Source organism: Cololabis saira, chromosome 15 (genome assembly GCF_033807715.1).
Source record: "Cololabis saira isolate AMF1-May2022 chromosome 15, fColSai1.1, whole genome shotgun sequence".
In the NCBI taxonomy this organism is placed as follows: domain Eukaryota; kingdom Metazoa; phylum Chordata; class Actinopteri; order Beloniformes; family Belonidae; genus Cololabis; species Cololabis saira.
This window is the reverse complement of record NC_084601.1, coordinates 23692549-23832128: the sequence shown is the minus strand read 5'-3', so window position 1 is coordinate 23832128 and position 139580 is coordinate 23692549. Positions and strand designations below refer to the sequence as shown.

Sequence of the window (139580 nt, the reverse complement as noted above, 5' to 3'; positions counted from 1 at the left end):
GTGGACACAACAAGAGTTGAGCGGGTCCCATTGGAGCTATAGGTTGAATGGACGAGAAATGGAGAGGGTTAGGGAGGCTCTTATGACATAATGTGTGCACGTGACTGCACTTTGCCTGAGCAGAAGCATGACCAGAGGAGGTGAAGATGAAGGGGTAGAGCAGAGAAGCAGAACTGAGAGTAGAGGGGAGAAGAGGCTAGTCGGGGAAGTGTTGAACTTGTTGAAGTGTTGTTGCATGCGGAAGAAAACCCACAAATAACCCTGATGGTTTGTGGGAAAGCTTTAAATGATTTGTGTGACACTGGAGCAGCCGGCTCCGTTTCAAGACAGCTATTGCCACAACTAACAATGTCCAAGGAAGTGATTTTAGAGGTCGGCTGATGGATACTTGGATAAGGAGCTGCTGACAGCCAGTGGAGAGCAAATACATGTTACAGGTGTGCGGCCATGCTGAGCCCTGGGCCGTGCCCTGCCCAACGGGAGGAAAGGTTGCAGTAGTAGAATCCTTACTTACAGCATATGGTTTCATAAATTATTCAAAATGTGTTTGTGCAGCCTGTTTAATTTGTGTAGTATGACAACTGGTTTGACACCCTTTGAAATATTATTCGAGGAAAGATATTTCCTTCCCAGTTCGGAATAAGTCCTGAAAAAGACAGCCGGAAGGGTTGGTCCTGGATTCGTCGGTCACATTGTATGAAGCAGAGGTATTTAAAGTAGGACCGGGGAAGGTGTCGATGAGTCTGACTAAGAAGGGAGGAGGGGTGACTAGCTACCCACTTGTCTCAAACTCAGTAAATAAACCCACAGATCCTCCTTCCGCAGTAGGGGTGAGAGATGAGAACTCTGCTCCTTGTGCTGTGGGCAGGTGTCTGAGGATGTGCTATTGTCTGGTGGACTGCGTCAAGTATTACCAGACCAAAAAACCCCACACATAATAGGTCACCATGACCATAATGACAACTTATGGGTCAAGGTTGTGGCTCTTATTGCAAGGAACTACCCCGATGAGAGTTGTTATGTGTGCTGCCTGGTAGTCCTACCAGCATGCCCAAGCCGGTACCGTCCAAGAACTCTTAACTACATCCATGTATGTAGGCCACCCTGATCAGACAGCAAGGAAAGGAATTGTGGGAAAGTATTTCAATTGTATGATAGGTGTTCAGCCACCTGTTATGAGGATCCTTCCAATTTTACAAAATTGTTTTCTAACTTCAGAAGCTAACAAGGGCCCTTGTTGAACCGCTGTATTTAAAGATACTCTGCAGATTAAAATCTGCTGTTTCTGAGGCTGAGTAGAAAGAGTTTGAGACGATGAAGCCCTTCTGGATCTTGCTCGACACATGCACACCCTCACGGGAAACGGGTCCCCAGGACATTCTGGTGAGGAGGGCATCGTGTGGGGACAAACAAGGAAGCATTAGGAGCTCAGTAACGAAACGTCGCCATGCCAACGAAGACAGTTAAAGACGGGCTAGTCAAATATTTACAAGCTACATGAGCCAGCTCGGTAGCTGTGTGTGCAGCTGTCTTAATGAGGACCAGCCTAAGCTTTAGACTCCAGTGTGAGAATGCTTTTGAAAAATGAGGACTTGTAAGATGCTTCTCTGGTCCCGCCTCCCGTTGGGGGGCTGTGTGTCTGGAGGTTTAGTCTCAGGGCTCGGGTTTATGTCGGTGACTGCCTGCATACAAATTTGTGGGTTTAGAGTACCACACACACACACACACACAGAGCAGAATGGCTTTTATACTGTGAAAGGCTCGTCACCATAGCAACAGGACCAGACTGACACAGACAGAGAGTCAGATATCAGGTGAATTTATCCTGGCTTATCCCCTCAGACTCTGAAACAGGTGAGTGCATCAGCCCCGATCCTCTTTAAAGGTTCGGACTCTTCCATCACGTGAGTTTTTGTAAGTAAGGGCCCCAAAACCGAACCTCGCACACGGTCCAAACAAGCCGGTCTCGCTGGGAGTAAAAAGAGCTGAATCACAATATAAATCCAATCGCTGAAGCTCCTCCAAAGTGTCATGTGACCACCGATGTCATCGCAGAGCTGAACAGTCTATCAGAAAAAAAAACCTTTGAACCCGAATGAAGCAGTTTCTGGAGATATTGTGGAGGGGTTGCTGCTACTGCCTTCCTCTGATCTCCTGCTAACGGCTTCAAAGTCAGAGTTAATCCATCAAAGTTTGTGTCAACAAGCCAAATAAGAGCATTTTGTCCGACTGTGTGTGAAAATGCATTAAAACCTTCTCTAAATGTACAGATGTGTACAGAGAAACCCCCAACGACAGGTTTCTGCCATTGCTAGCACGGTTCCGCATTCCCAGATATGTGGGTCCCCATTTCTCTCTCTACCCCCTTCCTCTCTACACCTTGAATAAAGTTCACTAGAGCTGCAAAAAAATAATTAAAAAGAAGACATTTCTGCTAATTTGATCCCATACAAAGCAGCAACTTCCTGACATTTGGAACGTTGTAGCAATAAACTAAACACACCTGAGTGTGTTGCCTCGGAGAGTTCGATAGTGATCAATTCAATACCAAAGGATACGAAGAAGAGGAGGACCTGGTGGTGCTTCATGGCCCCAATGAGACCAGCCAGGGCCACCAGGAAGAGGAAGACGCCCACGCCGATGACACCTCCCACCACCTGGAAACTGGACACCAGGCCGAACCACTTCCCCCACGCTGCGATGGCGATCATCAGCAGGCTGACCATCTGGAGAGAACATGAGTCACAACATGATGTGGTTCTGCTGCATAAGGGTGTACAAATTACATTTAATGCTTTTTCTTGTCAGCTTCACTTAATTTCTTAATATACATCTATTTTTTGCATTTCGGATCTTTAACAGAGTCAAAAAATACTGTAGTTGGTGTGAGGAAATGTAGCCCGAGCACGAAGGTCAAAGAAAAGAATATTGTTGTTATTCCGGTTACGTGACCAGAAAGATGATTTGAAACAAAAGTCAGAGCCGGACATCTGTGATCTCTGATCCCTCAGACGACTGCATCAACCGCCGTCATTCATCAATAACATGGACAAGCGTTACAGTGGAAACCTTTGTCAACACTACAATATGGAGCTGCAGTCACAATAAAACAAAAAAGGAAGTTGTTTGTTTATCTGGTCCATAGATTACATCTCTGGACCCTAACACTTTTTACAAAGCTTCACAGGGCTGAAATGCAAAAATAATGCATCAACAAATGACATGGAAAACAATAAGTTATCTTGTTTAATCTTTAATGCTAGTGAAAGCAGAATGAAAAGCACTGGTCCAAGTACAGAACCTGGGGAACACAATGGCTAACTTCTCATTTACTTGGACAAACTGGTATCTATCAGATAACTGACTTACCGTACATATAATTAAACTCCTTTAATCCATACTTCTGGAGTGACGACCTGTGGCAGCAGCTCTGGTCAATTTGTGTCTTTATTAGCTTCTTTTGGGGAATTTTCTGTTGAAACTACAATTTTAAAAGCATTGTTTGTGGTGGGTAGTATGCTCCTCTGCTTCATGGATTTATTTGTAGTGCTGATAACAAGATGGCAGGAGTGTCTATTTTGAAGATATGGGTGCAGGAGGACTTTCTCAGCACGTCTTTTGTAAGAGTTTTGAAGGACCAGCAGATTCAATTTTCAATTCAATTCAATTCAATTTTATTTATATAGCGTCTATTACAACATAAGTTGTCTCTAGGATCTTTCCGGAGACCAGAACAACCATATATTTAACCAGAAACCAGAACCCCGAGAAATTATTACATAAACATAACATAAACAGTGGCGGGTAAAAACCTCCCTAGTCCATCCTCCAGATGTTAAACTGCTGACTAAGTTTCCATCCATTTACCTGCACTGCCTGTTGATGCAACATGTGACATCTTCAGTAAAGTGGTTGCCAGGCAACACACACAACGTGATGAACGTTGGAGATTGGGACTTCTGTTTTTGCAACTCTTCCAACTCTCTAATAATCTGTGAAATGATGCCCATCTAACTCTTTATTTATTTATTTTTAACCTTTTTCTAAGTTATTTACACTGCAACAACATGCATTTGCTTTAGGGTTTAATAAAGAAAAATTTAGTTAATCCAGTCACACATTTGAGTAATAGAACCATGTGATTGAACATAAAAAAGTTTAAAAAGAAGTCAAAGTAAACGTAAGAATCCCCGTTTGTGTGCTCTCCATAACAACCCATTTTTTTCTAACTTGGGGCTGTAAATAAAGATCCCTGTAAAACAAGGATCAGGACTTGTTGGACCGTTTTAAACTGGGAGCTCCCAAAGTCCACTTCCTCTAACGACCCCAGCTTCAACCTTACAGGAAGTCTGTTTCCTGCAGGAAAAAGCGTCTTCCTGTGTCGTCAGATGAGATTCGAGGCTCAGTTGTAATGATAATGGGACTAATGATGAATAGGAAACATCGTCAGAGTGAAAATTCAGGTGTTAACGGAGTCTTACAGGAAAATAAATTCACGTCAAGGTTCGTATCACCTCTGTCAATCCAGCTTCTTTGTGTAAAGAAAAAAGAAAACATTGGTCGTCGTGGTCTTCGTGTTACTTAGACTTCTATAAAATGAGTTGTTTTAATAGTTTGCCGATCTGGAGCTTTCAGGTTAATACAATATGAAGAGGGCAAGACATCAGCAAAGGTCTTAGCAACTGTTGCTTCACATCAGTCTGGAGAGGGTTTTAAAACCACTTACAAACGGAACTGTCCACAGAAAGAAAGATTGTTCACAAGTGGAAAAACATTCCCTTAGATGAGCAGGTGGAGCAGGTGGACTTTATTTCCACCCGCTACATAAATGAAAACAGAAAGGTCACGATAAAAAAGGCAAAGACAAACAGCGTTTCAACATGTCTGCTGGCGGAGAAGATGATATAATAAACATTCAGTCTGACATCATCTAACGTCATCATCTCTCCTCCAGAGATGTTCTTCAACACAGACTACACAGATGCACCGAGCCCCTGAACACTGCTGTTTTGGAGTTTTCTTTCCCAGATTTATGACATTAATGATTCAGATATGTTGATTTAAAACGACAAGACATTTTACTTGCAAATGCATGTTTATAAAGTGAGTTTTTTAGTCACAAATAGGGATGCTCTTTTTTTTTTTTTTTTTTGGGGGGGGGGGGGGTTGCAGATTTTAGAAGGGTCTGAACTCCTCTATCTCACTAAACAGGGGGCCCCGAATACTGCACAGGCCCCCCAAAATAGTAGACATGTCCCTGTCACCTCCCGATTTCACAGGTGCCACAATGACATGTGTTTCCACCCTTTTCCATCCACACACACACACACACACACACACACACACACACACACACACACACACACACACACACACACACACACACACACACACACACACACACACACACACACACACACCATCCTAGTTAGCGATGGCACCTGCTCAAACATCCGATAATCAGTCATAATAATCAATAATCCCATTTACCACGTAGAGGATGTTGATCGCGCACAGACTCTGTCTGGAGCAGCTGAATCCAGCACAGCCCATCCTGCCAGGTGTTATCCTCAGTTATCGATCCTGTTTTATATCCTCTGCTATTTATCCTCACCCACTAGATCCTCAGACAATGATCCTCAGTTCCTACTGTTCAGTTATTGGTCCTTGGATACTGATCTTCAGATATTAATCCTCAGTTTTTTTTATCCTCACTAAGCGATCCTGGTCAATGAATCCTCAGGATTCAGAGTAAAAGCATCTGCAGCGGCTCCCGATGGAACAGCTGGAACGGAGCGCGTCCACCTGCAGACACCGGAGCGCTGCGTCACACCACGGCGCACACGAGGCCCCCTTCAAAATAAAAGCCTGGCAGCCAGGCTCCGTCAGAACTGGTGTCAGCGAGGCAAGGCAAGTTATCTGTAGCCTATAGCACAAACAATTCAACACAAGGTAATTCAAAGGGCTTTACATCAACATTAAAATACACAATTAAACAGTAAGTAACAAATAAAATGAAATAAAATGATAAGAAAAGAGGTAAAATAATAAAAAGCAAGTTGTTAAAAAGTAAGGGCAGTAGAGTACAGCAGGTACATCTCATTCTTACAATGGCAAGAATTATGTTTCTATACGGTCAAAACGTACAAAGACCGGGTCAAATACAGTATTTCAAAAGTAATCTGTAACTATTCGTACGGTGAATTAAACCAATTTGACAATTCTACGCCAAAATGCAAATCATGTTTAAAGCAAAAAATAAAACACTACCAGACAGTGTGCAGAAGTTTTTAATAGCGTCTGAGAGTAAATGTGAGTTAAGAGATGGATGCAGATTTTTGTTACCAAAAGCGATAAAAGAAGTTAAAAGAAGATGTATTTCTTTTAAAGGGGTCCAGCTGGGGAATAGTGTTGATCTCAAACTTAAGCAATGTAGCCTACTTCCTTTGTTATGTTCAAAAAATCATTATGTGCATTTATATTTGGGAGTTATGGCTGTAATTGAAATAAAGGGAAAAGGGATGTATGGGGAGAGGTATGTGTATGTGTATGTGTATGAGAGGTATGTGTATGTATATGCATCTATGTGTGTACATGTATATATGCAAGTATATGTACAGTATATGTATATATTATGTGTTCGTTTTTTTTTGTTTGTCTTTTTGTTTGTTTTTTTTGTTCTATTTTTCTTCACACTTGACACCATGTATTGTGTAGCTTAAGTTGTATATGTAGGTGGGCATTAATAAGCTCTGCTTCTGCCTGAGCCTTTTTCATTCAAATTGTAAAATTTGTCACAAAAATAAGAAATATCCAAGGCACCCTTCTTCAAATATAAATAGCCTTTATTTGAAATGGCTATTTCATGTGGAAAATTAAAAAAGTGGGTTACAACCCACGCGTTTCGGCCTGCAGCCTTCCTCAGGGTGTGTAAAATTTGTTTCTTCCTTGTTGCCTTGAAAGGTATATATGACTGAAATAAACTTAAACTAAACTAAAATACAAAAAAATGCCTGTTTTCAGGTCTTATTTCACAAAACTGACGACTAGAATTACCCTTTTTATACGGTCAAAAGTAATCTGTGCCGATTCGAGCGGTGAATCAAACCAATTTGACAATTCTACGTCAATGCTTGCATTCAGGGCTTATCCATAACTTTGCGCGGTTTTCAGAAATCATGAGTATTTAATTTAAGAGTACGCTTAAATAAAAACTAATAAAAAATAAAAAATAAAATAAAATGATAAATATAAAATAATAAAAAGCACAGGTTGTTAAAAAATAAGGGCAGTAGAGAGCTTAAGGCTGATTTATGGTTCCGCGTTACACCAACGCAGAACCTACGGCGTAGGGTACGCGGCGACACGGCGCGTCGCCGCGTACCTTACGCCGTAGGGTTCGCCGTCAGTTTAACGTAGAACCATAATTCAGGCTTAGAAATACTGAGGACTTAGAAAGACTGACTTTTATTCTGAAGGGAATCCATCCAGTTCCGTTGATTCAGGGATGGTTACGGGAAGGTCCCGGGTGCCGATTGGCTGAGCGGGAGCTTCTTTCTTTAGTATCCTCTGGAAAGCTTCCAGAAATGTCAGCAGCAGTTGATGCGGTCTCAGGTTCAGCTCCAGTGTCCTGATCCGACCCAACAGCTGTCATCAGCAACAGTGACACACAACCGACCCTGCACCCTGGGCAGGCCCTCCTCCACCTGCCCAGGATTAGTTTAAATAAAGATAAAGAATAAAGTTTCTTTATTGTAAATCACTTTGGAATAATATATCAATACATCCTTATTAAAACATTTTCCAGGGGATTCAGTTTTTGTTTTTGTGTGGTTCTTGCAACACAAGAACAGTGCAGGGTTTCATGGAGTCACTGATCCATGTTAATTGTCAAATTGGTTTAATTCACCGTACGAATTGTTACAGATTACCTTTGTAATACTGTATTTGACCCGGTCTTTGTACGTTTTTACCATATAAAAAGGGTAATTCTCGTCAGTTGTGTGAAATAAGACCTGGAAACAGGCATTGTGGCATAGAATTGTCAAATTCACCGTACAAATAGTTACAGATTACTTTTGTAATACTGTATTTGACCCGGTCTTTGTACGTTTTGACCGTATAGAAACGTAATTCTTGCCATTTTAAGAATGAGATGTACCTGCTGTACTCTTACTTTTTAAGAACTTGTGCTTTTTATTATTTTACTTTACTTTACTTTTCTTATCATTTTATTTTATTTTATTTGTTATTTACTGTTTAATTGTGTCTTACCGCTTTTAATGTTGATGTAAAGCACTTTGAATTTCCTTGTGTTGAATTGTGCTGTACAAATAAACTTGCCTTGCCTTAAACACCTGCATAGGTGATATACATCCTTCATCTCACACGGTCTCTCTTGAATTTTGGGTCCTGACATGTTCAAGTAAAGACGATTCTTTCCATAATAAAAATGTCATAACTTGTATCACACCAATCCTACGTAGTTGGAGTATCACCATTTTTTCATAATTACTTTCCTAGCTGCAATGTTTAATATCCCAAACAAATATTTTGTTTGTTGAAACCGAAAAAAAACTATTCTTTCCAATGAAATATAATGTAATCCCAAATATAATCAATAATTGTGTTTAAAAAGCTCTTCATAATGTCAGAGCTTCCATGACAGGCCCAAAATAACTGAAAGTGGTTGACTCTGGAGGCCAACAGTTCTCCAGCATCTAGAGGAACCTGGGATGGGACTTTTCTTCTGATTCCTTCTCCCGTTTATTCTTTATATAAGTTGTGCTTGTGATGTAAAATGTAGCCTTGGGCAGTTTGATTAAACCACTGTGGTGAGCATTTAGCCTTGGCCTGAGCACAGCTAAAAGATTAGCTCTGAAAGATTAGCTCTGACGTCACAATCATGTTTATCAGAATCGTAAGGATGAATCATTGTTCACGCATGCTTCCTTTGTTCTGTGTCATTTCTGCATCGAGACGCCTGATGTATCTTCTGACCCACTTGCATGCAACTGTTTAATTAAATCTACTGAAATCATCTCTCACGTCTTATTCTTGGTAACTCACACCCTGAGTTTCAGCCTAGAGATTCACCTGGTTGGAAAAAACACACAGAGTTTTAAAAAGGGTTTTCCACAACACTTTAGATTCTTGGAGACTTTTGTACAATTTGAAATTAAAATTAATTTGAAATTACTTTTGACTCAATTTCTTTTTTCACATTTGAACGTTGGTACATATTGTTTACATATTGATTACATAACAATAACATATACATACTATGTATGTATAGACATATACAGACATATATCTTAAAAAGGTTCACATATTTAAATATACCAATAACGTCATATACATGCAGTCAACCATACAGTTAATTATACTTACATAACCTGATATGTAAATACATATAAATTAATGGTAAAAAACGGGGCGGCCCTCATTAAAGTCAAACAAAGATGTAAACACTATTTATGAGTACAGGTCCCAAGTTTATCATCTATTCAAATATTATATATTGTGTGGCGTATCCTAACAATTCCAACACATATTCTGCTCAGGCTCCACTGAAATTCTGCTTTAGAGTCACTTATAAAGACTTTTAACAAGTTGTTTTCAAATGTTATCTGAGTTTTTTTGATAAAGTTTATAACATAACGACGTCGATTGGAAGAGTCTGGAATAAGCATAATATCCTTGACGAGATGTTGATTTTTCTTGATTCTTGACTCAAGAAAAACATTGGAATTAAGTTCCATGTTTGTATGTCTTTTTTAATCCTATTCTAAAGGAAAAAGATAAAGAATGCATATTTGGTCACTTTTTTGTGAATATTAAATCCTAAATATCTCATTCAAAAAACTCTTTTAATCCCAACCAGAACCTGACGTCAGTCAGCAAAAAGCAGAAAATGACATTCACACATTCATGGGTGCATTGAGAGAGCAGGATTGGATCTCCATCAGTCAGAATCCATCATGTCGAAGGGAAATGTTAAAGTTTTGAGGAAGAAGAGTCAACACTTAACGAAGTCCTTGAATGGTGGATTGTCCACTAAAGCCTTTTACTATAAAGCTCTAGAAGCCCGAGAAATGCTTAAAGATATTCAATGTGAAAAAGGGTTTTCAGACACCAACATGTGGATGCCCGCTGAAGATCTGCACCTTCTTCCCTTCAGTATTCAGAACTCTAGATGGCAGCATTTTCCCTTGTACGTGTTTGAACTCCCATCACCGAGGACTCGTTCCTGATCAGAGGTGTCAAGTAACGAAGTACAAATACTTTGTTACCTTACTTAAGTAGACATTTTGCCTATCTATACTTCACTGGAGTAATTATTTTTCAGATTACTTTTTACTTTTACTCCTTACATTTTCACGCAATTATCTGGACTTTTTACTCCTTACATTTCAAAAACAGTCTTGTTACTCTATTTCATTTCGGCCTGGTTGTGGTTGTGGCTCAGATGTTCTTGTCCAGTTTTGTTCTTACATCCGTTGCCCTCAGATTCCTGCAACTAAACTTGGATGTAACTTGTCCTTAATGGCTTTTTCCCCCTTACATTACTTTTACTTTTATACTTTAAGTAGTTTTGAAACCAGTACTTTTATACTTTTACTTGAGTAAAAAACTTGAGTTGATACTTCAACTTCTACAGGAGTATTTTTAAACTCTAGTATCTATACTTCTACCTGAGTAATGAATGTGAATACTTTTGACACCTCTGTTCCTGATCCTCTCAGGGGGACCATCCATTACCTGTTGAAGCCGTTTCATAGATTAAAACAATCGCGTGTTTCATTGAATACAAGTTTGATGTCTCTGAACTCCTTTCTGGTGAGGGCTGTTTCCTGCCAGCAAAGTATTAACCTAAATTAGAATTAGTTTATCTCAGCTACAGGGTGTATTTAAATACTACTGGGAACAAAATAAAAGTTACATGTATAGGATTATAGCAGAAGTGTAAATATTAGATATGCATATTACCATGGCAGAGTAAATGAACAGGGAACGCAGCAGAAATATCACCCTGTGGAGAAATGTGTTGGTTACTCTTCTATCTAAGAAAGAAAACCTGCCATGATGATTATTGAAATAACATGAAACTGACAAAAGTCATAATAGAAAATGACTGACCACTGACTAATGTAATCAGACGTTGCTTTTGGAATGTGGTTCAACAGAATCATTAAAACACAACAAAACAGAAAAAATTAATAAAACCTTCCTGGACAAATTAGTTAATATCTTGAAGTTGAAATGTAGTTCCACGTCTTTTTAATCGATCACTTCGATCCAGTGATGAGTGTTTGTCTCAGTGAGACCTGTGCACCAGTAAACAGGTGTTCTGGTCCTCATGGACAGACGTCTACAGATGTCCCAGGGCTGAAGGGTTCTTCTCCAGACTGCAGGTTCCAGATGTTTCCACAGATGTCCAACAGGAAGCAGATCAGGACTCTTCAGAACAGTGTTTGGTCTCTGTGATCATGGAGCTGAAGAGACTCGTCAAAAAGCTGCAGTTTTGTCTCATCTGTCCAGAGGACGTTCCCCCAGAAGCTTTGTGGTTTGTCAATATACATTAAAACAAATTCCAGTCTGTGTTTTTTCTTTTCTTTCTTTCTTCCTCTTCTTTGTCCTCCTCAGTCGTCCACTTTGGTCCAAACAGTGATGGATGGTGTCATCTGACACTGATGTTCCTTGACCTTGGAGTTCACCTTGAATCTCTTTGGAAGTTGTTCTGGACTCTTTGGTTATCATTCATATGATCATGTGTCTTCTTGTAGACACCTTCTCTGATGGCATCTCCAGTCTGTTGTCCTGGTGAACATTGATATATTTATATTCCCCTTAGCACCTCCACTTCTTCTCTCATGCTGGAAAAACTATTTGACTGGGTAATTCTTTTTTTTTATATATATTTTTTATCCTCAATTTTTTCCCATTATATCACCTAGTGCTCCTACCTAAGTTCCTACCCAAGGGAACACGGGGAGAACATGCAAACTCCACACAGAAAGGCCCTTTCGCCAACCCCACCCAGGGTGTGGGCACTGAAGTCATGGGGGAACTAACACGCACTTCAGCGCCCACAGCGTCCCCGGCGGGAATCGAACCCAGGACCTTCTTGTAGCATGCAACAGTTTATTGCTGGCTTTGGTTTCTTACCTTCTTACGATATGTCTACTTGGTCGTTCAATGGTCCAAATTGTGTTGTGTTAGCTGGAAATGTACTCTAAGCAATTAAAGCTGGTCTGTTTTCCATTCAGTTGGTTTGCTGCAGGAATGTATAATAACACACCTTCTGAGATTAAAAATGTCATGAAGGGTCTCTGCATCATGTTACCTGAGATCAAGAGGGACTTGTCTCACAGCAGGTTCACCTTGCTGTGAGAAATGTTGGCTCCAGATTTAAGACATTTTATCAGTTCAAAACACGTTCAGGGAACTTTTACTCCGATAGGCTCATCAGCTAACAGAAATTATGTTTGTATGTCAGTAGTCTGAAAACATGCCTTATGCTTGGTGAGAAAAGGGCTTCCAGGACAAAAGAAGTGTGTTTTCTCACACAATTTCTCAACATCCTTCGGCGATATGCTGAATTTCTCTACAGACGGGATTGTTTTTCACTGCTCCGCTCCCATGGGAGCCCACTGAACCCCAAAATACTGAGCTCCAACACCTCTGCTGTCATAATGATCATAATGGAGTCACATCTCCAGTCTTCCTATTATTCCCACTCCTCTGGAAACTCTGGACTGCAGAAAGTATAAAAGGTGGATCTCAAATTTCCGGTTTCTTAAATGTAAAAATCAGAAACGGCTCTGTTGGATCACATGACTTTGATAGTCTTCTTTCAGGTTTGCCAGCTTCTTTCCTTACCGTCACCTTGATGATGTGAATGTGACAAACTGAGCTTTTTGGTGTAATTAGAGCTGATCTGTACAACTAAAAAGAAAACACTCACTCTGTGGACAGTTTTATTTTCAGTGGTATCAAAGGGGGGTGCAGAACAGCCGAGGGAAGTCATTGTCAGAGAGTCCTGGGAAAGGCTTGTAATCAGACGCCATGGGTCTGGGGGGCAATCTTTCAGTAGGATGAAGGTTGATGGCGGGCTTTGTGGAGCTGCTGGATGAGTTTAAATGCAGTGGTGAGCTCATCCACAAACCTCCTAATGAAGTGCCTGTTATTAACAGTGTTGGGTAGAATACTTTCAAATTGTATTTAGTTACTGAATACTGAATTCTTGCTTTAAAATGTATTTTGTAACGTAAAATTTTTACTTTGTATACTCAGAGAATTGTATTCTGAATACTTTGAATACTTTTAGAATACTTCTCCCCACTGGGCCAGGGAGTTGAACTGGGAACCTTCTCACTGAGAGACAACAGTGCTAACCACCATGCTGAACACAGGGCACATTAATGCCTAATTAATTTATTTACTGGATAAGAATAAAAGCAATAACCAATATATTCAAAATTATATTTGTTTCTTTATTTAAACATTTTCTATTTCTGTAATCAAGTGACTAAGTGCTTGAACATAGCACTGACTTTAAAACTTAAATATTTTTGCATTTCTGTGTACCCATTTACTTAACAAGGTAAAACAAATCAAAGCTCCTCCATAAAATATAATATAAAACAGGTGATCTGGTCCTTCAGAATAGTGCAAGTAGATATCCAGTTTTAGTGAGGTTATCAGCTTATTGTTGTCAGAGAACAACAAAATTAAGAATGCATGCAAGTATGCCCAAAATATCAATAATATGAACATTTTACTATTGTATATCATTAAAACACTTTTGTATATAAAAACAAAACAAAAACATATTATTACCAATTGATTACATGTTGTGCAACTTTGATTTGCCATATTTATGTTATGTTTTCTGTGGATTTTTTTAAAATATTAACCCTAAATGGTATTTCTAAAGTATTCTTACTGAATAATTTGCATAGAAGTGACCATTCCCATCACTCCCAGTGATACAACTGTTCAATGTCCGTGCTCATTATCGACTATACTCCTTTTCAAGCCCACAGCCAAATGTAAGTTATTTGCATTTTTCTTTATATTTAATAAACGTACTAAGTAGGCTGTTGCGAACTGAGGTTGATTTAACTTCAAATTGAAAACTTTGATAGCTATTCTAATCAAATTTACATGAAAAACGTCCCCACAACAACAAGCCAACGCTATAGCCTGAATTATGGCTCTGCGTTAAACCAACGCAGAGCCTACGCCGTTGCCGTGACGCCGTCGTAAACCCTTTGGACTTCTCCGTCACTCCATTTCGCCGCGGTGCAGTACCCCCTTAGAGCGCTAGTTGATACTTTGTTTAGGTGCCGGCTTTTCCGGTCACAGTGAATCAAAGACATAACATTTGGTGGGAAAGTAGAAAATATGAAAGTATTCAAATGGTATTACAAAAGAAACTGTATTTTAAATACCCCAATTTAAAACAGTAACTGTACCGGAATACAGTTACTCAAAATCTGTATTTGAAATTGGTAACGGCGGTACATGTATTCCATTACTCCCCTACACTGGTTATTAACCAGCTAAACACATTTCTAACATAAATTTAATGGAATTTAGCTGAGCCAGTACAATATTGTATGACGGTAAGACTTCATCTTCAAGACTTCATGTTTTATTGAGCTTTCGCGGTTTCTAATATTTTATCTTTTGCCCTGTGTGTTATATCTTGCGTGTTCAAAATCTGTCAATCTGTGGGGGAGTTTTTAAAAACAGAATAACTAACCATGTAGTTAAGAGAGCTGGGACAGGCTCCAACAGACAACATGACCTCATGAGCGAGGTCTGCTGGTAAAGATCATGGATGGATACATAAAAGTACTCTTATTTATCTGATAGATTCCAGTTTGTTCATATGAAGGAGGGGTCTTCTTCATACACCAGAGTTGGTCCTGGTGTTCCACAGGGTTCTGTACTTGGATTGATACTTTTCCCTCCACACGTGCTTCCTTTAAGTACTATTATCAGATATTATGGAATAAACTTTAATTTCTGTCCAGATGATACTCAACTTTACCTAGTCATGTAGCCAGATGAGACCAATAAGCTAGTTGAATAAAGTAGTTGTGAGAAAGACCAGGATGACGGCTAGTTTCATGTTCCTAACCTCAGATCAGATTGAGTATGTTGTTTTGGGGCCTAAACACTTCATAATTACACTTTGTAGTTACTTTAGTAACTTTGGATGGCATTACTTTCTATCGTAGTCCTACTGGGAGGAACGTTAATTTTGACTGAGATTTGTGTATTAAATCACACATAAATCAAGTTTCTAGAAATGTCTTTTTCCACCTTCAACAGTTAAAATTAAAAAAAATCCTTTCTCAGGCTGATGCAGAAAAACAAGTCCATGCATTTCTCAATTCAATTCAAATTAAATTAAATTTAAATTAAATTAAATTAAATTAAATTAAATTAAATTAAATTCAATTCAATTCAATTCAATTCAATTCAATTCAATTCAATTCAATTCAGTTTAGTTCCGTTGAGTTTAATTGAGTTAAGTTCAATTCAATTGAATTCAATTGAGTGCAGTTAATTTCAATTCAGTTTAGTGCAAATCATTTTAATTCAGTTTAATTCAGTTCAATTCAGTTCAGTTCACCTTTATTTGTATTGCACAAATTACAACAAAGGTCATATTCAGTCATCAGTTCAATTTAATTCCAACTCAGTCCAGTTTATTGTCAATCCAGTACAGTCCAGATTAAAAGTTCATAATTAATTAAAAAAACTTCAACAAAGGGCATTAATACAATCTTTAAAGACTTTGATCAAAACAGTATAACTTCACCAGCACTAAAGATGAGATCAGAACCACTTTCCAAGTCATGAAAGCTGGTAAATCACCAGGTGAAGATGGCTTTCCTGTTGAATATTATAAGACATGTACAGATATCCTGCCCCCCTTCTGCAGAAAGTGTGTCCAGAAGCATTTGAGACCAGCTCCCTGCCAGGTACATTTAATGATGTTTTAATCTCTTTATCCCTAAAAAGGACAGACACCCCTCAAGACGCTGCCAATTATCAATCAGAGAGTCTGCTGGGAGTCACCTGTAAGATGTGAGAAAAGCTTTAGCATCACATTTCGATGAGGTGATACTTGATATCATAAACTTGGATGAAATACATTAAGAACAGATTCTCAGGTAACAAGGTTTGGATTTGAGTTAAAATATTTAACTCTGAAAAAGGATGTTTGTGATGATTTGGGGATTATATGGCAGAAGAATCTGGGTTGCAAAAATAGCGAGGAGAATGGAACAAGATACTTTGTGATTCAGACAAATATATAAAAGAGGCATGGGAAAAATGTATTATGAACAAAATAATTAGTAGATTTAATTTCACCCCATCGAAATTCGATGAGTGAATGATTGGAGTTGACGGCCCCTGTGTCACCAACGGTGTGTTTATCAGGCGACCGGCCAATACAGTCTACAATACCCCAACACAATTTTTTGGTACTAAAAACAGGTGTGATTGCAGCCACCTGAATCTATCCTCAGGGCATGGAAAGAGCCATTCCCCCCGGACTTTAACGGGTGGTTAGAAGTTATAATGGAAAGTCTCTCATACGAACAATGAGTTAGTTGGCCAAAATTATTGAGGATACTGGAAATGTTGAAAGATCATGGGGCCATAGACAGGAACGCGGTGCATGGAGTGCTGCTTGGGTATTAGCAAAAATAGTATCCCTCAGGTGCTCTTCAGTCAAGGGAGATCCATAAATTGTTGAAAACAGAGGACTGAGGCACTCATGAGGGTAAGGTTAATAAAATGCCTTTATTTTTGCATGGCTAGTCTCTTAAAAGCGTGTCTACGCGTTTCAGCCAAACTGGCCTTCGTCAGGACAAAAGAGAAATGTTTGTCAGACAGCTCAATTCACAATTAAATAGATAATTTCAAACAGCTGCTCAGTGTGAGCAGGTAGGAGGTCACATGACCTGAACAGCAAGACCTGCCAATAACAAGCAGAGGGTGAGAGGCTCTGTACTGAAAGAAAAAAACAAAATCACATTAAATAAATCAACATTGCACATTTAAACATTGCCTATAGTCAATTAAATAAATCAAAAATGCATACAAAATAAGTATTGAGCCTAAAAAGAAACTAAGGAACCATCAGAGTCAATCTTAAAGGCCAACAAAACACACTAATAGTCAAAGAATAAGTAATACACTCACAGAAAAGGAGAAAAGTCAAGTTCTCCATTCAACCCTGGATAATGAGTGGCCTTTAATGTGTAAATCCAAAATGACTCTCTTTGCAGGAGTCTTTTGAGTCTATCTCCTCCCCTGATAGAGTCTTCAATGTGTTCTATGCCGGATATTTTTAAGGAGTCACAACTACCGTGACTTACATCTTTGTAGTGAACAGCCATGGGGTACTGTGGATTACCAGTTCTAATGGCATGTTTATGCTCTGCCAATCTTGCCTTCAATTTACGCTTTGTTCTCCCAATGTAGAAGCATCCACAAGGGCACTCAAGTCTGTAAATAACATAAGAGGTATTGCAATTAATAAATGTATTTATGTCAAATGTATGACCAGATGTCACATCAGTAAAATAATTGGCATTTATCATATTGTTACAGTGATTGCAATGTCCACACCTGTGATTACCTTTTAAAGTTGAAAGCCAGGTTTTCTGTGATACAGGAGGGAGATGACTCTTCACAAGTTTGTCATTCAGAGTAGGAGCTCTTCTGAAGCTAATAGTCGGAGAATCTGGAAGAGCTTCTCTAAGAAGACTGTCACTTCTCAAAATGTCCCAATTGCTTTTGACAATTTGTTTAATTGCATTTGCATGATCACTGTATTGTGTCACAAAATAAACCTGATCAGAATTCTGTTGTTCTTTCTGTTTAGGGGCTAACAGTTGTTCTCTAGGAAGACATTTTGCTTTGTTGTAAGCTCTGGATATAGTTTTATGTTGATATCCCCTTGCCTTAAATCTCTGGGTCATATCTAAAGCATTTTTTTCATAATCTTCTTCTGAATCACATATACGCTTTAGTCTCTGGAACTGACCAAAAGGAATATTATCTGTTAACCAAGGAGGATGAAAACTATCTGCTCGAAGAATCGTGTTGCGGTCAGTTGGTTTTCTAAAGATGGAGGTATGTAAATCTCCATTGTCATCTTTAAAGATTTTTAGGTCTAAGAAATTTATTTCGGATGGGGAGAAATCAAGACTGAGTTTTAAATTTCTGTTGGTGTTATTTAAATATGAATGAAATGAAAGAAGTTCAGTTTCTGAACCTGACCAGAGTAAAATGATATCATCAATATATCTTCCCCACCAAATGATTTTATCCAAAAAAACATTAAGGTCAGAGTAAACAAACATTTTTTCCCATACTCCCATAAACAGATTCGAATAGTTCGGTGCAAAACAGGCTCCCATTGCTGTACCCTTTCTTTGTTTAAAAAAATGATTCTGGAATAGAAACACATTGTTATGTAAAGTCCATTCAGCCAGTTGCAGGATAAAGGCAGTAGGGGGCATCTGTTCTGGATGCCTCTCTTCCAAATAATGTGATAAGGCATCTAGTCCTTCTGTATGATCAATGTTAGTATAAAGAGCCTCCACATCCATGGTAACCAGAAGGGAAGATCCAATGTTCTTAATGTCTTTGATCTTATTCAATACATGAGTACTATCTTGAATAAAAGAAGGAAGTTCTGAAACATATGGTTTAATAAAGAAATCAACAAATTGAGAAGCTGGTTCTGTAACTGACTCATTCCCACTGATTATAGGTCTTCCTGGTGGATTCTCTAGGTTCTTATGCACTTTGGGAAGCATATAGAACGAGGGAATTCTGGGGCCATATTCTTCTTTTGGGGGATAAGGGGAGAAACAGCTCTGCGATGTCATTGTATCTGGCTTTTGAGGTATTGTGTGTGAATTTTTATTTCAGGCACTCTCTTTTCTTTTCTTTCCTTTTATCTTGATAGTTACTGATTTATGCTGGAAATGGGCTTGACATACAATGTGGTATAACACTGATCCTGTGTTTGTTATTTTATCATCAAGAAAGGCAAAATTTAAAAAAAGAGATCAGGATTAAAACTTTCCTCTCTGATAAATCTTATCTTATAGATCCGACTCTGATCTCTCCGATTCTGGAGAGATGTAGGGTCTGAAAACGATTAATAGGTCTTCCCCATCCATGGAAAGGCTCTATTGATCCTTTTCAACCAATGGTTGATTATCAAACTGTCTTTGTACGCATTTGGTTTGTGCTATGACCAATCAGAACAATGGACAAGGTGACATATTCAGAGCGACGAAAACAAGTCAAAGGGAGTGTGATGTGTAGAAGAATTCATTAAAGTACCCCTTCTGTCTTCATTTGCTAGCAGGTCTCATAAGTATTAGAGGTATTTCTTATGCAAAAATATATTTTACACATATAGATAAAAAAAAAACCTGTGTGCATTATTCATTTTTTTCTTTTGTTGTAATGTAAGACCATGTTAGTTCTAATGTGATTTTTGAAGAGATGAGCTCACCAAGGCAGCAACGAGGATATCAAATACTCCTTGAGCTCTCTGTGAGGTCACCTGATACTTGCAGAAGACTAAACAGCGTACCTTTTGTGTTCACCTTTGTATCTGTGTGACAATTGAGCATCCTCCTGAATGAGAAACCCTGTATTGTTCAGGTACCATGGGGGGGCATCATGAGGTCTTTGTCCTGAACATGCCTGCAAGAGGAAATCAGTGATGGTAAATAGTGACCAAAAACTGTACAGCCCTGTGATTAGCAAAGATCTGACAAACTGAACATGTCAGCTGAAGAAATGTAGCACCTTATTTAGCATCTAAGACAGAGTAAATAACATAAAACCATTGACTGGAGATCAATGTTTTCTAAAGAGTAGTTTTTCTTTTGTAACTTTGAAATATCCTGGATCAGGTCAAAGTCTTCCTTTTACGTGTACCTAGCAGAAATCAATTCAATTATGTGTAGCGGTCTGCTTCAGAGTATCTTTCTTTGGCGAAACTCCAGTGTGATAAGGTGTTTCAAAGCCTTTAAAGTGATCCAAAGTGACGCATCAATCTTTTTTAAGATTAAGAAGAAAACATTGCAATATTCTTGTATTTGAACTCTAGTTTAGCAAAATAAACCTACGGTATCTTGAGCTTAGCTGAGACACCCCTGTCCCCATCACACATCTGTACCTACAGTATCACACATCTGTACCTATCAAACATCTGTACTTATCACACCCTTGTCCCCAGTACTCGAGTTGTAAAAAAAAAATCAGGGGAGGGGGGGGTGGATTTTATCATATGGGGACAGATAATTTGTGCTGATTACAAATAATATAATATATTACAAATAATAGCACTGACCAAAACACCTGCAGAAATACTGCATGAATGACATAGCAGCAGTTAAATGCAGCCTTCTGTAAGCTTTAAATATCCACTGGGCTTACATCAAATACATCAAAACACAACAATAAAAAACAGTTTCCTGAACTTATCAATATGTCTCTGTCCTTCACAGTAAAGTAAAATAAAAGTAAAATGAATCACTGCAAAAACTCAAAATCTTAACAAGAATATTTGTCTTATTTCTATTTAAAATGTCTAATTTTAGTAAAAAAAATCTCATTACACTTAAAACAAGACTCATCACTGGAAAAAAACAACAATTTTGACCGGTTTCAAGTCAATTTTCACTTAAAATAAGTAGAAAAATCTGCTTGTGGAACAAGATTTTATTGCTTGTAATGAGAAGATAAATCTTGTCCCATTGGCAGATTTTTCCTACTTATTTCAAGTGAAAATTTATTAGAAACAGGTGAAAATCTGGTGTTATTTTTCTTGTGATGACTCTAATGTTGAAATAGCAGTAATACCACATTCATTGATGAAATTACATAAGGGATGGAAAGGGGGGATGATTTTGACCGTTTTTATTTCAGGGGGGATCCATCCCCCCTCATCCCCCCTCAACTCCAGTACTGGTTCTTCTCCCCATCACACATCTGTCTCCATTACATATCTGTACCTATCACACATCTGCACTTATCACACCCCTGTCCCCATCACACACCCCTGGCCTCATCACACACATGTACCTATCACACATCTGTAGTCATCACACACATGTGCCATCACACATCTGTCCCCATTACATATCTGTACTTATCACACCCCTGTCCCCATTACATATCTGTACCATCACACATCTGTACCATCACACATCTGTACTTATCACACCCCTGTCCCCGCCAAACATCTGTACAAAGACAATAATCCCTGGAATCCCTGATCCAACGTAAGCGTTTTCAACACTGCAACATTGTGCACCTGAATCACTGTTCATGTTTGGATTAATGCAGGCTGAGCTGAATCATACTTGAGCCAGCTCGTCGATTTTTAAAACAGTCCAAAAAAAATCTTTGTTTATTTCTGGTCACATTCACACTTTTGGTTGTGGACTGCAGTCCACATAAGCACTTGTACCCATAAGACACCTGCAGAGGTCACCAGGGCCATGCCAGTCTCCTATCAAAAGGTCGACTTTTGTTGTTAATTCTTTGTTTTGTTCAGACCAGCCAGGCAGCAGAAAACAACCCTCAATGCTCTCTAGAGCCGTTCAGCTTTCACAACCAGAGAGGAAGATTTCATTGTTATTGCATATCCTCCAAATGTTTTATTTCAATAAAAACCAGATGTGAGTGTTTGACATCAAACCAGTGGCCACAGATCCTGACTGAAATGATGATCCAGCTTGAGGGCTAGATCTGCTCCTGCATGGCTGTGAAACACACATATCTTTGTCTGGAGAGTGTTTTCTGAGTGTTGTGGCTGTAGGAGCATCTTCAGCTCACCTCGTACCTGAAAGAGGAACAGGTGTGTCAGCAGTGGAGAGATTAAACCCTCTTTGACTGAGAGCTATTGACCGCAGACATGCAGACATTCAGCAGCAGCCTCCATTCATAGATTCATTCATAGTTTCAGTCATAGTTTCATGCCTTAGGACACTCAACAAAACGGACCTTTGTATGATTGTGTTTTGGTCTCTTTACATTGGATGTTTGCAGAAGATGAATGAGTGCAGCTTTTGATGTGACCCCCACCCTCTCTTTGATGTACAAAGAACAAAAGCTAGCACTGAAGTGATTCATGAAATAAGGGAGAAGCAGATAATCCTGTACGGTAGACGGGATTTAAAGAACAGCGGGGGCTGGGACCCAGCCGCGGAACCGGATTGTTTTGATTGATTGCTGCTTGTTCTGGTTTGTATTGTTGCTTCCAGCTTCCTGACACCTTCCTGTCAGATTACATCCTTATCACTGCCTGGGCTCTAATCCTCCTATTCAAACATCTGACAACTCCTCAGGGGGTAATGTGTTTGTTGTAGGCAAAGGCTGATACTGTTCTGTGACCGGAAGACACCAGGCTTTGATCGGACGCTTGAAATCATGTGCAAGAGTTAGTGCAAATGTTTTTAATTCAATTTTTAATCTGATCATAATACAATACAATACTAATACAACCTTTGATTAACAAAAACATAGAACTTTTCTCCTTTACCATTATTTATTTAACAATAATTAAGCCTTAAGTAAGTACCGTCAGGATCCAGTGGCCTGCAGATCTTCATTCTGCACCAGGAACCCTCAGTAGATGTTTCCTGTCTGACTTAGACTTAGACAAGTGTTTAGACGGAGGGAATGATATTTGTCATTCTGGATTTGCATCGGAATTTCACTTCCGATGCAAATCCAGGATCCATGGAAATGTAGCACAGCAGTGAATATGTAATATTTACGGTTTAGATAAATAAATAAAATATTTATTTATTTATTTATTCATTGACAATTCAGCAGTGTCTCCTGATTTTGGAGGGATTCTGGTCCGTCCTTCTTTTCAGCGTTGCCTGGGTTCATTAAAGTTCTTGGACATTGACTTTGACACAGCTCTCTGAAGGTCCACCCCAACATTTCAGTCAGGTTCAGCTCTGGACCTTAACCAAGTCACTCTGATGCAGATCTGCTGCTGTGTTTGGGATCATTTCCTGTCACATGACCCACTTTCAGCCAAACTTCATCTGTCAGACAGATGTCCTCACATCTGTCTCTAGAAGACTCTGGTCCACTCAGGGACTGACAGGTGTCCAGGTCCCAGACCATCGTCCCTCCACCACCGTGCTTGACTGTGGGTCTGAGGCGTTTCTCCTGAAATGTTTTGTTTCCTCCAAACATGGTTCTGGACATTAAGACCAAACATCTCCACTTTGCTCTCATGTGTCCAGAGGAAATTGATCCAGAAGTCTGCAGGTTTGTTCAGATGCAGTTTAGTGAACCTCGGTTGTGCTTCCATGTTCTGTTTAGACAGAAAACATTTCCTCCTGGAAACTCTTTTAAACAAATTACTGGTTCAGACTTCTTTACTTGTGCTGTGATGGACTTTAACATTTAATACAGTCAGTGAGGTCTGTAGGCTCTGAGATTAAATTTGTTTTATTTTTTGAGCATTACACAATCGGAACTTGAAGTACATTTTCTGAGCCATCCACTCCTGGGAAGATTGACAGTTTGCTTAAATGTTTTGACCTTGTTAATGACCTTTATCACTTTTGAACGTTTTGCAACCCCTTCCTGGCTGTTTTGCCGGCAGGTAGTTTGAGTGAAGGACCCTGGAGAAGTCTCAGTCCATCCTGGACGACACCAGATGCTGATCAGAGAGAGGAAGGAGCATGTTCAGCAGTAGGCTGCTCTCTCTGACCTGCTCCCCCTGGCCATAAGACCGTACAACTCCTCACTGGGGGGCCAGGGAGGGTCATGATTAGGGATGGGAAGTGATAAGATTTTTACGATTCCAATTCCATTTTCGATTCTGCTTCACGATTTGGTTCTTTATCAAATTCCATTATCGATTCTCATTTGAAAAAAAGGGACAACAATGAAGCAAATGGTGCGAATATGATAGACTGTGTTCGTTAGTTAATTAGTTACCTGCAGTATTATTAGCCAAGAACACCCTAACGTTGCCGTTGCTGCTGTGTTAAGAATTACTGACGTCGGTCTGGAGCGGATCGAAAAAGTAACATTTATTGATTGTTATTGCTGCCGTGTGCACAAATATTTTTGCATGTTGGTAGTATTTCCTCCCTTTGACGAAATATTCACTTGGCAAGTATTGCAAGTTTCCCTGCTGTCGTCTTTTTTACTGAAATGTAACCAGACTTTCGAGGGTTTGTATATCTTGGGCACCATGCTAACTATTGACTGCTGGCTTATGCACGTTATTCAACGTGCGTGATGACGTCATTCATGCCCATTGCAATCGAAAAGGGAATCGTTTGCAAAATTTGGAAACAATTCCAAGGAATTGAAACACTGGGAACCGGTTCTGAACAAGAACCGGTTTTCAATTCCCATCCCTAGTCATGATCAACCCACACTCAGATCCACATCAGAACTGATTCCACATTGCACAACACAATATGTATTTATCTTTTATTTTAATCTACACTTAGAAACTGTCATTGATGCGCTGCACTATTATGGTATTATATGTTAATAACTAAGTTTTTCTGTTTGTTGCTGATACTAACCTGCTTTTTGGGCATCTATGTAGCTGCATATACTTTGAATTTCCCTAGAGATTTATAAAGTATTTATTTATTTATCTATAATGTCGTTCCCTCTTGGCATTGTGTTAAAACACACCTGGCTGAAATGTACCCCCATAAATCCTGTGGGAGCACTACAGCGGTACTTACGATAACCCACACCATTTTTTTATTATTATCGCGTCTTTGTTTTTGTCCAATTAATAATGACACGGAGGAAAAATCGTTAGAGCAGATGATTTTATTATAAGTCTACATATAAAAACATGGTATGAAAAGAGGAGTACTAACTTTTGCACGCATATATGCAACAGAATAGATATAAGTCCAATATTTACATACAATTGTTTATTTCTATTTTAGTAAAATTCTACAAAACTAATTCAAAACCTGTCTATACAAGTTGATGTTGCTGATGTTGTTCTAGGATCTGCTCTCACTTTCACAGGGTGTAAGAGACGAGCACATGTCAGTCCTCCCCCCTGTGCAGGTAACACCAGGTAAACCTCCTGCAGGTGATGCTTTTCTGTGTGTGCCAACCACACTTGTCGGGCGGGAAGAAATGAACGGATACATGAGACAATGACATGTCTGAACGTGCTTCAGTCGCGGGAGGAAGCCGCTCTCGCCTGGAGGTGAAGCAGGTATCCCCTTCACAACAAAAACCTCAGCAGGACAACAGATGAAACAGATTCACCTCTGACTAATACCTCTGTTGTTCTCCACTTCCTGTCTGGTGTATCTGTAGCTCTATGACAGACGCCGCTTTGGAAACGGCTCTTATCATTTCATATGACCACAAAGACTGAAAACAGGAGCCTGCAATCGACAATATTTCAAAACCCCTTAACTTTACATTTTTTTGTTGTTTGTTGAACATCCATACTGTTCTCTGAAAGGATAGGTAATTTAAATCGTAATTTAGATCTCAACAACTAAAAGTTGCATTTGAATTGAAGGTAACACATGTGATATCACAGCAGAAATGTAAAATTGAGTGTACATGATAGCAGGTCAGAGTAAATCTACTGTAGATGAAACAGCAGAAATATGATTAAATCTTCACTTTTAGAGCTCATACCTGTTTGTATTCATGTGAAAACCTAAACACTCTGGAAATCTGTTCTCGAGCGTATCATCATATAGCTGACAAAGACAGATTTTCCTGTTGTGGAACTGAGTTTTTGAAGACGTTTAAAGTGTTTAGACGGAGGGAACCAACCTATAAATGTCACTAAATGTATTCATGCATTTCAAGTCCACTGACCTCTTCAGTATCTGAGCTATTGGATGTTTGTATAAGGACATAGCTCAGGAACGGCTTCGATGGATGTGAATGAGTGACACCTCTATGGACTTGTCACAGACAATAGAATCACCCGGCGTCTCATGAATCCACATCATTTTGGATTTTTTTCAAATCAAATGATGGAAATATTGCGTGGCGATGCAGTTCTACCACTAACAGGAACCCCCCCCATGGAGTAAGATCACTTCCAAAAAGATGTGTCCATGTTATAACTATTCGCATTTGTAATGATCAACATTTGTATGTAAATACAAAAGTTGTACCCAAAATTCTGCTGTCACACACACGAGTCTGATCAATTATTAGGGTTAGGATTGTTTTTATGTGAGTATGAATCTAAAAGCTGTGAGTGCAAAGTCTTGTGAATACAACTCCGATTTCTACAACTACGAGTCTTCACTGTGAACACGAATTCAAGTTTATGGGTACGAGTCGAAAATATGAATAGTTATAACATGGACACATCTTTTTGGAAGTTATCTTACTCCATACCCCCCCCCCCCCCCCCCCTTGAGCGCTAGCTCTTCTGTCTCAGACTGGTCATCTTTATAGCGTTACAATCTACGTCTTAGCTTTAAACCCACACCAGGCTTGTGCTCGTAGCGCGTAGCAGCAGCTCTGGTGTTCTGTGCCACATATTCAAACATTCACTGCAAACTTGTTTTAATTGTGGTCTTTACATGATTGAAGCAAAACAATAAAAACACCTACAACAACTTTTTGTGTCACAGTTAATCTTAATCAGGAGTCCAGAGCGAATGTGTGTGTGTCTGGAATGCTGAACGTCAAGTGGGAGAGAATCGCTCCGTATCCTCCACCTGTGTGTGTGTGTGTGTGTGTGTGTGTGTGTGTGTGTGTGTGTGTGTGTGTGTGTGTGTGTGTGTGTGTGTGTGTGTGTGTTAGGGCTGGGGATCGATTTCAAATGTCGAGATTCGATTCCGATTCTTAAGATTCAGAATCGATTATCACGCTTTGATTTAATTCCGATATTGATTTGGGTTAGTGTTAATAAAAAAAATGTCAGCTTTTGCATGAATTATGACTATGTAGTTATGCAACATATTAATTCTAGTATTATATTGAGATTCAACAGCAAGTATAGGCAGCTAATGATGCTGTAAGGACCAATCACCTGCCAGAATGCTGATAGAACTGCTTTCAGAAACATCGTGTGGGTCAGAATTATCAAACAGATCCAGGGCAGCAAACAGAACGTATAAAATCCCTTTTTATTTTTTCCCCATTTGTGAGAATTTGGTTTTTAGTATTTTATGCAAATGTAAGCCCAAGACAATATATAAAGCAGAGAGGTATTTTATGCCATTATAACTGAAAACTTTTAATGTTTTCATACCTTTTAAACGTATTTTAAGGCAAAAACATGGTAAAAGTTATGCTCGTGTCCAACAAAACATTCCTTTTTGGGCATAAACAAAAAAATACCAAAAGTTGTAATGTAATGATAAAAAAAAAATTCATCTTTAGTGTGTGTGTGTGTGTGTGTGTGTGTGTGTGTGTGTGTGTGTGTGTGTGTGTGTGTGTGTGTGTGTGTGTGAAGGTTCATCCATGAACAACTGTTTTTGTTGGGTCAGTGTGAGGAGGTGTTAGGTGTCTGACTGGGTCCCCGCTGACGCGTCCAGCAGCTCGGCCTTCTCCGGGTTCCTCCTGTGGGCGGCGCTCTGGGTGGTCCTGTCCTTGTGTCCAGAGTCGTTCTGCTGGCGGCTGTAGCGCTTGCACTTGCAGGAGATCACCACCGTTATCTTGTAGGTCCTGGAGCTGCCGTCAGGACACTGCAGTTGGATCCTCTGGGTCCTGGTCCGGTCGATAACGCAGCGCCATTCCTGGGCCTCTCGGCGGCTCCAGTACCTCCCATTGGAGCCGGTGCCGCCGATCCAGTTGGGCAGCAAGTGGGCCGGCAGACACTCACCAGCACACACCAGTTCCTTGATGGGGTTGACGCTGGTACACTGGCCATCGGAGATGTACTTGGTGGACCGGAGCTCTCGGCAGCCCACCTGGTTCTGGTCCGGACCTGAAACACAAACTCCTCGTTAAAGACAGTCTAGATGGGAGACAGAACATTCACCGGGGAGACAGTCGGCCCCAAGCATGATTTATTCATCAGGATCAATACACATTATACAAAAATACATGACAAAATGATGAATCCTGACTGCCACTGGGGGAGGGCCTTCTATTAGAGGGTGGTCGTCCTCTTCGGGTCATAGGAATGATTTATGGCACTTTTACACCAGTACCTACTCAGCCCGACTCCACTCACCACACCTCGTCTCAACTCGACTCGACTTGCCCTCGTTTCTTTTAATTACCCAGATGAGAAGTAGGATGTTGGAGTGAAGCTGCTGTGACGTATTTGATTGTGTGATCTAAACTAAGAAGACAATACTAAAGATGTAGAACCTGGAGGAGATGATAGATGTGCTGCTGAGTCTGTGGCTTGTGTTTGATATCAAGTTAAAAAATGAGAGTGAAAGAAGCTTCAAGCGGCAACGCTTTTGTTTTTTTGTTTGTCTATCTCTGTGCTGCGGAAAAGTCCAGAAAAGAGCAGCTATGAAGTGACAGAGCTCCTGGTAGATCTGGTCATTCCTTATTACCCGGCTAGATCCCTTTTTAATTCTTTTTTTTAAGAGAGGTTTATGAACATCTGCACCTCAGAGTTGGATCATGAAACAGACTTTTGCGCTGCCTTTGTCTGTCGAATAAAATGAACAAGAAGCCGCCGTCAGAGTCGCTCTTTCTCTGATGTCACATCCTGACTCAGACGTCTGACTCCAACCCCCGACCAATCGGTGGCCTGTAGTGTGATGACGTCAGATACAGCCGACTCAGCCACTTAGAACCTCAGCAGAATAGTTACAGAAAAGTATCTACTCGCAACGTTAGACCCCTAGTGGGAAAGAACCAAACCGAGGCGAGTCGAGTCGGGCTGAGTAGGTAAAAGCGCCATTAGACTCGTGTTCAAACTTACCCACAAGCATAGGAAATGACACCTCACGTGGCTGATCCAGCTGTTTTTGACCTTCAGACGCCACCAGCAGAGTAGCAGGGTTTAGGACATGATGTGAGATGTAAGAACTGGACAAATCCTCAATGATGTCATCAACAGGTTTCCAGACTTTTTCCATCTAACTGCACAGCGCCATGTTGGCAGGGACAGACTCCTCCCACCCCTTATTTAACCCAAAAGTGAGCAGAACCAGCAGGCCCGGAAGCTGGATAGAACACTTTAGCTCAATAACAGCACGTTTTTAGCTTGTTGTCCTCATTTCCTTCGTTGCTCCTGAAACAACGTTGGTAAACGAGTCATACTGGTGCTAAAAGGAGAACTGGGAGAGCACCGTTCGGGTATCAACGGGCTGACACTCAGCTAACCGACTACATGACAGCTGTGTCCCTGCCAAGATCTGGGTTAGTTAGGCAGCCTGAAAGGGTCTGGGCTGTTACGCTTGCTGAGTTTTGTGTTTTTTATCTGTCTTTAACAACCTCTCAACAACTAGTTGTTGGCTTATCAGACTCCACCGCATCTTCAGACCTGATAGATGCGTTCATCTTGTTTCATGCCTTGCTCTACGCAGACTTCTCACATATACAGAGCTTCCTGTGGACACCTAAGAACATGTGAGAGCATTGTTACCAACAACTGAAACGTTACTCAGATATGCACCATGTGAAATCAGATACACCCTTAAAGGCTCCTCGTAAAACTTTAGGAAAATTTGCGAACGGCGCTAACGCAGCTCAAACAGCAGGTGTATCCGCCCATTTAATCTGATTGGTTTAAGAGTAAGTCGTGTTTTATCCACTGCTCTGCGTCCCCTACGTGGGGTGCGCTCTTATGATTGGCTGGAACAAATGAAGACATCTGATTGGTTGCAGATCCTTCTGTGTTAAAAAAAACGTATTTGTTGATCGAGTCACGTCAGGGGAGTCTCAAAACTCACACACAAATCCAGCGCAGCTCACAGACAAAAAAACGTTTGTAAATCAGGTTATATTTGTGTGTGCATCAAAAATACATTTGTATATCTTGTCCTACGCACGTGTGAATTGTTCTGTGCATTTGCAAATCGGTCTGTGCATTTGTAAAACTTGTCCTGTGCATTTGTGAAATATGAGACTGTTCTAGCTCCATAAATTTGGGCTCCCTTTTTAGAGTATTATGAGAGTTTACAAACACCACTGAATGACAACTAGAATATTATTCTTAGAGTGAGGCGGTGGCTTCTCCTCATAATATCCTTCATTATTATTTTTGCAATTTAGTAGTACACCCTTTTTTCTTCCCCTTTTCTTTCCTTTTTCTTTCTTTTTTTTCTTAATTTTAAAATTTTATTTTTTAAACTGGGATATTGTGCTATATTGTATATGCTCCTTCTGTAATCCTGGGTTATACAAAAATCTCAATGGACAATCATTTTTATGTACATCTGGACTCAAAGGGACAATGGGGATTGTAGGGAGGGTTGGGGTGGGGAGTGGGTGGGGGAGGGATCTTGTATACTTGTAAGTATTTGAATATTACAGCCATACTACGCTTGTATTCTCTACAACCTGTAACACTGTAAACATATGTATATTGCTTAATGTAAAACCAATAAATATTTCTAATAGAAAGATATGCAACATGTGTGGGGTCCCAGACAAATTTGAGTTTTTAAAATCAGAAATGATCAGTGACCCCCCCCCATGTGTAGTTCCAGAATACAGATGTTTGTCAGATACATATCAGATTTCTTTTTAAATGAGTTAAATTTCTATCCATCACTATCTAATTTTCTTTTTTTGATAAATAACTGGATCAAACTCTCCATGAATCCTTCACAAGCTTCAGTTACCACACATATGAGTACTGCAGCATCCTCAGTTACTACACAGTAGTAGCCCTCTGTCCTAGTCTGAGAACCGTTGTGGGGACTCACCGTTGTCTGCAGCGTCAGTCCTCCGCCTCCCCCCGGTTCTGGCCGTGTTCAAGTCTTCCTCAGCCGGTTTCTCCTCAGGCTCCCGGTCCAGGTGGAGGAGATGCGCCTCGGTGGCGTTGTTGTGGACAGCCGAGCTGCCGGTGTGCACCAGCAGCAGGAGCAGCAGGAGCTGCAGCGCTCTGACGGGATGGAGCATCATCACACCTGAAGGCAGGATCTCACCTGAACCACAGCCGGAGTTGTGAAGGAGGACTGAGCTGCTGCAGGTCGGCTGGGTTTTTATATATCCTCCTCTGCAGGGAGGTGAACACGCCCACCTGCACCTGTATGACCTCACATGCTCCCACCTGGTTGGACAGGTACATTCTGTTATAAGCAATGAACTGCAGTTCATCTAGTTGGAAGTAGATGGAAATAGGTATAATTTGATCCTCTTTATTGACCTGGACAGTCTGTGGCAAGACTCAACAAACACCTCTCCTGTCAAGGACACTGCTAACTTTTTGCTTCGCAAATACAACATTCTGGGTTGCAATCCAGTGACGGGGGAGTTGAACAGATGTGAGCCACTAATTTTTGACAGGCAAAAATCAGAATGGAACTAAGCTGTTGTGTTAACTTCGAGTTGAAGCGGTCTGACCATCAAGCTCAAGTCACACTGAAACTGGCCAACTTTGAGCTAAAGATACATTAAAAATGTTGGACTACGGAGCAAAAGTTGATACTGAAAATGTATCGATTAATCAGATGTTGAGAGTAACAGACTAATATTCGTCTCCACGAGAGTTATACGCGTGGAAAAGAAATAAAAATAAAAATGTTCAGACATACATAATTTTCTTTAAACTCTAATAGAAGTGATGGATTCCCCCATTAACAGAAGTACAGAACTGGTCGCAGGCTAGCACCACTACTCTAAAACCATTACAGTCTTTGTATAAACGAACACTCAAAATCCTTGATAAGAAATCAGTACATTTTCATCATTGTCCAATACTAAAAAAATATAACTTGTTGAGTTGGGAAAATATGATTAAATATGTAGATGTTTGTCTTATGCACAAGATTATATACGGCCTGACTTCTCCTCCACTCAGACACTTTGTCAATATTAGAACAACTGCTGATCGGTTCACAAGAGGTGCAGCAAGAGGGGATTGTATTATTCCACTCAGAAAAAGTGCTTTCAGTCAGTCTGCATTCTCTGTTAAAGCTGGACTAGAATGGAACTCCATCTCTGCAACTATCAGAGAACTGGACACATACAGTTTATTTAGAGCTCATTTAAAGAAATGGTTGATTAATACTCAGCTCTGTCAGCACTAAAACTTAATTGCACCTTTCTGTACTTTTTCTGTATTCTTACATCTGTCCAGAGACTACAGATGAAAAATAGCCTCTTGGCTAACTCTGGCACATTTACAGCAATGTTTTATTGATGTGCATTGTCCCTGTCAAATAAACCAATAAATAAATAAATAAAAATCAATTAGGGAGGAGTAGTGAAGAAGCCCCTGTACCGTCTCCCCTCTGGCAGACGGTACAGGTGCACCAGAACCAGAACCAGGACAAATAGACTCAAAAACTGTTTCTTCCCCAAAGCCATCACCATCACACAGAAATCTTCTGGCCATTAAATACATTTTTTTTTTTACTTATCTTGCACTTATATGAGGACGAGCGCCTGCGATGAAGCACCTGTGATTTCATTGTTATGTTAGGATTTTATGAAATTGTTTAAAAGTTTGACGGGTTTTTCTATAAGATTCTACACTGGTGTTTTTTCTCTATTTGCTGGGTCAACTCCTGTTCAGGAGTTCAGCTATAGTTCAGCTTTTTTATCTATTTGCAGGGTCGACTCCTGCTTTATGACTAGGCTGTTAAATAGTTTCTTAAGGTGAAGAAAATTAAGAGAAACATATGTTTTAACACTGATGTGTCTCATCCGTTATCTGGGTTGACATCTTAAAGGGGACCTATTATGAAAAACAAGTTTTTTCTTGCTTTAACATATACTGTATAAAGTGGTCTCCCCTCAGCCTGCCAACTGAGCCGTCCAGTGTGATGTGGCTTCTACGAGCCGTTCAGATTCTGGTCCCGTCATTACGTACCGACGGGAGCGATTTACATCGGTTGGCCTCAGATGCGTGAAACTACGCCCACAACTAACTCCGCCGGCCGGAGCTTCCGCAGTGTATCGCGTCATTCAGGCAGCCAATCAGCACAGTGCCTCATTATCATAGCCCCGCCCACTCAGAATCCTGCATAGATAATGAGGTTAGAGAATGGGAAGATAAAGACATGGCTCAGAGGCTGAATTTCTAATTTATTTAGCAAAAACCATCAAAAGCTTGTTTTTAAGACATTCAAGGCCTGTTTAAAATAGGTATTAGATGCCATAATAGGTCCCCTTTGAGTAGGAAACAATGAACAGTGACATACAACTGAAGGTCTGATATGTTTGGCAGATGGGGTTCACGGTGAAGAAACACCTCCCTTTTTAGTATAAATACAACTGGATCGATGACCACGGTGTGCATGTCTCTCCTACCTGTGTGGTTTGAGAGAGGAGTACCTCCGGCTGGAAAACATTGTGCATGATATAATAAAAGCTTGTATTAACATTTGATTCTGTTCACTGGTTTTCTTATGGTGCACCGGACAAACGAACATGAGGATCTTTCAGTTATGAAATATGAAAGATGACTAATAAAGAATCTTGAATCTTGTTCAGTTTTTGTGTTCAGTGGCCTTACAGTAATACTCTTCCATAACCTCCCGTCTTGTTGCCTGTTGTAGCCAATTTAGAGTTATGCTGTGTGTGTATGTATGTGTGCATGTGGGTGGGGGTTGTCAGTGCGTCACCTGCGCACCGGTGGGCATGGGAGGTCATTGGTAATCAGAGGTTGGGTAAGGGAGACACAGGTGATCAGGTGCAGGGGTGTGTGTGGTTTATTCTATCACCAGTAGCTTAATGTGTTGTTTTTGATAATATGCAAGCTTGCTCTTAATCTTTCATCCAGCACCCGTTTTGTAGGTGTTGTTTTAAGGCTTTGCACATGTGAAATAAAGTGTTGAACGGAGATCCCTGCCGGACTACTATTTTGGAACCAGCACGAGTTGGAAATGTCTTCAAATTCAAATAAAAATGGCATTTTGTTTTTTGGTTGTTTATTTTATATATATATATATATATATATATATATATATATATATATATATATATATATATATATATATATATATATATATATATATATATATATATACATACATGTATATATATACATATACATATATCCGGTCTCCTCAGTAAGAGCAGCAAGAAGGTGAACTGTCTCCATCTGGTGGTGAAACATGATGGTGCTTTTACTAAAAACTCTAGGTTAAGTTTGGTGTTGAACCTGTTCTGCTAGCCTCGACACAGACTCGCATAAAATTGAATTAATTGTGATAAATTCAAGCAGTGAACTCATGCTCCAGAACAATTTCCTCCTATAGGCCTACAGATTATTCCCGTGTGCAGACACAGGAAGGGCACCGCAGCCAGAAGCTCAGCTTCACACCATTTGTGGTTAAACAAATATGTGGGTATGTTTTTGGAAGTGGATGAAAAAGACTTGGTGGACGAACAGATGGAAACTGGACTTTTGAGACAAAGATTTACATTTGAAGTTGACCCCTGTGCTTTTTGTAATGAATCTGAAGAATCACTTGATCATTCTATTGTGTCCTGTCTCACAAACTTTTTCATGTGAAATTAGAAAGTGGCTATCTTTAAAAATGAATGACATCCCATAATTAGAAATCGTTAATATTATTTTTTACATAGATACAATTGATGAATCAGTGTCTCTTGGTTAGAGTATCAGGGCCAGGCAGGAAAAAAATAAAAATAATATTTTAGAGGAGGACATTTTTTTTTCATTATGCACTTTGACAAAAAAGTCGAAATGTCGAGAAAAAAGTCGAAATGTCGAGATTAATGTTGAAGTACAATTTTGAGAAAAAAGTCAAAATGTTGAGAAAAAAGTTGAAATGTCGAGAAAAAAGTTGAAGTACAATTTCTGAAGTGCACAATAAAAAAAAATCTTCCCCTCTCAAATATTTTTTCTCCTGCATGGCCCCAATACTCGTCCGTAAAATGTTATACTTAGTTACAACAACAAGGGGAATAAAAATCGGGACTTTAGGATTTAAATTTACAAGAGAAAACGGAAAACATTTGACATCAGAAGCATAAAAACTGCAAATGAAAATTATATTCTTAAGAATGGTCAAATTATTCATTAAAAATTCTTTTTTTTTTTTTTTATTCTTACGAATTACACCAAATTGAATGTTTTGAAAAGACCAGAAATCTATGTCGATAGAGCTGGATAATTGTTGCATCTTCCTAAAGTAAGTCACTGTCCACACATGACACTCTGTTTGACGTGTTTACTGAACCAACTTGCAACGTATTATTGTTTAGCTTTTTATAGTATAAACGTATGATTTATTATTTTATTACACGTGTCTCAGAAAATAATGTATCAAGTATGTTACTTCCGTCATTATACGGTTGAAACAGCACAAAACAACACAGCTTCCATGTTAAAATATCAATTTCAGTGTCATTTAAAGGCACTTTTGCTTACTTTTAGGATGCACCGTCTATTGAAGTCTCTATTGCTGCTTTAATGAAATGATATCACTAAGGAAAAGCACAGGGGGACTCACAATTTGGGGAAGCCCTTTTTACTGAATTACTTGAAAATCAGGCGCTGAATCCAAGCTTGCAACATTTTCTAATGCATATCAAAAATACCTTGAAGTAAGCAACTCAAACTTGAAATTTCGTACAGATTGAATTATCTCGCACAGTAAAATGGAGTGGTTCAAGTTCATCTCAATTAAAAGCTGTTACTTCTGCAGATGTATTTATTTTTCCATCACTTAGCCACTGTGGTTTACTTTTTTAAGTTTTATGGAATAACTGTTCCTTCACCTCTACTTTCCTTATCAATGTGTTAATTAGTGATCAAATACGCCTTTTCATCTATCTAGGGGTTTTGAACTGTTCTGTAATCTATATTTAAATTAATAAAAGTGGAAAAAATGTTTCTTTACTTGATTTCTTTTTGAAATTACACTTCATATTTACTGTGTACCCTCTTAGTATGAAATCAACAGAGATGTTTTTACTGCTTTTATACTAACAGCAAAAGGTAAATGCTGTTATCTCATATGCAAAAGCTTAAGCTACTGTAAAACCAAACCTTCTATCACATGACTTCAATTCCTAAAGGTTAACTACACTGACATCAAGTACACTGGCCATTTGGACACAATGGAATCGAATATTTGCTTTCAGTCTAAGACTTCAACACTGAGTCATCCAGTCATTTACTGCCAAACACGTTGCTATGAAATATAACACCGTGGCCCAAACAGATAAGAATTGATGAAAATTGTAAACATAAACCTTGCAGAAAGCAATGATCTGTATGTAAATATATACCCACACATCATGACAGATGTGACAAGAGATGGCCCAAGAGGAAGTTCCCTCCATAAAGTAACACTTTAAATCCAGCTAAAAGAGACCACTGTTGACAAGATTCACAATTTATTACAATCTGTGTCATACAAGCCGTCTTTTTTTTTTTGTTTTTGCGAGGCATTTCCTCACAGTTTGGCCACCACAAACCCCATCTACAATCTGTTCTTATGGTCCCAAGCTGCTCTCTGAACCTCTGAGGGGATTTTCACTGTTTCACGTGTTGCTTTGCATCATCAAGAGCCTGAAAGAACAATTCAGAAAGTTAGAATGGACAAAAACATAGAAGATGAATGAAGATAATGACCAAAGTATAACCTTCTGGAGGGAATTCTGGGCGAAGTCATCTTCCTGAACTCTGGCAGCGTCCAAAGCTTTCTCAAAGTGGGCCACAGAAGATTCAAACTTTTCAAGCTTCACTGGAAAAAGAAAGTGTAGTGAATTAACAAAAAAATAAGAAAATCTGATAAATGTTATAATAACATGCCCTAAAAGGCAAAAAAAAAAGTTACGAAAAAAGGAACGAACCATACAAGTCTCTAGCTATGAAGGGATTTTTGTATATAAAGTAAAAACAAAAGGATGATTTACATTCGGAAACGGCCACCAAAACATTGGCATGCATCTTCCACTTCTCATCACCAGTTTGGTCAGCCGCGGCAGCTGAGCGAAGGCCGTATTCTCTGGCTTCTTCGTGGCGATTAAGGTTCACGTAAGAACAGCCGATGTGATGAAACAAACAGGTCTTCTCCAAATCCTCACAGACCAAGGGAATCATCTTCTCAAAGCTAAGATATAAATGAAGAGAGAGAAAAGAAAACATGTAACATGAATCGTTCATGCCTGAATGACAATTACTCTTTAAGATAGAACTTGTTTGAAATAAAGCAATATCATTTGATAAGCAAGTAATGGTTCACCATTTACTTACGATTCAATAGCCAGAGAAAACTGTTCAACTTCAGCGTATGTTCGGCCCATTTTATCTAGAGCTTTGGACATTTCTTCTGGACATTTGCTGTTTGAAAGAAAGATTACAGAACATTTGGCCTCTTGCTATAATATAATGTGCTTCCAAATGTGCAGTTTCTCAAAATTCCCACCACTGTTTAGCAAAGTCCAGGTCTTTCTGGTAATGCTTCAATGCCTGGTCCATGTCTGTGAGGTCGAACAGAGCATTTCCGATGCAACGGTGAAGGTTGGCCAGGAACTGCTTTTTATTAGGAACCTCTTTCTCTGACCACATCTGCACCGTCTTCAGGACTTCTTCAGCCTTCTTAAGACTACGCTTTGCATTCCCAGAAGCCAGCTCTAAGACAACAAGTAATCATTTTCCAACTCAAAAGAAAAGCAGAAGACGATATGTTCATCTAGATGTCCTTCTTACCTCCATCTATATCATTAAGGTTCTTGAGCATAAACTGGGCAGGTTCAAAAGGTGTGCTGAGTTTTTTGGCCGGGTGCTGATGCTTCCTTTTTGGGGGGGTGGGGGGTGTCTCCTGACCCAACGTTTTGCTATTGTTGATCAGATCGAGGCAGCTCTGAATAATGTCCTCCACTTTTTCTCCATGTTTTGTCGTACCGCTTACAAAGTCTGTAGATAATTACATAACACATATGCATATCGAAAACCTTAAGACAAAAACGCTGTTGTATTTCAAATAACCAGGTTGAACAACTAATTCTAAAGAGAAAACCTTTAGCTTGTGAGGACACACTAGTCATTCTCATGAGTAATGACGAAAGCACATCTGGGTAATGAATAACACAATACCTTTGTTTTTCATCAGATCTTTGAGAAAGCTCTCGTCATCCGATAACTCTCCATGACGCAGTTTCACAGCGTTCTCACTTCGAGGGGTCTTCAGATCCTTCTCCTTTAATGTTAAGTAATCGGGGACAGGTTGAACATTGCTTACAGAAACCTGTAGAATCAACAAACCTTTCTCAGAGAAGAAAACTTGAACATGCAAAACACGCAAAAAATTGAACTAAGCAACTTTTACAGCCAACAAACTGCACGATACAAAATGTGCTGAGCCAAATTGGTCTCAGGCAGGCCGACCCGTGAACCCCTTGCCGGGTCATGAGAGCCCAAGTTTCCCTGATGTGCAGGAGAAATGAAGGCTGACTTGAGTTTTGATCTCACAGAAAGAGCTTACACAAATTCATCTCAGGGTCCATTCTAACACCTCCAACTTCACTGGAGGCCCCAAGAACACACGTGTCAACATCAGACCTGATCACATACCAATGGAAGTAGGTGACCCGGTCTGTAACACCTGGTCGAACAAATGCATTTTCCTTTACGTCAGGATTATTAACTTAGGGAATAAGTGGCAGTGGCAGGAACAAGGCATATATATCAAGCCTCAGTGGTATGTTTATATGATTCATGGTCCGTTTTCTGCTGGGAAGCCTTGGTTCATGCCCTGATTTTTGTTCTTCTATATGTAAAATCTACCTAAGCAGATCCAGCTCAGCCTTTCATGGACCTGGTTAAACCTAAAAGATAACCTAAAAAATAAAATTTCGCTTAGGGCCCCAATTTGGTCAGGGGCGGCCCTGCTCCTATGGGACATGCAGGAGCACCAGTTAGCCTAACATGCATGATTTTGGACACTGGGAGGAAACCAGAGTACCAAGAGAAAGGCATGCAAGCAACTCATGTTGAGGGATTCAGCTCCATCAGATGTATGACTGTGCTTTTGGCACAAAAACACTGACTAAAGAGAAATACACCAAAGACATACCTCCCAATCTGTTTTGCTGATTAATAAACGTTCTTTGATCCCTGTGTTATGGCAGAAAAAAAAAAGACAAGAAGTTCAAATTTTTGTTAAAAGTTCTTGTCAGATTCCCACATTACACATCACTTACTGTCAGGAGTGTCAGCAGCCCTTTGTGTAGATTCATCTGCTTTCTGGATACCCAACTTGAACTCTCTCATTTGTGGACGGATCTTTTGTCCTCTGTGGTAAAACACGAGCGCAAATGGAAAGTTTCCCATGTAGTATAAAGCCTCTGCCTTCTGGTACAATGCCTGAAAAAATCACAATGAAACAAAGGTTAATTGACTTCTCTTTGCAAACATCTCTTGTTAAGGCCCATAAGAACTTCCATAAAGTCGATAAAGCTAGTAATTATGGGCATGCCAAGTAGTGGCATGACCATATCGCGATTGTCCAAAATAGCCCAAAGGGCAATGTTGCTAGCATTTTGCTAGAAAGCTAAAGTCTCAAAAATCCCACCGCCCAGCAGCAGGTGTGCAGCATGACCCCGCTCTGATATGGAAGAAAAAAATCCCCCAAAAATAAAACATGCCCAGAAAAACGAGGAAAAACATGAAAATGAAGGCGATATATTAGTATCCAGAAAAGGTTTTCCCTTTTCTTATTCTTATTATTCTACATGCTTTTTTTTCATTCATTAAAAGAAAAATAAAACAGTTCAATATAATTACAACAAATCTCTTTCCTTGAATGAAAGGGAACAGAAAGAAGACTGAGTTTATTTTATCTGTCCCTTTTTCCTAAGAAATCAAATTTCAATTAATGGAATAATAAAAGAAATAAAAAAAATGTCAAATTACGCAATTAAAAAAAACACTTTCCAATAAACGTAATTAAAAAAAACAAAAAAACAAACAAAAAACAAAGCCAAAAATACAACAAAGTTATACAAAACAGCTGTCGTCAAACACAGATAGTCGTATTCTTTTTCTGAGTCAAAGAAAAAAATATGACAATGGTGCTAAAAAGACAAGAGAAAACAAGAAAACCCACCTAATTTAACAATTATCATGATATTTTTTCATCAAATTGGCTTTTATTATTCTTTTAAATGTAATGTTTGATTTGCATTCTTTGGCTTCTGTATCCAGATTGTTCCATAAACTGATACCTTTTATTTTGTCCTGAATTTTGATCTCTGTTTCTTTTAAGTTATACTTTTTCCATTTTTTTCTGTATATTGATTGGAAAAAATGTTCTAATGAGCTTTCCACATCATTTGCAGAATTATGTGGTCCACTAATTCAAGAAATGTCAACAGTTTTAACTGAAGGAATAATGGATTTGAAGGATGACTATATTGTTTTCTACTAATTATTCTCATGGCTTTTTTTTTGTAAAATGAGAATAGACTGAGTATATTTTTTGCAAACATTTCCCTATAATTCAATGCAATAGGTCAGATATGATGCGTTAGATGCGTCTCTCCATCTCGCCTCGCTGTGGACTTCAGCATATTCAAATTTCATGAAGCTGTGATTTACATACATTTTAAGTCAAAATACCTGCCAAAAGCCCCGTCCCCAAAGGTTTAACAACATTTACCTCATAACAGGACTGGTCTCCTTCCAGTAAAGTCTCAGCTTCCTGCAACGCGTTCTGAAATTGCCCGATTTTCATGTAACATTTGCCTCGACGAATGATGCACTTCTTGTCATCTGGTTGTAAAGTCAACGCCTCAGAAAAGATTAAAAATATATATATATATGTAATTTAAAAAAGTTATCGTTGAATACAACAGTAACTGTGCCAAATTAGGCACTTACCTTTGTGAAACACTCCGAAGCTTTTTGGTACTGTCCTTTAGTGAAAAACCAATCTCCTTTGCTCAACAATGTTGAGAATGGGACTTCTAACGTGGGATCTTCGACGTTTTCTTTCGCCTCTGACATTTTCTAATGCTTTAAACGTGTATTTCAAATAGACTTAATAAACAATTCAAAGCTTAAAGCGCCTCCCTTACCTGGTATCCTAGCAACCACAAACAAGAGAGAAAAGCGCCCCCTTCAGTACAGATTGCGCAGTGCAACACATTACAGTTACTCTAAATAAGTGCCTTGTTAAAAAACAAACAAACCGGGTGACAGACCCTATAATCTAAATCTAAATTGTTTTTTTTTTCTTTTTTCTTTTAATGAGAAATGCTTGTTTGACTATTCTCAAACAGAAGAGTATCATCATCTTACATAGATTTTTCATAAGAAAGCAAACATACAATAAATATATAGAATAGAATAGAATAGAATAGTAGACTTTATTAATCTCCCAGAGGAGAAATTCAGTCGTGCAGCAGCCAAACACACAAAAAAAAGTAGTAAACACAAAATAAACGGATAATATTTACAAGATATTTACAAATATTTCCAAAAATACGTGAGGTATTAGTGGTTATTGCACTTTTAAAGAGACTTATTGCACAAGGGTGGCTAAAGTTTCTTATTGTACAGTCTGATGGCTGTGGGGATGAAGGACCTGATATGTTTAAAAAAAACCAAAAAACCAAAACCAAAAAACATGGAAACAAAAAAAAAAAACAAAAAAAAAAACATCACAAATTAACACTTTACTTTCCAGTAAAATGTACAATCTAGGCATCATGGGAGTGCTGTCTGTCTATGGCGATAGATCAGTCTGAGTCTGTATGTTGTACTATTATACTAATTTATTGAAACACATGGCGAGTCAAACATTTACCAAAGCAGTTGCCAAACACTCGCAAACAAGGTAGCTGAAGCCGTTGTGCAGAACTGCGGCAGTAAATCCCTACTAAAGAGTGGAGCTCCACTCTTTAGAAGAGATTTCATATGGATCTAAACCGTTAATAATAATCATTATTTTCTCCAGTCCCCTTGTTTAAGGTATCCCGGTAAATTCCCGTTCCTTTCCGGCATTTTAACATCTTTTTTATTGCGTTCCGTCTGTTCACTTGGTGCTACTACACTGCTGTTTGTTTACACTCACAAGGCTGCCAAAAGGGCCGCCGCGTCCCAGAATGCACCTTGGTGACCAAGCCGTATTGGGTAGTGAAAGAGCAACTCCAAAATAAATGAAAAACATCTTCAGGGGATCCTTCACAGAAACAATAGGCAGTGTCTATGTCTTTTTTGAAACGTTGAAGAAAAACTTTACATGGGTAGACTCTGTGAATTATTTTAAAAGATACTTCTTTCATTTTATTTGTATACTTCTTCTTCTTGAATGGCGTTTATTGGCGGTTGGCAAACCAACTTGAAGGTGCATTACCGCCACCTACTGGACTGGAGTGTGGAACAGTAAATTAGCAGACAAAATAAGCATAAATAAAAAAAATAAAAATAAAATAAATAAATAAAAAAAATAAAACTAAAAACTAAATAAGGAAATCAAATCCTCTCCAATAGCCCTGTATCTTTCAAATATGCCATCAAATGCTTGAGCATAACTCCTGACTCTGCTCCTAGCAAGTTCCCCACATTTAATGCCATCCTGGCTTCCTCTGCTGCTGCTGCTAATGTCCTTCTTTCCACCTCATATCCTCCACAATCCAACAACACGTGCTGAACAGATTCAGCCTGCCCACATTGGTCACATCTGCCATCAGAGTGTGTTTTCCTATTTTATGCAGTGTATTGTTCGGTCCTGTGTGGCCTATCCCGAGTCATGTAATGACTGCTTCTTCCCTCCGGTTCCTGCCCCTCTTTCTTCCCAACCCAACTGTATATTGTAAAGGTGTCTTCTTGTGTCTTGATATTTGTATACTTCAGCAGTGGATATCTATTTCTTTGGTTCTGGGTAGGCTTGCCACCCGTCCCTTGAAATACGGAATTGTTACGTAATTGGGAATTAAAAGTTGCGTTCCGTATTGAACCAATACGGACACATATTATGCTCTTATTTATTGATGTCATAATATACAGGTGAAGGTCGGAAAATTTGAATATACTTATATTTGAATAAAACTTAATTCGTAGTAAATTCAACTAAAGGTGAAACAAATATATTATTTCCCACTACATTCAAAGTGAGATATTTCAAGCCTTTATTTGTTATAATTTTGGTGATTATGGCTTATGAAAACCCTAAATAAAAAATCTCTATATTATGAAATCAATAAACCATTCAATCATCAAAATTGTAACAAATAAAAGGTTTAACACATCTTGCTTTGCATGTAATGAGACTATGTAATGTATTAAGTATGTAATTACCCTTTTAAATTGAATTATTGAAATAAATTAACTTTTACACCATATTCTAATTTTCCGACCTTCACCTGTATATTCTACATCTGGGCTGATGTGGACATACATAGCATAGGAGGCTATTTCAGTTGCTAGCATGGTTGTCTGTCTGTACAGTCATGCAATTTCAATGTTATTAAGGCACTTTAAACTTTAAATCAAAGCATTTTGTTTTTTTATATAAGATAAATAAATTTCTATGAAGTTTAGAAGTTTTGGGGATGTCCCTTTTTTTGGCACCTGCACTGCTGTAACGGGGCGTCCCTTATTTCTATTTCTGAAAGGTGGCAACCCTAGTTCTGGGCGTCCCCGCTGCCAGCAGGAAGCAGAACTTCGCCCTCCCGGCCGGTCGGGGGCGCTCGAGGCTCCTCCCCCTTTGTTCTGTACACGTCATGCCAAAAGCCGTCTTAAGCCTCTGCGCATGCGCCAGCCGTCCTCTTCGACTCTGCAGCTGGAAGAAACCAACTCGGTAATTTTGTCTTTATCCCGTTTTTAGTTTTATAATCTCCTGTTTGGTGTCCGTTAGATTCAGACGAGCGTTTGTGGGGAGATGCCGCCCCGGGTCGTGTCGAGGTGCTGACGGAGACGCGGTTCTGGTGTCGGTAGACGTGTCACCACCGCCGGGGTTCTGACCATTGCTGCTGCTTTACCAAAAAATGCTACCTAACGGTTTTCTACCTTTTTGTAGAGCTACAATTTTACGTTTTTACTCCCTAACCCACTTTCTTTCCCCCCCAAGTGGTGCTTGTCTCTTGCCAGACCGTCATTGTAAATAAGAATGTTCTTAATGATCTGCCTGGTTAATTAAAGGCCAATGACTGAATGAATATCAAATAGAATTTTTTTTTTCTCTCTATCGTATAATGTTCACAAAGTGAAATGTGATTCAGGTCATGGGTCGTGTATTTTAAAGGATCAAATACTGAACATCCCATATTATCAATTTAGCGTGGCAATCAAACTTGAAAACTTGAAAATCGACTGTGCGCATGCGCAGAACCACAAAGTAGCATTTCTCGGCAGGGACCAGAAATTGGCAGAACACCCGGTCCAGACACGAACCCTGACTCAGAACCGTTTTGTCTCAGGTTCATCTGTCCAAGATTGACGTTTTCTTGTAAACAGAGACACATAACGCCCTCTGTCTTTTAATTTGCGTTTTCTATAAAACACTGATAGCTGACCAAGTTATAGACATGGTTCCTACGGGGGCTGGGAATCCTGGAGAGTGCTTGAATTTCAATGTTTTGTTTTCAACGCCTGAAAAGTGCTTGAATTTTAGTTTAAGTGCTTGAAATTATAACTCTGTCTTTCACAAAATTGGGATCAGACTGTATAGTTTAGTTATTACAAGGAGAAAATCAGTAAGATGAACCATAACTAGATGTTTACAGCACGATACAATGTAAATAATTCAGGGTTCCTACGGGTGCTTGAAATCCTTGAAAGTGGTTGAATTTCAATGTTTTCAAGGCCTGAAAAGTGCTTGAATCTTAGTTTTAAGTTCTTGAAAGTGCAACCCTGGTCCTCGAGACCCCCTGTCCTGCATGTTTTAGATGTTTTCCTGCTTCAGCACACTCTGATACAAGTACATGTGTCATCAACAGAGATGTGCAGACCTTGATGACAAGCCAATGAGGACTGTCAATTAGAATCAGGTGAAAAATCTGAAACGGTGGTCCTCAACTATTTTCAGTGATGTCTCCCCTGTGAAATATTTTTTCAGCCAAGTACCCCCTAACCAGCGCAAAGCACTTTTGGTTGTAAAAAAAAATATATAATATATAATATTGCTGCTATGCTTCAACCACGACTCCATCGTTGGTCCAAGTGATTGACAGGTGAAGCCAGGTGGCATTTGACAGGTTAGGTGGAACCATCCTGGTGTGGGGGATTCTCTGGGGTTTTAGGATAATAAGTTGAATAGCCTACTCCTGAAGATAAAATTCCATTTTATGAATTTACTTATATTTTCCTCCATTATTTATGAAATTATTATTTTTAAAGGATTTTTGCATGGATGCTACTTATTAAATATATGTATTTTAAAATCTCACGTACCCCCATTTGAGAACCACTGATCTAAAACATGCAGGACAGTAGATCTCGAGGACCAGGGTTGAAGACTGCTTTAGATGATTCTGACTCCATCACCAGTCCGTCCTGGAACCATCAGAACCTGTAGGTACCGAGGGCCGCCAGGTGGTGGCGCTCACGTTGGCAGAGGAAGTTTAGGAACGTTGTAATCTAGTTATGGTTGCTGGAGTGTAGCCTGGAGTTGGTGTTTGTGACCACACGTGTGTGTGCGTGTGTGTGTTCAGCTGTCGTCCACGTGTCCTAACGCTGCTGGTTCTCCTGGACGCTCCTCTCTCCAGACGATGACTCTGCGTGTGTGTGTGCTGCTGGCCCTGCTGGCCCTGGTCGGGGGGGAGGACGGAGCACGCCTGCTGGCCTCCAAGTCCCTGCTGAACCGCTACGCCGTGGAGGGCCGGGACCTGACCCTGCAGTACAGCATCTACAACGTGGGCTCCAGGTACGTCACATGATGAGCTGGGCTCCCGTTACCTTCCAGTCAGTGAAACTGGGTTTATGGAGGAAAAAACTCTTAACAATCCAACATAACATAGCTGTCACGTAGTATAGGTGCGAAAATATGTCATCCAATGGGCAGCTGAGATCTGGAGGGAACTGTGACATCACAGGGCCGGATGATGTCAGTTAATACAAGCATCCAGCCTCCTGTCTTTAGCTCTTCAAATACTGCATTTAGTTGTCAAGAAGTGCACAAGGTTGTACGACAGAGGTGTAACACACACTTATTATAAGACGGCCGGAGCCTATTGGCCGACTCTGCCCCTAAAACTGTCTGTGATGAACAAAGCTGTAAAGAGATGGATGAACAAGGAGCTGTTGTGCTGGATCCCTTCTTAGCAAAACATGTCTGACGTTTGGGATCCCAGGAAGCTAGAAACTCCCAGAACAAGGTCAAAACGCGTCTTCTTTAAGTAAAAGACAGTATTTACATTATTTTACTAAATTTACCTGCAGAGTCTGACACTTTTAAGCTTCAGGCAGTCTTTGTTAGCCACCGCTGACGATGACCTCGTATTTATGACAACGGTCAGCAGCTGCTGTGCTGAGGTCGTAGAGAGTCTGCAGCGTACGCAGATGCCTCACTGATGGACGATGTGGGGTTGAACCAGGACACGGACTGACGGCAGCTTCACCTGGTGATGCTGGTCTCTTGTCTCCACAGCGCTGCTCTGGAGGTGGAGCTGACAGATGATTCCTTTCCTCCTGAGGACTTCGGAATCGTGTCTGGAATGCTGAACGTTAAGTGGGAGAGAATCGCTCCGTATCCTCCACCTGTGTGTGTGTGTGTGTGTTGGGGGCTGGGGATCGATTTCAAATGTCGAGATTCCGATTCGCTTTGATTTAATTCCGATATTGATTTGGGTTAGTGTTAATAAAACATTTTTCAGCTGTTGCATGAATTATGACTGTGTACTTATGCAACATTAATACTAGTATTATATTGAGATTCAACAGCAAGTATTGGCAGCTAATGATGCTGTAAGGACCAATCAGCTCCCAGAATGCTGATATAACTGCTTTCAGAAACATTGTGTGGGTCAGAATTATCAAACAGATCCAGGGCAGCAAACAGAGACGTATGAAATCACTTATTTTTTTCCCATTTATGAGAATTTGGTTTTTAGTATTTTATGCAAATGTAACCCCAACACAGTATATAAAGCAGAGAAATATTTTATGCAATTATAACTGAAAACTTTAATGTTTTCATACCTTTAAACATATTTAAAGGCAAAAACATGCTCGTGTCCAAAAAAAACATTCCTTTTTTGGGCATAAACAAAAAAATACCAAAGGTTGTAATGATGTCTTTAGACATATGAATTGATTTTTAAGAAGTAATATGAGAATTGATTTAGAATCTGAAAATCAATCTTTTCAACACAGGCCTAGTGTGTGTTCATGTGTTCATGCTGATGGCCTGCAGAGCCAATGAGGCAGCAGCCTGCTGTGATGTCGTCTGTCCTCCGTGTTGTCAGCCTTAGCGCGGTGCTCAGAGCCAGTAACGTGTCTCACACGGTGGTGCTGCGTCCCCTGAAGGCCGGATACTTCAACTTCACCTCGGCCTCCGTCAGCTACCTGGCCCAGGAAGGGGGGCCTGTGGTGGTGAGAGCTGCATGTGTTCTTGACGTCTGTTTGGAAGTTCTCCCTGAGCGTGTGGCGTGGTTAAGTCCTAAACACGTCTGTCTCCTTTTCTTTCCTAGGTGGGGTTCACCAGCGCCCCCGGGCAGGGTGGCATCCTGGCTCAGAGGGAGTTTGACCGACGATTCTCCCCCCACTACGTAAGTCTTCATCTTATGGAGACTTTTCTCTGTTCTCAAAATCGATGTCGTGTTAAGGGGGAGGGGCTTTCCTGTTGGGTCTGCTGACATCACTTCCTGTCTTCCTCCAGCTGGACTGGGCAGCTTTCGGCGTGATGACCCTCCCCTCCATCGGCATCCCACTGCTGCTCTGGTTTTCCAGCAAGAGGAAGTACGACTCTCCAAAGTCCAAGAAGAACTGAGGAGACACTAGGGGGTTGGAGGTTTTCGGGGTGGGGGGTCAGGAAGGTTGGAGGATTGGGAGGGGGGGTCTCTGTAGAGCTTATTGACCCATATTGGGATAGAACGAGGGTGGGGGGGGTGAATGAGGAGCAGCATGTGAGCTTTTCCGCTGCTGTACATTCCTTGGTCTGTGATTACCTCAGAGCAGTTACCATGGTAAAAAGAGTCTGGAATGATGGGAACTCAGCCAGTTGTTGATCTTCGGTTTACATCAATAAACTTTGGTTTTCTTAATAACTGTCTCTTGATACTTTGATACTTTTTAATAAAACTTAAAATTAGATGATTGAATCTGCTCAGTTCTGTTGAGTCTGCAGCTCTTGCCCCTTTAAACCCCGACACTTCAGTGTTTACTATGTATTTGAGTTTAAAAAACACCCACAACAGATTAAATACCTTTTTGTATCATTATGAAAACAGCAGGTCATTAAATGTTTGGTTTTTAATTTGTATTTGTTTATTGATTATGTGAACGGTAGAGTCTTCTCAACTTCATGTATCAAACACAATATGTCTCAAAGTGCCAAAACAACCTGCAGTTCCTCTACTGACCACCAGGGTCCGGATCCAGCAGTGATTTCATCTCCACTGACCTCCATGTTAAAATGTCCAAATAAACAATAACAGTCTGGTAGATAAACAGTTTTGGTCTCGTAAGATTTCACATCCATGACATCTGTACTGAGACTGCTTTTGTGTTTTGTAAGACATCAGTTATATTAAACAATAAATCAGGACATGAACTTCTGCTCAGCAGCCAGACCAGTAAATGACTAGCTGTCACCACTTTAGCTACTTTGATGTACTGACTTCTGGGTTGTGAATAAAGACTTACTCAATGCGTTTAGATGGGAAATTTAATTCCTCTTTAATTCAGAATTAAAATTAAATCTGATTTAAGATGAGTAAAGATGACCATGTAAACGCCTAATTCCGAATGAAAATGGCCATTTCGAATTAAACTTAATTCAGAAGTAAGTGGCTGGTTTGTCAAAAAAGAAGAAAAATCCAAGGCACTCTTCTCCTCAGGGTGTAACACTCAACACATTGATTCTCCTTAAATGGGATGATTAAAATCACCTGGGTAGGTGGGAGGACAAATGTAAACAAGAGAAATAACAGATAATGACCAATAAATGGCTCCATCAATTAAATACTGGAAATAGGAGAAGAAAGAACACTATCTGTAATGAAAAAAAAGTTACAAAAGACTGAAATCAATGTCAGTCAATGTCGGTCTCCTGTACCATTCCTGCTGCACTAAGCAGCCACTTCAAATCCTGTGGGACCTCCAGATCCAGACCAATGAACTGGTGATGACTAACCAACCGGACACGGTGGTGGTCGATTAACTCCGGAAGAGAGCAGTATTCCCCAGCGACAGCAACATCAAGAAGAAGGAACACAGTTATGCAAATAGTGGCTGGAGCCCTTGGAGCTAGATAGACGGATGGATGGATGGACGGACGGACGATAAATAGATAGACAGATACATTGACAGATAGATAGGTGTGTATGTGTACCATATAAATTGTTTTTTTTTTTCACAAATTTGCTATTTGAGAGCTATGAAGTCAGTTTTTCTAGGTTTTCTTTTTTTGTGAGTTTATTATTTATCTGGTCTTGTCTTTCCCCTGCTCCCTGCTGGTCCGTACTGCATGGAGGTCCGTACCTCCATGTTTCAGGTCTGGTTTTTGATTCTTGTTTAAACTCTTGTTGTTTTTGGTATCCTGCTCAGCAGCACTTTGGTTTTGTTCAAGTTAAATAAATCAGGTTTTTTCTCTTCTGCCTCCTGCTCTCTACATCTGGGTCCGACCAACTGCCTTTTCACAACAATTGTATTTTTTTTTTTGTTTTCCTTTTCTTCCATAGACTTATCTACACACTACTTACTGTGTAGTGATGCAGGGGTCTGCTGGAGTCTTCTGGGGTCTGCAAGGGTCTCCCCCAGTCTGCTGGAGTCTAGTGGGGTCTGCAGGAGTCTGATAATCTTCAGTCTACTGGGGTGTGCAAACTCAGAACAGAAATATTCTCACACTGGTTCAGCAACTCTGAAGACAGACTATAATTAGCTAATTTGATTTCAGTTCCTCCAGACTGCTCTCTTCTTAAAGGGGACCTATTATGGCATCTAATACCTATTTTAAATGGGCCTTGAATGTCTTAAAAACAAGCTTTTGATTTTGTGAAATAAATTAGAAATTCCCTGCCTCCCTGTAATCCCTGCCTCTCGCCTGAAAATAGCTGGGATAGGCTCCAGCAGACCCCCCGTGACCCTGGGGACGGATAAAGCGGGTATAGATAATGGATGGATGGAAATTAGAAATTCAGCCTCTGAGCCATGTCTTTAACTTCCCATTCTCTAACCTCATCATCTATGTGGGATTCTGAGTGGGCGGGGCTATGATAATGAGGAACTGTGCTGATTGGCTGCCTGAATGATGCAATACACCACTACGAAAAAATGGCGGAAGCTCCGGCCGGTGGAGTTAGTTGTGGGCGTGGTTTCACGCATCAGAGGCCAACATATGTAAATCGCTCCGGTCGTTACGTAAAGACGCAGAATCTGAACGGCTTGTAGAAGTCACATCACACTGGACGGCTCATCTGGGCGGCTGTACAGACACTACAGAATTTGGTTGCTTTCCTCCTTCTCTGAGTTGGCAGCTGAGGGGAGACCACTTTATGTATGTTAAAGCAAAAAAAAAACGTGTTTTTCATAATAGGTCCCCTTTAACGAAGAGTAAATATCTGAACTTATCTTAACAGCCCAGTCATAAACCCTGCAAATAGAGAAAACAGTCGAGCCATAAAACGGGCTGACTCTGCGACTAGAGAAAACAGCTGAACTATTGCTGAACTCCTGAATAGGAGATAACTTTGCAAATAGAGAAAAACCACCAGTGTAGAATCTTGTAGAAAAACCCTCCAAACTGTTAAACAATTTCATGAAACTCTAACACCTGCCTGGCCCTAATACTATTGGTGCGTCCGAAATGCCATACTAAACAGTATATACTAAAAAGTATACTTAAGTTCGGCACACTTTTGAGTAAATATCAGTAGTATGCATTAATTTGGACGTAGTATTCAGAGCCACGCATCACTTCCTGCCGCTATTTCCCGTTTATCCTGGCCGAAACAAGATGACATTATATAATATTATTATATACAAATATTATATTAATATTATTTAATAATATTATTATACTTAATATTATACTTATGACATATACGTATCACTTAGCAACCAAACACCGCTGCATTGCATTGTGGGAAGTTTCTGCTTAGCTAGTGTCCATCAATCCACACTAATACATTTCTCCGGAATGAGTATGGATAGCGCATATTATTGAGTACGTACTAATGTTTCAGACGCACTAAAAAATCTCACATACTGTTTTTGCAAACTCATTATGATGGCTAAGCTGTCATCCATGATGGAGAAGAACTCTCACCCCATGAAGGACACCTTCAGAGCGCTGGAGAGCTCCTTCAGCGACAGGCTCCTTCACCCTAAATGTGTGAAGGAGCGCTACAGAAGGTCCTTCCTCCCTGCAGCTGTGAGACTACACAACCAGCACTGCTCACAGTAGACCACATACAACCTGACAATAAATGTATATACTGTACATACTGGAAAATACATACTGGAAAATAATGTGCAATATCATTCACTACAATGTGCAATTATGTAAATATCCATCTGTTATCTTATTTGTATACCAGTATTTATTATTATTATTATTATTGTATATATCAGTACTGTTTATAGTGTTTCATACTCTGTTATTATTATTATTGTATTATTATTATTTCTATTTCTATTGATGCCTCTTGTTTTGCACTATCCCCTTTGCTGCTGTACACTGCGAATTTCCCCGCTGTGGGACTATTAAAGGAATATCTTATCTTATCTTATCTTATCTACAGCCATAAAAGAGAGCAAGTCCCTAATCTCCTTCAAGTCTGCCCTAAAAAGCCACCTACAGGAGGCTGCTACTCATAACTGGGAATAATCAAAGCCTCTACTGCACATCCCGCTGTTCCTTCTGATTATTGCTTATTGTTTTTTTTTTTTTTTTTTTTTTTCTGCTTTTGTTTTGTATTACCTAGCTATTCTATTTGTCTCATCACCTTTTTAGTCTCTCTCGGGGCAAAATAACAGTAAATTCCCCCCTTTTCTTTTTTTACAATCTTCCCTACAAAGTACTGCTTCTTACCTGTATGTCATTCAATGTTATATGAATTTAAAAAAAGGTCTCCAATGTAAACAAGTGTAATGCTTTCTTGGAATAATGCCTTTTAGTTGACTTTGTATCAGCGAATCTATACTGTCATGAAACTGTACCTGATCCTATGCAACTCTCCTAATAAATTCTTCAATCAATCAATCAATCTTATAAGGGTGGAAGTATGCAATTTCGGACGCAGGCAGCCTATGTATTTCTGTAATTCTGTTTCATTTCAGTGAAAACATTCTTTTTTCCCAGGCCAACACGTGTCCACGTTGGGCTGTCAACATGAAACCAGTCCTAGTGAAGTGAGCTGGTCTGATGTGACTGCTGATCTCCCGGTTCCTGTTTAACACTTCCGCTTTTAATTTGAAAGGCTACGTGAAGCGGAAGTGCCTGCGGGCGGGGGGAGGAGGGGAGGAGGGGGCGTGGACGCGCCTCTGCTGTTTTCCGCGTTCCTTCAGCTGGGAGCGCACACACACACACACACACACACGGCTGGAGCAGCGGCTGGCGGGCACGCGGAAGTGTCACACCTGCACGCTCCCTGTTTCCGCATCCCCTGCGTGCACCCGCTCGGAACCGCGGGCACTCCCTCCCGAACCCACTGGTTTCTCTCCCAGCGCGTCATCCGGGGGCCCGTGACGTCACGCGCAGACGCGCAAAAACATCTGGTACCGACCCGCACAGCTGCTGGAGTTCCCGGGAAGTTCTGTCGGGGAAGGAAGCACGGATGGCAAGAAGAACACACCTGGACAGGTACGTGCGCACCACGTGACTGCTGGTGGTGATGGGGAAGGAATGTTGGACTCTTATTATTATGTTCATCAGCAATGATCCACAGGTTCTGTGATAGTGACTGTAGAACTGTGGCTCGTACCGGAGGATCTGACTCTGGTTTGGATTAGATTAGATTTATTTATTGTACCCTTGGGTAAATTTGGTTTACAGTGAGTGAGTCATACAATCCAAAACCATACACTCAACAACACAGGACAAGATAAAGTGAGAACAGTGCTTTGGCTAAAAGAAAAAAGAACAAAAAGGACGGCCCCCGGATAAGAAGCTAGATAAGTTAAAACATCAGTAGATCTGGCTTATGAGAACATATATTACTCAAGAAATTAATAAGTTTAATGGAGATTTACCTGATTTGTGCTATAGATGTGCTGCAGAGAAGGGAACTTTGTTCCACTGTCTCTGGTCATGCCCCAGGTTAATGGAATTTTGGAGGGAGGTGGGACGGGAAATGCAGAAAATACTGGATATCTCCATTGTACCAGAACCCAAACTCTTCCTGCTGGGACTCTATCCAGATGGCCACACGTGCAGGCGAAGGGAGCGGAGGTTTATTGATATTAGTTTACTACTAGCCAAGAGGGTTATTGCTATGTCTTGGAAGAGTCCACACAAACCAAGCATCAAGAAGTGGTTCCAGGAGATGTCACTGTGCTTACCGGTAGAAAGGATAACATACATCATCAAGGACAAACAAGAAATCTTCGAGGAAGTCTGGGGTTGTTTTATTGACTATATTAAAAATGAGAACCTAAATCATCTAATGGAAGAGCCTGGAGGAGAGTAGTGGCTTTGTCTGTTGTGTTTCGTTGGTGTTTTTTTTTTTTCTTATTTTAATGTCACTGGTCTCGTGTAGCGTTGCTTTTCTGTTTGTTGTGTTATGTTAAAAAAAAGAAAAACAATAAAAGATATTGTTTAAAAAGAAAAAACATCAGTAGAAAAAAAAACACTAAAATATTCAAACCAAGCCAAAGGATAAAAAATGTGCCTTTTCATAAAAGCAAGGTAAAGGAAACAATACAAAACATAAATACAAGGTTATGTTGCATTTTCTCTTACTTGTTAATAGCACTGATGGCTGCTGGTAAAAAGCTGTTTTTGTAGCGTTTGGTTTTGCAAGCAGGTTCCATGAACCTCCGACCTGATGGAGCAGCTGAAACTCACATTTAAGAGAGTGGGAGTTGTCTTTTAAAATAGAGCCAGCTATCCTCTGTAACTGTTTAGTATACAGGGATTCTGGATGAAGCTGAGGCTCACCAATCAGCTTGCTCGACCATTTCACAATTTTTGTTTTTAACAGACACATTTCCAAACCATGAAGCAAGACAGAAAGCTGATTCCATAAAAGCACGATAAAACAAGATCAGCATGGTCCTGGCAATGTTAAGAGTGGACAGTTTTCTCAGACAAAACAGGCGCCCTTTTTGTACACAGCTTGACAGTTTGCCTCAAAGTTCAATTTGTTGTCGATGACATTTCCAAGATAGGTTTCTGTGAGGACAGAAATGGAACCGGTGTTCTGTGTGATGGTACGTACAGTGGTTCTGGTGCAGGGCTGGACCGGTACTCTCGGACTCAGAGCAGCAGAACCACAGGAACCAGAACCTCAGGAACCAGATCCTCAGGAACCAGAACCTCAGGAACCAGAACCTCCTGAGTAGGTCAGACTGTTGTTGAGAAACATACTGATGTTATAGCACTGGAGATGGAGTCACAAGTCAGTGCTTAGGGAGGAAGTGACGTCACAGAACCCGTCCCTCCGACTGGTTCTGGATCAGTGACCCGTAGGAGCTGTTTGTGTCCACTGAAGCCACAGGGGACAACATCTGGTTTCAGTGATTACATCAAGGGGCAACATTGAGTGCATTTACATGGGAAGTTTAATTCCTCTTTAATTCAGAATTAAATCAAATTTAAAATGAGTAAAAATTACCATGTAGACACCTAATTCCGAATGAAAATGGCCATTCCGAATTAAACTTAATTCCAAAGTAAGTGGCTGGTTTATTCCGATTTTAAATCCGAATAGAATAATTCCGTGATCATGTATACACTCATTCCACTTTAAATTAATTCTGGTCTTTCTGCGCTGCTCGTTCCCTTGCCCGTCTGTCGCCGTGACGCTTATATTCCGCGCTGGGCTTGTTTTCGAAACCAAGTTTCAAGATTTCAAGATGGCAGCACGCAGTAAATGGTGGTCAAGAGCAGAGACGATTTATTTAATAAATAGCTTGGAGGACCTGGAAATAATTAAAAGAACAGATGGCAGGAAACATAAAAATTGTGAGCTTTTCAAAGTTGTTAGTGGCTAAGTTTGTTTTTCTTCCGGTGGACGTAACTTCGGGTCCGCCCCCCTATCCAATCAGAACCTTCCCAACCCCCAGACATTAAAGGGGACCTATTATGGCATCTAATACCAATTTTAAAACAGGCCTTGAATGTCTTAAGAACAAGCTTTTGATTGTTTTTGTCAAATAAATTAGAAATTCAGCCTCTAAACCATGTCTTTATCTTCCCATTCTCTAACCTCATTATCTATGTGGGATTCTGAGTGGGCGGAGCTATGATAATGAGGAACTGTGCTGATTGGCTGCCTGAATGACGCGATACACCGCTACGGAAAAATGGCGGAAGCTCCGGCCGGCGGAGTTAGTTGTGGGCGTGGTTTCACGCATCGGAGGACAACCTACGTAAATTGCTCCCGTCGTTACGTAAAGACGGGAGCAGAATCTGAACGGCTCGTAGAAGCCACATCAGACTCATCCGGGCTGTACAGACACTGCAGAATTTGGTTGCTTTCCTCCTTCTCTGAGTTGGCAGGCTGAGGGGAGACCACTTTATATATGTTAAAGCAAGAGAAAACCTGTTTTTCATAATAGGTCCCCTTTAAGAAGAATTGGATAAAGCCGATCAAACGTGTTTTCCATGTAAACCTCAATTTGTAATTACTATTACCATGTTAGCTCAAAGGAAAATAGTTTAATTCTGAATTATTTTATTCTGAATAATTAATTCCGAATTAAAAAACATCATGTAACCGTGGCCATTCACCTCGGATGTGAGACAGGAAGTTACACTAATTGCAGTTCCTCTACTGACCACTGGGGTTGAATATTTATGTACTTAATCAGGTAAAAAGGCGTAAAGAAACAGATTTCGGAACCTCTCTGAGAAGCCCAGAGGGCTCCAGGGGCCACTGGAAAGGCAAACATGTTTATTATTCCACCCTCTGCACTTCCTGTGGTGCATTGCAGTCGCAGATAAACCTCCAGCAGGAAAAGGTCCTGCAGTTGTCATGCTTCAGCACTTACGGCATGTTGGTGTGAAATGTTTTAAGCAGAGAGTCCACTGAAGTCTCAGTAACCAGTTACGTCAACTGATCACGGCACCCAGCGTCCACTTCCTGGACAGCTGGGATTAGTTTGTTCCAGATGTTGACATCGGTTCACCCTGAGGAACAGGCCTGGTTCTGTTCGTTATCTACCTTCATTCAGTCAGCATTCCTGAGGAAAAGTGAAGCAACAGGGCTTTTTACCCGTGGTGAAGTCACTCCAGGTACCAGGGCTGAGGATCGGTTCAAATGTCAAGAATCGATTACGATTCTTAAGATTCAGAATCGAGCTTAGCTCAGACTGTGATCAGATCTCGAGATTTGGGTCGATTGCTGCTCGTGTTTTGGTCGGTTCCGTGTCGGTTTTGTGTTTCGCTTGTGGTTTTTGTTGCAGATTTCCAGTGCTTGATGTGTGCCTCCGTGTGTTCTTGCTTCCTGGGTTAGCAGTGGATGTCACCCACCCCCCCCCCAAAAAAAACTCACTGGGTTTGTATATGTATATATATTAAATATAGTATTAATGTACATATATATGCCTTAGGTTTTTTCCGGCATGGTATCAACAATTAATATGTGTGCAGACAAGGTAAGAAAGAAACAAAAAAAAAAGATTCAGAATCGATTATCAAGATCCAATTCGATTCCGATATCGATTTGGGTTAGTTTTATTAAAACAGTTTTTTGAGCTTTTGCATGAATTATATGTAAATGTAAATGTACTTTATTTATATAGCACCTTACATCAACCTACAGGTGAACCAAAGTGCTTTACATAATAAACATAAAATCAAGACAAAAAGTGCTTGCAGAATAAAACTAAAATAAAACATGTGAACATATAAAACATCAAGACCAAAGTGTAAAAAAGTGTCGCCACACTCCTGGGTATTAAAAGCCACCCTGAATAAATACGTTTTCAGTTTAGATTTAAAAAGGCCCAGGTCAGAGATCGCACGTAAGTCACAGGGGAGCTTATTCCAGAGCCTGGGGCAACTGAAAAGGCTCGGTCCCCCCAGTGCTTCTGCTTTGACCTGGGCACTTCCAACAAACGTTGGTTGGAGGATCTCAGGGTTCTGCCAGGCTCACGCATCGTTAAAAGCTTGGATAAATAAGGAGGGGCAAGGCCGTTCAGAGCTTTAAAAACAAACATTAAACGTTTAAAATCAACTCTAAAACGAACAGGCAGCCAGTGAAGGGAATGACTGTAGTTATGCAACATATTAATACTAGTATCATATTGAGATTCAACAGCAAGTATTTGCAGCTAATGATGCTGTAAGGACCAATCATCTCCCAGAATGCTGATATAACTGCTTTCAGTAACAGATCCAGGGCATTTTGTTGTTTTTTTTTGCATTTTATGCAAATATAACTCCAATACAGTATACAAAGTAATGAAATATAGACAATTTATCCAATTATAACTGAAAACTTTAATGTTTTCATACCTTTAAACATATTTAAAGGCAAAAACATGGCACAAGTTATTCTCGTGTCCAAAAAAACATTCCTTTTTTGGGCATAAACAAAAAAACACCAAAAGTTTTAATGATGAAAAAAAAATTGATCTTTAGACATATGAATCGATTTTTAGGAATTAATATGAGAATCAATTTAGAATCGGAAAATCTTTTTTTTTTCAACACAGGCCTAGACAGTACCCGAACCCTGCAGACTAGACCGGTCCTACTGCTGTGGTCACTGCTTGGTAGAATCCTGCTGACCACAGGGAACCACCCAGGTCTGGTTGAGTTCGTTGACCCGTAAGTTCTGGCTCAGTTTCTGCTGATGGGCCTCTTTCGGTTCGGGTTCCTTTGACCCTTTTGCTTGGGTTCAGGTTTTGTTGATGTGTTTGTTTTGTTTGATGTCTTGTTGACCAGTCTGTTATCGTTAGATGGAGGTTGTGGTAGTTGGATTGGTGACTGAATGGAGATGGTGGTATTTGGGTGGAGGTGGTTGATGTGGCACTAATCTAAACATCCTTAAAGACCTGCAGGTTAAGGTTTTGGTTCTGCTGCCTCGCCGGCTCATGCTTTTTGGTAGATGGGGTTCTTGTAAGCTGTGGGGAACTAAAACTATGAAAAGTCTAGTCAGACTCTGTTATGTCAATTCACGTACAGGACGGGGTGAAACTGCAAAGCATTGTGGGTTGTTTGTTATTTCAGAACAATTTTGGCAGATTATGATATGAGCAAGCATTGTGGGTTTATCGCAGTACAGGCGAGTACTTTTGAAGAACAACATACTGTAAAAGGCCTCTTTTTTCTTTATTTCTTTTTATTGACATTCAGCATTAGACATTCACATCGATACATCATGTATGCTTACATCTGTTGTCTGTTCAAAAATGTCAGAATAATGTTTTTGTTTTATGTCCAAACAATGAAAAGAAAGACAAACCACCAAAAACTACTATGTACAAGTGGGGAGTGATCTTTTCAACATAACACAGTCATTGACTTGAGAAAATAAAATCAGGCCTATGGGGCGTGGCGTAGTTGACCCAGTTTTCCCAGTATGAGGTGAATTTCTCCAATTTATAATTAATAAATGCCATTATCTTCTCCATTTTATAAATGTCCATTGTAATTTCTATCCATACCTTTAATGTTGGGCTCTCCTGTGATAACCATTTCCTTAGTTTTTTTACAGGCCACTAGCAGGATATTCATTATGTTTATCTCTTGAGGTATGTGTAAAAGGCCTTTTCTGTCACTTACAGGTCCAGCTCTGCTCTCACGCCGTTTGGAGAACCATGAACCCATCAGAGCAGGCCGCTGAATAACCTTCAGAGCATAAAAAACAACCACCAGACCGAGGCGAAGGACTTCAACATGGCCGTCTTCAAGCCTGACAACGTGGAGGACTTGTATGAGATCGGAGAGGTTTTGGGAAGGTACAGATTCACCTGGTTCAGAACTGTTACAAGTCTTTTAGCAGGATCTACGGCCAAATAGCAGCTGGACTTTTAGAGAATATTGAAGCCGTTATATTCTGCTGATCTCCAGCCGTCTCTTATTCTAATCTTTGGTATCTCCAGCAGCGGCGGAGCGTGGGTCTCAGTACAGAGTGGGCAGAGCATTCTCCATGGGCCCTTATGATAGTCATTTTAACGTTCAACAACACCTCATCCTACCCATCAATTAATGGCTCACGTTCGCTTGCATGAGTCATGTTTTAGACACTTTCTATGGCTCTACAGAAGAGTAGCAGGAGAAAAATAAATATAATATTTTAGAGCAGAAGATTTTTTTCATTATGCACTTCGAGAAAAAAGTCGACATGTTGAGAAAAAAGTTGAAATGTCGAGATTAATGTTGGAGTGCAATTTCGAGAAAAAAGTCGAAATATCGAGAAAAAAAGTCAGAATTTCGTGAATAAATTGAAATGTTGAGAAAAAAGGCAAAATTTCAACTTTTTTATTTTTTTCTCGACTTTTCGACTTTTTTCTCGAAGTGCACAATAAAAAAAAAAATCTTCCCCTCTCAAATATTTTTTCTCCTGCATGGCCCTGATACTCTTCCGTACTCAGTACATGATTACGCTACAAAACGTTCAGCTCCACCACTAACTTTTGACTCCATAGTCGCTAATTTAAAAAAATAAGAACTAGACCCTGATACGTCGCCCTCAGGTTTTCTGGAAAGCTTGTTCCAACACTCTTCGTCGTATTATTTGGTCCGTGCATGTTGCTGATGTGTGGAACCAGGATCGGCGGGGAAGCTGGCTGGAACACCTACATTCAATAGCCGCAAGTTAGCCACTTTAGCTTGGCTGGCTTTGCTTATGCTAACCTATGATGCTAAATAATGTTAACCTAATTCTGATCAGACGTGGCCAAACATCGTCACTTCAGGTCTCACTAATGAAAAACATCTGAAACAAGTGCTGCCAGACCTGTTCCTGCCAGTCCCGTTGCCACAGCGACACATGCACATGCAGGATGTTTATCCAAAGGCACGGCAGGGTTTATTTAATGCAAATCCAGAGGACCACACTTGCAAATTCTGTTGGTATGAACAGAAAGCTCCTGTAATACAATTGTATTTATGTCTCAATCAGTCAAAGACGTCTTAAAGTAACAGGTAGATGGTTTGAAAACTGGGTAAAAGGCAATTTATATCAATTTGAACTCTACATAATCAGGAAAACCTGAATAGATGGCCTTAAAAAGAAAATATATTGATTTAAATAAAACTGTTGTTTTTGTAAGATTTAATGTTTTGGTCACATTGTTTGGTAGTTAAGTTGCATGTTGTGGAATCTTTTCTGTGTTCTGATTGGATGAAACCTGGAGTGACGTGGATGTTGATTCTATTGTCTGATTCCTCAGAGGTGTCCACCATACAAGTTCACCTGAGATATGTCCTTTTTCTCAGTGGCGAACCGTGAGCACTACCGCTGGGCCTTCACCTCATCACAGAGAAAAGAAATCCTCGTGGAAAAAAGCAACAGTACAATGAATTGAAAGGGTTAAACAAGTGCACCTCTCTGCAGAGATTTGATGTTGGGACTTCATGAAGGCCTACGATCCTTAGTTTTATTCCCGCCCACTTGAAATCAAACCGTGATTGGTCGATTTGCCCGTCACTCTCCACACCAAAACACATAGCTTGGCTTTCCCCGGGATTCGTGAAGTCCTAACTAATGAATGAGCAGCTGACCGGCTCTTAATAGAGACAGACGATTCTGTTTGGATAACAGGTTTTCAGGACATGAACAGTAAACTTAATTTTAGAACGTAGATGAGAGAAAATCTGTTAAATATATTGTATTAAATTAAATGAGATAGAAATTAAAAAAAATAATAATTTTTGAATACTTTATTATTATTATTATTATTATTATTATTATTATTATTATTATTATAGGCCCTGAAGTTTCCCCAGTGCCTTTTACAACCCCCTCAGCTCAGCAGCACCTCGGGGTGCTAGCACACGTACTGAAGAGGTCACTGACGCAAACGAACCCCAAACACTCCTGTTTGATAGGAATTCACATATTTAGTGACATTCATATCAAATAAAGCCAGTTTTTATTGTTGCACGCCTAAAACGCATCAACAGGTATGAGGAAACATACCAAAATAACCTATTTGCAAAGTTAATCGAAATATTCCTCCTCAAAACCTGTTTGAAAACCAGAAAACTCAATCTTGGTCAAATAAATGATGAGATGCTGAAGAATAGACTATTATAGGGTTCCGGTTTTCATGGCACGTCGTTAGAGAGAGGGGGGCAATTACAGCGCAACAAAGACCCCACTGGGGAGACAAACTGAGCGTTCAGGTTTGTGTTTGACAGGACATTTCCATCAGGAAAATCAGAATCGGTCCAATAAATGGTGGGGTGTGTTGAGGTTCCCACGACGTTGCAGAGTAGGAACTTTATGTTATTTTCTATGACGGAATGTTCTTTTGGATGTGTGTTGGCCCCTCCAGTGGTCACTTTGGTCAGGTGCGGCAGGTCCGAGAGAGGACTTCGGGAATTTTGTGGGCAGGCAAGTTCCTGAAGATCCGAAAGAGTGCGGGCAGCCGTCTGGGTCTGGACCGGACCAGTGTGGAGCGAGAGGTGGGGATCCTCCAGATGGTGCAGCATCCCAACATCGTGACCCTCAAGGATGTGTTCGAGAGCCGCTCCGAGGTTGTGCTGATCCTGGAACTGTAAGTGGACTCGGCTCCGAACTAAATACTCACATTCCGACTTCTGGGTTGTGCAGTTTATTAGCTGCTGGCGCAGCTACGCTCCTCACTTTAGGTACTTAGCTTTGAGCCAACAGAACCGAATTATTCACAAAGAGAAGACGTTTCCTTGTGTTAACTTTACTGACGGGTAGGTTTGTCCCGATCAGGATTTTTTAGCTCCCGATCACTTGAGTTTGAGTATCTGCCGATCTCGATTTTTTCCGATCACTTTTTTTGGCTCCCAATACAATTCCGATACTTTTTCCTGATAAGATACATTTTGGCAATGAATTAAGTAAAAAAAAGAGGACTAAAACTCAAAGTTTCTTTTATTGTCCATTCTCTCCAACATGGACATATATTTCTTTTCAGTGACTGCATCATTGGATCGAAACAACGCTTATCAGCACTGGTGCCACAAAATGTATCAACATGAAATTGTAAACTAAAACAAAAAGTGCAGAATAGTGCAATAACAAAAATAAATACATTTCACTTCAAAAGAGGTAGTTTACCTACTAGGTTAAAAAATCACGGCTATTATAGTTTTGGCCCAGTCACTTTTCTCCGACACTTTTTCTTTCTTTTTAAAACTTTCTTTGATTGTTGTCTCTGTGCAGCAGCCTCAGTTGCGGCAACGTAATGACGTACGTAATGTATGTCTTTTCATGCTTGATCTTCAGGTGTCGTATTGAACGAAGACCTGTTCGTTCCTACACGCGAAATGTGCGCCTGGCAAACATTGCATTTGGCTGTTGGGCTGCCTTTGCTTTCAAGTTTATAGTGTTTCCACACTTCAGACATTGGGCCAAATCCACAAAAGGATTGCGCGGCTTTTGCGGCCGCTAAACCGGTGCAAATGAGACAAAAAGAGAGCGTCTAATTCACAAAGCACCCGCAAAGGGCGAATTGCTCCACAAACTGCGCTGCCAAGCAAATAGTGGCATTGTGCGCCGGTGCCATTTGCATGCATGTAAATTAGGTAATATTCATACATTCGGCGCAAATTTGCCCCCTTTCTATGCAAATAAGCCTCATTGCAAAAACCGTCTAATTCACAAAGGCCAGCGCTATTTGCCACACGCAAAAATAGTGGAGCAAATGCCGTCTTTTTGAAGCGTGTATTAACTGCGCGCGAACTCACTCCTCACTCCCCCTCTGTCTCTGTTTCTCTCTCTCTTCAATATCATTCAAGCCTGTGTGATACTGAATGATATTAAGGGTGAAATCTACATTCAGACATGACTGTAGACAATCAGATCAAGTGGGGTTGTGGACTTATCGGATTTAAAAATAAAAGTAACAGGACGGAGTTCAGGATTCATCCATACATAAGGGGCTGCTTTATTACAAACAATTCCACCATATACACATATACATCTAGAATGTGTGTGTTTAACAGCTGACCTGTAGGTGTGTGTAGCAAAACAAAGAACATGAATTACCATTAGATCCTGATCTGATCCCGATCCGGTGTTAATGAGGTTACTGGTGCTGTGCCTTGTGCGTAAATGCGCACAGCCTCTTAACATTTGACATTTCATTAGCTTATGTCATACAGACACTGAGGTCTTTTGATGTGTGTGTGGAGATGATGGCTATGTTCTACCACACGATGGTGGCCAGTGCACCCTTTTTTGCTGCTGTGTGTTGGGGGGCAGCCTTGCAAACAAAAACACCAGGCGACTGGACAAACTGGTCAAAAAAGCGGGCTCAGTGTTGGGCAGGAGTCTGGACCCGCTAAGATCTGTGGTGGAGAGGGGCACACTGAACAAACTGAGTGCTATAATGGACAATAGCAGACACCCTCTCCACAGCATCCTGGAGCCACAGAGGAGCAGGAGCAGCTGCAGCGGTCGGCTCCGCTCATGCGCTGCAAAACGGAGCGGTTCAGGAGATCCTTCGTCCCCGCAGCAATAAGACTGTTTAACTCGTCCTGAACTCAGTTTCACACACTCACCTCTGCCACAACTGGACTATATTTTAGTTTGCACTTTACATGATATTTGTTTAAAAACCTTATATTTCATGTTTATTTTAATATTATGAATGTGCTTTTATTGTCTGAATGGAAGTGTGGTTGATTTTTATGTTTATGTTTTGATGAGCTGCTGGACGGTTGAATTTCCCTTTGGGGATGAATAAAGTTCTATCTATCTATCTATATGCGAAATACTAGAGAAGTACAAATACGTGAAAGTTGAGGCTGTTGTGCTCTCTGCAGTTTTCATTATGGACCAATCTGTGTGCTGAAATATGGAGAACACTGGAAACAGCTCCGCTCTCTTACTCAGACAAGTGCAAATTGCACTCAGCTGCAGAACTTTATGGGCGTGTTTGCGCCGGCATATCATTAGAGCAAAATCTTTTGTGAATAGGACCTTAAAGCGGGGCAAATTGCGGGTGCAAATGCGGCGCAATTCACAGCGCTATTTGCGGGCGCAATCTGTTCTTTGTGGATTTGGCCCATTGTCTCCGTTTATCTGAGCGTAGCCTAGCTGTTGTTAGTTTTCTGTTAGCCACGTATCTTTCCCCTCCAGCACAAACGTAACCTCCAACCGCCAACTGTCTGCATTGTTAAATACAGTTGTTAAATACAATTATAAAACGATGTAATAATTAATATATATTAAAAACATTAATAACTAGGTATGTCCCGATACTTTTTGGGCCAAAACTGATGTTTTGAAAATGACGTGATTGGGCCTGATCGATCGGGACTACACTACTGACGGACCGTACGCTGTTTGGTCGGGTTTATCTGGTGTAACGAGGATCTGTGAGAGCCTCTGGACCGTTGCTCTGTTAGACGCCTGCCTGTGTTTGACAGCGTCAGCGGTGGCGAGCTGTTTGACTTCATCGCCGAGAAGGAGAACCTGTTGGAGAGTGAGGCCATCGGGTTCATGAAGCAGATTCTGGAGGGGCTCCGGTTCATGCACAGCAGCAACGTCGCCCACTTCGACCTGAAGGTAACCGTTAAGCCCCCACCCTCCACCACCGCTGCGTGTTTCTGATATCAAACACTACTCTCAAGTTCTGCTCTCTCTTCAGCCAGAAAACATCATGCTGTCGGACAAGGTGTCAGAACTTCCCAACATCAAACTCATTGACTTCGGCCTGGCCCACCGGTTCCAGGAGGGGGAGGAGTACCGGAGCACCAGCGGCACCCCCCAGTACATCGGTGAGGACAACAATCACCGGCTCTCAGAAACTCTGTGCAGGTGCACATCCTTGTGACGGAAGAGTATTAGGGCCATGCAGGAGAAAAAATATTTGAGAGGAGGAAGATTTTTTTTTTTTATTGTGCACTTCGAGAAAAAAGTCGAAATGTCGAGATTAATGTTGAAATACAATGTCAAGAATAAAGTCGAAATTTCGCCTTTTTTCTCAACATTTCAACTTTATTCACGAAATTTTTATTTTTTTTCTCAACATTTCGACCTTTTTCTCAAAATTGAACTTCAACATTAATATCGACATTTTGACTTTTTTCTTGACATTTCGACTTTTTTCTCGAAGTGCTTAATGAAAAAAAAATCCTCCAATCCTCCTCTAAAATCTTATTTTTATTTTTCTCCTGCCTGGCCCTAATACTCTTCCGTACCTTAGTACCAAGTTAGCGGTTTAATCCAATACAAACATGTATCTCTATTTTAGTTTGGATTTAATATAAATGTCATGGTCCATCCTCTCTGGATACCAGGACTCAGTGTTAAAAGTGCTCCAGATTGATGGTCTGAAATAATTTTGATGAACACCTCCTGTTCCCTGTGGAGTTCTGGAGCATTAGCATAGCACTTTTAAGTACCAAAGGGAAATCAGGTGAAAGACCTGGAGTTTACTGGGTTGAACCTGTTGAACCTCGGCAGCTCGATCTGTAAGAGGAATGCGGTTCTCTGACTTCACCTGGATCCGTGTGTTTGTGTCTCCGTCAGCCCCCGAGGTGATCAACGACGAGCCTCTGAGCACGACAGCAGATATGTGGTGAGTTCAGTTCAGCCGGCGTGCACGTTCAGACCTGCTCAGAGCTGCAACACTGAGGCAGAACCCGAGAGGAGAACGTAGCGACCCGGCTCAGCCCGGTTTATCTGTTCCACCTACAACCAAGGAACCTTTCCGACAACTGTGTTGACCAGTGTGTTGTATTTACACATGTGAAGAAGTAACTGACGTAACAGTCATGTGGTGTATCTCAACATTAGACAAATAGACCCTCAGAACAACACATCACTTTGTTCCTTTTACCATCGTTTAGTTAACAGAAATTGAATTGAAATTTTTTCTTGAATTGAATTGAAATTTTATTTCGAACATGAAACAGTAGTGAAAACCAAACCAAACAATAATAATCAATAATAAATAAATGTAAATAAGGAAAAAAAAATAAAATAAATATATATAAATAAATAAATATATATATATATATATATATATGTATATATATATATAAATAAAAATGTGCATCCATCATAATTAACATACTTGAAAAGGAGTAGGAAGAAGTAAAAACGTATTAAATCCTACCCCCTAAACTCTATTTCATTATAATCAAAATTAATTTAATTTCTATACAAAAAACAAAAGATATGTGTATATATATCTATATATACATATATAACACATACACACACACGCACGCACGTACGCACGCACATACATATATACAAATGCACTTTTTGGATATGACATCTATATATATATATATATATATATATATATATATATATATATATATATATATATATATATATATATATATATATATATATATATATATATATATATATATATATATATATATATATATGTTTGTATGTGTATGAAGCTGTAGTAAGTAGCTGCATGATCCAGAAGCTTGTAGCTCCACCTTCAAGTGGGGGAGAAGTTAGAAAACCAACACCCACTCTGAGAAGCTGACACACACACACACACACACACACACACACACACACACACACACACACACACACACACACACACACACACACACACACACACAGGACTCCAAGTTATAACAAATTAGTACCAACCAATCTGAGGAATGCATGTGAGTACTCTGAGCATTCCCGAGGCTGCGGTGGAGGAGAACAACTCCCTCCAGCTACATCTGTGTGAACAAACATCCGTGTGAACCTGGCAGTCGCTGCCTTTGTTACATTCTGATCCTGCTGTGGAAAAGCTTTGCAGTGATGTACAGTAACATGTGGGCTGCAGGCGTCTGACAGCCGTCGTGACTGACTGTGTTTGTGTCCTCAGGAGCATCGGAGTCATCACCTACATCCTGTAAGTCTGAGTCTTTCTGCTTGTACCACGTTTGTGTTAGTGCTCATCTTCTGTAGCTCGAGTCGTGCCACTTCAGCCACAGCCTGCTGATGGCGGTGGGTGGAGCTTCTCTGACTGACGTATGAATGTCATTGGCTGTGAGTCAAGTTGTTTTGGCCCCGTCTGTCCACCGTTAGATTATCCCGGGTCAAATCCCTTCTTTCTGCACGGAGCTTGCATGTTCTTGCTGTTCTTGCTGTGCAACACTGGCTACGCCCTGGTGTAGCTACATATGGCAAGCTGTTTTCATATTTAACAGCTAGACTGGATATGTGTTGCAGATATCCACAATTCAATTCTTCCTAGTCAAAAAGAGTATTTCAGATATCTACAATTACATTCTTCCTGTCCACAATTGTCATTTCAGATATCCACAACGTCATTATGCCTATAGGCAGAATGATGTTGTGGATATCTGAATTGAATTGTCTCTATAGGCATAATGACGTCACTTTTGCCATTTGTGTGTGGGGTTTCTAATTACAGATATCTACAATTCAGTTACAGATATCCGCAATATGAATTACAGATATCTGCAACTGAATTACAACTAGCTGTAATTCCGGTTTCAGATATCTACAATTTAATTCTGACTAGTCATAATTCCAGTTCAAGATATCTTTATTTCCCTTCAATTCAAGATATTTACATCATCCTTTTTAGATATCTTAAATTAAGTTTTGACTAGTCAGAAGCAGAACAAAGTTCTAGATTTCTTGAACTGGAATTACAGATAGTCATAATTTCATGGTAGATATCTATAATCAAGTTATAGGTATCTTGTAATGGATTTTAATTAGAGATATCTCAAATTGGAGATATCTTTAACTTCCATTCTGCTTAGTCAAAATGTAATTACAGATATCTTGAATTAGAGTTTTGAGTAATCAAAATGACATTATAGATATCTTGAATGACAATTCTGACTAGTCACAATGTAATTACGACTAGTCAAAATCCAGTTGTAGATATCTGTAATGTTATTTCCGGATAGTCAAACTTAACCATTAAAACTTAAAACGGCTTGCCATAGCTACCCCTCTGCAGCCCCAGGACGGCCCTGCACTGAGCTCAATGATTCAGAAAAAAACTATAGATGCATGGGCTGGTCAGACTTCACCTGGAGTTTCTACCAGTCTGCAATGCTTCTTGTTGTGACTGCTCTTTTATAACTTTCATTTACTGCTTAATCAATCAACCTCTAAAAATGACAACTAGATTATATAAACACTGTGTATTTGACAGTTTTATGACATTTGTCTTCCTTTTGAAAGTCAGGGAAAGCAGAACATGCTCCCTGGAGGTTCATGATCTCGGATGGAGGTTGTTTCAGTCTTCACTAGGGCTGGGGATTCATTCAAATATCAAGAATCGATTCGATTCCGATTCCTAAGATTCAGAATCGGTTATCACGCTTTGATTCAATCCGATTAGATTCCGATATTGATTTGGGTTAGTGTTATTAAAAATGTTTTGAGCTGTTGTATGAATTATATGAGTGTGTAGTTATGCAACATATTAATACTAGTATTATATTGAGATTCAACAGCAAGTATTGGCAGCTAATGATGCTGTAAGGACCAATCACCTCCCAGAATGCTGATATAACTGCTTTTAGAAACATCGTGGGGCAAAATTATCAAACAGATCCAGGGCAGCAAACAGAGGCCGTATGAAATCCGGTTTTATTTTTTCCCATTTATGAGAATTTGGTTTTTAGCAAATGTAACCCCAAGATGGTATATAAAGCAAAGAAATATAGATAATTTATGCAATTAAACTGAAAACTTTGTCTTACCGTTAAACATGTTTAAAGGCTAAAACATGCTTTGCAAGTTATTCTCGTGTCCAACAAAACATTACTTTTTTGGGCATTAACAAAAAAATACCAAAAGTTGTAATGATGAGAAAAAAAAATCGATCTTTAGACATATGAATCGATTTTTAGGAATTAATATGAGAATGGATTTAGAATTGGAAAATCGATCTTTTCAACACAGGCCTAGTCTTCACGACGTCTGTTCTGAATGTTGGTCCCATACGGACTAAAATTGATAATAAAGATGGGAACACTTTAAAGTTAAGCTACATTTTGATTGACAGGGCCTCTGCACAGTACTCACCAAAGCAGTGGATGCAACTCCGACCACCTACAAATCCACTTAAACTTTGTACACAGAACATATTTGACCCCTGGTAAACTCCATAGTATGAAGTTGATAACTGATCCCTGGTGTAGTCCATGTTCTATGAAGGTCTCTGGTACTTTTTTGCATCTGATGTGGAATTCTCCTCTAGTCTCACAGTTTTGGTCAAAGGTGGAAGCCAAACTTTCTGATTTAGTATCAGTGACCATACCTGTCCTTTTGTTAATTGATCAGTGCATTTATTAAACTTAATAAATGCACTGTACTAGCTGGCCTGAAAGTAGTTGATAGCCTTAGGCAAGGCAAATTTATTTATATAGCACAATTCAACACTGGTAATTCAAAGTTCTTTACATCAACATTACACAATTAAACAGTAAATAACAAATAAAATGAAATGAAATGATAACAAAAGAGGTAAAATAATAAAAAGCTTAAGTTGTTAAAAAGTAAGGGCAGTAGAGTACAGCAGGTACATCTCATTCTTACAATGGCAAGAATTACGTTTCTATAAGGTCAAAATGTACAAAGACCGGGTCAAATACAGTATTACAAAGTAATCTGTGCCGATTCGTGCGGTGAATTAAACCAATTTGACAATTCTATGTCACAATGCCTGCATTCAGGGCTTATCCATAACTTCGCAGTGTTTTCGAAAAGTATTTCATTTAAGAGTATGCTTAAATAACAAATGAAATGAAATGATAATAAAAGAGGTAAAATAATAAAAAGCACAAGTTGTTAAAAAATAAGGGCCATACGATGGAAACCTCCTCATTCTCGCACCATCAGACACTGGGCATTTACCCTCCTAGATGTAATTTACCCCTTTCTCTTTTTTTCTCTTTAAAAAAATGTTTTGTTTGTTTTTCTTTTGTTTTGTTTAGACATTACTGTGGTCACTATTATTATTTTACTATGGTTTAGTTGTGACATTCAAGTCTGTACTGTCTTTATTGTCCATTAATGTGTCATGTTTTGGTTGTAATGTTGTATTTTTGTTCAAAATTTGATCACAAAAAAACAACAGATGGTGAGCGCCCTCAGCTCTCACCATCTGTTGGTCCAGAGTGACGTCACAGACAAACTGGGGGAGACGTGACGGCTTTGGTGCTCTCTCTCCTCAGGCTGAGCGGCCTGTCACCTTTCCAAGACGAGACCAATGAACAGACTCTGAAGAACATCATTGACATGAAATATGAGTTTAGCGATCGCTACTTCAGCACGACCAGCTCCATGGCCAAAGATTTCATCCAGAAGCTGTTGGTGAAGAACCCCACGTACGTCCGCTTCCGTCGGCTCAGGTTTCTGATCCAGGCTGTCCCCTGTCCGGCTCACCGGGCTCCATCCTCACTCACCGTCCTTTTCTGTTCTTCTTCTCTGCAGAGAGAGGATGAGCGCCGACGAGTGCCTGCTCCATCCGTGGATCAAGGTCTGCACCAGCCTTCCTTCCTCACTGTGTCCTGCCCTTTCTTATTGCTCCAACTCTTATAGTTTATAGTTTTATTTGGATCACCATTAGCTACAGCAAAACTGCAGCTATTCTTCCTGGGGTCCAACACATAATACACAGTACATTACAACAAAAAATTAAAAGCAAACCTAAAGAGGTTGCATATAAAAAAAGAAAGGAAAAACAGAAAATAAAGAAAAAATTTAAGCTGCAAGCAGCGATGAACGGGCCCTCGCACCCTTGTGCACGTTCAGGCGTGCTGCAGTGGAAGCGCTTGTATGACTTGCATGTAGATTCTTCAGGCCTGGACATTTAGCAGATGACACCACCCACGACTCTCTATGTCAAACCATTCAAAAGTTATGGCAGAAAGTAGGAACTATCAGATATCGACCAATCAGAAGAAGTGGTGGGGCTAATTTTCACCAATTAAAGTGAAGGAGTCAAAACCGAGTCCGATGACACCACCCACGACTCTCTATGTCAAACCATTCAAAAGTTATGGCAGAAAATAGGATCTATCAAATATCGACCAATCAGAAGAAGGGGCGGGGCTAATTCATGCCAATGAAGGTCAAGTACTCAAAATTGAGTCAGATGACACCACCCACAAGTCTTTATCACAACCCGTTCAAAAGTTATGGAAGAGAAAAGTTTTCTAGGGGGCCCTGTTGAGCCATTTTTCCATGCCCATCAATGCAAACTATTAAATATCTAATTTTTCGCCAGGCCTGGCTTGCATGCAAAATTTGGTGACTTTTGGGGCACGTTTAGGGGGGCAAAAAGGCCCTCCTTTCGTCAGAAGGATAAAGAAAGAAAGAAAGAATTCCTACAGATACAATAGGGCCTTCGCACTGTAAGTGCTCGGGCCCTAATAAAAAGTCATTCCGTTTAACATTTAGATATAAATAAAAACAATGCATATTCATACATTTTATAACATGAACAAATTCAAACAATGTATAGTTATCATAGTTTGCACCAATAACCATTTTTAATAAATATTAATGTATTTATATCTCTCTCTCTCTCCCTATACATATATATATGTGTATATGTACACATACCCATATACTATCTACATTATTTATTTATTTAATAATAATCAAATAAGTTTTATTTGTATCTATTCAAGAGATGTTCCTTTACTAACAATTTGAATTCTTTTACATTCATAGTTTGCTTAAAGTGTTTGGGAAGTGGTTTCATGCAGACACAGCTCTGTACATCACCATTCTTTTACCATAGTTTGTCTTCATTTTTGGCAGTGGAAAATGACCTCTGAGAGCATGTCTTGTGCTTTAGCTATGATTTTCTGAACTGTAACATCATTTTTTTGTGTAGAACTCTCGTCCTCGTTTACAGCCCTCGTTTGTCCTTGTCCTCGTTTACAGCCAATCACGCGCAAGCAGGCGGCCAACAGGAATCGGTCCTCCATCAACATGAAGAACTTTAAGAAGTTCAACGCCAGACGGAAATGGAAGGTCTGAGTCAGCGCCTGTGCACACGTCTGCTTTAATGCTGCACCTTAAAGGTTCTCCGAGCAGCTAAAACACCTGTAATGTCTTCTTCACACAGGACTAGTCTGACCGGTATGGGCTCAAATTAATGCCATAAGTATTTTGTATCTGTAAATAAACTTTGTACTTGTAGAAATATTTTGTGCGTGTGCAAAAAATATTTGTACTTGCAAAAAATATTTGTACTTGTAAAAATATTTTGTGCGTGTGAAAAAAATATTTGTACTTGTAGAAATATTTTGTGCATGTGCAAAAAGTATTTGTACTTGCAAAACATATTTGTACTTCTAGATACAAAGCTACAAACTTTTTACAAAGCTACAAACTCTTTTTACAAAAGCTAAAACTTTACAAAGCTACAAACTTTTTTTACGAAAGCTACAAACTTTTTTTACAAAGCTACAAACTTTTTTTACGAAAGCTACAAACTTTTTTTTCAAAAGCTACAAACTTTTTTTACAACTACGAGTTTTGGCAGTGTTTTGACGTGCCAAAACTAACAGCCAATCAGCGATCTTTGGCACGGGTTTCAAAGGGTTTCTGGAGAGCCAATCAGATCATTGCGTCGCCTACTGACGTCGCCGCCATATTGGATGTGGCAAGACTGGGCTGCAAACTAATACAAGTAAATGGACTTATTTTCATAAAGCACCTTTCTACAAAGAAATTTACGTTTTACGTCTCATTTATTCATTCACACACGCACTAATATACTTGGGAAACAGTTAGGCACAAAATATAATATATTTAATTTTCTCAGATGGCGAAAATAAGAACTTTATTGATCCCACATAGGAGTAATTCATGTAATTCACTCAAACAAGATATATCCCCCCTCACAAAAATAAGAAAAATACAGAAACATATTCTTTCATTAACAAAGCATATTTTACATCTTTACACATTACATTACATTTTATGTTATTGTTATTTTATTGTCTGAAAAATGGTTCAAATATGTTATTTTGTTATTTGAATTTTTTTTTATTCGTTTTGTTGATAAAAAAATATGTCTCTATTTTTGTTAGGGGGGATATATATATTGTTTTTCGGCACTACCTTGTTCTCTATAGCTGATATAACATGAATTACTCCTATGTGGGATCAATAAAGTTCTTATTTTTGCCATCTGAGAAAATTAAATATATTATATTTGGTGCCTAACTGTTTCCCAAGTATATTAGTGCTTCTGTGAATGAATAAATGAGACGTAAAACGTAAATTTCTTTGTAGAAAGGTGCTTTATGAAAATAAGTCCATTTACTTGTATTAGTTTGCAGCCCAGTCTTGCCACATCCAATATGGCGGCGACGTCAGTAGGCGATGCAATGATCTGATTGGCTCTCCAGAAACCCTTTGAAACCCGTGCCAAAGATCGCTGATTGGCTGTTAGTTTTGGCACGTCAAAACACTGCCAAAACTCGTAGTTGTAAAAAAAGTTTGTAGCTTTTGAAAAAAAGTTTGTAGCTTTCGTAAAAAAAGTTTGCAGCTTTGTAAAAAAAGTTTGTAGCTTTCGTAAAAAAAGTTTGTAGCTTTGTAAAGTTTGTAGCTTTTGTAAAAAGAGTTTGTAGCTTTGTAAAACGTTTGTAGCTTTGTATCTAGAAGTACAAATATGTTTTGCAAGTACAAATACTTTTTGCACATGCACAAAATATTTCTACAAGTACAAATATTTTTTTCACACGCACAAAATATTTTTACAAGTACAAATATTTTTTGCAAGTACAAATATTTTTTGCACACGCACAAAATATTTCTACAAGTACAAAGTTTATTCACAGATACAAAATACTTATGGCATTAATTTGAGCCCATAGACCGGGGGACGTGCGGGAATCTGTTACAATTACGGAGGATGATTTTAAAGCCCTGTGACTGCGATTAGTAAAGGACAGGTTCCACCGCAGATTATTTATCCTGTTTGAGTGAACACATATGGCGCCGGATCATTTGCCCGGATCAGATGCTGTGTGAATGCACATCTCAGTAATTCAGTGATTTGTGTGCAGGATTTTCTTCTTTTTTTTTTTTTTTTTATAATTTACTTTGAGGTTTATTTTTCTGCCTCTTTGCTTATGGCAGACCCAACTATTTTTTCCAGAATTTTAGATATAACTGAAAGAAATTGGTCTATAATTAGCTAAGATGTCAACTAGTGAAGAAGACGGATAACAGCCGATTACCTGCTTAAATTAAAGGCAGTTGGACTTGACAGTGACCCGTACAGTTACCCCAAGAACCAGTGGTCCATGGACATTAATATTTGGCCACAAATCCAGTTTCCTGATATTTATATGTACTTAATTTCTACGCCGGGGAAATACACGAAGCAAAGTTTGAAGGCGTACAAAAGTCTTGACGCTTGGTCCTACTTCAAGGCTGCATTTGTTGTAGAAATTAAAGTGATGAGAACACCGAACTTTATGATTTGACCGTTTAACGTTAGCTACCCAAAAATCCAACATTACCTGATACAAAATGTGAACCGCAAATCCACGTTTCGGTGTCTGGAATCCAGTTGTTTCTGTGAATTGCAGCGATCTATTTGTCTCTCTTAAGCGTATTTTTCGGCAGTCTGTAAAACGATAACTCCGATTTCTTGCTAAATCTATGAGTACAGTCGATCGCACAACAGCTCCTTCCATTTTAGATGTTTTCAAGTTGCTCAAACTGAAAGTCTTTCTACCACTCAGTGGGCGTAACCCGCTGTGAAGTCGCATCTGTGACGTCATGCGCTTTCCCTCTATAAGAGAAAGAACATTTTTGAATAGTCGAGTCGGGATGGGGTCTAACAAACACGTGGTTGATTTAGCTCTATTGACGAGTGAGGTCAGTTCAGGGAGGTCTACAGGATCTAAACAGACTAGAGTCCAGTCAGGACTGAGAGCATTGATGAAGATGATGGTGGTTATGATAGTGACAGTGAGAATGACAAAGATGTAAATGATATGATGTCAATGATGGTGGTAGTGATGATGATTGTGACTACAGTGATGCTAGAGATCCAGTTGGTGGTGGTGATGATGATGATGATGATGATGATGATGCTGATTGTGAGGATCAAGATGCCGAGGACGGTGATGTTGTTTACAATGATGATGATTAAGATGCAGATGATAATGGTGTTGATGAAGATGCACGTGGTGAAAGGGATGATGTTGTTGATAGAAGTTATGATGATGGTGCTGCTGCTGATGGGTTCTCTCCCTCTGTCCCTCCAGATGTCCTACAACATGGTGTGGATGTGTAACCGACTGGTGAACCTTCGGCTGCTGGTTAAGAATCCAGATCCACTACAGGTGAGAACACACAGCTGAAATAAAGTCAGGTCTGTTTCATGTTTTACATCCCATCATGATGGTGCTGCCTCCACCTGGACTGGTCTCTTGGTTCGGAACAGAGAAGGTTCTAGACCCGGGGTCGGCAACCCGCGGCTCTAGAGCCGCATTTAGCGCCGCCCTAGTGGCTCCTGGAGCTTCAAAAATGTTTGACCTTTTTTTTCCTTTTTTTCTTCTTTTTTTTCTTCTTTTTTTCTTCTTTTTTTCTCTTTTTTTCTTCCTTTTTCCTTTCCTTTTTAATCTCGATATTTTGACTTTTTTCTCGACATTTTGACTTTTTTCTCAACATTTTGACTTTTTTCTCAATATTTCGACTTTTTTCTCGAAATAGTACTTCAACATTAATCTCGACATTTTCGACTTTTTTTTTACATTTCGACTTTTTTCTCGAAGTGCATAATGAAAAAAAATCTTCCTCTTCTAAAATATAATTTTTATTTTTCTCCTGTCTGGCTCTAATACTCTTCCGTAGATTTGCGTAACAAAAAGAGTCATATGGAAAGACATTAGCATGCTACATTTGCAGCCGAGTACCCAGTTATAACTAATATAGAAACATGCAGCATGTGTTGCTTTCATTCTAAGGTTTATACAAGACTTTTCATTTTTTGTGGCTCCAGACATATTTGTTTTTTTGTGTTTTTGGTCCAATATGGCTCTTTCAACATTTTGGGTTGCCGACCTGGTCTAGACAGACTAAGAGGGTTTTAGGGAGACCTTGACCAGTGGTTTTCAACAAATAAAGTAGAACCGCTACGTTTAACTTCTAGTTCTGCAGTTGTCGCCATGGAAACTGCAAGGATTGGTCACTTGTGATGCTGCCTCCGTTTCTGTTACTCCACTCTACACATACGCTCTGTTCCAGTCATCGTTGCTGATGTTACAGTTGTGTTGTCCAATCAGGATGAAGTCATACCAACACTTTCAGGCTGATTTCAGCCAGGTTCAAAATCAAGATCTCTCCCATAGACTCTCATCTGTTACCAGTCTCATCAGAGCTCAGGTGCGTCCATACTGGACTGACACCAACGTGCTGATGTCATACTTGGACTTAAAGAGCAGCAACTCAGACGTCAACATCACTTTCAGAGCCAATATGAGTTATAACACTAACTAGAGTGGGTGGGGCTCGCTGATCAGTTGCAGGAAGGTTTTCTGGGCAGAAATCAGAGTAAGGTCTTCCTTGTTCTATCGGTGACTACGTTTACATGCAGTCAAAATTCGGGTTAAGGTCAATATTCCGGTTACTGAAACATTCGGAATAATCTGTTTCCATGCGTGAGCAAACAGGGTTATCCCTGTATACGTGGTAATTAATCATTTGGGATATCTGGATCAAACCAGTGACGCACCATTATGTGAGAACATTATGACGCAATTCCCCTCATTTCCGCTTCTTCTTCCTGTATCCAAATCCAAAATAACAACAATAACAGCAGCACGGCGGATAATCAACAGCCCAGTAGAAGTTGCCTTCTTTTGCGCTTTGGTGCTGGTACTGACCCACTTGTGCAACTTTTTGCTCACCTTCTTGTAAATCTCGCTATCCCGGTACTTTCTACCGTCTACAATTGCCAAAATGTGCATATCTTTCATTACATTTATGAAGTGATTAGTCTCCTCCTGGTCTTGCGTTTCTCCATGTTTATAAGAACTCCCTGGACTCAAAAGACCAAGATTCCTTGTGAAAAGAACATGCGCAGAAAACAAATTCCTGTTCCTTTTGACAGGGATATCCCGTTGGGTTTTTAAAAACCAGAATATGAGCAAATTCCGGTTATTCAAAGGGGTTATTGGTGTTTACATGGCCGTGCAAAACCGGGTTATTGCTAATATTCCGCTTATTGACTGCATGTAAACGTAGTCAGTGAGGAGGAGTTCCCCTGCAGCTGCAGGGTCACACCATCTCCACACATGATTGCTGGGGGTTTGACCGTCCTTATGAGTTTGATGTTTTCCACCTGTAGACTGTCAGCAGGAAGCTCCTTAGACAAGATCTGAGCCAAACCTCTGCTTTTCCCTCAGAGACAATGTGAGAGCGACGTGGAGGACACGGACAGCAAGCCTGCCTCTCTGCTGCGCCGGAGACTCAGCAGCAGTTCCTAGGACCACCAGCAGGGGGCAGCCAGTCCGCGTGGTCCAGAACCAGCAGAAAGCCCCGAGTCCAGACGATACAGAACCAGCAGAAAGCCCCGAGTCCAGACGATCCAGAACCAGCAGAAAGCCCCGAGTCCAGACGATCCAGAACCAGCAGAAAGCCCCGGCACAGACGATCCAGAACCAGCAGAAAGCCCCGAGTCCAGAAGATACAGAACCAGCTTGACCCGAGGGTCTGGAACAGGGTTGGAAATGAGTAAAGAACCCCTCACTAACTGCAGGTTGCTCTGGTGACGGCCAGTTTCAGCCACAACAGGGCGAACTTACAACCAGTGGTCAAATTAATCAGAAATTATTTTATTTCTTACATTATATCTGCATTTGTAATGTTTATTCACAGTAATCACACAGGAAATTGGTGGAGCACAGGCTCACTGCAAAGGGCCTCCGGCCGAGGCTGGAGCCCGGGCCAGATGCATGATGCGTGAACGATGAACTCTCTATCTCACCACAGACACTACATACAGTCAGTACTCGAGTTGTAAAAAAAAAAACAGGGGGGATGGTGGATTTTATCATAAGGGGACAGATAATTTGTGCTGATTACAAATAATGTAATTTATTACAAATAATAGCACTGACCAAAACACCTGCAGAAATACTGCAGGAATGACATTAAATGCAGCCTTCTGTAAGCTTTAAATATCCACTGGTCTTACATCTAATACATCAAAACACAACAATAAAAAACAGTTTTCTGAACTTATCAATATGCCTCTGTCCTTCACAGGATAAGTAAAATGGATCACTGCAAAAACTCAAAAATCCTAACAAGAATATTTGTCTTATTTCTAGTTAAAATGTCTAATTTTAGTAAAAAAATCTCATTACACTTAAAACAAGACTCATCACTGGAAAAAACAACAATTTTCACCTGTTTCAAGTAGATTTTCACTTGAAATAAGTAGAAAAATCTGCCAGTGGAACAAGATTTTTTTTGCTTGTAATGAGAAGATAAATCTTGTCCCACTGGCAGATTTTTCTAGTTATTTCAAGTGAAAATTTACTTGAAACAGGTGAAAATGGTCAAATAAGTTATTTTTCTGGTGTTATTTTTCTGGTGATGACTCTAAATGTTGAAATAGCGGTAAAACCACATTCATTGATGAAATGACATAATGGATGGAAAGGGGGGATGATTTTGACCGTTTTTATTTCAGGAGGGGATGCCATCCCCCCTCATACCCCCTCAACTCGAGTACTCACAAGGTTACCACGGAAACCCGACAGGCCAGAACTTTTCTACTCCTGTTAGACACAAAAACCTTCAGGTTTTGGTCTACTGGCAACTTCATTGCACCTATCCTGCGATGACGTGGCTGGTGAGTCTTTATGACATCACAGGGTGGGAGGAGCCAGACTAGAACCAGGACACGCCGCAAAGAAAAGGATGTTTAAAAGTCTTATATTGTTTTGTTTTGTTTTTATTAAATGAAAGAAGTATCCGGTAACTCTGTGATCTGGTCAACGCTCTGCCAATAAAACGGTCAGAATAAAAGAGCTTTATTGTTGGGACCAAATAGAAAATGTTACGCTCAGAATCAGTGGAAGAGCACGGGTCATCCGAGGGGAACCGGGCTAAAGGAGATGACCCAGGAGTAACGTGAAGGTAGTTGGGAGCGTTACAGTACTCTTCACGTGCGGTCACATGACTCCAGTTAAAAACGGCGAGTGGGTGATTTAATTTCCAACCCTGGTCCTGAACTAGTCCAAACGGTTCTGAACCAGCAGGACCATCTGAGCTCGGTTCTGATTCAAGACTGATTGTTTACACCTCAAATATATAATATATATTTTAAAAGAACCAAAACACCAGAATATAGACTATACATATGTGTATATTTATTTATATACATGAAACACTCCAGAAGATCCAGTAGCGGGACCGTAGATGGTTCTGGATGCATGTTTTTAACAGTTTTAGTAAGCTTTCTCTGCATGTGTAACCCATGTTCTCTGAGGTGTTTGGTGTAGGATGTTTCTATTCTTTAGTCCAGGGGCCAGAGCCCAAAATTTCACTGTTCAGCACCACTCAAGGTGACCAAACTTACTTATGATTTTTGAAAAGATCCATGTCTGTATATGATATTTTGGTACGATAACCCTTCCTGAGTGGCAGCTGGATCATAGTTATCAGCTCATGAAGTTACCCACCCCCTTCAGAAAATTACATTTTAGATGCTGCTGCATGTCCTGGTTTAGAGTCATGTACAGGATATCTGTCAATGTTTCACAATATTGTCTTTGGTATCATTTTAAAGGGGACCTTTTAAGCAGGGGCGAAAATCCTGTTTCATAGTTGGGGGGGACAATAAACAGTAAAATTTTAGAGAATAAATCCAGGGGGGGACAAGGAATAAAAGTTTTAGCCTTCCTTTAATACAGCATTTTGACATTTCCATCTCTATCTCGCAAACAGGCAGAAGACCTTTCTTAGAGTAATACAAAACAATGGTATTAGGTGGAAGGTGGCAATAATACAGCACATCTGACATAATACACTGCAAAAACCCACAATCTTAACAAGAATATCTGTCTTATTTCTAGTTAAAATGTCTCATTTTTAGTTAAAAAAAATCTGTTTCAAGTAGATTTTCACTTAAAATAAGTAGAAAAATCTGCCAATGGAACAAGATTTTTTTGCTTGTAATGAGAAGATAAATCTTGTCCCACTGGCAGATTTTTCTACTTATTTCAAGTGAAAATTTACTTGAAACAGGTGAAAATTGTTGTTTTTTCCAGTTTTTTATCCCTGTGTCATCTAGGAACAACAGAGACACAAAATACAAAAACTGGGATACTCACAGGACCATAGGGATTCAGGAAATGTATAATATACCCCATACTATATCATTGTCAGGTCATTGTGAGCCTTAAACTAGCAGAGCATCATTAGGCTCCTATGAAACTATAACAGCCACTAATGTCACAAACTGGTCTTTATCCTGCAAATATATAAAGGACATAACAATGAGATAAGGAACCAGCTTAGTTTTATAAACATTAGAGACACAAAATACAAAAAGTACAAACAAAAAAAAAAAATACAAAAACTGGAATACTCACAGGACCATAAGGATTCAGGAAATGTATAATACAATTTAGAATCATCAATTAACCTGAAGGGGGTGGGTAACTTCATGAGCTGATAACTGATCCAGCTGCCACTCAGGAAGGGTTATCATACCAAAATATCATCTACAGACGTGGATATTTTCAAAAATCATAAGTAAGTTTGTCAACCCTGAGTGGTACTGATAGCTGGTCTGGCCCATGGACTACTTCTGTCGACCTTGTTTCCTGCACCAATCCCACGGTAACCTCTCTGAGAGGACATTCATGATGTCCTCTTCTTCTGCCAACTGCTCCTGCCTGAAATGTTCGGTTTTAAATGCTAGATTTTGTTTAGATGTTGTCTTGTGATGATGATCGGTAACAGTGATGTCACCGTGATGTCATGGTGCCCCGACTGTTCACCAGCAGGGGGCGCCCAACCCGAGCTCCTCCTCTCAAAGACCACCTTTGATTTTTAGATTTGAGCTTTCTGAGGTTTCAGCTTACTCGGTCCTCATCGGGAGCATACCCTGGTCTGAACTGGCCCAGTCTGCTCTGAACTGGTCCAGTCTGGTCTGAACTGGTCCATGTTGGCCCAGTCTGGTTTTAACAAGCTCCAGTGAGGACCGTCACTAAGGTCCAGAAGCACTAAAGTGTGTGTGTGTGTGTGTGTGTGTGTGTGTGTGTGTGTGTGTGTGTGTGTGTGTGTGTGTGTGTGTGTGTGTGTGTGTGTGTGTGTGTGTGTGTGTGTGTGTGTGTGTGTGTGTGTGTGTGTGTGTGTGTGTGTGTGTGAGTCTCACTGAAGTTTAGTCTCACTAAGATCCAGATGTGAACTGTCCTCCAGTCTTCCAACAATGTCCTCAACGTCATCCCTGTTGTTCTTTCTGTTTTTATGACTTTTCCCTCAGTTGTTTTGTATTTTTTTTTTTTTTCCGTGGGTTTTTTTCTCTTTAATAACGTTTTATTTGTGTCTTATTTAGAATTGTTCAGATTCTGACACCAGAATCAGAAACACTCCCTGATTCTACTAAAAGGAACATAAGTTTTGTTACCTGAAAGAGTTCCAGTCCGTCAGCTTTAGGACGGACGTCCGGACCTCTGTCTGCTGCCTGATGTGGGGTGATGTTCTGGTGACAACCAAAAAAATTCTGCGGCTGCCGACATCTAAAATATTGGGACTCGCCGTCGGAAAGGGAAGAATGTCATCAGAACACCTCTAGATGAACCACGTCCAACATGGTTCTTTCAGAACTTGATGGTTCACGTGCTGCTTGATCTTCTCACACTGCTTATCGTCTTCTGGCTTTGTCCAAGACTTGAACCCTCAGATGTGTCTGGAAGTCACGCATAGATGATATAACCCCTGTTCATATGAGTTTCTTGTTTTTATGATTTATTCCTTGTATGCTTTTTTTTCTTTCATTCATTAAAGATGTTATCTGGTTTAAGGATAAAGTTGTGGTGTAACTGTCTGACAGCTTCGCCATCTCAGGAGCTCTGAAACGCTGTGTGTGTCGTTTAGCTCCTGTGGCCTGACCCAGTGGCGTCAATTCAGTGGAAGCTAAGGTATGGCAAGGTTACGAGTCACAGAACTTAACTACAGTATCAATCAACACGTCCAGCAAATACTCATCACAGAAGTCTGCTATGGAGCTTATCTGTGTGGTCAAGAACATTGGAACTTTTTCAAATGCAGTCTCGCTCACTGCAAAAACTCAAAAAAAAGGAATATTTGTCTTATTTCTAGTTAAAATGTCTAATTTTTAGTCAAAAAATTCATCACCAGAAAAATAACTTGTTATTTTACCATGTTCACCTGTTTCAAGTAAATTTTCACTTGAAATAAGTAGAAAAATCTGCCAGTGGGACAAGATTTATCTTCTCATTACAAGCAAAAAAATATTGTTCCACTGGCAGATTTTTCCACTTATTTTAAGTGAAAATCTACTTGAAACAGGTGAAAATGGTTGTTTTTGAGTCTTGTCTTAAATGTAATGGGTTTTTTTTTACTAAAAATTAGACATTTTAACTAGAAATAAGATAAATATTCTTGTTAAGATTTTCCGTTTTTGCAGTGTAAAATAACTAGTGAAATCGATCATGTTGTTCTGATTTGCATTTGTAGTTATTCTATATGTATTAAGTAATAGAATAATCAATACAAATAGACACAGAGTAATTCCATAAATGTATTAAAAAAACAAACATTTACATTTTCCCTTGAAGCCAAGGTGTGGCGGCTGCCATACCTTGCCATACCCAATTGACGCCCCTGGTCTGACCTCAGTTAGCGACCGCTAGGGGCTCCACAACCGGCTCAACCTGCACTGACTGCACTGTTAAACGCTCCATCTTCAGAGCAGAAATAAACAGTCTGGTTCAAAGGACCGTTTTCATTTCACATCCATGGCAACTCTGAGGGGGGTGAATTTGTTTTGTACCAGGCCAGGAGAGTTTATGAAGAGGTTTATGTGAAAACTAGAAGAAAGAAACAACAGAACCAACGAGAGAGAAAACCTTTTTGAGTAGTTGAGTCGGGATGGGGTCTAACAGTCACATGGAGGACTGAGCTTGATTCACGACTGAGGTCAGTTCAGGGAGGTCTGTAGGAACTAAACGTCCAGAGTCAAGTCAGGACCTGAGAAGATGACTGAAGCTGGAGAAACAACCACAGCCACTGCTGGATAGGCCTGGTTGATTTCTCCTCTTATTCTGATTATTTTAGTGCAGAAGAAGCTCAGTCTTCACTACTGAGAGCTGCAGGAATGCACGGCTCAACAGAGTTGTGACTATGTCAGCCTGGCTACAGTGCTGAACAGAAAACGTGTTACTTTTATTATGTTTTTGTTTTTTTTTCAAGATTTTTTTATGGCTTGAGTGGCCTTTATTTTCAAACTGACAGGAAATGTGGGTAGAGAGAGGGGGGAAGACGCAGTAAAGAGCGACCGGCTGCACAAGGGCAATAGCCTCTGTATACAGTACGCCTGCTCAACAACAGCACTATCCCCATTTTTATGATCTTCCAATGATGAAAAATGACAAACCATTCTAGCGTAACAAAGAGTTTGTTTTAATATACTAAAACTATCATTTCATGCACAATGAGAATCTACAGATTTAAATGAGTACAACTTCCTTTCCATTTTACGCACTTTTTGTTTCAGTATGCAGATTATACCATGTGTAGCAGACCTTGGATTGAAGACAATAGAGAGTCTCGACTGATGCGTAAGGTTTCTTTATTCAGGTCGCATCCAGAATCATGCAGACATTCTTTCATAAGTCCTTACGACACCGTGAAAACTATATAGAAAAAAAGGGATACAAACAATTCATAAAACTAATTTCCACAGCGCGTACAAACAACTCATGAATGAAACAGATCCTAATTAAATTATACAATACTAAAAACATACACAACTATATCTAAATGTTAAGAAAACAATAAGAAAACAAACATCGTACCTCGCTGCGCTCTCCAAGGAATGCAAACAAGGAACTTCTTTCTTCTCATACGAATAGACGAATGGGTGATTGTCCGTTCATCACCATCAGTATTATAAAGAATGTATGGATTGACCGGGACAGAGCCACAGATTTCAAAGAAAACTCAATCTAAGTTTTTTCTGTCTGAACCAATCAGATGAAGGGTGGGCGCGCTTTTTGGCGTCTAGCGTCGCCACGGTAACGCTTTTGAAAGAGAAAAGTAATGCGCGTTGTCGCAGGATGGAGACGCACATTTTGAGGTATAACACACCTGGGTGCACGTTACGGTTCGGGCCGTATTAACTGCCGAAGGAATGGCATAAATTTCGCCAAAATCACACGATTAATTCAAAATGGCTGACTTCCTGTTCGGTTTCGGCCATGGCGCCAAGAGACTTTTCTTTAAGTTGCGACATGATACAGGTGTGTACCGATTTTCGTGCATGTACGTCAAACCGTATTGTGGGGCTCGACGCACAAAGTTTTCTAGGGGGCGCTGTTGAGCCATTAGACCACGCCCATTAATGCAAACCATTAAATATCAAATTTTTCGCCAGGCCTGGCTTGCGTGCAAAATTTGGTGACTTTTTGGGCACGTTTAGGGGGGCAAAAAGGCCTTCCTTTCGCCAGAAGAAAGAAAGAAGCAGAGGCGATTCTAGGGTCTGTTGGGGCCCTAGGCAAAAATTTCTAGGGGGCCCCTCAAACCAGCGTTCATCACCGTTATGTTATAATAAACTGACACCAACGAAAACTTTATGAATTTTATATTTATTTACACACTGCTAATTTACACACACGACACTGTGTGTAGTTTGTTTTTTTTTGACACTGCATACAGGTGGATGGCCGTGATCATGGGAATGACAACATGGGGCCCCGTTTCTTACTGGCTACTGAGGTGTCATTGATAATTGCCTTATGTTTGTTTAAGGAGGAGGATGTGGTCATTGTGGTTACCACATTTTGAGATCTGTACAGTAAAAACAGCCTTCAATACTTTTTTAGTCCTCAAAACCCCTGATAGGAAACACTTTTGTAATAAAAGTAATTATTAAAAAAAAAATATATATATTTTTTTTTTGGGCCTCATGGGCCCCCCAACAACTCGGGGCCCCAAGCAGTTGCCTGCCTTGCCTGTTCACAAGCTGCGCCCCTGGAAAGAAGAATTCCTACAGATACAATTGGACCTTCGCACTGTCAGTGCTCGGGCCCTATTGAAGCTGTGGATTGAGTTGAAGACAGGAGAGGAGAGCAAAACATTGCACAAAGACATTACACTTTTAATCATTATGTCTAGATCCTGGTCACATCATAGTATCCTGTCTTCATCTTGTTTTTTATGGTTATTTTTTGCACGCTCTACTGTATTTGTTGGTATTTATCCTGTTTATATTGATTATCTGGTTTATCCTTTGCACACTTTATATTTGCGGCTGTTTATCTTGTAAATGTGTTAATCTTTAATCTCACTGTTGCATATTCTACGTGAGCCTCGTAGAAGTGGCACCACTCAATGGATCATGTTGGTGTCCCCCTGCAGCATAAGCCTATAGCAGCATATCTAGGATGAAGCTCTGGTTCAGACCAGCTGCTCTAGTCTGGTCCTGCAGCTGCAGCTACGACTACTGGTCCTAACACACTAGAGTTTACTACTAGAGGTTTACTGAACACTAACTATAGACTTTACTAAACAGAAAGGTTTGAAGTTTGGTTTTAAAGGTGGAGGTGGCGTCAGTCAGCCTCCTTAACCCAGATTGGAAGTTGGTTCCGTAGTAACGGTTCCTGATAGCAGAACGCCCGCCCTCCAAATCTACATTTGGATACTGTAGGAACTATGAGTAAACCTGCACTCTGAGAACGGAGAGCTCTGTTAGGAATATGCAGTAAGGTACTATCAGGTCTTGTAAATATCATGGAGCTAGGCTGTTTATGGTTTTATACGTAAGTAATAAAATATTGAATTGGATTCTGAGTTTTACAGGGTGCCAAAGGAGTGAGGCTAACACTGGAGAGACGTGGTCTCTTTAGTTAATTCCTGTCAGCACTTGCTGCTGCATTTTGGATCATCTGGAGGATATTCAGAGATTTACTTGGACACCCTGCTAATAACACATTACAGTAATCTAGCCTAGAAGACACAAACGCATGATTTATTTTTTCTGCATCACTCTGGGAAAAGATGTTTCTAATCTTTGTGATATTACAGAGATTGAACAACGCTGTCTTACAAACCTGATTAATATGCCGTTTATAGGACAAATCTTGGTTGAAAATAACACCATGGTAACATAGTTATACTGTAAGCCATCACAACACCATTTAATCCCTTCCTAAGGTGTTTGGGACCAAAAACTGTTTTATTGGAATTTAGAAGCAAAACGTTAGTGGACATCCAGGCTTTTATGTCCTTAAGACATGCCTGAAGTTTGTTGCACGGTTCCTTTTCATCTCATCCAGTGCAAGTAGTAGCCCTGTCACCTGCAGAAATACTCATCCCTCTGAAGTTGTGGGGTGTATCAGTGGTGGTGTGGAAACAATCTCATCTTGATTGTAAACAAGGATAGGATTGTGGGTTTTAGGAGAGCTAGGATCAAGTTGAAGTCCATCAGGAGAGAAGTGGAATATAAATCCCTGCGTTCACCTACACAGACTGGATTAGAGATACACTGGTGTTTCTAAGACAGGGCAGACAGGACTTTACTTAAACTTAGGTCCTTCAGGATTTACAGAAAGATGTTGAGTATCTTCTATAGTTGGAGAGTTCAGTCATGTTTGAGGAGCAGCATCAGAGCCAGTGACGAACTGAACAATGTTCTATATGTTCTGATTGTACAGATGATACAATCCTGGTCATTTTAACAGATTCAGCAATGGAGCTTTTTCAGATCCACTGCAGCACAGACCTCTACAGGAGATCCTTCCTGCCCAAAGCAATACAGTTTTTAGATCACTTAATAATGAAAACTCCTGCAACAACTTTTGGGGGAATTAATACTTTAGAACTGAATTTCTATTCGTGCCCAAGTGCCTCGGGAATATCAAGTGACCTAAACATGGCTTTGGGATCTAATTATTGTATGGAAGCTTGGCATGACAGGGTTTTGATTTCTCAAAAATGCATTTTCATACCCCCCCCCCCTGTAGCAAAATTATTCCAAGAATGCATATAAACTAGTTATTGCATTCATGTTGCCACTTCCCTTGTGGAAAAGAACAATTTGGATGAATTCATGTGGTTCTGAGACATGCCTTTATGCAACCTTGTCAAACATACAGTCTTGTGTAAATGGGACCAAAAGTGTCATGAACATTTTAACCAGCATTTTCTAGAGACTATTCCACATAGGTGAAGAGGTTCATAGAATAAAAGAGACAAGTCTGAATGCAGTGAAGCTTGCGTCCATCGTCAAGGAAGTCAGACTGTGATAGTCAGTGGCCCAAGGACAGCTTTCTTCATCAAACCATTGGTGCCTATGGAAACAAAAGTACATCATGAAAGCCAGGTAGGACATGTTGTGCAAGAAAAGAGTGCTACATACCTGGTTCCAGACTTCTTGCCTTTCTGGACTTGCAGGTGTATTCACAGCAGTTACATAGATGGTTGTACGAGTCGTCGTCCAGCAATTCCCAGCTAGATGAGACAAGGACAGACGTCAGAATTTCTGCAGGATCTAAAGCCCTGTGTCCCCAAACTATGTGAAGTCTTACCCATGACCCTTTACGTATTGGCAGGCCTTCTTTGAGTCGTCAAGACCATTTGGATCCCAGGCCACAAGGCTGCAGTGAATATATACCTAGTGGAGCAATATGATGTCACCATTTGCTAGTCCATCAAGCCTTTAAACATTGAATACAACAAGTTTACCTCTTGTCCCAAAGCAAACTTGAATGCTTGCAGGGATAGCTGGAGTTCAGACAATTTTTGCCTTGGTTCAAATCTTGAGCGTGTACTCTTGCTATCCACAAGACATCTGTAGTTGAAATTTAAATGTTAAAACGAGTACCTGGCACATTACAGCAAATCTCAAGCTGGGCTATCTGTACCCCTTATTTGCAATGATTGAATGGAAGTCTGTTCCAGGCTCCAAGTCTTCTGTGGTGGCAGCAACACATTCCTCGAGGAGCAACAACAAGGGCTGATGGCTCCGCTGCTCTACACTAGCCATGATGGGGATCATGGAGCCCAGACGGAAACTGGTAGACTCTGCGGGGCCTGAGAAATCAGCTGGAGCCACAGAAAAGACAGTTAATGCATTGGACAGTTGTTATTGTAGAGTGTCATGCGTTAAACCAACCATTCATGAGTTCCATATGGAACACAAGGTTTTCCACACCATATGTGTCAAACACTGGATCAACAATCACAGGGTGCCAGTCATTTGGCCTGGAGAAGAAAAGAAAAATAAAGTTTAGTAGCTGCAATGCCTAACATCTGTGCACCTCTTCAGATAATATTGCTCACCTCTCATATGAACAGACAACTGGCAGAGTGAAGGGAAGGACATACGAGTCAAGGGAAGGAGTGTAGATGAGCTCATTGGAGTAGGTTAACTCATTTCCAGTTACCTAAATCAAGAGCCGGCATGAGTTAAGGTAGACGTAATCATGTAACCAATGGAGTGCTACTCACCAGTTTCCTGAAGTTACAGTCAGTAAGGCCAACACTGAAGACAACCTCCCTTGATGTAGAGCTAGTAGGTGCGCAACTACCAAGTCGAAACAATGAAGTGTCCGCCTGTGATCTGCTGTCTGACCAAACCAGTGCCATGTAGTCAGGCCTGCAATCCAGTTTCATCTCTGCAAGGAATAAGACAAAAAAGGCACAACATGTATTGTATGAAAAGGCATCAAGAGAGGGAGAAAGGGAAGAAATGGAAAAACCAAACAACCACTATTGAACTCTTACCTGCATTTGCAGCCCGAGCACCCAGACAGAGGAGCAGAACACAATACCAAGAGAAAGCCATGGTGACTGAATGCCTACTCATTGCTCTGTGGGGGGTTTTATTCTCTGTGACTGGAGCATGGCAATCAAGGAAACTGCTTTCACCTGTTGTGTGTCTGCAACTTAAACAGGTGCTTAAAATTAACTGACATCGTTAATGGATCATGAAATGTGGGCGTAGTTTGTAGAAAATAAACTCTTTTACTTTGTATTCATGGAAACACAAAAAGAAATATGGTTCTTGAGATACTGGACATTCATGTCTAAGAAACCATAGCAGCCAGAAAACCATTCAAACATATCTGCAATTTTTTCTGAAACAATTATGCAGCCAGCAAATACACATTTTATACAAATACAAATAAATAAATACTGTGTATCACACATGAAACCGCTAAATGGGTAGGTTGATATTACAGCTTCATCAAGGCAAACAACCTTTCAAGAAAACTGAAATGAATAAGGTGTCCAATTTCTAGTTAGTATTATTTTTGAAGTGATCAACAAGAACGGTGGAGTTACTCAGTACTGAGGGTTTTTTTTTACCCTTTAATATCTGTTTTGAGGCCGTTTAGGGATTTTTGTGCTATGGTCTTAAAGCTTTGTTCAGCTGATGAACAGCCCATTTCAGTTAAATTCAATTAAATTTCAGTTGTTTTCAATAAATTACCTGCTCAAAAATGTGGGTCTTTTGCTGCCATTTCTTCTTTTTGCAGTTTGAAGGTATACTTTAAACCTTCTTAAAGGGAACCCTGCGTATTAAGACATGTAGGTCTTAAAAGATAAATGTTGGTATCAATTATAACAATGTGATATAAAAAACCTTTTTGATGTCTTCGTTTTTATAAAATTTGAAAATATAATTTAACTCGTAGGTCGCCATTGTTGTTTACACCGCAATGCATTCTGGGTAGTGACGTCACACGGTTGCACCTGCTGGCCCCCGTACACTGTTTTGACTGTTCAACGAGATAATCCAGAGGATAAACATGTCATCTGTTCAGCCATTTCAATTTGAACCCAAGCACAAGGTCAATGAGGAAGACAACACTGAAAACATATCTCAAAACGAGCCAAATGAAGACCAAAAAAGACGGGATGAGGCGAGAGTGGGACAAAATCCCAGCAACTGCGTCTCAATGCAAACAGAGGAGGAGAGCGTTTGCTGTCAAGAGCTCATGTTTTTGTCAGCAGCTGTTCACTTTAAGCTATTATGTGATAAAACGTATTCCAATATCAATAATTTTGGAGATTATTAGCATCCACCGCTGTCCTATGCTTTATAAATCATTAGGACAGGTGGCGCCACGATTCAATTTCGTAATAGGCACAGAAACAGTCCGTCCACTGCTCTATTTCAGAGTCTCACTCGGCCTGAATATTACACTATCCATTAGGGAGAGGATAGGTTGGTTGGCTATTCAGTGTTCAATAAGTATTTCAAAGATCTTTTTTCCTCAAACAAAACTTTGCAGTGACAAATTGGATAAAGTGCGCACGGCGCACTACACATGGTGACATTATTATGCGCACCTCCACACAGATGCAAACATGGTGTCAGCGCATCAGAAACACAGATGAAAACACAACTAAACATTAAAGGTGATGGCGCACCCAGAAACGAATGAAAACACGTCTAAACAGGTGGCGGCGCAACAGAAACCCAGATGAAAATGCAGCTAAAAACATTAAGGTGACGGCGCACCTACAAAAAAGTAAAAAAAAAAAAAAGATCAAGTCGTGCGCATATTACCAGTGCATTAAACTGTATATAATGCAGCGGCGCAGCCAGCCGGAATCCTGTACGCACTGTGCATACCCTTTTTTTGAAGGATTTATTTTTGGTACGTGCTGGGTCCATCGTTTGATGACAGACCAGAGGCTGAGGGGACTGGCCCGGGACTTTGACGAAACGGGAGGCGCAGACTTCGCGTCAAATAGGCAAGAACATCTTTATTTAATTTAATGACGCCAGATCTGGCTGGGGTTTTTATTGTAGCATCGGCTATCTGCTAGTTGAAACGTGTGGTCGGTTAGTCTATCTGAGTTTTATGGTGTTTTTATAGTTCATGCTTTATGGTGCTGTACTTTTTTTTTTGTTTTTTTTTTTACTTTTTTGTAGGTGCGCCGTCACCTTAATGTTTTTAGCTGCATTTTCATCTGGGTTTCTGTTGCGCCGCCACCTGTTTAGACGTGTTTTCATTCGTTTCTGGGTGCGCCATCACCTTTAATGTTTAGTTGTGTTTTCATCTGTGTTTCTGATGCGCTGACACCATGTTTGCATCTGTGTGGAGGTGCGCATAATAATGTCACCATGTGTAGTGCGCCGTGCGCACTTTATCCAATTTGTCACTGCAAAGTTTTGTTTGAGGAAAAAAGATCTTTGAAATACTTATTGAACACTGAATAGCCAACCAACCTATCCTCTCCCTAATGGATAGTGTAATATTCAGGCCGAGTGAGACTCTGAAATAGAGCAGTGGATGGATTGTTTCTGTGCCTATTACGAAATTGAATCGCGGCGCCACCTGTCCTAATGATTTATAAAGCATAGGACAGCGGTGGATGCTAATAATCTCCAAAATTATTGATATTGGAATACGTTTTATCACATAATAGCTTAAAGTGAACAGCTGCTGACAAAAACATGAGCTCTTGACAGCAAACGCTCTCCTCCTCTGTTTGCATTGAGACGCAGTTGCTGGGATTTTGTCCCACTCTCGCCTCATCCCGTCTTTTTTGGTCTTCATTTGGCTCGTTTTGAGATATGTTTTCAGTGTTGTCTTCCTCATTGACCTTGTGCTCGGGTTCAAATTGAAACGGCTGAACAGATGACATATTTAGCGTCTGGATTATCTCGTTGAACAGTCAAAACAGTGTACGGGGGCCAGCAGGTGCAACCGTGTGACGTCACTACCCAGAATGCATTGCGGTGTAAACAACAATGGCGACCTACGAGTTAAATTATATTTTCAAATTTTATAAAAACGAAGACATCAAAAAGGTTTTTTATATCACATTGTTATAATTGATACCAACATTTATCTTTTAAGACCTACATGTCTTAATACGCAGGGTTCCCTTTAAGATCCAGCAGTGCAAAATGCAAAATCTTGCAATTTCTTAAATGGTCTAAAGCTTTTGATCAGAAGTGTATACGTATGTGTTCAGGCTCTAAGTTGTATTTCAGTCTAACCAAACATTACATTCCATAATGTGCAATATATATATATATATATATATATATATATATATATATATATATATATATATATATATATATATATATATATATACATATATATATATATATATATATATACATATATATATATATATATATATATATATATATATATATATATATATATATATATATATATATATTTAACACTGTATATAGCATCATATTTATTGTTTTTAATAATATACAGTACATATTCCTCAGGGCCATGCACCTTACCTCCCCCTTTTTTACTATTGCTCAATTCATATGTTTGTACTGTATATTTTTCAGATTTTTACACTGTTTGCACTCTTATTGGAGCTTTTAATCTCATTGTGTATGTGTAGTAACAATAATGGCTTTATATTAATTCTATTCTATTATCTATTCCCACTTACACTATCTATACAGGGTCAAAATGATCAGCTGGAGTCCATCCCAGGTATCACTGGAATAAGGGCAAGGCACACCCTTGATACAATACCAATTCCTTGCAGTGCTGTATTAATGTTTCTTTTTTTTTTAAGTACTGTAACACTATTCCTGTTCAGACCAGCTATGTGGGATTTAGAGCACCCCTTCAACATCAAGCCTGAGCAAGGACAATGTCCCAGTGTTGTGGTAGACATCCTGCCTGGTTCCACTACCAAAAATATCTCATCCATCTTCTACTGAAGACTACAGATCTGTAGCCCTAACATCCACATCATTAAAGTCCTGGAGAAACCTTTATTGGCTCACCTAAATGACCAAGCAAGCACATTCCCCCTCATCCACAGTCGAAAAAAGACGACATCGATCATACTCCTGCTTCGACAAACCCACAGTCATCAGTACTGTGAGGATTATGTTCATGCAAGACGTGGAGCACAACAGGGGGCTGTACTCTCATCCTTCATCATTCCTCTCTACGTTGTACACCTCAGACTTCAGTTCAATTCAATTTTATTTATATAGCGTCTATTACAACACAAATTGTCTCAAGGCGCTTTCCAGAGATCCAGAACATGACCCCCGAGCAATTATTACATAAACACTGGCAGGTAAAAACTCCCCTAGTGGGAGAAAAGCCTCGAACCAAACAGTGGCAAGAAAAAACTCCCCTCTAGGAGGGAAGAAACCTGGACCAGGACCTGGATCATAAGGGGGGACCCCCCTTCTCTCCCCGCCTGGCCTTCAGAAGGATGGCAGATCAGGAAAAGGAAGATCAAAAAGAGAGAATGAAGAACAGAGGGAGGAGAGGCACAGATATATTATCAAAGGTACATAAGACAAGATATATTAATATTAGTTATCTGTGAGCAGGAAAACTAAGAGTTCTATGTACATATGACTGATATCTGGTTAGTTGGTGGACGACAGAGACAACTGTATGAACAGATGTAGACAGCAGACACTGAGGTGGTCAGAGGGGGGACTGCAGGTCAGCATGCAGCACAACAACTACAAGAACAATTAAAGCTGCAAGCAGCGATGAACGGGCCCTCGCACTCACGGCCACCGTCCCCCATAAGCATATCAGAAACGACACCACCCACGACTTCCTATGTCAAACCATTCAAAAGTTATAGAGAGAAAATAGGGACAACCAATCAGAAGAAGGGGCGGGGCTAATTTTCACCAATTATGGTCAAGGACTCAATACCGAGTCCCATGACACCACCCACGACTCTTTATGTCAAACCATTCAAAAGTTATGGCAGAGAACAGTTTTCTAGGGGGCGCTGTTGAGCCATTTTGCCACGCCCATTAATGCAAAGCATGAAATATCAAATTTATCACCAGGCCTGGCTTGCATGCAAAATTTGGTGACTTTTGGGGAACTATCAAATATGGACCAATCAGATGAAGGGGGGCGCACTTTTTGGCGTCTAGCGTCGCCACGGTAACACTTTTGAAAGAGAAAAGTAATGCGTGTTGTCGCAGGATGGAGACGCACATTTGATGTATAACACACCTGGGTGCACATTACGGTTCGGGCCGTATTAACTGCCGAAGGAATGGCATAAATTGCGCCAAAATGACACAATTAATTCAAAATGGCCGACTTCCTGTTCGGCTTCGGCTATGGCGCCAAGAGGCTTTTCTTTAAGTTGCGCCATGATACAGGTGTGTAGCGATTTTCGTGCATGTACGTCAAACCCTATTGTGGGGCTTGAGGCACAAAGTTTTCTAGGGGGCGCTGTTGAGCCATTTTGCCATGCCCATTAATGCAAACCATTAAATATCAAATTTTTCGCCAGGCCTGGCTTGCCTGCAAAATTTGGTGACTTTTTGGGCACGTTTAGGGGGGAAAAAAGGCCCTCCTTTCGAAAGAAAGAAAGAATAACAATTCCTACAGATACAATAGGGCCTTCGCACTGTCAGTGCTCGGGCCCTAATAATAAAAAGCACAAGCTGTTAAAAATAAGGGCAGTAGAGTACAGCAGGTAAGTTTAATTTAGGAATACATTTGAGTAAACAGTAATGTTTTTAACCCTGAGCATCCAGAACGCGGCAGAACAAGGCCTGTAAAGATGCCATTGCAATAATCCAACCTACTGTTTTTCCATGTCTTGTTTAGACAAAATACCCTTAATTCTAGCAATGTTTTTTAGGTGGTAATAGGCAGATTTACTGATGAACTTTAGATGGCTGTTGAAGTTTAGGTCTGAGTCAATAATTACACCAAGATTTCTGGCTTGATTTGTAGCCGTCAATGACATGGAGCCAAGGTGAGCGCTGATCTTTTCCCTTTCATTTTTAGGGCCAAAAATGATCACCTCTGTCTTTTCTGCATTTAGCAGGAGAAAATTCTGGCACATCCACTCATTGATTTGGTGAATACAGTTACACAATGAGATCAGGGGACTGTAGTCATGTGGTGACACTGAAATATAGAGCTGTGTGTCATCGACATAAGTATGGTAGGAAATGTTGTGATGTTCCATAATCTGAGCTAGGGGTAGCATAAAGATGTTGAATAGAAGCGGTCCGAGAATAGACCCTTGAGGAACCCCACATGTGATCTTGGTTCTCTCAGACTCATGGTTTCCAATTGACACAAAAAAGGCCCTATCGTGCAAGTAAGATTTGAACCATTGAAGCACAGTGCCGGTAAGTCCCACCCACTTTTCCAGTCTGCTGAGAAGAATGTTATGATCAACTGTGTCAAATGCAGCACTGAGATCCAGTAATACCAGAACAGATGATTTGCCTGCATCATTACTCTATCATTCTTCCCCAGTGTTCTTCACCTGTGTTCTCCACCTGCGTTCTCCACCAGTGTTCTCCACCTGTCGTTCTCCACCAGTGTTCTCCACCAGTGTTCTGCACCAGTGTTCTCCACCAGTGTTCTCCACCTGTGTTCTCCACCTGTGTTCTCCACCAGTGTTCTCCACCAGTGTTCTCCACCTGTGTTCTCCACCAGTGTTCTCCTCCTGTGTTCTCCACCAGTGTTCTCCACCTGTCGTTCTCCACCAGTGTTCTCCACCAGTCTGTGTTCTCCACCAGTGTTCTTCACCTGTCGTTCTCCCCCTGCGTTCTCCACCTGCGTTCTTCACCTGCGTTCCCCACCTGTGTTCTCCACCTGTGTTCTCCACCTGCGTTCTCCACCTGTGTTCTCCACCTGTGTTCTCCACCAGTGTTCTCCACCAGTGTTCTCCACCTGTGTTCTCCACCTCTGTTCTCCACCAGTGTTCTCCACCAGTGTTGTCCACCTGTGTTCTCCACCTGTCAGTGTTCTCCACCTCTGTTCTCCACCAGTGTTCTCCACCTCTGTTCTCCACCAGTGTTCTCCACCAGTGTTCTTCACCAGTGTTCTCCACCTGTGTTCTTCACCTGTGTTCTCCACCAGTGTTCTCCACCAGTGTTCTTCACCAGTGTTCTCCACCTGTGTTCTTCACCTGTGTTCTCCACCAGTGTTCTCCACCAGTGTTCTCCACCAGTGTTCTTCACCTGTCGTTCTCCCCCTGCGTTCTCCACCTGCGTTCTTCACCTGCGTTCCCCACCTGTGTTCTCCACCAGTGTTCTCCACCAGTGTTCTCCACCTCTGTTCTCCACCAGTGTTCTCCACCAGTGTTCTCCACCAGTGTTCTCCACCTGTGTTCTCCACCTGTGTTCTCCACCAGTGTTCTCCACCAGTGTTCTCCACCTGTGTTTCTCCACCAGTGTTCTCCACCAGTGTTCTCCACCAGTGTTCTCCGTCTGTGTTCTCCACCAGCGTTCTCCACCTGTGTTCTCCACCTGTGTTCTCCACCAGTGTTCTCCACCTGTGTTCTCCACCAGTGTTCTTCACCAGTGTTCTCCACCAGTGTTCTCCACCTGCGTTCTCCACCTGCGTTCTCCACCAGCGTTCTCCACCAGTGTTCTCCACCCAGGGGCGCAGCTTGTGAACAGGCAAGGCAGGCAACTGCTTGGGGCCCCGAGTTGTTGGGGGCCCCATGAGGCCCAAAAAAAAAAAAAAAAAATTTTATAATTACTTTTTTTACAAAAGTGTTTCCTATCAGGGGTTTAGAGGACTAAAAAAGTATTGACGGCTGTTTTTACTGTACAGATCTCAAAATGTGGTAACCGTAATGACCACATCCTCCTCCTTAAACAAACATAAGGCAATTATCAATGACATCTCAGTAGCCAGTAAGAAACCTCCCTTAAGGGGCCCCATGTTGTCATTCCCATGATCACGGCCATCCACCTGTACGCAGTGTCAAAATAAAAAAAAAATAAAAACACACAGTGCCGTGTGCACAGAATTTAACGTTCATTTTGGAAGTTTTAAATGGAGCCGATTCGGCTCAGCCGAAGGTGAAGAAAAATGAAGAGAAGTAGTTATCTGTCCGACAGTGAAAAGAGGAAGAAAAAAAAGGAGGACAAAGACAGAAGAAAGCAAGACAGTGGTAAGTGGAGCAGATAACTACCGTTAAACAGCAAAACTAGCGTCAGACCAGTGTTAAGTTTATTGACGTTTTTGGTTAGTAGAGCAGAGTAGAGTAGAGCTGTTCTGTGGAGTGGAAACGCGCCTTTAATGTTAAGCTATGAAAGCTATGACGACTGTGTTTGCATGCAGTCAATAACTCTTTTAAAACCCGAATATTCAGTCATGTAAACGCCAAACGGAATATCCCCATCAAACATTCAAGTGTTTTCTATTTTACAGGATATAGTGAGTATATAGCGGTCTTGTTTGGTTTATTTGTTTTATTTGTTTGTTTCGAGTTTTTCTCTTTTCATTAGTATTATTATATTAGATGATTTAATATAAAGCTATAGACAACTAGATCCTGTCCTACATACTCCGGTTCAGTAGGTGGCGGTATGCAATCCGCCAAAAAACACCAAGAAGAAGACTTTGTGTTCTGCGCATGCCCTGTTCGCAAGGAATCCTGGTCAAAATTTCATAAAGTTTTCGTTGGTGTCAGTTTATTATAACATAACGGCGATGAACGCTGGATTGAGGGGCCCCCTAGAAATTTTTGCCTAGGGCCCCAACAGACCCTACAATCGCCTCTGTCTCCACCTGTGTTCTGTTCTCCACCAGTGTTCTCCACCTGTGTTCTCCACCTGTGTTCTCCACCAGTGTTCTCCACCAGTGTTCTCCACCTGTGTTCTTCACCTGTGTTCTTCACCTGTGTTCTGTTCTCCACCAGTGTTCTGTTCTCCGCCTGTGTTCTCCACCAGTGTTCTCCACCTGTGTTCTTCACCTGTGTTCTGTTCTCCACCAGTGTTCTCCACCAGTGTTCTCCACCTGTGTTCTCCACCAATGTTCTGTTCTCCACCAGTGTTCTCCACCAGTGTTCTGTTCTCCACCAGTGTTCTCCACCAGTGTTCTCCACCTGTGTTCTGTTCTCCACCAGTGTTCTCCACCTGTGTTCTCCACCAGTGTTCTCCACCAGTGTTCTCCACCTGTGTTCTCCACCAGTGTTCTCCACCTGTGTTCTTCACCTGTGTTCTTCACCTGTGTTCTGTTCTCCACCAGTGTTCTGTTCTCCACCAGTGTTCTCCACCTGTGTTCTCCACCAGTGTTCTCCACCTGTGTTCTCCACCTGTGTTCTCCACCTGTGTTCTCCACCAGTGTTCTCCACCTGTGTTCTTCACCTGTGTTCTTCACCTGTGTTCTGTTCTCCACCAGTGTTCTGTTCTCCACCAGTGTTCTCCACCAGTGTTCTCCACCAGTGTTCTCGACCTGTGTTCTTCACCTGTGTTCTCCACCAGTGTTCTCACCTGTGTTCGGTTCTCCACCAGTGTTCTCCACCTGTGTTCTCCACCAGTGTTCTCCACCAGTGTTCTCCACCAGTGTTCTCCATCTGTTCTCCACCAGTGTTCTCCACCTGTGTTCTCCACCTGTGTTCTCCACCAGTGTTCTCCACCAGTGTTCTCCACCAGTGTTCTCCATCTGTTCTCCACCAGTGTTCTCCACCTGTGTTCTCCACCTGTGTTCTCCACCAGTGTTCTCCTGTGTTCTCCACCAGTGTTCTCCTGTGTTCTCCACCAGTGTTCTCCACCTGTGTTCTCCACCATTGTTCTCCACCAGTGTTCCCCACCTGTGTTCTCCATCTGTTCTCCACCTGTGTTCTCCATCTGTTCTCCACCTGTGTTCTCCACCAGTGTTCTCCACCTGTGTTCTCCACCTGTCATTCCCCCTCCTCTCCCGCCAAGGGGGAAGCAGCGCCCCGCGCATGCGCAGCAGCGCTGGCAACAGGCTTCCTGCTGGCTCCCTGACAACAGCCAGGTAGACGCCGCGGCTCCCCTGGAAACGCGGAGAACAGGTCCCCCGGCCCCCCGTCAATGGTAAGAGCAGCAGCCCCGCCACACAGGTGACGGCAGCAGCTGGTGTTGGTTTTACCCGTCAGTTAAACGCGTTTACAGCAGAGAGGGGCTGATGCTAACGCTGCTAGCGGTGCTGCAGGTCGCTCAGGCTAGCTGGGGCTGTGCCGCTTTAACCACAGCTTTATGTATGTCAAGCCCAGGTGCTTCTCTGTTCGTTTCTAGCTCCCCGTGTTGTGGTAACTGTTGAAGTTTCCTCAGTCCGCCATGAAACGAGCTGCTGCTTCCAGGAAGTAGTCGGGGCCGCGGCGGTAGCTCCGCAGCTAACTGGCCGGACCCGGCTATTTCCTGGAGGGAACCGGGACATAAAGACATGCCCGGTCCACCAGAGTCCAGGGGCCAGAGCCCTAAATATGATAACCTTCCTGGGTGGCAGCTGGATCATAGTTATCAGCTCATGAAGTTCAGAAAATTACATTTTAGATGCTGGTGCATGTCCTGGTTTAGACTCATGTACAGGATATCTGTCAATGTTTCACAATATTGTCTTTGGTATCATTTTAAAGGGGACCTTTCAAGCATTCATTCAAGCTAAGAAGTGAATCTTTCTGACCAACATAGAGGTCACTGCAGCTCTTTAAACTATAAACAACGCACATTTTCCCACAAATTTCGCCTAAATGATATACTGATATTTTATCAAAATGATTACATTTTCCAATAGACTTACTAGATCCACCCCATTTTGTAGTATTCTCCCTATTTCTGCTGTAAATGTTTTTCAGATTTGTCTTGTCTATCAATCCATTCACAAGCTACTTCCAACCTGTTTCCTTTTGTTTTTTAAATTAACTTTATTATTATTATCCTTACATCTTACATTACACAACTGGTGTACAATTGGTTTACAATTATTGTCAGGGAGAAAGAAAAACATCAGTATGTCAAAACATAGCTATTGCCCTATAGTTGTGTAATGTTGAAAGAAACAAAACCTGCGTATATTTATATTTTTTTAAGGTAAAACGAACAAAACAGAACTAACTAAAGACAAACACACACACAAAAAAAGGGGAACAATGATGAATCAAAACAGGATATGGGCTTGTAACAGCGACTTAATTCAGTTGCAGGGAGACCAAACTACAATATTATAAGGGGTTTGGATATACACACACATAAAATGATGTACGTATAAAACGCATGAAACCTGGCAGTCCTTCAAACCAACAGAGAAATGACCGAGAAAGTAAGTGAGTGGAGACAAGTAATTTAGTTTCTAGATAATTGTACGGTATATAGGAGACCCATTTTGACCATGACCTTGTGAATTTATCCATTTGTAGCCGAAGTGAGAAAGTAATCCTTTCCATTTTATATATTTCATTAACAATATCAGTCCATTCCTCCATTGTGGGGGAGTCAGGATGCAGCCAGTGACTTGTGATGGTTTTCTTGCCAGCAGAAATCAGAGCACCAACTAGATATTTGTTGGGGGGGATTTCAGTTCAGTTCCCTGTCAGTCTGGAGGATCTGGCTGGGGGGAGTCAGGGGAGACAATTTAGCTTCCTGACCGCTTGGTCCATCCCACCTTTTTCGGGACTACTTTTTCCCAATTTTCAGTTAGGTTCAGAGGTCCTTTTTATTGGAAAACCTTACCACACCATATTAGAGAATGCTCGAGCACAAATAATTTGAAAAAACAAATCACAACTTTTTTGCTAGTCCAGTTTAGCAAAGCTTAACCACTAATTTCCAGTACATCTCTGCACATCCTCATCAGATTCCTGTTTTTCTAGTAATTTAGCTTATTCTCCTTAGTTGTCCTATGTTTTACATATCTCTGTACAGGGCTCCAGACTGCGACCAAATGCTCGCATTTTGCGACCAAAATTTGAGTATGTGCGACTGAATTTCATGTCCACTCGCACACGTGCGACCAGTAAATTTGCCAGCGTTACACCAACGCCGTAGGCTCTGCGTTGGTGTAACGCGGAACCAAAAATCAGCCGTTAGACTATCCAATTAAATCATGTTGGACATTAAACTGACGCTGTTGGAAACCAATAAAGCTAGCCAGAGCCTTGGTATCAGCCAATCAGAACCGGAGGAGGGCGGGTTCGCCCCCTTGTTAGAGACTGGGGGACCAGTAGTCACGTCATTTAATTCACTATGTGCGTGGTGTGAAACTATCAAACAATGAACACGGCGTCAAAGAGCAGCGGTAGCGTTAACAAAGCGCTGGTTTTTAAAACTCGGACTAAATTAAGTTTTCTTTTGAAAAAATGCTGAAAAAAGGGTCGCTAAGAGCCGGGGACACTGCGCTTCTTTCCCCCGCCCGCCCCCGCTGCCCTCATGAAGAAAACAAACATGTGGAAGCGGCCGCCTGAGAAACCAGCGCAGAAAATACAGAACCAAAGTTTACTCCGTACAGACAGCAGGCTGAGCAGCACTGTTAATGCTGGAAATTACTTGCTGTTTGAGTCTGTGTTTATGCTGCCATATGCGTTAATGTCCGCTCACACAGACAACTGTTAAGAAACAAACCCCGCTCTCGCGCTCCACGTGAGGAGAGCGCGTCGTACTGTAATACAAAATTATGATTATTACACCTACAGACGTCGCCGTTAAAGTACATGATCTTTTTTCGCATGTATCTTTTCGTGTCCAGTCAACTGTGTGTGGGCAAAACTTGCAGATCATTGAATCACCAGGCACGTTACACACAGACAAGGACACACTCATACACACTCATACACACCCCCACCCGTGCAAAACCAGTGTTTTGGATATTTCAGCTTAAATTTCAAAATGTTATATAAATTCAATGAAGGTCATAGCTTGTTTGGTTTCTTCTGTTATTGGACACACAGTTTGTCATGACATACCTGAAAAATCCCTGATGCTTCATGGCAAGCTGTGTGTCTGGTGACAGAATAAATTAGACAAGCTAAAATTATTTGTTTACTGCATGAGCTGTTGATATTTCCTTCTTTTTTGCACTTTAAATAGATATTGAAAGACCCATTTGAGTTATTTATTTTTTAGTTATTTCACAACAATTATTGTGAAATTATTATTTCACTAGTTATTTTACAGTTGTATAATTCAGGCAACAGCTCAAAAAACATTTTTAATAACACTAACCCACATTAATATCGGATCGGATCGAATCAAATGGTGATAAAAAACAGAAAAACAGAAGGGCTAATACAGCATTTAACTTTTTTACTTGAAACCTTTGGGAAACGACTGCACGGCAAAAAAGGGGCCATTCTTAAAGTGTGGTGCAGCGCATAGATGGCGGGGGAATATGAACTGGCCTGAAAAAAATTTTTCAGTCAAAAATATATTTTTTGCTTTAATCCCTGAATTCATTAATCTATTATGAAATACGTATTACTAATACACTGAAATGTAGTAGAAATGTAAAAATTTGGTTAGCGTGTCGATAAACGATGTGCGCTCCTAAAATTTCTGATTGTGCCCCTAAAAATTTTCAGTTAGGGGCTACTGTGCTCCTAGTGAAAAAAGTTAGTCTGGAGCCCTGCTGTAGATATTGTTTGTTTCATTATAGGAGAACCACTCGACAAGCCCTTATGGGTTTTTTGGTTCTTCCTGCACATTTTTTCTGTTTGTCTGTTTCTGTTCTGACTAACCAGGGTTCCTACGGGGGCTTAAAATCCTTGAAAGTGCTTGAATTTCAATGTTGTGTTTTCAAGGCCTGAAAAGTGCTTGAATTGTAGTTTAAGTGATTGAAAGGGCTTGAAAGTTTAACTCTGTCTTTCACAAAATTGGGATAACACTGTATAGTTTAGTTATTACAAGGAGAAATAAAATCAGTAAGATGAAACATAACTTCTACAAATTTTACCTCCAAGACAACTGTACAGGGGTTGAGTTTTTTGGTACTACCACAGGTAAAATTTTATGAAACCAGAAATGTAGGTATTAATGCCCTTGACTTTTGATTGACAGCCAGCACAGCCAATGGTGAGCTGTAATGGTGCTGCTTAGGACCGCCTTGATTTCTGTTATAACAGAGTATTATAATTCTTCCTTTTAAAAATAACATGTCTTGTTGTTCTGTTAAGTGGAGACCCCTGGGACTAGTTTTGGTTCAATCTGAAAGGGTTTGAAGGATTGTAGAGGAGAATCGTCAACATGACATACAGTCGTGTAAGTAAGTTAAAGAGAACATAAGACTGTTTAGTTTGTCGAATCAAAGTACAAAATACAGAGCTGTTCTATCGGCAGTACAACATAAAATTACTTTGGTTGTGATCTGGCACTATATAAAAGTAAAATTTAATTCAGTTAACCCTCTTATGATTATAATTATGTTCAGACCGCTTGAGTTTATTTTTATTTTATGGCTGTAGAATTAAATTTAAAAAAGTGGCATCAGTGAGTGCTTCTGCCCCTTTTTCCAAAATAACTTTTTTAATAAGTGTCAGTTTTTTTACTGCTTTAACTTTTTAAAGAGGAAAAAACATATTTGGATATTTTTTTCCCACTCATAACAGGAACATAACTGGAATGACATGAACAAACAATTTCACATTAACAATTTAAACTTTGATCTATTTAACCTATAAAAAAAGTCAGTCTTGAGCCTTTAGTGGTCACTTATCTGCCTGTTTGTATAATAAATGTCCAGGTGTTTCCTATCTGGTGTTGTATCTGGAGCAGTTCTTCTCAGTTGCAGAGCTTCACATTCAAATGCTGTCGTGGGCTGCTGGCATCTTATTTATGACACTAAAACTCAGATATCTCACACATTTATCTCCAAAACTCAATAAAACTCTCTTTGCCCCCTCTCACTATTCAAAGCTGCAGGTTGATGTGTTTACAGTAATGTCTAGTCATACCTAACACCATCTCCTGCTTTGAAATACTTTTGAATTCTGTCAGCAGTGACAGGTTGGACTATCAGAAGGTTTTAACCTGACCTTCAAGGAGGGGCTGGGCATCTGAATTAATGATGTACGGTGGCGCTAGTTTGCATCATAAGTTATCATGATTTCAGTCTTCCTTTATGGCGGACTTCACACAATCAACGCACTTTAAAATACAGAGGACCATTCCTATGGAACAATTTACCTAAAATCAGTATCTTCACTGGCTTTGTTCAAAAAACCCTTGAAAAATTCATTCTTTAGTTAAGATCAGAAACACTTCTGGGGTTGTTAAATTGTACTTCTTTTCATGCAATTATCCTATATCTTCTTTTTTCCTATCTTTCAATAATTCAGTATTGTTTTTCTATTTCATGCTAAATTGTCCTTTTCTGTTTTATAGTATGCATTTCTATATTGTGTTTTTGCTTTGAAGTCAGCTGCTACTACTGCTGCTGTTACTGCTGTTGTTTATTGTTATGTTTGTTTTATAAAGAGGAGGCATTTTCATAAGCCTTTTTGGCTTCTACCTCTCCTACTGTTTATAGTGGTTCTGTTTTATGTGCAAATAAACTAAACTAAACTAAAACTAAACTAAACAGTCAGCCAAGCCCAAAACCAATGACCTGCAGTAACTGAGTTCAGGTGGACGTGTTCTAGCCAGACTTCAGGCTGCTTGATCCACCCCTTTTTTCTTTTTTTTCATTTTTGGATTAACAAGGCTTGGGCGGAGCCGGTTCTTACCAACATGAAGAGCGATTACAAAGAGGCTTCGGAAATTGGTGGATGATGTTCCAGCCTTTCTTTTTCTTCAGTCTCATTGGCTGACAGATGAATGGTCTTGTGTGTCCATGTGGTCAGATGTGGTATTGCTACGTAACTTGGCTTTAAGATGAAAGAAGTTCTTTGGCGTCTTTGCTCGACACAGTGGCTGAGACTGAATAGTTACTGAAAGCTCTGTATGTCCAGTCCGTGTCAGTCTAACTTGTGTTCTCGACTCTGAAGCTCACTGGCGATGCACATCATTGTAGTTATCATTTGAGGAAGTTGGTCTTCTCTTTTAACATGGAGTGTTTTATTGACTGTGCTGAGTTTTGCTGTTATTTCTGTCAGAAAGTTCACCAGGATCTGCTGGATCCTTGTTCCTCATTTAGAAAAGTCTTCATCAAATTTCCCATGAATCCAACAACACCACGAGAAAAAGCTGTTTGCCTTTTAAATAAAGCGAGTTTACAAATTTGATCACAGCAATTAATGTGACGGACACAAGAAACCCTCAAAGATTGTTGTAGATGTTTGTGTTTTCACTTCTGTGGAACATGTCTGGAAATATGTGGAAAACGTTGATCTACTATAAGAAGGTAATGTTCCAGAGTATTTGTCTCTAGAGAGTACTTTACATATCATGCTCTGCCTCTTCCCAGACACCACTCTGCAGTATTTGTCATCATGGGACACCATTGCAGTTCAGAATCTCCAGATCTTCAGCTAATTTTCCAGGCTGTCATTAAACGTGATTTTATGACTCCTTTAAAGCGATCAATGAGGCCCTGTGTGGTGTACTGGTACTGTTGGATTTATTTTAGAAGGATGTGTGCTGATGGTTTTCAGGCTGGTTTTCCATTAGAGCTCTTGTCTGCGTTCCGGTCTCCAGGTCTAAAGATGGAAATGGGCAGCTGAACTTTCTCTGCTAGTTGTTTCCCGTTAACCCTGCCTGTCCTCCTCATTCAATTCAGCTTTATTTATATAGCACCAAATCACAACACGTCATCTCAAGGCACTTCACCAATACAGTTCAACTCATCCCAAAAGGAGTCCAATTAATACAAAGCCAACAAAATAACTAACAATTATTGCTTTGCTGAAGAAACTAACAGATTGCATTTCAATGATTCTTTGCTGCTTGCTCAGGACGGGGGGGTCCTGAGCAAGCAGGAAGAAGGAACACAGCTTAATAACAACAATGATGTCATGTTTTTAAATAAAAGTGCTCATTACATACATTTCTAGTTTAGCCATATACATATAAAGTAGTCAAAAAAGGGAGTCCAAGGCACTCTTCTTGTGGAAAAATATTAAAAAGCCTTTATTGAAACATGGCAAATAAGTTATTAGTTATAAGCAAACTTATTTGCCATGTTTCAATAAAGGCTTTTTAATATTTTTCCACAAGAAGAGTGCCTTGGACTCCCTTTTTTGACTAGATATTGTTTTTTTCCCAAACACCAAAGAGCACCTTCAAGATTTTTTCTGAACAATTCCCTGAGCACTTCGGATTTTTTCTTCACTTGATGACATATAAAGTAGTGATTAATATCACGTATCTGCATTCTGCCTCAAAATAACTGGACATTCATTTTTGTCAATGTAGCCCATCCCTTGTTGAAGACTCTTGTTTTGATAATTAAACAGCGGTATTGTGTTTAACCTGCGTTCTGTCAGGCCAGCAGGGGCAGACTGTTGTCAATGAGGGGGGGGTAATTGTTTCAACATGGTTTTATGCACGTTAGAGAGATTTTGCACAGAAATGAGGCTCCCATTAAAGTTTTGGAATAACCTCAAACAGTTCAAAAGAATGTAAACTGCTTGAAAGTCAGATCTGTGGAAGGAAAACAAGGTTCATATGAAATCTGCTGATTTTGTCCACCAGAACGGACAAATATCACATCCAGATTCTGACCTAAATTGATTACTACATTCCAACAAATATTGGGTGTGATGCACGTTTAAACTCTGGGGGATTTTTTTTTTTATTTTAAGAATTACAACAATAGAGAATAAAGCGTATCAAATTTTAAAATTAGGTTAATGCAGCCTCAGCTAAACTGATAACACTGGTTCAATGTTTACTGAACGAACACTAAGCATTGTGGGAAATAGTAAGTACCCCACTCTCCAAGAGCGGGAGGTCCAGTTCCTTTTTTTTCAAACAACACATCTCCTGAGCTGGAGATGCTGCTGACCTACCTGACCTGCCTTTCACCTGTAAATACTTAATGAGGTTGTTCATTTTTTCCACTCAGCAACATTTGTACCACTGGTCACTTGTCCAACCTTTCAAAATGATTCTTCCAATATAAACTAACACTATACTGCTAAAAAACAGAACTGATGTGACATAACTAGCTCAGGCCAAAAACTGGCCCCCACTGCTCGTCTACCTGCCGACCCAGAAAAGGAGTTGCATGACTTGCTGTACTGACTTTTAGAAGCAAGAAGATTTGGGGTTCTGACGGTGAAAGTAATGTGCCACTGGAAGATGCAATGATATAAATCTGAGTATTTCCGGTGCTGCTGTCAGAATCAGAATGAATTGTAATTATATTCTGGGAAGCCTGCTGGAACACGCCCACCTTATTTTAGTCATAGTTAGTTGTAACTTGGCTGACTTAGTTGATGCTAACCTCTGATGCTAGAGCAGAAACCAGGACTAGCGGGGCAGATGGTTGGTTTTAATGTCCAGAACCATGGTTGGAGGAGCCAGAAAGCCTTTCAGCAATAATCAGAATCAGTATCAGAATCATGTTTGTTTGGCCCAAGTCAGGTCAAACAAAACATGGAATTTGACTCAGTATTTTCACTCACTGACTGTACAGTAAATAGGCAATAGACAAATGACAGCTCTTATTAACATATATACAATCCTTTTTTAAAGTGAAAGGTGCAGCAGTATGAGGTAGACATGATTGTTGAAAGGTGCATGTTACAGCATCTGATTGTGGTTATTATTATTATTATTGCATAGTGATTGATTACTCTTAGACTCTATGAGTGATGAGAGTTGATCAGAGCAACAGCTTGGGGGGAGAAACTGTCTCTGAGTCTGGAGGTTTTAGCGTACAGTGCTCTGTAGCGCCGTCCAGAGGGGAGGAGTTCAAACAGACTGTGTCCTGGGTGTGAGGGGTCTGCAGAGATGCTACCTGCCCGTTTCCTGGTGCTGGACAGGTACAGGTCCTGGATAGATGGAAGGTCCAATTATCCTCTCTGCCGACCTAATTGTCCGTTGCATAACGCCTCATTCCCACTGTCAAGTACAGTGGTGGAGGGATGATGGTCCGGGACCTGGACACCTGTCAGTCCCGGAGACATTTGTCTCTAGAGTTCTCTAGAGTCCAATGTCAGGCCTCAGAAAGAGAGTGGTTTTCAGTAGTGATGCACCGAAATGAAAATTTGTGGCCGAAACCGAAAATAATAATAAACACTTGGCCGAATACCGAACAATACCAAACATGGTTCTTCGCAGTTTTTCATTTATTTTGCCAGTTTTTTCCCCATTGCATAAATCAAATATATTTGATTTAGGCATGCTTTTCAAAGAAAAAAATCTTTTACAAAATTACAAGGTAGAAAATATTTATTGAACATAAAAAACGGAGGTTCCACCTCCTGGTGAATGTTAGGCAAAATTCTTATGTGGTCACTTTTTGGTTGGCCAACGATTTATGTTTGTGGTGCGCAACTGTTACGGGACGGAGCAGCCAGTCTATTTCCTTATATTACAACGGCATTATTAATTGTTCGTTTTTTTCCCACTTATTCCACCGAACACCGAAAGTGTTTTTTTGCCATTTTCGGCCGAACAATTTCGGTTACCGAACAATCGGTGCATCACTAGTTTTCAGTAATTTGCCAGCAGACTGCTTGCATGACGATCATGTCATACATAAAAACACTTAAAACGTCTTGAAGGTGTTACCACTGCTACTGCTGTCAGCTATGGATAAGTGCTGGTGAGACTGCTCCGAGTCCAGTTGGACACAGGTGCTGCCGTGCTATTGTTCCCTTTTCACCCCAACACAACGGTCCAGCGAAACTAGGTCTTAAAATTCCCCATCCAAGTGTTAAAGTTGTGGTCCACACTTCTTAATCATAACTGTTTTATATAGGTTAAATAGTCTGCGTCCCAGTTGTGATTCAACAAAGACTTTTTTGAGTTCACTTACATAAACCTTGCGTAAGCTTGGTGACGTTTTCCAATGGGCCAGCAGGTTCACGTGGCACGTTCCTGTTTCAGAACAGGCCCATCAGGAGCTCCTCTGATTCATCGCTGGGGTTTTATGTTTGCTGTCTGACCTGTTTTCTCTCTGCGTCTGCATTATGTCAGTTAGATAAATGTCCCTTCTCTCCAGCTGTGGGGAAAAGCCACCTGAGCGAGCGGTGGTCAGACCGAGGTTAGATTTTATCTCCCTGAGACATTTATTGATATAATAGCTTGCACCTGTTCGCGACCAATGCTTTTGGATAATATGTTTTCATTGAGTGTAAGTTAGGTCCCATGTAAGGCAGCCCGCATCCTTAATCTAGCGGTAAACAGCAGGCGGGGGGGCAGGGGTCCCTGGCCCCGGCACACGTGCCTCACCTGCAGGTCTCGTGGAGGAGATGAATCCACGGTGCCCCACTTCCTTTGTCGCCCCATTAGCTCCCTGCTGATCGGCCCCTGATAGAGGCTGGGAGGGTCGGGGGGGGGGGTTGTCGATGAGTATTTATGGACAAAGGGAGGGCGGAGACACCTGGCGGTAAACTACATAAAGCTTGGCCCCTCGGTGCATCCTCACCCTGTGTGTTTGTGTGAACCAGGGTTCCGACAGGCCGTCCTGGTGCAGAGCGTAGGCTGAGCGTGGAGACATGTCGGGTCGCTCTGCTGCAGAGATGGACGACCCGCAGGAGCTGCCCGAGCTGCCGGTGAGTCCACACGGAGCACAACCGCGCTAAATAAGCACTGATCTGACATCTGACAGCTTTTGGTGCCTGAAGGTCCTGCAGCAGTTCCATGTGGTCCATCAAGTCAATCCTTTCTTTTTTTTGAGTAGCAGTAACGTCTCACATCTGAAATGCTACGGAAGAGTATTAGGGCCAGGCAGGAGAAAAATAAAAATAATACTTTAGAGGAGGAAGATTTTTTTTTCATTATGCACTTCGAGGAAAAAAGTCAAAATGTTGAGAAAAAAGTCTAAATTTCGAGAAAAAAGTCAAAATGTATTTCGACTTTAGTCTCGAAATGTCGACTTTTTTCTCGAAATTGTATTTCAACATTATTCTCAACATTTAGACTTTTTTTCTCAACATTTAGACTTTTTTCCTCGAAGTGCACAATAAAAAAAATCTTCCCCTCTCAAATATTTTTTCTCCTGCATGGCCCTAATACTCTTCCGTAGAAATGCAGTTTCACTTTTGTTTGAAAACGATTACTTTTTTTTTTTTTTTTTGTAAAGCGATAAGGCAAAATGAACAGCTTTAAATTCAATTACATGGTTTTTATTAGCAAAACAAGCCAGTAATTAGAGACATAGCATAGATCAGCAAAATTAGGAGAATAAAATAGTTGTGCAGGATGTCAAGATTTTCACGGTAAACTCTTGATGTACACTACTGTAAAAGTACTGTGGTATTTGTGCCCTGAAAGCCAGTCGATGTAATTTGGTGGGAGTGCTGCGTGATTATGACCCCACCAGATCCACTGTATCATCCAAAACCAGCCGGAGTGACTGACACTCAGCAGCTGGCGGAACATGAAAGTTTTCCTTTAAGCCAGATGTTTTTTCTCAGCATGCCTCCGTTTTTCATCAAAACAGAGGGAAATGTGTTCTCTGTCTCATGATGGAAATCCGTACGACAACAAAAGAGTTTCTCAGCTGCTTCGTAGAGACCGGGACGAAATCAGAGCAGGATTGAATGGAAGTCCAAAACTTGTGCTGTCTTAATCTCCTCCATTAATCGTTTTTTGCAGAAACACAAATGTAATATGGATGTTTCCAGGAAACTCTTGTAGTGCCCACAATTACAACATCATTTAATGTAGTTTCTCTCTAAATAGTGACAGTTTGACACAAAGTTTTAGTGGATTTTCAGTCGGAGTCAGATGGAATGTTGGCGGTTACCATGGCGACCTCGACGGTGCTCTGTAGATACATCTGCACTCTTTGCAGCAGTAAGACCAGGAACGGCCGGCAGCAGCATTCCCACTACGATGAAGCAAATCTGTGTTAGAAAATCTCAAAAACTTCAGTTCAAAACTTATTTCTGTCACGTTTGATCATCTGTTTTTTGTAATTTGGTTAGAATCTCTTAATCGTGTAGAGAAATAAGATCCTCATAATTGTGAAGCAGCAGAGAAAGTGTGAACGCTTTTGATAACGTGTGTTTTTGTGTGTTTAGGCAAAGAAGGTCAAGATTGAGACGAATGCTGGACCAGAGAAGGAGAAAAGGTTTGTTCGTGACGTTCATGTCCTTCTACTGCCTTCCCAGCTGACGCCGCCGGCTCAGTGCTGCTAGTTCTTCTGTCCTGACTAATTTTGCTGCTCTTGCAGTACGCTGGGTGAAGACAGGAATCCAGCTGCGGGTTTAACGCCGTCGGAGCAGGGCGGCTCTTACTCGGCCCTGTCCACCGTCCAGCTGGATGCAGGTGAGCAGGAGCAGGCGAAGGCAGACGGAGCAGCAAACCAAACGTGCGAGGAGGCCGTCAACTCGTATGCACACGCAGGTACCCACACACACCTTCTCTTCTGCCTTAGGCCACGTTTACACGTAGCCGGGTATTTACAAAAACTGATATTTTCCCCTCTCCGTTTTCAAAAATATCCTAGTTTACACGGACTCGCATGAAAACGCTGTTAACGTTGTGCCAGCCAATCAGAATCCTGGAAAAAACATCAACAAATGACACGTGTAACTTCCAGTTAAGGCTGATTTATGGTCCCGCGTTACACCAACGCAGAGCCTACGGCGTAGGTTACGCGGCGACGCACACCCTACGGCGCGCATCGCCGCGTACCCTACGCCGTAGGCTCTGCGTCGATTTAACGCGGGACCATAATTCAGGCTTTACTTCCAAGACGGAACGAGAGTCTGAGAGAATTTAAAACAGGTAAAATAAAAGAAAATATTGACGGTGGCCAAACAAATTGTAAACACAGGTCGCACACATGACGCTGCTGGTGACGTTTCTGTTGCATAATGTGACGTAAATCTCCGTTTTCCTCTGATTTCTCTGTTTAGACGCAAACGTGAAAACTGAGTTTTTTAAAATCTCCACTTTAGCCGGAGTTTTCAGAAATGATCGTTTTTAGGGGCTTTGAGCTGCGTTTACGTGTAAACGAACGGCCAAAACGCATGAAAACGCCTCAGTTTTTGCCCCGTGTAAACGGGGCCTCAGTCCAGCAGATTTGAAAGAACTGAAGTTCTTCTCTTTTACAGCCACGGAATCAACAGCCACGTCTGACTACGCCCAGCAGGTTTATCAAGGAAACAGGTGAGCATCTTTCACTAATCTGTCACATTTAATGCTAGATTTACACTGAAACTGTCAAAAATTGCCTGTGGAGGCTCGGAACGCCTGCATCGGACTGCTTACCAAAGTCTGTCGACCACTGCAGTGGGCGGAGCTTTCAAGCTGCGCTTTACTGGAGTGAACAAAGTGCATATAGTCTAGATATAGCTACATATAGCTGCACATCTTCAGTTTCCTATTTCACCATGGATCCCACTTTGGGAAGCCTTATTTATATTTCAGCGTCATTTCCGCATAGATAAGAGTGAGTTTATTGCTCCTTAACGAGGTCGGTCCTGGATCAACATCAACCATCAGAGTCGTTGGTCCCAGTGAAGCTGCAGTCTGTCTGCGGTTAACACTGACACACCGGGTCGGAGCAGATTTGGTCTTATTGTTTAAACTGTGTTTTGTGATTAATAAGCAAGGTTTTTAATTATTTTGCGTTGGATCGATGTAGCAAATAAAATCGTTCGGACCATCCAGCTCCTCAACCATCAGTTACGTGTTTCACATGAGCAGTTCAGGTAAAAACAGCAGTCAAATCAGCAAAAATGTCAGTTTGCTGGATGAAATATATTAATTCCTGTTAAAATAAGTTTGTTAGTGCACAGCTCTGCTCATGTGTGCATGTGAATGACTGTACGTTTGTGTGTACATGAAAGTACAATCTGCATTGAGGCTTCTCGCTTTGGGAATCCCGGTCTGTGATTGGACGCTGTCTCGGCGTCGCCGCTGCTCGTTTGCATTAAGTTGAGATTGTTCAATTTCAAATTGACGCTCTGGACGCCTCCGTGGCCTCTCGCAGCACACTTTCATAGAAAATGAATGGCAACCGGATTCCTATGATGTCTGTGGCACTTTCAGTGTGAATCCAGGGTAAGACTAACCGAAGACACGAATCCAGCTGCAGTTTTAAGGTTAAGTTGAGATCCCAGAAACTTCACACTTGTTCTGTCTGGGGGGGCGAGTGAGAGAGGGTTTGAGTGTAGAAGTTGAGTAAAGGTGCTGTTTTCTTTAAGTTGAGATGTGGTTCACATTCTGGCATCAGACTTTGATGTAAACACCAAAGTCCTCGGAGAAAAGCACCAAGCCATTCACCTGATGACTCGACCAGTCACAGCCGATCTCCACATGTATGGAGGATCAGCGCCTTCGGATAAACTTCTCAGAGACTGAGTTGTTGCTAGTCCCAGACAACCAGTATCAATGATTAGATCACCTCTTCATCCCTCTGTCCTACCAAGGTTGAGAGAAACCTGGGTGTCCTGATCCATGACCACTTACTCTTCTCTGGCCGTGTAGCATCTGCATGAAAGAAAAGAAAGAAAACTCAGGTCGTACCTACATCAACATGCTACTCAGCTCTTGGTGGCGATCTTCTCGTGGGTCTTCCAGCATGATTAAATCTCTCGAGATGGTCCAGAACGCAGCGATGGGCCTGGTGTTCAGCCAACCAAAAAGAGCTTGCGTCTGTCATGTTTAACCATCCGTCGTCACTTTAGCTCCTCGGTGATTAATTTGACATCTGAGCTTTGAATCAGTTGAGCAGGTGGCAGCATCCCAGAAGCCATCTGCTCGTCCCTGCTAAAAATACACATTGCGTTTATTTTGGTGCCGGGCCGCTGCCGGGCCGCTGCCGGGCCGCTGCCGGGCCGCTGCCGGGCCGCTGCCGGGCCGCTGCCGGGCCGCTGCCGGGCCGCTGCCGGGCCGCTGCCGGGCCGCTGCCGGGCCGCTGCCGGGCCGCTGCCGGGCCGCTGCCGGGCCGCTGCCGGGCCGCTGCCGGGCCGCTGCCGGGCCGCTGCCGGGCCGCTGCCGGGCCGCTGCCATTTGTACACTGCAGATCAGAATGACAGGAAGTCAGACAGGAGAATGGCATGAAGAAGCCAGTGGATTTTCAAAATAAAACACCATGAGTGGGCTCTGACGCTCGCGCTACATGAATCTGCGGAGGTTGTGGGTAAACAAATCAGAGGTTTCATGTACAAGGAAAAGTTCAGTTTAGAAGTGGAAAAACGCATCATCCTTTTGATATATAGAATTCTACTGAAGAGTATTAGGGCCAGGCAGGAGAAAAATCATATTTTTACAATTAAGTTTATCGGTTTGAACATTAAATATGTTGTCTTTGTAGTGTATTACATTTGAATAAAATGCTAAAAACCAAATTCTCAGAAATTAAAAACCTGAAAATGGAAAAAGTAAAAACTGAATCTGGGAAAGAATAAAACCGATTTCATAGTTCCTCTGTTTGCTGCCCTGGGTCTGTTTGGTAATTCTGCCACACAATGTTTCTGAAAGCAGTTATATCAGCATTCTCGGAGGTGTTTGGTCCTTACAGCATCATTAGCTGCCAATACTTGCTGTTGAATCTCAATATAATACTAGTATCCATATGTTGCATAACTACACAGTCATATCATTCATGCAACAGCTCAAAAAACAGTTTTAATAACACTAACCCAAATCAATATTGGAATCTAATCAGATTGAATCAAATCTTGATAATCGATTCTGAATCTTAAGAATCAGAATCGAATAGATTCTTGACATTTGAATTGATCCCCAGCCCTACTTGTGTGTGAGTTGCCGGTGATGCAGGTCCTGGTTCTCATTCCCGTCCTCTCTTTCAGCACCGCCGTGACGTCGTACAGCAGCTCGGCGACCTTCCCTCCTCTGGCCCAGTCCACCGTCTACTCATCCTTCCCCCAGACGGGACAGACCTACGGCCTCCCCCCCTTCGGTTGGTGCCCCCTGCTCCTCCACACTCCCCCACACTCTGATACTTCCCGCTCACTAAAACCTCGGCGTCATATCTTACTTTGCTTCTGTTCTTTGGCTCTGCTTGAATCCTGACCGGAGGACGTTCACCTGGCCCCGTCCTCCGTGACCCATCTCTGTCGCTGCTGCTTTGATTTTCTACCTCCACTGCTCTCTTATCTTAGGTGCTATGTGGCCAGGCATTAAAACTGAGACAGGGCTGCCTCAGGCGCCCTCTGGTGGCCAGCCTGGGTTTCTCAGCTTCAGCACCGCATACACCTCCACCCAGCCAGGCCAGCTGCACTACTCATATCCCAGCCAAGGCAAGCTGCAGCGTCACGCTGTCGCACCAGATCACACTGTCTGCACACACTTAAAAAAAGCCAACTAAAACAGCCAGGTTTTGAAGGCAAAGCCAAACATTAAAGACGTCTTTTTTTGTCCGCAGGCTCGAGCTTCACGACATCCAGCGTATATTCCAACATCCCATCAGCCACAGCCGTTACCACCGCCTCCACGGTGACCAGCCACCAGGTGAGGAGGGCAGTTCACCTGCAGCATCCAGAGCATGTGTGAAACATCGTTCAAATACGCCAGGGATATTCAATTGGCGGCCCGCGGGCCACATGCGGCCCGCCAGGAGCTTTTATGTGGCCCCTGGTCATATTTAAAAAAAGGGGTTGTTTGTTGAAAAAAAAAATATATATATATATTTTTTTTTTTAATAATAGTGATGCATCGAATGTTCGGCCGAAAATAGCAAAAAAAAATACTTTCGGTGTTCGGTGGAATAAGTGGGGAAAAAACCGAACAGTTAATAACGGCGTGTGATGACGCAATCAAACAGCGAACAGCTGCATGCAGCTTGCTTTGACCTCCCACCGTCCGGTTTTCAACAAGCTGGCAATGTCTCGCAAATGCAACTTCTCGCATTGAATGTCATGTCAGGTAAATCTATTTTTGTTTTTTATTTTTTTGTAAATGAGTGATGGACATTGGACAATATGGCACACATTAGTTTGGACTACTGTACTTCAGTTCCGAGCTCGAGCTGTTTTCTTTTTATTTAAATTGTTTTTGAGAGAGTGCCAACTCTCTCAAAAACTGCGCGTAAAACTGCGCGTAATTTTGTTGGCCCGCTGCACACCGCTGGCTGACGAGCAGCCTTGAGATACAGGCAGACACACAGGCAGACAGACATGCCAGGAATGCGTTCACACAAGGTGCGATTTTTATTTGTAATGTGTGCAGGGAATGCATATCGCATTTAAGTTTAAGAAGCTTGGTAGCCTATTTTTAGTTGGTTAACGATGCATAGTGTTTGTATATGTTAATCTCTGTTGGAGATGTTTTTTACTTCAGATTTTTTGCCAGTGTTGCACAGTGTTAATGTTTGTCACATTATTATTAACCTCCGTTGTATAGAGGACTTATTGACATCATTAGGCTTCTAGGATTGGCCTGACATTTTTTTCATTTGAATAAGTGAGGACTTTGCATTTCAGATGGAACTTCTAAGCCTCCTCTAATTTCATGTGATTGTTTTGTTTTGCTGATATAATGCACAGATGTGTCATTAATAAAGGAGCTTATGGTTAATATTTTGGTTGCTTATTTATAACATCAAACTGGCTACTACGGACTGAAATGCTTGTGCCCAATGGTTAATATAATATTCATATAAGGAAATCTTGGTGGAAAGTGGTGCTTTGTCATTATGGCGTGTTTTATTAAAAGTAGGTCAATATCAACTTCATTAAGTTTGCACAATGCATGGTTTCAAAATGAACTTGCATTCAAAATAATATTTCTTTATCTGAATATTATATTTAACATTCACAATTACTAAATCTGGAGACAATTAATACATAATTAATATGTAAACTAGATATATTCAAATGTATAATACAAATGTATTATATTTACGTCTATATATTAAGTCTTTGTCTTTGAGTGCAAAATACATTTTGAAAACCCCCACATTTTCAAATTGTGCGGCCCTCTCCATACAGTCCTTTTGCAGATGTGGCCCCCGGCCGAATCTAGTTGAATAGCCCTGAAATACGCTGACTGGAGTTCACAGTTTCACTGAAGGAAAAGATCAAATATTAATACTGACTACCCCCAAGATTCAACAGCTTGTAGATTCACGATCAGCAGCAATGATTTAAAGTTTCCAGTATCAACCTGGAGCATTTATCAGAGTTTATAGTTTATAGTTTTTATTTGGGGTCTGACACATAATACACAGTACATTACAGTAGCATATAAAAAAAGAAAGGAAAAAGAAAAGATAGAAAGTAATTCCGTTTAACATTTAGATATAAATAAAAACAATACATATTCATACATTTTTTTAACATCAACAAATAATTCAAATAATGTATGGTTATCATAGTTTGCACTAATAACCATTTTTAATAAATATTCATTTATTTTTATATATATATATATATATATATATATATATATATATATATATATATATATATATATATATATATATATATATATATATATACATGTATACATGTATGTATGTATATACACACACACACATACCAATATACTATCCACATTATTTATTTATTTAATATTAATTAATTAAGTGTTATATGTATCTATTCAAGAGATGTTTCTTTACTAACAATTTGAATTCTTCTATGTTAATAGTTTGCTTTAAGTGTGCTCAAAGTCTCTGGGTCCTAGGTGAATTCTGGTTCGTTCGTTCTTTCCAACGTTGCTTCAGGTCATGAAGGTTTTTAGACATTCACAGCTCTCAGAATCTCCCACCACCATGTTTCAGTCCAGCTCGTGTCAGTCCTTTAACCAGCTCATTCCAAAACTGATCAGAAACTACTGAAGGAGGGATTTATCGGATCTTTGGGGTTTACTGAGTCTCTTCAGATTTCCTTTAGAACAGCTGTGTTGAATGATGTCTAAATGTCCATCATCTGTGGTGTCTTCTCCTCCTGCAGGAGTTCAGCAGCTACAACCCTCTGGGCCAGAACCAGTTCTCCCAGTACTACTCTCTTCCTCCCAGCTACGTGCCGACCGGGTTGCCCAGCAACGACGAGCACAGCGCCGGCGTGGGTCTGACCGGATATTCGGCGGTGAAGTCGGAGGACGCTGCCTCCGCGGGACTTCCCCCCAGAGGTTCTTCTCCTACTTGTAGTGTTTCCTAGAGCAGGGTTTGTGTGTGTCACCTGGCTGCTGCTGCTTCTGTCTGATTAACACGGTAGGAACGCTTCAGGAAGGAGAACCAAGCTGAGGAAGTTAACGGACGGCTTAGCTCTCGTACCTTCCAGAGTTTTAGCACGTTGCTTCTAGGACTGGGGATCGATTCAAATGTCAAGATTCGATTCTGATTCTTAAGATTCAGAATTGATTATCAAGATTTTATTCAATTCGATTCCGATATTGATTTGGGTTAGTGTTATTAAAACAGATTTTCGAGCTGTTGCAGGAATTATATGACTGTAGTTATGCAACATTTTAATACTAGTATTATGTTAAGATTCAACAGCAAGTATTAGCAGCTAATGATGCTGTAAGGACCAATCATCTCCCAGAATGCTGATATAACTGTTTTCAGAAACATTGTGTGGGTCAGAATTATCAAACAGATCCAAGGCAGCAAACAGAGATAGGGCCGTATGAAATCAGTTTTAGTTTTTCCCACATTCCGTTTTAATTTTTTCCATTTTCGGTCAATTTCGGTTTTTAATTTTTGAGAATTTGGTTTTTAGTATTTTATGCAAATGTAACCCTACGACAGTATATAAAGTAATGAAATATAGACAGTTTATTCAATTATAACTGAAAACTTTAATGTTTTCATACCTTTAAACATATTTAAAGGCAAAAACATGGCACCAGTTATTCTTGTGTCCAACAAAACATTCCTTTTTTGGGGCATGAACAAAAGTTGTAATGTAATGATAAAAAAAAAAAACGATCTTTAGACATACAAATTGATTTTTAGGAATTAATGAGAATCGATTTAGAATCGGAAAATCAATTTTTTTCAACACAGGCCTAGTTGCTTCTATTTCACGCGTGACGGCGTTGATGCCACATCAGCAGTGAGTCGGCTTCATCCTGGTTTCAGCGAGCAGCTGGAATATCAAAGACGGTCAGCTGGGCTTTTTTTTTGCAGCTGACTGTCTCATGTCTTATTTATTGAGTTCAGAAGAGTAGCAGCCAGCCAATCAGTTAAACTTAGCTGTCAGAGTGGAGGCTCGTTGCCGTGGCGATAACCAGCTGCAGCCATGTTTGTGAGTGTCCTGTTATCAGACGACGGCGTAGGTTCTAACCCGATTCAACTGGCCTTCTGTTTGAAGTTATATGAATGGTTCCAGGATGTTCAGTTAACTACACATCTGTTTGTGGCTTCACATTAGTGGGATGTTCCCGTAAATCCCTGTTCGTTGCAGTTTTCTCTTTTATTTTCATGGGAAGTTCCCAGAATTCTCCAGCTAAACTTGATGGAACGTATCTGGAAAGTTTCCAGACATGTGCCAGAAGACTTGCACAAAGCGGCCGCTGGTCCTTAAAAGGTCTTAAATTCCATTTTCCTAAAATAAGGCCTTTTAAAATGTTTTAATTTATTTTAAATCTCAATCCAAAGGAATTTATCTAGTTATTATTAAAACGTTTTCTTAGAATCTGAAATGGAACAGTTTATTTAATCGTTTTGAAGAGAAACAAATCCGTTTACTAGTTATTAGACACGCGCTTGCTTGACAACGCTTGAGTCAGCGTTGCCAGGTTAAGCAGGTTTCCGCCCAATTGAGCTGAAAAATATAGGACTGTCGGGTTGATCAAATTTGCTGCTTTTCCTGGTTTTTACAAAATATGTAGGAGAAATTATTAACAAAAAAGTTTCCATTATGGCAGAGAAAAGTAGAAACTTTCACAATAAACTCACTGATATTTTATTTGCTTTAATCTACTCCATTTAATTGTAGTCTTTGTTTGGAGCCTGAACTTTTTTGGCTATTTAGTGGTGTTGTGAGGCTTCATTTGCTTATGACTTGAAATCTATTATGCATTTCATAATTTAGGATTTTAACATAGAGACTGTAAGATTTGGGCAGGTTTTTCAGAATTTGGGCAGGTTTTACATCGTGTTTGGGCTGGAACCTGTCAGCCAGATCTGGCAACCTCGACCTCAGCGCTTGATTTCTTAGTCAGCGTAGTCTCGAGACAAGGCAAGCAAATATGGGTAAATGTAAATTTAGTGAAAAATGGCTGGAAAATTCCAGTTTCTCGTTGTGGCTTTAAAGCTAATATGCCCAAAGATGACAGCAAGGCTGTGTGGTTCGCTGTAAATGATTTAAGTTGGGCACAGTGGGGATTAAAGCGCTGGAGTCTCATACGCAGAGCGGAAAACACGTAGCTTATGCTACAGCCCGCCAAGGCCAGCCTCAAATCAACGTCTTTTACACCGCCACTGCTAATGGAGAAGGGGAGTATTTATTTATTTATTTATTTATTTATTTATTTATTTCTCAGGACAATGCACATTGATGAACATGTTTTTTTTTACATATGTAAATGTGCCAGATTGTAGCACAAGGCTAGTTTCCATCTGTAGTCCAATATAGGCAGGTAAGGTGTTAAAAGCAGAGAAGATAAAAAATGCAATAAGAAAAAGAAAACAGAAACAAAGACAAGTACAATTAGTAAAGACAAGTACAATTAGTAAAATGAGAATGATAAAAAAAAGTTAGTAGGTAGGAGGAGGCCCAAACACACATTAGGTGTGTGTACACATTTGTTGACCTCTGAGCCACATTTTTATCTGGTTTTTAAAAGTTGTTAAAAAGGGGCATTCCCTTATGTGTACAGGTATAGAGTTCCATAACGCACTACCCTTTATGGATAGTGCGTTATGGCTAAAAGCAGTTTTTCTGAACGGAACCTCTACGACTCTATTGGACACTGCTCGAGTGACCCGCGACTGTCGGTATTTAAAAAATTCCTGGAGGCAAGGTGGTGCCAGGCCATGTAGGGTTTTATACATTAGACAACTAAGAGTATTGTATTGTTAGTGAGAGTATTGTGTGAGTGAGAGTATTGTGTCAAGTGCTTCAAGTAACATAAGTGAGGTTACGTTTCAAGTGTTTGTGCATTCACATTGATACACTGTTACATCGGGTTCTAAGTGTGTGTCTTAAATTTTGTTTGAAAATGGTATTAAAAAGTCTTAAATTTAACTGGTCAAACCTGTAGACACCCTGTTGCAGCTCTTTTGAGAACCTCTCTGGACGGGAATATAGGTTGTGACGTTGGACGAGCGTATGGACATTTTGCTTGAGCAAAAGTAGAGCCATCAAAACATCAGCAAATCACGACTGCATGATTTATGTAGCTGCTCTGATCAGAGAGGCTGTTCAAGGTGAAGCAGACATGGTTTGAGCCTGATTAATGTTCCTCACTGTCTCCTGTTAGATGCGTCCCCACCGGAGACCCTCCCAGCAGGAGCAGCCCTCCCACCTGCTGTGGCGCCCCCTGCTGGAGCCAGAGACCAGGACGAGCTCGGACGCAGGAACTCGGTGGGAAAAGCTAAAGGGAAGGCCAAGAAGTTGGACAGCTCCCCGCCGGCGGACAACAACGACCTGGAGGTAGCTGCCCCGGAGACGGTTGTTGAGTAAACTGTGCTGGTCGTCCCACTTATCAACTCTTCCCACCTGGTTTTAGCGCATTTTTCTGTGGGACCTGGATGAGACCATCATCATCTTCCACTCTCTGCTCACAGGCTCCTATGCACAGAAGTTTGGCAAGGTCAGTTTCTACACAGCAGCAGACAGGTTACATGTAACTCGCAGTCCTGAGGGTCTGAATGTTCCCTTTGGTGTTTGTTCAGGACCCGGCGACTGTGCTGAACCTGGGTCTGCAGATGGAGGAGCTGATCTTTGAGCTGGCGGACACACACCTCTTCTTCAACGACCTGGAGGTAAAGCCATCCTCGTCCTGTTAGATGATGCTTTCATGTTCTGAGTGAGACCTGGAGGAAACTGATGTTCATCTTCTGGACCAGTTGGATGTACATTGAAGTTTGGAATTCTCTCTGCTGGAGTTGAATATTCCAACTCGGCTGCAAATAGAGAGTCTGCATTGACGTCAGTTTCCCACTGCACCACGCCCCCTTATTCGCACTGAGTGGTAAAACATCAGCAGAAATGGCTGCAACTAGTGGAGAAGACGGGATAACAGCCGATTATCGGCTTAAATTAAAGGCAGTTGGACTTGACAGTGACACGTACAGTTACCCCAAGAACCAGTGGTCCATGGACATTAATATTTGGCCACAAATCCAGTTTCCTGATATTTATATGTACTTAATTTCTACGCTGGGGAAATACACGAAGCAAAGCTTGAAGGCATTCAAAAGTCTTGACGCCTGGTCCTACTTCAAGGCAGGATTTGTTGTAGAAATTAAAGTGATGAGGACACCGAACTTTATGATTTGACCGTTTAACGTTAGCTACCCAAAAATCCAACATTACCTGATACAAAATGGGAACCGCAAATCCACGTTTCGGTGCCTGGAATCCAGTTGTTTCTGCAAATTGCAGCGACCCATTTGTCTCTCTTAAGCTTATTTTTCGTCAGTCTGTAAAACGATAACTCTGATTTCTTGCTAAATCTACAGTCGAGTACAGTCGATCGAACAACAGCTCTTTCCCATTTTAGATGTTTTCCAGTTGCTCAAACTGAAAGTTTACGCTGCCACTCAGTCTTTCTGCCACTGAGTGGGCGTAACCCGCTGTGAAGTCGCATCTGTGACGTCATGCGCATTCCTTCTATTGGCAGAGCACACGCTCCCACAGTCTGTAGCAAAAGTTAAAGAAACAAAAAACAGCAATCCAGCAGCTGAGGACCTCATTGAATAAAAAAAAGCATCTCCTTAGTTTCTGCTTTCAAAGGTATGGTGTCATCTGCAGTCATTGAATAGATACTAGGCATGTCATTAATGAAATATATTAAGGCATATCTAGTTCCTTCTGACAGGAATATTCCCATGAAAAATAAAGACAATCAATCAAAATAATAAGTATTTAAATAATCCCAGGAGGACATTATTTTTCTTACAAGCTCCATATATACAGTACATACAACATGTATTAAGAACGGGAAAAAAAACAACATTCTTCTGCTTCCTCAGTTCTCAAAAGTTATAGAAAGTAAGTAGATTTGATCAAATCATTAAAAAATATATTTGAAGTGATGATCAGTTTTGTTTTAGAAGGATGATATCTGTCAGAAGGTTTAAGAAGCTGCCCTAACTTTAAGACTCGATGTCCTCAAACCTCTGAAAGAGTCTTTCAGTCGCTGGACACCAGTGCTGAAGCAAATGTCTGATTTGTAATCACATTATGTTAAAATACCACTAAAATGGGAAACAACAGTCGTCTGTTTGTTTGTTTGTTTCTTTTTAAGGACTGTGATCAAGTCCACGTGGAGGATGTGGCGTCTGACGACACCGGGCAGGACCTGAGGTGTGTTCAGCTGCAGCACCGACACAGAAGACACTCATGAACCAGATCAGGTGGACAGCCACTGCTGTCTCTGGTCCAACAATCAGTCACTAAAGTGTCTGTAAAATAAGGCATTCATCAGAGAAGCTGCCGATCAGCTGCAAGTTCTTTCCATGGTGATCTTAAATGCAACATGATTCGGACTGAAAATGGACTCAAACTACCACCATTTGATGACAAATAGGCCCCAGATTAACCACAGGTTCTTCCTCCACACGTCCGTGTACGGAAGAGTATGAGGGCCAGGCAGGAGAAAAATAAAAATATTTTAGAGGCGGAAGATTTTTTTTTCATTATGCACTTCGAGAAAAAAGTCAAAATGTCAAGATTAATGTTGAAGTACAATTTCGAGAAAAAAGTTGAAATGTTGAGGAAAAAAAGTCAAAATTTCGTGAATAAAGTTGAAATGTTGAGAATTGACTTTACGATTAGAGATGGGGAATTGATAAGATTTTTCCGATTCCATTTTCGATTCTGTTTAACGATTCGATTCTTTATCGATTCTCTTATCGATTTCTCATTTGAAAAAAAGGAGAACAAACAGGTCGATTAGCATCATTTATATCTTTGAACAAAAAAATACAAGTGAGGTCAACAGTGAGGTCTTAAGAGGCCCCCAGCCTTGGCCTCCTCGATGGTGTGCCAGGTGGTCCCCAGAAAAAAATTATTTGTTTTGAAAATAAATATTCTTCTGTAGAAATTAACTAAATACAATAAATTATTCTGTGGCAATTACAGAAGAATGTCCAGTAACATGTTCAACACCACAAACTTAAGGATGTAAGTTAGTTAGTTAGTTACGGCTGCTGCTGCATAGCTGTCAATCGCTCTCCTAACTGGATTTGATGGGCCAGAGGAGACATTTCCACTTTATTCAAGAAATTGTATTTCAACTTTATTCACGAAATTTCAACTTTATTCTTAAGTGCCCTCCCACCTCTGAGCTTTGTAACATCTGCTTGTCTTCATTTCCAGAAGTTTTCTGTGTCATCTGAATTAATCACACGTCCTTCTCTGGTCCATCCCAGTAACTACAACTTCTTAGCCGATGGCTTCAACGGCGCCAGCGGTGGCGGAGCGTCGGGAACCTCCACAGGAGTCCAGGGAGGCGTGGAGTGGATGCGCAAGCTGGCCTTCCGCTACCGCCGCTTAAAAGAGATCTACAACAGCTACAAAGGAAACGTGGGGGGTGAGTTTGTCTCATGAAGAGCTTCACCGTCTCCACGTTTAGGAGACACAAACAGCATGAACCCAAGATATTTAATCTCTTCTCATTTTCATTGGTTAATATCCAAAACTTTTGCAATTCAGGCTGGCAAAAAAATAATTAAAACGTTGACATGGAATAATTCATGCTAATAAGAAGGTGACAGAAAAGAATAATGCTGATATTTCAAAAAGGTGACTGATGTCGATTATTATTCGATTATTCTATGAAATATTCCATTGAGTAATCAAATAAAACTTACTTTTGCTTTATTAAACCCCAATTATAAATATACAATAGAAAACAAGACGGATCACTTAATACAAACAAACTATTTGTTTCTTTTACGAGAATAATTGACATTTATTTACATATTATGCAAATTGGTAAACTGTTTGTTACATTTTCCAATAGAAATAAATACAATTATTTTAAACTTAACATTTCCTGAAACATTTTTTAAAAAAAACGTATTTTTTCTAAGTATCAAAAATAAAAAATATTCTTAAACACTGCTTTTAAGTTGTGGAACTTCACATTCAGAACCAACACGTTTAAACAGCAATAGGTGGCTGTGAACCGGGACTCTGAACATGAGTCTTCCACCATGTGGACCAGGACCTTCATTTATAATTTAAAATAATCCCACAGCTTCGACATCTTCTGTCTCTTCCTCTTGTTACTTTCTCTTTACTGCGTTTTCTCCTTGTTGCTGTCACTGTTGTCAGTCCCGGCCGGCGTCTGTGCAGCTAAACTGTTCACACGTTACTAAAAGTGTGACGCCGTCTTCTTCCACTTTATAAGGGACACATGCGTGTTAGCACGTTGTCTCATTAAAAAAGAATCCGTGCGAAGCGTGGAGATTACATTTATTTTTTATTTAAACAAGGCTTCGATGCAGGGGAAATTCCTTGACCATTTTTTGTAATGGAATTACTCGAGATACTCGAGGAATCATTGCAGCCCTAGAACCATGTATGACAAAAGTAGGTCAAAACACAAAAACCAAAACACTTTCTGATCTGTTTCGGGAAAAATGGGCATATTGTGCTCTGAACTGTCATCCGAGGTTGTTCCTAAGCTGCGTTCAAGACCGCAACTTATCTAGACATGTCCCACAAGACCATGTCAAACCACATTCTGTGCACATTCCAGAGACTTTCCTGAGGAAGGGGGAGGATACGGGTCCTGACTGGACCGTCTGCAGCCCTGAGCTGGACACAGAGAGCCCAAACTATTCAAACGTAACACCTTAGACCCATCAGTTGCTGTCCTTGATGTCAGGACGTTCTTGCGGCGTCATAAGAAGAACATTACAAAATGGTTAAAGCTTTACTGTCCCAATTTTTATGGAATGTTTTACACATCTTAAATGAAAACAAAGGGATAGATGTTATTAACAAAAGAAAAGAAGACGTTAATATATCTGGTTCATGCAATCTACAAGAAGTGAAAGTCGAAGTAAATGTAAGAATACTTTAGTATTTTCCACATTGTCCCATCTTTCTTTTTCTGATGTTGTGTTTTAAGAGGGGAAATATAACCAGTGAGCTGCAGGACGTTCCAGTGGTTTGTACTGGTATTGACACTCTTCCCCGGTGAAGGGGTTTAATGCAAGTCCACGTTGTCGTCCTCAGGTCTGCTCAGTCCCATGAAGAGGGAGCTGCTCCTCAGGCTCCAGTCTGAGATCGAGAACGTCACAGACGGCTGGCTCAGCACAGCGCTCAAGTCTCTGCTGCTCATCCAGTCCAGGTGGGAACCCCTGATGGCGCTTTGCCCTCCATCTCACACCAAACACACGGTGAACGATGCTCTCACCTGGAGCACAGACGTGGCTGACACATCCGGAGTCTGCTCACATCTGCCCCAACAGCAGCTGACGCCCAATGCTATATCTGCTTTGAAAACAGAAAAAAGTCACCTACTATTTTTTACTATTTTTCTACCTATTTTTTTTCTCGGCGTGCAGAGTTTGACTGCTTTTTTTTTTTTTTTTTTTTTTTTATGAAAAGATGAGAAACTTGATATCAAAAGCATCCATAGTGGAAAGGAAAATAATATTCAAATGATGTCATTTTTGTTGCTTGCCAAATTGCTGAGTGCATGTGCCCCCGCTCCCAGGTAAAAAGTTAAGGCTCAGGATTTTTTATTACTTTAAGCCCTGGACCAAACAAGTGGCACCTACGGTTCCCAGTAGACAAAGAAGAGACAGATGGAGCAGGAAACCGGCGTGATTTGGTCCCTTGAACGTTGTAGTTGGTGTTCTGTGGTGTTGCAGCGGGTCCTGATCAGCCCTCCTGGCTGTGTTTGTTCCTACAGGGGGAAGTGCATGAACGTGTTGGTCACCACCACTCAGCTGGTTCCAGCTCTGGCCAAAGTTCTGCTGTATGGCCTCGGAAACGTCTTCCCCATCGAGAACATCTACAGCGCCACCAAAATAGGTACAAAAGACGGCCGAGGGCCTCGAGCTCCACTCCTCCACCCCCGAGCTCCCTGAGGCTCCGGAGTGATCATCCTTCTCTTGTTCTCCCTCCACGCAGGAAAGGAGAGCTGCTTCGAGAGAATCATCTCTCGCTTTGGGAAGAAGGTCACGTACGTGGTGATCGGCGACGGTCGGGACGAGGAGTTTGCAGCCAAACAGGTGAAGCCGTCTCTTCTTCCCCGTCTTTGGTGTGACGGCTTTTTAGATAAAGCACAAAGGAACCCGTTCCCAGGTCCAGCCTGGATGCACAACATCATTCAATTCAATTCAGTTTTATTTATATAGCATCTATTACAACAGAAGTTGTCTCTAGGATCTTTCCAGAGACCAGAACATGACCCCCGAACAATTATTACATAAACAATGGCAGGTAAAAACTCCCCTAGTGGGAGAAAAACCTTAAGCCAAACATTGGAAAGAAAAACTCCTCTTTAGGAGGGAAGAAACTTTGAGCAAGCTGACCACTTTGGGCTTGAATCTTTAAAATGGGTTCCTGGTGCAGCCTGTTCTGTCTGAAAGACCCGTTACTGTTCTGCAACAAAAGTGCCGGGTTTGGTCCTAAAAGCTCGTCTGCGTGAAACGAAGGAGCTCAGGAGACCAAAACGCTTCAGCCGCTGCAGAAAGATGCTTGGGACCAGTTTATGTGTAGAGATAACGGTTTACCTGCTCAGCACTGGCAACCGCAGCGCTCCAGGCGTAAAGTTGCTCTGCCAAAACAACCACAGTGTTCCAGACGCTCCAGGCGTAGCTGTAGCGGCGTCAGTGTTCCTCCTGGCTCCTGGAGGACGCTCTTGAGGGGAACTGAGGAACCGTCGTGTACATGGGATGAAGAGAACAGAAGACTGTTTAGTTTAGTTGGTGGAGGACAGAACACACAGCTGTTCGATGGGGAATCTCACCTTAAACGACCTTTGTTGGGATCTGGCGCTATAAAAAATATAAAATGCATTAAGGTTACCCCTCTGACGCTCAGACCGCCTGACTTTATTCTGCTTTCATGGCTGTAGAAAGAACAGATACATGTGGCATCAGCGAGTGCTTCTGCCCCTTTTCCAAGAAAACTTTACTTTAAAAGTTACTTTAACGTTACTTCGTATTTTTTAAGGACTAACAATTCACATCAACAGTTTAAACTGTGGACTATTGAATGTGTCAGAAGAAAAAAGCGTCAGTGGTTTCTACCAGAACCCCTAGAGACCATCTCAGAACCAGCCGTAGAGCCTCGGCCCGGCGAGAGCGTTGGGTTATCAGAGGACAGCACGTCATATTTATACCTGATTTTACCTGAAAACTCCCCTGTGCGGCCGTCTGGCCCCTGAAATGTAACTATGGAGACCTTTGCAGCCTCTCTGGAGCTGCAACGTTTAGTGCTTTTTCATGCGTCTGACTAGGGATGTGAATCGAGAACCGTTCCTGTTCAGAACCGGTTCCCAGTGTTTCAATTCCTTGGAATCGTTTGCATATTTTTCAAATGATTCCCTTTTTGATTCCAGTGAACATGAATGACGTCATCACGCATGCTGCGTAACGTGCATAAGCCAGCAGTCGATAGTAGACATGGCGCCCAAGCGATACAGACGTACAAAAGTCTGGTTACATTTCAGTAAAAAAAGACGACAACAGGTTGCAATACTTGCTAAGTAGATATTTCATCAAAGGGAGGAAATACTACCAACATGCAAAAATATTTGCGCACACAGCAGCAATAATGATCAAGAATGTTGTGTTTTCCAGCAGCAGCAGCAACGTTAGCATGTTCTTGGCTAATAATACTGCAGGTCACTAATGAACTAGTGAACACTCCCTATCATATTAGCGCCATTTGCCTCATTGTTGTCCTTTTTTTTCAAAATGTGAAGCGATAAGGGAATTGTTAAAGAACCTAATCGGTAAGCAGAATCTAAAATGGAATTGTAAAAAACCTATCAATTCCCATCTTTACCTCTGACATCAGTCTGAGCTGCCGTCGGTGTTGCTGGTCTGATCTGGAGTTCTGGTTTCTCTGCAGCACAACATGCCCTTCTGGAGAATCTCGGCCCACGGCGACCTGGTGTCCCTCCATCAGGCTCTGGAACTGGACTTCTTGTAACCGGGACGCTGTCGGACATCACACACGAAGGGGGACCTGCCGCCGTCGCCCTGGAGACCCGCGGAGAGCCGCGGTCGGACACGCCTTTCTGCCCTGACTCCCCCCCTGCCCTGACTCCGCCCCCTCCCTCCTCTACGGCAGCTACACTCACCGAGGCTCCAACCCGCTGCTCCTCCACCGACTCTACCTGTTTTCTGTTCATTAAACCGTCTGTTTGGAAGTTGCAACTGCAGGAACATGGAAGATTTGTTTAAGAATATTCCTCTGAGCGTTTTCTCAGTCAGAACTCTAGAGCGCATCGTTTTTCCCTGATGTTCATCAAGTCTCAAATCCTCCTGATTGATTTTGTGTCACAGCAGGAAGTGAAGGTTTCAGGCGTTCTTATGACCAGAGGTCAGCTGATCCCACCTCCGAGGTCACTGCCCGTGTGCAGAGCCACATCCACCAGGTCTCAGGTTTCCCACAGATTCAGTTGGAACCCAAACCCCACCTGTCCAGGACGAGTCTGAACAGACAGATTATCCATCAGAGCTCAGCTCTTGAAGTCACATGACGAGAAGCTATTATAGTTGTGTCCGTTGGTTCTGGTGACGGCGTACTTCCCCAAACGTAAAACCCTGAGGGAAGTCTAAAACCACACACCACAATCTCCTGTTTCTAAACTAGACGTTCCAGGAGGTTTCTGGTGTGGCAGATTTTTAGAAAAGCAGAAATACGAGATGAAAGACGAAGGCGCCGACTTCTGCTGCTCACCGGCCTCAGGCCTGTCGGCAGGGTTTTTCAGGTGCAGGTGGGTCACGCCATCTCAACACAACTCTAGTTTATATTTAGTCTCCAATCACATTTATTTTCCGAGCACTGGCTCAGGAATTCTGTTGTGAACTTCTTCATGAAGTAGCAGGATCTCCTACCGAGTTGAAGCCGTCAGATTGCACTTCCACCCCACAAACGTCACAGGTCAAACCGTGTTTGTGGTTTGTTGTTTCAGAGGCGAGACGGCAAATCGAGTCCGCTCCCAAGTGTCCATTAAAGCCACGCTATGTAGTTATACCACTTCTGACCACATGGGGGCAGGAAGTCCCAAGAAGGTTGAAGGTCTGGACAATCCCAGAACCCTCCAGGTAACTAACTAGACCACTAGCTGACCGGTAGCCGGCGGTGGAGCCGCGGCAGCTGAGTTTGCAGGTCCACCGGTACTTGTCTCACAAGAAATTAACAACCTGAAACAAGAACTGAGGAAGGAATTTGAGCAGAGTGAAAGTAAGGTAACGCTAGCTAGCATCAGAGGTTATAATACGGTTTCCTCAGAGCCTCAAAAAGTGTTTGACGTCAGGAAAGACCTGGTTTACCGTCCGTTGACCAGAACAGCATGTGGTCAGAGGTGTTAGTTCTACATACCCTGCCTTTAAAAAAGCTCCAGTGATGGAGGAGGAGGTTGTCTTTAAAGTAGTCTAAATGTTCTAAAAGTGGAGGTCAGCTGACCTCTCGTCTGACTTCCGCCCACTAAACCGAGGGTGTGGGGGTTTCAGGGTCGGGGGGTCAGAAACCTTCGTCCCGTTTTCATCCTCTCAACCACTGATGAAGGAGATGCTGCTCAGGTGCAGCTTCTGTGTCAGGAGAACAGCAGGATAAACAGAGAAGCTCACGGACTCGAGCGCCAGAACAAACAATCCCGCCGGCAGGGACGTCCTCGGTGAGTCACGTGACCGCAGGGCTCCATCGTGTGTGTGGACGGCGTCGGAGGAAGACTGAACATTTCTGAGCCTGATGAAGATTTTCCACATGCAGCTGGACCGTCACGAATGTGTGTTTGTGTGTAATTAGCGTGTCTGTGCTTATTTATCGCGTGCCTTTAACCATCGTCTGTATCGTTACTCTCAAAGGGAAACTTTTCTGTTCGACTCGTGTATCCGCGGAGTCCTATTATCCAAAGTGTTATTTTACTTTTATAACCGACTTTTAAGATGCTGTGGACTTTGTTCTGTGTGCACTGTGATGGAGAGTTTTCCCGGGACGCTCCGCATCCGTCACGGCGGAAGGCGGGTCGTTCAAACCCGAGGATGAGTTGTGGTTGGATCCCCTGGTGTGGTGGAGGAGGTGAGGAGGTGTGTGTTGCTGTGAAGAGCCCTGCATGACAATCACATCCTGCACCACGGCCAGCCGCGACCGTGAAGGGTGGCGACTCTCTTCACCCAACAACCACCATTACTACGCTTTAGGTTTTTTACATACGTTAACTCTGCAAGTGCTGCAGTACGGAAGAGTATCAGGGCCATGCAGGAGAAAAAATATTTGAGAGGGAAGATTTTATTTTTATTGTGCACTTTGAGAAAAACGTCGAAATTTCGAGAATAATGTTGAAATACAATTTCGAGAATAAAGTCGAAATTTTGCCTTTTTTCTCAACATTTCAACTTTTTTCTCAAAATTGTACTTCAACATTATTCTCGACATTTCGACTTTTTTATCAAAGTGCTTCTAAAATATTATTTTTATTTTTCCTGCCTGGCCCTATACTCTTCTGTGCTGCAGAGATCCTGAATGTGATGCTGGAATTTCGACACTACAGGAGAAGCAGATAATTTAATTACCAAAGTTTCTCGTGTATCCTTCAGTTCTATGTAAATACATTTTAAAACGTTTCACACTCAAAGTTGTCGTCTTTATTTTCTTTCTTTTTTTTTGTGATTAACATTTTTTATTTTCATTATTCCAACAATAAAATGACAACAGTAACTGCTGTTATAGTTGTTTTGGATTTGGATACAGGAAGAAGAAGCGGAAATGACGGGAATTGCGTCATGTTCATGGTCAATTGCGTCATGATGTTCTCCGTGCATCGCTGGTTTGATCCAAATTACCATGTATACAGGGATAACCCTGTTTGCTCACGCATGGAAACAGATTATTCCCAATGTTTCAGTAACCGGAATATTGATTTAACAACATAAGTATCAAAAAGATACACACAGAAAATAACTCCTATCAAAGTCAATACATCAAATAAGTAACGTAAGCGCTACAACAAAGAGATAATTGGTTAGCAGAAAATAAATAAATAAAAAAAAAATAAGGAGCATCGTTATGTATTTATCCACAAGAACTTAAAACTTGCATATCTCCACTATATAATCCCCTTCAGGAAACTTTTAAAAAGTTTACATATTTGCCCCACTTTGCTTCATATAGATCCAGTCTTCCCAGACATTTTTTCGAATGCTGCAACTCGTGCATCTCCACAGCCCACTCTTGAAGAGAGGGCACTCCCTCTGTCTTCCATCCCCTGACAAGTATTTAATCATGATACTAGTTTGGACATAACCTTTATTATGTTTATCCTGTCAGGACTGAATGATCACCCAAAATAAATAATCTAGGGCTAAATGGCATTTGTATCTCTGCAGTCTCACACAGATTATCATAAATATTAGTCCAGAATTGTTGGACTTTATCACATGAACATAAAAGGTGACCTAAACTATCTTCCTCAGACTTACATCGCCAACAATTTGATGTGGGTAATAATCCTAATCTAAATAATCTGGAGGGGGTCCAATAAAAACCGATGTATTATTTTCTTTATTTAAAAAAGCATGACATGAAATCTGAAGGTAACCTGTAAAGATGGAGGGAACTGGCTGACCTGACGGTCCTGTCCTGCTGGACTGGGACCAGTTCCCCTGCAGGCTTCCTGAACTAAACCGGATTCTCTTTTAGTTTCCCCGACACCGAACTAGATGACTGAGTGATTAGTGGGACTGGTGAATGCAAGCATTGAAATTAAAGCCAAGAAATTCCTCCAGAATTCCTGCGACCGCCGTCTATCAGAGAAGCTGCTGAAAACACTGGGCTGTTTGACGGCTAGTTAATGGTTTCCATGGTGACCTTGATTCTCCACCAGCACAGTCAGCCTGCAGTAATTGAAGTTCAGGTTTGTTTGTTCCGCCCACTTAAGAAAACAGGAACAGTTCAACGTCACTGTGAACAAAGCGTTAGATCTGTCACTAACATACCTTTACTTGTAGTCATTTCATTCTGAATGTGGTTTCATTTCTGTTAGAGGGTTTTTAATCCAGATGAATATTAGTTTTTCTCGGTTGCTAAGACACAATTCTTAAGACACAAGCTGCTCTCCTTTTCTCTAAACTGTGAACACAAAACCACATTTTCAAGCTACATTCACAAAACTCTCTGACTCTTGCAGAACCAAACTTTCCCTTCAAAATTCGTGCCCCGAATCAATCACATTAAAAACGCCTGAGCAGTCCCTGAACGCCACACAGTTAACAATACTGGAGCTGGAGAAGCACTACTACTACTAACACTACCACTGCTACCACTGTTACTATTGCTACTGCTACTACTACTATTACTATTGCTACTACTACTACTACTATTACTAGGGTTGCCACCTTTCAGAAATAGAAATAAGGGACGCCCCGATTTCAGCAGCGCAGACAAAAAAGGGACATCCCCAAAACTTCCAAACTGCATAGAAATGTGTTTATTATATGTGAAAAACAAACTGCTTTGATTTAAAGTTTAAAGTGCTTTAATAGCATTGAACTTGCATGACTGCACAGACAGCCAACCATACTAGCAACTGAACTAGCCTCTGCTCCTATGGTAAATATAAATATAACCTACAGGTGAAGGTTGTAAAATTAGAATATGGTGTAAAAGTTAATTTATTTCAATAAGTCAACTTAAAAGGTGAAACTAATATATAACATAGTCTTACATGCAAAGCAAGATATGTTAAACCTTTATTTGTTACAATTTTTATGATCCAATTGTTTATTGATTTTGTAAAAAATTCACATTTTTTCAGATTTTTTTTATTTGGGGTTTTCAGAAAACTGTGATCCATAATCACCAAAATTATAACAAATAAAGGCTTGAAATATCTCACTTTGCATGTAGTGGGAATTAATATATTTGTTTCACCTTTTAGTTGAATTTACTACGAATTAAGTTTTGCAATACATTCTCTACCAACCCCGGGAGGGCCCTGCACTGAGCTCAGGTCTCCTCCTTAACCTGAGGAGTGAGCAGCCGCATCTTTTCACCAGACAGGGTGGAGCTTCTCTGGCCGGACGTAGCGCGTGGAAGGATCACATTATTCTGGCCAGATCCCATCCCATCTGGCGCAAACTCCACCCAGGGTGTGGGCGCTGAAGTAATGGGGGAACTTAACACGCACTTCAGCGCCCACAGCGGGAATTGAACCCAGGACCTTCTTGCTGTGCGACAGCTGCACTACCAGCTACGCCACCGTTCCCCCAGTTTAGATTTTTCTTTCACCAGGTTTTAGTTTTGGTGATGAACATGTTAAACTCTGAGATGGATTTAATTTCTGATGGCAGTAGTTTACAGCTCTTATAGGAGAAGGTTGACTGTCCCAAAGTTGTCCTGGAGAACAGGATTTTGCAATTGTGGTTTGAGGAGGTTCTGGTGACTCTGTTGCTGTTTTGTCTCTCAACTAATCGACAAAGTGGCTCAGGTGCTAAGCTGTTAGTTTATTACTTTATTAAGAATCCCCATTAGCTGGTACCGTAGTAACCAACTAGTCTTCCTGGGGTCCACAAAGAACAACAACAAAAATATAAAACAGTCAATCACATCATCCACAATATATCATACATTTACAAATACAATTATAGAATATCTGATCTTAAAACACTTAAGACAAACCTCTAATAATTTTTATGAACCTAAAAATCATTTGCACTAAACACACAACGGAACCATTCGACATACAGCCAAGTCAACATTATAATCTAAAATCTAAAATAAGATTTAAGTTTCTTTTTAAATACTTGTTTACTTTCTATACAACAGAGATAGTGAGGCAGATTATTCCACAGGGTTATTGCTCTATAGATCAAAGATCGTGATAAGGCATTTGTTCTTGGGTGAGGCAGCTCCAGCTGACCTTTGCTGGACCCTCTAGTGTCATGGTCATGCACAGTACGTCTAAAAACAATATGTTTAAATAAAAAGTCAGGAGTTTTACTGATCAAGACTGACTTAAACATCACAGCTGTATTTAAAGCTAACCTGTTTACTACTGTCAACCATGAGAGAGCATGCATGCGGTTAATATTTGATCGGGTAGAGCAACCCTATACCAGGCGTGCAGCCTTATTTTGGGCAATCTGCAGCTTTCTGAGCTCACCTTTAGCGGCAGATCCCCAGACCACAGAACAATACTCAAAGTGACATAATACTAAACTCTGCACAATCTGACTCAAGGGGTCGAGCAACAAAGGAAGCACATTTCCTAGAGATACCAACAGCTCTTCCCATCTTTAAGATTATTTGACTAATATGATTACTAAAAGAAAGTCTGGAATCCAACATAACACCAAGAAGTTTGACACTCTTCACTTGTTCAACAGTCACATTATTTAACTTCAAATCTAGCTTTAAGATAACTTGTGTCTTGAACCTAATATAATGCTTTTTGTTTTAGGAATATTGAGGACTAACTTATTACAAGAAATCCAATCATGTAGAACTTGCAGTTCCTTATTAAATTATACACTTATAAATTAATTTAAGAAAACATAAATCACTAAAGCGTAGCTGTTTCACGGGGTCTTTCCATCCCATCCAGTGGAAAAAACCCTCCGTAGAAATAGATATAGTTCCATAAGTGAAACAGAAAAAGTGATTTAGGCCACAACAGTAATTAACGACTTATAGTAATCAGCATTGAATGTGTGTGGATAGATACCAACCTGTACACGCTGGAATGTTTGCTCTTTGACTCCGTCTGAGTTGCGATCAAAGGGCGATCTGTGCAGCTGCTTCATGTGCTGTTGCACGTGAGGATCGATCAGCAGAGAGGCTGACGCTGCTGATACCCTCACATTTACAAGGTCCTCAATGACCTGCTGAACTTCACTCAGCTCAATGGCGTTGTTCTCCCTGACATGTCAACGATCGGGGTCTGGTGGGGAGAACATGTTTTTACATGCTGCACTACAGTCTCAAAACAGGTCATTAATCTTCTCTAAGGCCTAATCCCAATGAATACACCCCCTACTTTCTTCCACTAGCCCTCCCTCACTACCACTACCCCTAAAAAAGAAGCCACAGATTTTAGGGCACTTGAAATCTTCCCAGGTCTGTCCCAATACTCCCACTACTCCTACTTTCAGCACCACCCCTAAAATCAGGAAGCTGAGAGCCAAAAACTGTTTTAATTTCAGCTGTAGCGCTGTTAATATGCCACTTTATTAAGTTTTAATATTTTTTCAGGGGTAAAAGTAACCGTTAAGATCCCCAACCTGGGCTCAGTTTATCCAAATAACACCTGTTAAGAAATTTGATCTGATGTTTTCGGCGATGAGAAGAGCCACCGGTCCGGGGCGCAGCAGCAGCTGAAGTACAGACGTGATCGCCCTGCGCCGTCGTCCTGGGAGAGAAACCTGCAGCTCTGTGGAGAATTACCGCTGGCTGAAATAAATCATTTAGGAAGATAAATGTTGGTTTAATAGATGAAATCTAACAGTTGTAGCTACGCCTGTTAAGAAATTTTCTCTGAAAATTTCGGGATTTCTGCCTCCCTGCCGGCTCCGGAGCTGATTCATGGTTCTGCGTTAAATCGACGCAGAGCCTACGGCGTAGGGTACGGCGTACGGTGCGCGTTGCCGCGTAACCTACGCCGTAGGCTCTGTGTTGGTGTAACGCGGAACCATAAATCAGCCTTTATTCTGGCGAGGTTGCAACAACGGGCAAACGAGTGATTATGTACATTCACTGAGTGAATATTATGAAAGTAAAATATATATTTCTCGCTAGAAATGTAATCAAAATGCATTTTTATGCAGAAACTAACTCAAAATATTGATTTTATTCACTAATAAATAAGAAATGTCCGCTATGTGTTTTTTTTTTTATTCAGTCCACAAATGACGACGAAAATCCTTACATCCGTAGGGAGAGATTCATAGCCACTACACTAGTTTTCTTCACTACCCCTAGGTGGAAAAAGGAATTAGGACACCACTACCCTCACAGGAACGCGCAAAATTTAGGGGTAGGGATGAAAACTAGGGGTAGTGATAGTATTGGGACAGGGCCTAAATCTTCGGATCTTGGTGGACACAGTGGATGTACTGATGTTTGGTGTCAGGTACACACTGACACCCTCAGCCACTTGGCTAAATCTGCTAGATATTAACAAAAGACAGAGACATCAGTTCAGGTTAGATACTTGCAAGGAGAGAGGTCAGATAGCGCACAGTTACAATCCTCCAAACATCTCTGTCCGTCTCTGCTTTGTCTCCTCTTTTTATTAATTTGGGGACGCCCTAAGGGTGGGGGTTAAGGTTGCTCATGCACAGTGGGAAATTATTAGCTCACAATAGTAGAAGAATACTAGCAGTCAATTAATATCTTCAGTCCAAGATGCAGTCAGGCCTCCCCTTCCACTGGCTGGGCCGTTGCCTTCCTGCTTGAAAGAACACTTTCATACACACACACACACACACACACACTAATGATTGATAAGAGGATGTGCACTACTCTCACATTCCTCTGCGGTGATGTGAAACTGCTGCTTCTCTTTCTCTGCCACTTCAGTTGACACGTACAAAACAATAAGCACAAGATTAATATTCAGAGTTATGGCATAATCATGAAAAATGATAACTTCAACATTTATCTATATTTATATACAGAATTATTCCAACCTTTGGTTGTACCCTTTGTTCGCCCTCCCTCATGCTCATACCACCTGCAAGAACACGCAGCAATCACAGCAGTTCTAACAGCAGCTCCAACTTGAACCTTGAAAGCGCTTGAATTTGACCTGGAGATACAAAGTTTATGACACCCACAGAGAAATCGTAAAAAGGAAACTGAGTTAGGCAATTTGTCGTTCCGTTACCAGTCAAAATGATCAGTTAATCCTGGTGGGAGTGCAATGTTTCACCTCTCAGATACATCACCTGGAGGTGCAGTGAGGGAGTTGACACGTTGGCAGTTTAATCCAAAGCAGACATTTAATTCTGTTTGGTTTGGATTTAAGAAATTTAAAATAAACTGCTTTGTCCATCCTCTCTGGATACCTGGCATCAGCATTACCTTTTTTTATTGTCATAAACTCAGGATCTCCCAGTGTTTGTGGAGCTGAAAGCTACCGATGTCCAAGTTCTGGTCCCTGTGGGACGGATGCTCAACAGTCATTGGCCAATCTGTGTTTGAGGGGCGGGGCTTACCAACAGCTCAGTGATAGTTGTCTGGACATTGTGTCATCTGTCCTCATACAGACCTTCATAATAAATGAAAGTTCTACTAACACCAGGGATCTCAACTCAGTAATGGTGTTATATTATATAATTATATATATTATATATTATTGAACATTTGGTTTTCAGAAACCCGTAAATGACCTCACAGAGGGTTTTTCCACATCTCTCTTTCTTAAAAGTCTAAAACAACAAAACCCAATAATATAAGATCCAGTTTGTACATTCAGGGTTGTTGTCGTTGTTGCTGATGACGCAGCATTTTATTGAGACAAACTAGATAGAAGTTCTCTGAAATATCTTTCATTTATTTTCTTTCCCAACTTTACAAACATCAATAAGGCGAGGCAAGGCAAGTTTATTTATATTGCACAATTCAACACAAGGTATAAATAAAACAAAATTACTATAAAATCAACATTTTTGACTAAAATCTATTGTAAAATGTACATGTAAAAAATACACTCTCTAAACACTTTTAGAGAAAAGAAAAAGAAAAAATTTAAAGATTTCTGCGTTTTATACCAAAAGTAAAATATT

The 139580-nt window shown here is 40.8% G+C and overlaps 7 protein-coding genes across 9 annotated transcripts in view; 3 read left to right on the top strand and 4 right to left on the bottom strand.

Annotated features, from left to right (window-relative positions):
- Nucleotides 1-5844, bottom strand: part of tspan13b (tetraspanin 13b) — a 22279-nt gene extending 16435 nt beyond the window's left edge. Inside the window, exons 1-2 of the mRNA XM_061742020.1 lie at nucleotides 5491-5844; nucleotides 2559-2726 (exon numbers count right to left, since the gene is read on the bottom strand). Of these exons, the coding sequence (XP_061598004.1) occupies nucleotides 2559-2726; nucleotides 5491-5553 (231 nt within the window). The 5' untranslated portion in view covers nucleotides 5554-5844. The remainder of the gene's footprint in view (nucleotides 1-2558; nucleotides 2727-5490) is intronic.
- Nucleotides 5845-27519: 21675 nt separating this feature from the next.
- Nucleotides 27520-31128, bottom strand: LOC133461203 (sclerostin domain-containing protein 1-like). Its single transcript, XM_061742018.1, has 2 exons — nucleotides 30903-31128; nucleotides 27520-27994 (listed from the first exon to the last, which is right to left on the bottom strand). The coding sequence occupies exons 1-2, from the start codon at nucleotides 31099-31101 to the stop codon at nucleotides 27567-27569; spliced, it is 627 nt and encodes a 208-aa protein (XP_061598002.1). The 5' UTR covers nucleotides 31102-31128; the 3' UTR covers nucleotides 27520-27566.
- Nucleotides 31129-36573: 5445 nt separating this feature from the next.
- Nucleotides 36574-41128, bottom strand: odad4 (outer dynein arm docking complex subunit 4). The gene is made up of 11 exons (XM_061741574.1): nucleotides 41003-41128; nucleotides 40782-40913; nucleotides 39325-39487; nucleotides 39198-39238; nucleotides 38219-38369; nucleotides 37832-38038; nucleotides 37548-37755; nucleotides 37376-37462; nucleotides 37036-37232; nucleotides 36763-36863; nucleotides 36574-36688 (listed from the first exon to the last, which is right to left on the bottom strand). The coding sequence occupies exons 1-11, from the start codon at nucleotides 41126-41128 to the stop codon at nucleotides 36653-36655; spliced, it is 1449 nt and encodes a 482-aa protein (XP_061597558.1). The 3' UTR covers nucleotides 36574-36652.
- Nucleotides 41129-43836: 2708 nt separating this feature from the next.
- On the top strand, nucleotides 43837-48371 carry ssr2 (signal sequence receptor, beta). The gene is made up of 6 exons (XM_061742019.1): nucleotides 43837-43925; nucleotides 45832-45989; nucleotides 46713-46811; nucleotides 47548-47656; nucleotides 47755-47832; nucleotides 47943-48371. The coding sequence occupies exons 1-6, from the start codon at nucleotides 43878-43880 to the stop codon at nucleotides 48051-48053; spliced, it is 603 nt and encodes a 200-aa protein (XP_061598003.1). The 5' UTR covers nucleotides 43837-43877; the 3' UTR covers nucleotides 48054-48371.
- A 4396-nt stretch (nucleotides 48372-52767) lies between these two features.
- Nucleotides 52768-78543, top strand: si:dkey-240h12.4 (death-associated protein kinase 2). The gene is made up of 12 exons (XM_061742017.1): nucleotides 52768-53087; nucleotides 59180-59353; nucleotides 61898-62119; nucleotides 64971-65109; nucleotides 65192-65321; nucleotides 66076-66124; nucleotides 67397-67423; nucleotides 70737-70889; nucleotides 70996-71041; nucleotides 72457-72546; nucleotides 75804-75881; nucleotides 77946-78543. Exons 2-12 carry the CDS (start codon nucleotides 59292-59294, stop codon nucleotides 78024-78026), a joined length of 1077 nt encoding a protein of 358 aa, XP_061598001.1. The 5' UTR covers nucleotides 52768-53087; nucleotides 59180-59291; the 3' UTR covers nucleotides 78027-78543.
- A 9489-nt stretch (nucleotides 78544-88032) lies between these two features.
- On the bottom strand, nucleotides 88033-89584 carry LOC133460806 (zona pellucida sperm-binding protein 3-like). The gene is made up of 9 exons (XM_061741573.1): nucleotides 89524-89584; nucleotides 89248-89426; nucleotides 89080-89183; nucleotides 88913-89001; nucleotides 88662-88842; nucleotides 88483-88588; nucleotides 88326-88411; nucleotides 88157-88248; nucleotides 88033-88088 (listed from the first exon to the last, which is right to left on the bottom strand). The coding sequence occupies exons 1-9, from the start codon at nucleotides 89582-89584 to the stop codon at nucleotides 88033-88035; spliced, it is 954 nt and encodes a 317-aa protein (XP_061597557.1).
- Nucleotides 89585-99445: 9861 nt separating this feature from the next.
- Nucleotides 99446-130207, top strand: eya3 (EYA transcriptional coactivator and phosphatase 3). Of its 3 annotated transcripts, none has more exons than XM_061741124.1 (18): nucleotides 99446-99556; nucleotides 110008-110112; nucleotides 111586-111635; nucleotides 111738-111910; nucleotides 112624-112678; nucleotides 115330-115439; nucleotides 115642-115779; nucleotides 115905-115990; nucleotides 118435-118612; nucleotides 121913-122085; nucleotides 122162-122245; nucleotides 122328-122417; nucleotides 123905-123963; nucleotides 125031-125191; nucleotides 126847-126961; nucleotides 127529-127650; nucleotides 127750-127850; nucleotides 129700-130207. In XM_061741124.1, the coding sequence occupies exons 2-18, from the start codon at nucleotides 110056-110058 to the stop codon at nucleotides 129778-129780; spliced, it is 1833 nt and encodes a 610-aa protein (XP_061597108.1). In that variant the 5' UTR covers nucleotides 99446-99556; nucleotides 110008-110055; the 3' UTR covers nucleotides 129781-130207. The 3 variants fall into 3 exon arrangements, with proteins under 3 accessions (XP_061597108.1, XP_061597107.1, XP_061597109.1); XM_061741123.1 differs by having other exon boundaries at nucleotides 111738-111941; nucleotides 112583-112678; XM_061741125.1 differs by lacking the exon at nucleotides 115642-115779 and having other exon boundaries at nucleotides 111738-111941; nucleotides 112583-112678.
- Nucleotides 130208-139580: the final 9373 nt, after the last annotated feature.

Bases quoted from the DNA above. Each gene is read 5' to 3' on its own strand.
- LOC133461203 (XM_061742018.1), bottom strand. From the start codon at position 31,101: ATGATGCTCCATCCCGTCAGAGCGCTGCAGCTCCTGCTGCTCCTGCTG. The intron at 27,995-30,902 runs GTGAGTCCCCAC...TTTGTGTTTCAG, and splicing joins GACTGACGCTGCAGACAACG to GTCCGGACCAGAACCAGGTG.
- odad4 (XM_061741574.1), bottom strand. From the start codon at position 41,128: ATGTCAGAGGCGAAAGAAAACGTCGAAGATCCCACGTTAGAAGTCCCA. The intron at 39,239-39,324 runs GTAAGTGATGTG...GCCATAACACAG, and splicing joins GGCTGCTGACACTCCTGACA to GGATCAAAGAACGTTTATTA. The intron at 38,039-38,218 runs GTATTGTGTTAT...AATTATCTACAG, and splicing joins AGATCTGATGAAAAACAAAG to ACTTTGTAAGCGGTACGACA.
- ssr2 (XM_061742019.1), top strand. From the start codon at position 43,878: ATGCGCCAGCCGTCCTCTTCGACTCTGCAGCTGGAAGAAACCAACTCG. The intron at 45,990-46,712 runs GTACGTCACATG...TTGTCTCCACAG, and splicing joins ATCTACAACGTGGGCTCCAG to CGCTGCTCTGGAGGTGGAGC. The intron at 47,833-47,942 runs GTAAGTCTTCAT...GTCTTCCTCCAG, and splicing joins GACGATTCTCCCCCCACTAC to CTGGACTGGGCAGCTTTCGG.
- si:dkey-240h12.4 (XM_061742017.1), top strand. From the start codon at position 59,292: ATGGCCGTCTTCAAGCCTGACAACGTGGAGGACTTGTATGAGATCGGA. The intron at 66,125-67,396 runs GTGAGTTCAGTT...TTGTGTCCTCAG, and splicing joins AGCACGACAGCAGATATGTG to GAGCATCGGAGTCATCACCT. The intron at 72,547-75,803 runs GTCTGAGTCAGC...CTGTCCCTCCAG, and splicing joins ACGCCAGACGGAAATGGAAG to ATGTCCTACAACATGGTGTG.
- LOC133460806 (XM_061741573.1), bottom strand. From the start codon at position 89,584: ATGGCTTTCTCTTGGTATTGTGTTCTGCTCCTCTGTCTGGGTGCTCGG. The intron at 89,002-89,079 runs GTGAGCAATATT...TTTCTTCTCCAG, and splicing joins GTTGTCTGTTCATATGAGAG to GCCAAATGACTGGCACCCTG. The intron at 88,249-88,325 runs GTAAGACTTCAC...TGTCTCATCTAG, and splicing joins CAATACGTAAAGGGTCATGG to CTGGGAATTGCTGGACGACG.
- eya3 (XM_061741123.1), top strand. From the start codon at position 110,056: ATGTCGGGTCGCTCTGCTGCAGAGATGGACGACCCGCAGGAGCTGCCC. The intron at 110,113-111,585 runs GTGAGTCCACAC...TTGTGTGTTTAG, and splicing joins AGGAGCTGCCCGAGCTGCCG to GCAAAGAAGGTCAAGATTGA. The intron at 115,991-118,434 runs GTGAGGAGGGCA...CTCCTCCTGCAG, and splicing joins CCACGGTGACCAGCCACCAG to GAGTTCAGCAGCTACAACCC.